At 41.9% G+C, this 102,351-nt stretch overlaps 5 protein-coding genes across 7 annotated transcripts; 3 read left to right on the forward strand and 2 right to left on the reverse strand.

Moving 5' to 3' along the window:
• Positions 1 to 2,987: 2,987 nt before the first annotated feature.
• On the forward strand, positions 2,988 to 19,319 carry LOC125006455. The gene is made up of 4 exons (XM_047582540.1): positions 2,988 to 4,637; positions 9,970 to 11,676; positions 16,294 to 17,539; positions 18,015 to 19,319. The coding sequence occupies exons 1-4, from the start codon at positions 2,988 to 2,990 to the stop codon at positions 18,491 to 18,493; spliced, it is 5,082 nt and encodes a 1,693-aa protein (XP_047438496.1). The 3' UTR covers positions 18,494 to 19,319.
• On the forward strand, positions 14,112 to 56,088 carry LOC125014670 (F-box/WD repeat-containing protein 7-like). Of its 2 annotated transcripts, XM_047595926.1 has the most exons (14): positions 14,112 to 14,343; positions 19,551 to 20,145; positions 41,058 to 41,140; positions 42,323 to 42,458; positions 43,415 to 43,549; positions 43,629 to 43,752; positions 46,955 to 47,091; positions 47,189 to 47,302; positions 49,347 to 49,528; positions 50,400 to 50,625; positions 51,699 to 51,765; positions 52,426 to 52,569; positions 52,680 to 52,829; positions 54,084 to 56,088. In XM_047595926.1, the coding sequence occupies exons 2-14, from the start codon at positions 19,615 to 19,617 to the stop codon at positions 54,221 to 54,223; spliced, it is 2,169 nt and encodes a 722-aa protein (XP_047451882.1). In that variant the 5' UTR covers positions 14,112 to 14,343; positions 19,551 to 19,614; the 3' UTR covers positions 54,224 to 56,088. The 2 variants fall into 2 exon arrangements, with proteins under 2 accessions (XP_047451882.1, XP_047451891.1); XM_047595935.1 differs by lacking the exons at positions 14,112 to 14,343; positions 19,551 to 20,145 and adding an exon at positions 35,882 to 36,146.
• A 2,423-nt stretch (positions 56,089 to 58,511) lies between these two features.
• On the reverse strand, positions 58,512 to 62,479 carry anapc10 (anaphase promoting complex subunit 10). Its single transcript, XM_047596418.1, has 6 exons — positions 62,331 to 62,479; positions 61,416 to 61,541; positions 61,101 to 61,191; positions 60,904 to 61,024; positions 60,757 to 60,810; positions 58,512 to 58,963 (listed from the first exon to the last, which is right to left on the reverse strand). The coding sequence occupies exons 2-6, from the start codon at positions 61,528 to 61,530 to the stop codon at positions 58,784 to 58,786; spliced, it is 561 nt and encodes a 186-aa protein (XP_047452374.1). The 5' UTR covers positions 61,531 to 61,541; positions 62,331 to 62,479; the 3' UTR covers positions 58,512 to 58,783.
• An 8-nt stretch (positions 62,480 to 62,487) lies between these two features.
• On the forward strand, positions 62,488 to 75,153 carry abce1 (ATP-binding cassette, sub-family E (OABP), member 1). The gene is made up of 19 exons (XM_047595948.1): positions 62,488 to 62,644; positions 63,697 to 63,803; positions 65,059 to 65,144; positions 65,245 to 65,342; positions 66,222 to 66,339; positions 67,976 to 68,113; positions 69,373 to 69,442; positions 69,523 to 69,619; positions 69,719 to 69,808; positions 70,853 to 70,974; positions 71,055 to 71,179; positions 71,262 to 71,358; positions 71,865 to 71,924; positions 72,018 to 72,076; positions 72,930 to 73,040; positions 73,131 to 73,273; positions 73,605 to 73,727; positions 73,816 to 73,927; positions 74,775 to 75,153. Exons 2-19 carry the CDS (start codon positions 63,701 to 63,703, stop codon positions 74,820 to 74,822), a joined length of 1,800 nt encoding a protein of 599 aa, XP_047451904.1. The 5' UTR covers positions 62,488 to 62,644; positions 63,697 to 63,700; the 3' UTR covers positions 74,823 to 75,153.
• A 2,071-nt stretch (positions 75,154 to 77,224) lies between these two features.
• Positions 77,225 to 95,639, reverse strand: otud4 (OTU deubiquitinase 4). Of its 2 annotated transcripts, XM_047595791.1 has the most exons (22): positions 95,237 to 95,639; positions 94,489 to 94,572; positions 94,345 to 94,395; positions 92,311 to 92,357; positions 92,039 to 92,111; positions 91,189 to 91,270; positions 89,298 to 89,451; positions 89,087 to 89,141; positions 88,908 to 89,010; positions 88,708 to 88,772; positions 87,437 to 87,537; positions 85,599 to 85,693; positions 85,231 to 85,444; positions 84,630 to 84,744; positions 84,360 to 84,419; positions 84,129 to 84,287; positions 83,552 to 84,080; positions 82,587 to 83,171; positions 81,829 to 81,869; positions 80,981 to 81,629; positions 78,772 to 78,848; positions 77,225 to 78,691 (listed from the first exon to the last, which is right to left on the reverse strand). In XM_047595791.1, exons 1-22 carry the CDS (start codon positions 95,366 to 95,368, stop codon positions 78,275 to 78,277), a joined length of 3,888 nt encoding a protein of 1,295 aa, XP_047451747.1. In that variant the 5' UTR covers positions 95,369 to 95,639; the 3' UTR covers positions 77,225 to 78,274. The 2 variants fall into 2 exon arrangements, with proteins under 2 accessions (XP_047451747.1, XP_047451737.1); XM_047595781.1 differs by having other exon boundaries at positions 83,552 to 84,287.
• Between the last annotated feature and the right edge of the window lie 6,712 nt (positions 95,640 to 102,351).

Raw genomic sequence — 102,351 nt, forward strand, 5'->3', positions numbered from 1 at the left:
ATGAATGGAGGTATTGCATTTCCTAGCAGCAAGTGGAGATGGGATTTATGGCTCTGTGAAGGGGACCTGATATTGTGGATTTATTCATTTCTAAGACTAGCTAGTTGTTACAATAGTTAATTTGTTTTTTTTGTTTTTTTGTTTTTTTTAGAAGTCAACCATGGGTAACTCGGTTTAATCAAGGAAACAATGACAGCAAAGATTTCACAAGGTGGTGCCATATCCCTATGCTTTGAAAGTTAAATCACAATTTTTCCTCACCAAAGGAAACTTTGCGCCACAATAAATACTACACAGGCTACTACGACTGAAGAGAAAAAAATGGTAGCATGGCTTCTGAAGCCCTATTCTCACAGGACTACTTTTATCTGGGGACCTCCAGTAGGGTTAAAGGGAAAATATTTCCAGGGAAGATATTTTCAAGTAAGACTAAATACAATTGATTTAGCCGCTTTTATAAAACACACCTGGTTCCAGTATTGGTGGAATCTTGTATTTGTAATTGCATAGTTCATGCAGTTGGATTTGTGGTGTTTTTAGTATTTTAAATTAATGTAAATATGCTCATTTGCTAATTCAGGTACCCCGAGAATGTAAACACTGCTATAAAGTGCCTGACACATGAACTTGGAAGCACTGTTTTAATTGTAATAATTTTTTGGAGGTTTAAACTGCTCGGGCCCAATTGACACCAATGACCACTAATTTGTTATGCTTTTAATTTTATACTATTTATATTAAATGCTTTTCTTGTACCACTGAGCAAAGTGGCCGCAGTCAGATTCCTTGTATGTGCACACATACTTGGCCAGTAAAGCTGATTCTGAACAGAGGAGGCTGATTGACGATTTACAACACAGTCTTTTGTTCCCAAAAAGCTTTAACCCCATTCACACCTTGAGAATAGAGCCCCCTGATGGACAATGGTTTCGCTTGGGCACTATTCATAGGGAAAGGGGATGGGGTCAAACGGCCCCCTTCCCAAATGACAGGTAAGTACCCAGACGTTGATAAAGATTAGCAGCACTGGATGAGCAGAGAAATGTCTTCTCAGAAGTCCAGTTGCCATTTTTAAACTTTTTTTGTTTGTTTTTGATTTACCATAACCTGGATAAGTGACAACCTTAAAAGACATTTCACAATTTCAAGTGCATGAACAGTGGTTTTCCTTCATATCTCCAGTTGAGTACTTCAGGCCAAATTGTTCTAAAATGTTGTGATTGTTTTTTTGGGACAACAACTCGTGGATTTTGTGAAGTGACACTGAAAGAGTAGAACATATTTTCTTTGAATGTGACAATGTTAGGGATTTTTGGTCTTTATTTCAAAGCTGGTTGTTAACCAATCAAATTACAGCGCACCCTTCGAATTTAAGGTTAGAGTACAGTTAAAAGGTCAAGCCCCACATCAACGGGTGGAAGAATGAGCTCAAATTATACAAGAAATACAGAAAACAAAAAGGCCCCAAACTATTTTCTTCAATGGACGTTTTTTTTTTTTACCCCCTAGAATAAGTGTCAATGTTATGTCATTGTGTGGCTTTATTGTAGAAGCTGATAAAACATCTACATCTCTAATGACAAAACTGTAGCCTAATAATTATTTCTTAAATGATGGTAAGATGATGACTTAAATAAAAAGCAGAAAAAACCAACGCCTGTCTTAAAAAAAACTTAGCTGAAAAGATAAGCAGGCTGGTTTTTGTGAAGCGTCTTGAGATGATTTGTATTGTTATTGGCGCTATATAAATAAAAATGAATTGAATTGAATTGAACAGAAGACGTGCCTTCGATTTCGAAAAGTTTCGAACTTTCAATCCCATATACACCTTGTGGCTGGAGCCCCCTCACGAACAATGGCTTCCAGCACCATTCAAAGTGAAAGAGGACAAACAGCGCCCCCACCCAACACCACTGCCCACAGGTAAGTGCCCAGTCGTTAATGGAATTGTTGTTGTACCAGTTTAGACCAGAAACAAGTCAAGCAAGTTTCTTATAGGTTTTATTCACTGCTTATTTAAACCTCAGCTTCCCGCCACTCTTTTACAACTGAACTGAAGAAGCTACACGGACGACTCTACAACTGAGTGGCCCGTGGCCTTTTTTGAACATCTGTTGGATTTGTGGAAACCACAGAAACTAAAGAAGAAGCCAAGATAAAGAAAGCAAAAAGGAAGACCCTGCGTTTAAAGTTTAACGTCCAAAAGAAGAGCATCTTTTGAAGGTAAGGCTTTACTTTAAAACTTGTACTGATTATTTTTTTAACAGCCATGCACTTTGTTTTAAGATTTGTCCCAGTTGTGAGGGAGTGTGAGGGACCCGTGTCAACCATGTTTTGACTTGAAGAAAGTCAAAGCCCTGTAAATTTATTTACTTGTATCTCAGATGGTAAAAAATACAGACAAATGACCCATTTTCGACATATCTTACCATCATATCATCATCATACCATCATTTAATATATACATAATTTAAATAATTATTAGGCTACACTTTTGTCATTGGAGATGTAGATGTTTTATCAGCTTTTCATTCTCCCTTTTGGTCCTTTACACAACATGCAGACACGCAGAGCTGCTCTAACTCTGAGTGAGTTTGTTCATGAAAATAAAATGTTTTATGAGAACAGAAAAGGAACCTCTGTGGTGACATCTCTAATCCAAAGGACTAGATCCAAAGGGTATACCACCTAGTCATCTGTCATCAGCTACATTGTCTGCTTCACACTGCTCCTCTCCCTAGGATAAATATATGAAGACAAGGGTGTGAACCACTACATGTTCTTGCTGCTATAAATTGCAACAGCACTCACGTTTCCTTATGTTTCCTTGTTCCCTCCCCTTTAGATCTCCACACTGGGTCTTATGGAACCACCATGTGGTGAAGTGTGAGAGCTGATTGGCTCCATTCACTATAGAATCAGAAGTTTTAGGATTTGAACTCAGACCAAAGTCACCTCTAGGAAACTCGTCGACACTTAGAGGAGAAATGAAGCAGAAAGGAGTTCATCTGGACAGAAAAACCTTCTCTTGTTCCATCTGTCTGGATGTACTGAAGGATCCTGTGACTATTCCCTGTGGACACAGCTACTGCATGAACTGTATTAAAACCCACTGGGATGGAGAAGACCAGAAGGGAATCTACAGCTGCCCTCAGTGCAGGAAGACTTTCATACCGAGGCCTGTCCTGGAGAAAAACACCATGTTAGCAGAGTTAGTGGAGCAGCTGAAGAAGACCGGACTCCAAGCTGCTCCAGCTGATCACTGCTATGCTGGACCTGAAGATGTGGTCTGTGATGTCTGCACTGGGAGGAAAAGGAAAGCCTCCAAGTCCTGTCTGGTCTGTCTGGCCTCTTACTGTGAGAAACACCTCCAACCTCACCACGATGCACCTCCATTCAAGAAACACAAATTGGAGGCGCCCTCCAAGAAGCTCCAGGAGAACATCTGCTCTCGTCATGATGAGGTGATGAAGATTTTCTGTCGTACTGATCAGCAGATTATCTGTTATCTCTGCACAATGGATGAACATAAAGGCCATGAAACAGTCCCAGCTGCAGCAGAAAGGACTGAGAAGCAAAAGGAGGTGGAGGTGATGCTACAAAACATCCTGCAGGGAATCCAGGAGAGAAAGAAAGATGTGGAGCTGCTTAGACAGGAGCTGAAGGCCATCAAAGACTCTGCTGATAAAACAGTGAAGGACAGTAAGGAGATCTTCACTGAGATGATCCGTCTCCTCCAGGAAAGAAGCTCTGATATGATGCAGCCAGTCAGATCCCAGCAGGAAACTGAAGAGAGTGTTGTCAAAGATCTAAAGCAGGAGATCATTGAGCTGGAGAGAAAAGGCTCTGAGCTGAAGCAGCTCATAAACACGGAGGATCACAATCAATTTCTACAAAACTACCCCACACTACCACCACCCAGTGAGTCTACACACTCATCCAGCATCAAGATTCGTCCCAGAGGGTATTTTGCTGGCGTGAAAGCAGCTGTTATAGGAGCCAGAGAGAAACTACAGGACATTCTGAGAGAGACATGGACAAACATCTCAGTGACAGAAGGGGATGTTTTACTGTCACAACCAGAGCCAAAGACCAGAGATGAATTCTTGAAATATTCACGTAAAATCACACTGGATCCAACCACAGCACACAAATGGCTGTCATTATCTAAGGGAAACAGGAAAGTAACAAAAACGCCTGATGAAATAGATGCAATACCATCTTATTATGATCATTCAAACAGATTTGCTGGTTTTTGGCAGGTCCTGAGTAGAGAGAGTCTGACTGGACGTTGTTACTGGGAGGTGGAGTGGAGTGGAAAAAGAATTGAAGTAGCAGTTGCATACAAGGATATCAGCAGAACAAGGAGGGAAAGTGAATTTGGATTCATTGACAAATCTTGGTCATTATATTGTTACACAAACCATTTCCACTTTGTCCACAACAATGTCACAAAAGACTTCTCAGGTCATGTTTCCTCCAGAATAGGAGTGTACCTGGATCACAGAGCAGGTCTTCTTTCTTTCTACAGCGTCTCTGAAACCATGACTCTCCTCCATAGAGTCCGGACCACATTCACTCAGCCTCTCTATGCTGGACTTCGTCTTAGTTATGGAGTCACTGCTGAGTTGATTAAAGTCAAATAGACAGAAGTCTCTTCAGGGACAGTTGGTTAAAATGTGTATTTTAGTCTCCAGATGAAGCTTCATATGTAGAAACATGAGTCATTTGTGTTGAACCTTTATTAAATATGGCGCTCCTTCCTGTGTCTGTTTAGCCACGGAGGCTCTCACTGCTCACCATGACTTTGATTCACATGACAATCTGAACTTTTCTAAGCTCTGAATGTCTCATGAACCTCCCTTCTGAGATTTAGTCCTGAGTTTGGAACCAGAAATCTCCAATTACATTTCCACTGATTGGTTTGGTTTGTTGTTTGGATGAACAGATCATGTCAACTGTAGTGACCATGGTCATCATCAACCAGGGCATCTGTCATTATTTGCTGATATTCTGAGTCCAAATAACTGATTGTGTGGATGAAGTGAATCATTTACTGTTATTGTTCCATCACTGCTCTTGTTTTTACTTTTTATTCTTTTTTTGAATAATTAATAAAGTGGACTATGTTCAAATATGGAGTTTTAGTGAGGTGTTTCTTATATTAAATGTGAATGAGATGATGACGATAGTTAATGTTATACCAGGTATTTTCCCCTGAAACGTTAGAGTTCCACTCTCCCCCTTCATTGTAGACAATCAGGGAATTAAGAAGTTGCACAATACAGAGACGTAAGTTCTGATTTTCAGATTTGCATAAAAATTACCCAAACATTACAAGGGTTTCTCACAAGTCCTGAGAATTAAAATACAGTAGTGAAATAGACCCCAAAAAACTACATTAACTACACTCAAACTACATTATTATTATAATTAGTGCTGTCAAACTCTTAAAAATGTTAATTAGATTAATCACAGGGTTGCTGTGGATTCATTTCGATTAATCATGATTAAATGTCATTAATTCTTAATCTATGTTAATCACGTTTCATTTTCAATGAGCAAACAGACTCAAGAAAGAAGGGGATATATCTGCACATCTGTTGATTAATCAGTTTCAACTAAACAATTTGAAACACCTGAACTGCTTTTTGTCTTTTTTAAACCAACATTTGTCCACATTAATGTGTCCCTGTTGCTAGACAAACTAACTTGTTGACATTGTCCAACGAGAGGAGGGCTGACCGCTTCTTATTTCCAATGTTGCTGCAACTGAGAACAGTCTCTTCCAGTGAACACTGAATGCAGTAGTGGACACATATTTATCTGCAGCTCAGTGTAACGAAAGCTATGCCCATGGCTATCTTTTTGATTTATGCTGTGTCGGTCTCTTTGTTGAATAGCACAAACAACAAAAGTTATGAATTAAAACAGAAAGTAATTGCATTGCAAACTGAAAGTATTGAATTGAATTTGTTGTTCTTTTCTCATTTAAATGAGTGTAAATATGCTGATAAAACCTCTACATTAAATGTACATACTACTGTTCAAGTTCATTGTTTATACAGTCCCCTCCAAAAGTATTGGACCAGCAAGGCAAATTCCCTTGTTTTTGTTGTTCACTATTTGGGTTTAATATCAAAAGATGAGTATGAGATGAGTTCAGAATGTCAGCTTTTATTTCCTGGTATTTACATCTTGATGTGTTAAACATACTACACTTTGTTTGAACTCATCCATTTTCAAGTAAGCAAAACTATTGGAACATGTGACTGACAGGTGTTTCTTGTTGCCCAGGTGTTGCCTTTAAGGTTGATTGTTCAAACATCAAATAGCTCTGCATGACTAGTCTACTTTTTGGCCTGGGTTGAAACCCAGTATGCATTTCTTGTTAAAGAAGATAAACCAACATGAGACCAGAGAGCTGTCTATGGGAGAAAAGCGAGAAGGAAAATCAATCAGAGCCATTGGACAAACATTGGGCATAGCAAGCACAGCAATTTGGAATGTGGAAGAAAGAAACTACTGGTGAACTGAGCAACAGACGTCAAAAAGGTCGGCCGAGGAAAACAACAGTAGTTGATGACAGAAATTTTGTGAGAGCTGTGAAGAAAAACCCCAAAACATCAGTAAGTGACATCACCAATGACCTCCACAGTGCAGGGGTGAAGGCATCTCAATCCACTGTTTGAAGAAGACTCCAAGAGCAGAAATCTAGAGGTCATACCAAAAGATGCAAAACACTCATCAGTAGTAAAAGATTTGAAGGCCAGATTGAAATTTGCAAAGAAGTACAAGATGAGCCACAAAAGTTCTGGAACACAATCTTAACTCGTTGCAAAAAAGTCCATAAACGGCTGCCATGTGTTGTACAATTTGCTCAAGTTTCCCCTTCTTAAATACTATTATTTTATTCTGAAGTCTAATTTATGCTGTATAGTTTTTGTATTTTCTTGCGCTATGCTTATTTAAATTACTTTCTTGTACCACTGAGCAAAGTAGCTGCAGTCAGATTCCTTGTATGTGCACACATACTTGGCCAGTAAAGCTGACTCTGAACAGAGGAGGTTGATTGACGATTTACAACAGTCTTTTGTTCCCAAAAAGCTTTGACCCCATTCACACCTTGAGAATGGTGCCCCCTTGTGTACAATGGTTCATAAGAAAAGAGGATGGAGCCATCCCCTTCCCAATGACAGGCAAGTACCCAGTCGTTAATACAGTCCTTAGTTGCAGTTGCACCAGTCTCTTAGAACCAACCTGAAGAAGTATGTGAGTGGCGAAATGTTTTCTCAAATGTTCAGTTGCCATTTTTAGTAAAGTATTCGGGTTTTATGCATGTGGAATTATTATAAAATATCAATTTCCATTTCCAATAACCTTTACTTCTCATGCTGTGCCAACTATAACATTTTCATCATCATTCTGATTGTTCAACAGAAATATTATAAATACAAACTAGTATCCGTTCCAGCTAAAAGGAAATTGTGTTCTGTGTGATTACAGTGAAGAAATAAGCGATAATAAGAGATATTTGTCTTATCGTTTTAAATATTAAATTACATATATCCATCTAACAGATTTATCCATGTAAGGTTTGATTGGGACAACAACTCGTGGATTTTATAAGACTGACGTTGAACGATTAGAACGTATTATCTTTTACTGTGATCATGTTAGGGAATTTTGGTTTTCATTTCAAAACTGGTTGTCAACCAACCAAATTATACCGCTTTCATATAAAAAAAATCCCATTTTTCAGACCGGGTCGACTCGCCTTTGATGCGTTTTCACATCGCCAGAAGTGAAATCGGACCTCCTGCTGCGAGAGCTGCATTCATGTTTTTCCTACCTCATATGTCATAGCGTAAATTACAGATAACGTTGATGACATGAAGAATGGGCCGGTCAAACACCCGCTCCTTCAAAAGTCCGCTGATATTAGAATAAATCACTGTGTCCTGCACAGTGTCCGATATCTGCCGCAAAATCTCATCTTCTCCTCGGATGCAGTGCTGATGCAAGTATGGGATATCACTACGGAGACTATATATAAACACAGTTGCACATGCATTCCCCGATCGATGCAATTTCCCGAACATGACATACTGTAGGACTAATTCGCCTATGCGCTTCCATTAACGATCACACATATTTTTGTTCTTTGTTTGATTGAAAAAATAATAATAAATCTCTGCCCTTCAGAGATCGGTCTTGATGGAAGTAGAATAAAACATTTTTTTTAGCTGAAGCTTCTACAATGATACAGTCGGTCAGGTCGTCGATCAGAATGTAACAGGCAGATACATCAACATCAGAGCGAAAAACCCCTGTCAACGCGGATCAACTGCGCTTGATGCGAAAGGAGCTTTAGTGATCAAACTGATCTCAGTTGGAAAACATTGTATTCACAGATGACAATACCTCTAGGTCAATGGGTGAAAGAATGAACTTAAATTATACAAGAAATCTTTCTGTTTTATTTAATGGACCCATCTACCCTCCTAGAATAAGACCCTCACATTGTTGTGTCATTTTATGGTTTCATTGTAGAAGCTGATGAAACATCTACATGTCTAATAACAAAACTGTAATAATTGTGCCTTAAATGTTTGTAAGGTGATGACTTGAATAAAAACTCCTCTCTTAAAAAAACGTATCTGAACCAAGGAGGTCACTTCATGTCCCCAAGAAGTTTCAACCCCATTCACACCTTGTCGCTGGAGCCCCCTCACGGACAAAGTCTTCGTCGGAGCACCATTCATAGTGAAAGAGGACAGGTACAAACAGCCCCCTTCCCAACGACAGGTAAGTGCCCAGTCGTTAAGGTAATTGCTGTTGTTGCACCAGTTTAGACCAGAAACAAGTCAAGCAAGTTTCTTGTGGGTTTTATTCACTGATGTGGCTCATTTAAACCTCAGTTTCCCACCAGTCCTTCACAACTGATCTGAACTGAAGAAGCTACCCGGACGTCTTCGACGAAGTCCAGTGGCCTTTTTGAACGTTTGTTGGATTTATCATTTGTTTTTGACTTGAACTCAGTTGAAGGAAACTAAAGAAGCCGTGATAAAGAAAGTAAAAAGTAAGACCTGGGTTTAAAGTGTAACGTCCGAAAGAAGAAGAGCATCCTTTAAAGGTAAGTTTACAGCTTGTACAGTTTGCTTTAAGATTTTTATAAGTTGTCAGGGAGGAAACTAGTACCAGTCTATTACTATGTTCATAACTTCCACTCTATAGCAGCAAATGGGATGATTTTTGGTGAGGAACTTTAATTTTACATTTTGAAAACACGATTTCAAAAATTTCATTTGGTCAGTAATACATGGTGGGCAAACTTCAAGTTCCATTCTGTTACTGCCTGTACGCTAAGTGGCTGCTGCAATATATATCTGATAAAATGCTTTCAGTCTCAGTGCTAAATACTGAAGTCAAAATGTTTACCATTTAAATGCCATTTTAAAAAAAGTCGCCAATGAGGAAAAAAAACACACAAAAATGACAATATACATTTATATTCATAAAAAAATAGCTAACAGGAAATGTCATTGAAATGTTATTATTAAAATTACTATTATGGATATTTTTTCTGCAGTTTTTTGTGCAGTATTACATTTCCATAAACTCCATACTAACCATACCACATACCATGGCAATCATCCGCCAATTTTGCTACATTGACTTCCATTATAACTACATTTTTTGCACAGACATGACAATCTAAGTATAATGTATGAATAACTAATCCTTACAATGCTTGTAATTTTCCTTGCTCAGAAAGATTCTTTCTGACAATTCTAACTTGCGTACCAGAGATCCCAAGACTAGACAGAAACTGAGCAGACCATGTTCTGCTTCTAAAAAGGCTTCACATTGCCCTTCTTCCTGGAGTCTGATAACCACTGCATGTTCTTGCTGGTATAAAATTCAACAGCATTCATATTTCCTTATGTTTCCCCTTTCCCTCCACAGATCTGGACTAGTTTCACCTCTAGGAAACAGAAACTCACTCGGTCGTTGACACTTAGAGGAGAAATGGAGCAGAAAGGAGTTCATCTGGACAGAAAAACCTTCTCTTGTTCCATCTGTCTGGATCTACTGAAGGATCCTGTGACTATTCCCTGTGGACACAGCTACTGCATGAACTGTATTAAAAGCCACTGGGATGGAGAAGACCAGAAAGGAATCTACAGCTGCCCTCAGTGCAGGAAGACTTTCATACCGAGGCCTGTCCTGGAGAAAAACACCATGTTAGCAGAGTTAGTGGAGCAGCTGAAGAAGACTGGACTCCAAGCTGCTCCAGCTGATCACTGCTATGCTGGACCTGAAGATGTGGCCTGTGATGTCTGCACTGGGAGGAAGCTGAAAGCCTTCAAGTCCTGTCTGGTCTGTCTGGCCTCTTACTGTGAGAAACACCTCCAACCTCACTATGATGCAGCTCCATTCAAGAAACACAAGCTGGTGGAGCCCTCCAAGAAGCTCCAGGAGAACATCTGCTCTCGTCATGATGAGGTGATGAAGGTTTTCTGCCGTACTGATCAGCAAAGTATCTGTTATCTCTGTTTAATGAATGAACATAAAGGCCATGAAACAGTCCCAGTTGCAGCAGAAAGGACTGAGAAGCAGAAGGAGGTGGAGGTGATGCTACAAAACATCCTGCAGGGAATCCAGGAGAGAAAGACAGACGTGGAGCTTTTGAGGATAGATACCTTTTCAATGGAGACAGTGGAGGACAGCGAGGAGATCTTCACTGAGATGATCCGTCTCCTCCAGAAAAGAAGCTCTGATGTGGAGCAGCTGGTCAGATCCCAGCAGGAAACTGAGGAGAGTCGAGTCAAAGATGTTGAGGAGAAGCTGGAGCAGCAGATCACTGAGCTGGAGAGGAAAGGCTCCGAGCTGAAGCAGCTCTTAAACACAGAGGATCACAACCAGTTTCTACACAACTACCCCTCACTGCCACCACCCAGTGAGTCTACACACTCATCCAGCATCAAGATTCGTCCTCTGAGGTACTTTAAGGACGTGAAAGCAGCTGTGACAGAGACCAGAGAGAAACTGCAGGACATTCTGAGAGAGACATGGACAAACATCTCAGCAACAGTGACTGAAGTGGATATTTTACTGCCACAACCAGAGCCAAAGACCAGAGATGAATTCTTGAAATATTCACGTAAAATCACACTGGATCCAAACACAGCACACACACTGCTGTTATTATCTGAGGGAAACAGAAAAATAACAAGAATGTATCAACCTCAGTCTTATTCTGATCATCCAGACAGATTCATTGGTTATTATCCTCAGGTCCTGAGTAGAACTCGTCTGACTGGACGTTGTTACTGGGAGGTGGAGTGGAGAGGAGGAGAAAGAGTTAATATAGCAGTCGCATACAAGAATATCAGCAGAACAAAATATAAATGTGACTTTGGATCCCACAATGACATATCTTGGTCATTACGTAGTGCAGGACGGTGTTATAGATTTTCACACAAAACCATCCAAACACGCCTCTCAGGTCCTGCTTCCTCCAGAGTAGGAGTGTACCTGGATCACAGAGCAGGTATTCTCTCTTTCTACAGCGTCTCTGAAACCATGAATCTCATCCACAGAGTCCAGGACACATTCACTCAGCCTCTCTATGCTGGACTTTGTCTTTTACATGGCAGTGCTGAGTTGATTAAACTCAAATAGAGTTAGTTGTGTGTCCATTGTCTTGTTGTAGCCAGGAGCTCATTGTTGAGTCGCTATCTTTCATGCTAAACTGTCATTAGTTGTAATGAAAATAGTGAACTGGAATAAGGATTTTTACTTTGATATGAAACTTTTTGTGTTAGTTTGCTGTGTTGTTGATTTACTTTACCTTGCATTTATCTAATCATGTCGACATATTGATTGAGGTAATGGGTGTGCTTCAATGTAACAAGTTTATTCTGCTGCTAACACATATGGATGGTTAGTCAAAATGTGGACGTTTAAAGATTTGTAACATTTGTTGCTCTTGTTTGTACTTATGCTTTTTTGTATAATTAATAAAATGGACTGAGTTCAAACGTCAGGGAGTTTCAATGAGGTGTTTCTTATATCGAATGAGAATAAGATGACGACATGGTTTTATATTAAGGGGTTTGGAGGTTACTCGGCTGCCAATTTGATTCCGAAATATCTAACAACACTGACCTGTTTCTCTTTGCAGCAATTTTGTAACTGTTTTGTCATTTTTTCCTCCTTTTTTTCCAAAACCCTTTGTAACCCTGGGTTATGGGTAACTGCAGTACTGACACGCGCTGTGCCCCCCTTTAAAATTCCAGAGAAAATTTCACGAATGCGTCTATTTTTCATCACAGACAGTTTATGATCAGAGAGTAATATACGAATCCCTGTGCTATGACTGATGCGTCTACGAGCAGTTGACAGCTCCTGTGACTGTAGATACTGAATGGAACGGGCGAAATTTAAATACAAACACTGCTGTGGATTATAGACACAGATGCGCTGTCAGCCTGGCTGGCGTCATGGACGTCAGACAGTTCTGTAAAAAGAGAGGAGATCGAGACAAAGAATCAGGGAGAAGGAGAAATGTGAATGAGAGGGAGAGAGGTATGTTTAGCTTTTTTTGCACTGAGTCAGATCTTAATGGGAATCATTTCGAGAGAGAGCGAGCTCAGCTATCCACAGGACGTTAACACACTGACCTACTGTAGCCCACGTTGCTCTTTCGGCTGGGATCAGGCTGGTTTTAAATACTTACAACAGAAGACATACATGTTCGATATTCAAATGAATTCATTAAGACTCGAAAAAGACGAATCGACCTAGTTTATGTCATCTTGTCTGGAAAAGTGTGATGTGACCAGCGATTCATTAGAGCGATCATTGTAGGCTACAATTTGCACACGTCAAACTTGATGTCGTACCAAAGATCATTGGATTCATCAACATTAACGTTAGCCAATGAGAGGGAGGCCATATGGTGTTTAGAAGTAGTTCATTGCCTTGCCATCGTACAGTTCAATAAACGTGTGTTGTGAAGATCAGGCTGAGAAGAATGGAGACACTGAATGACATCTCTTCTCATTATGATTCAGATATGTAACATCGGCTCATTTTCCCGTATAAACAAATACAAACGTATAATATTTAAATTATTATTTAAATATTTAAAAGTCTAATTTGTCTATTTACAGGACTTGTATAAACATCCAATAATGTTTTGAGTCATTATTATTAATCCATATAAACGTATCCAGACCATGACAAACAAAGACAACTTCTATATTTCCTATATATTAACCTTGTTTATCAGCTGCTATGACTGAATGTTGTATTTTGTTTCTATTCTATCAGTCAAAAAAGTTGGGGGGAAAATGCGTTTGTTGTTTTTCAATTTCATATTTATATTTATTGTATTTATATATATTAAATATATTATGTGTGAATTTACTAGCACCAATAATTATGTCATATGCATTTATTGTTGTGATTGCTTTTTGGTTTGGGACAACTCTAAAATAGTTAATTAATAAGTAAATTAATTAATAGTAAGGAATAAGGAAGTGTAGAAAAAGGAAAATAAAAAGACTGATGATAAAGTACATTTTCATTTTCAAATAACTTTTACCTGTCCTGTTTTACCTTGTATTACATTTTCAGGGTCCTTCCAGATTGTTATACAGAATGATTTTATGTAAATTTCCCAACAATAATGTTTGTTTGACAAACATTAGCCATACATACACAACAACTCCCCCACTAACATATTACAATGAATCCAAACACAACACCAACTTCTTCTCAGTAACTGAAGTTGAAGAAGGGAAATAAAAAAATAAATAAAAATTAAAGAGAAAAAAAGAAAGGAAAAGAGAAGACAAAAGTAAGAAATAACAAAAAAGTAAGTTTTACAACTCAAATGTCGACAATAAATTATATAATTTCCTCACACGACAATTCCACCTTTTTTCACCAAACAAACCTGCTTTTGTGTATATAATACTTTGTTATTATTATCAGATTATTAATCAAGAATTGCTTTTTATTACCAACAACAACAAAAAAACTCTGGTACGTTGGTCGGTGACGTCATCAAACCGCGCCAAACAAAGCTCCATGTGCAGGAGGAGGAAAAAGGAAACCGGAGAAAGTTTCTTTTTCATCCAGGACAAAAATAATAAACATATATACGGCGTAATTCTGCAGAGCTCGAGTTGGTCATGAATTCAGTTTGTTTTTTTGTTTGAAATAACCCAGGAACTCGGTTGAAGGAAACAAAAGAAAAAGCCGGAATAAAAGAAAGAAAGAAGACCCGGTGTTTAAACTTTAAAGTCCGACGAGGAGCATCTTTTAACAGTAAGTCCGTCTTACTTCACAACTTCTCTGATTATTTAATCAGCCCCGCAGTCTGTTACTGACGGTTTTGTGGGGTTTGACGGGGAATAAACAATTTAACTAAATAATAATAATAAAGGGGTAAACATGCTGCTTATAAATACAGGATGTCCTAATAAACAAAACTCCCACTGTGATTATTCAAGAGCTAAAACAATAATCTTGACTAAGTTTTTCTTTTTAATAATACTTTGTCATTTTATATGTTTTATTGTATATGATCAGTTTATGTTCTTAGGTAGGTGGTCATTTTTGGGTTTATAGTCGGTGGTTCTGGTGTTGAACTGGGCCCTATTTAAAAGTCTAATAGTTGTCTTTAAAAGTCTATCTGGTTGTTAATAGAGTGGGACAAAACATTAGGAACGCTTTATCTTCTTGTCCTCTGCTGTAAACCTTTGTTCATGTTCATTGGGAGCTGTGGTGAATTCATTAATTTTCATCTGAATTTTAGTTTTCTCCCTCCACAAAAGTCTTGGTTTCACCCAACGACCTCACTTCAAATGTCAAGTTTGAAAAATTAGCCACTTGTACAACATTGTTGTGCATGTGATTATGGTTTGCAATTTGTTGTGAGAGTTCGTTCTCCACACGCTGGTGTTGGACTGCTTGAAGACTGACTGCAGTCCTGGCACTCATGGATGGAATCTCAGGTACAGTTGGGGTGTCGAAGGTGTCCGAGGCCGCGATGCTCTCCTGGGAAAATGGTGTACTTTGTGTAGCAGCCTAAAGAATGGCATTGCATATTAGGGATGTCCCCACCTAGTTCCTTTGCACCGACATCCGCTACTCTCTAGTCTTTCCTTGTCTTCTCCCAGGGTCAACCGGATTCAGTCCAATAAATCTTTCTGTCTGGGGAGCTCGTATCTTATGTTCTCTACTTTAGAAATGTTACGGTCATCCAATGTTGCCATCTTCCAACGTTGGAAAATTTGTCTCCGGGAAACTTTTCTCCTCTTTTTAACACATCGTTCAATGGTTGTTGTTGTTTTTTTCGTTGTGGCCTGAAGCCGGCCTACCTCTGCACACCGTGCACCACCCACTTTAAATCACTATTTCCATTGCCAGAAGGTGGGTGGAACGAGGCCAAAGGGATAGTTTGCTGGTACTTTCTAGTACGTCCTCTGTGGTCAGTCTGAAGTAGGTGCATTGGGACCGGAAATGTGATGTAGAACGCTGCTTACCACTGATGGTCAGAAAAAAATCAGCGCCGGGTACAAACCCGGGTGTTCTGGTTTTACTAATAGTAAGCTGCTCACTTTCAACTTTCTGCTTTTTTTGTTGGTACATTTTTAAATGGTGAGCTTAAGTAAACCAAGCTTGACTGAAGTCCTGATGCCAATCCGGTCCTTTTATAAATGCCTGGAGACACAAGCGGCTTAAATGAAGTTACTCCTCACCTTCAGAAATGAGGAGACCACAAGGTAACTCCTCGGAATCCTCCAGGAAGAACTGGAGAATGTTGCCGGGGAGATGAATGTCTGTTTTCACCATGACTCAACTTCATATTAGCAGAAGATGGATGGATGAATGGATGGATGGATAGAAGACCACAAGAGGGTGCTGTCATCTTGCTAACCAGAGAGGCAGTGGAGGTTAAAGCTGCTCATTTCACTTTTATGAAGAAAACAATGTTCAGAGTGAAATTTTCAATCAAAAAAGTCTTCTGAACTTCTGAAAACTATGGAGACATCTCTAAACCCAGAGATCCTAAGAGCAGTTTTCCACCTGAAATCTGAGCTGACCAACATTTTTAAATGTGCTCTCCTGTAAAAGGGTTCAGCACACAGTGTCAGCTTCACAATGCTCCTCGTCCTGGAATAAATCAAAGTCCAATAACCACTCCCTGTTCTTGCTGTCATAAAAAAGAGAGTTATAGTCCATCAACATATTTCCTTGTGGTTATGAGTTCAGATCAGAGTTCATATCAGAGTCACTTCTATCAAACAAGAACAGTCATTCACACTGAGAGGAGAAATGGAGCAGAAAGGAGTTCATCTGGACAGAGAAACTTTCTCTTGTTCCATCTGTCTGGATCCACTGAAGGATCCTGTGACTACTTCCTGTGGACACAGCTACTGCATGAACTGTATTAAAAGCCACTGGGATGAAGAAGACCAGAAGAGAATCTACAGCTGCCCTCAGTGCAGGAAGACTTTCATACCGAGGCCTGTCCTGGAGAAAAACACCATGTTAGCAGAGTTAGTGGAGCAGCTGAAGAAGACTGGACTCCAAGCTGCTCCAGCTGATCACTGCTATGCTGGACCTGAAGATGTGGTCTGTGATGTCTGCACTGGGAGGAAGCTGAAAGCCTTCAAGTCCTGTCTGGTCTGTCTGGCCTCTTACTGTGAGAAACACCTCCAACCTCACTATGATGTAGCTCCATTCAAGAAACACAAGCTGGTGGAGCCCTCCAAGAAGCTCCAGGAGAACATCTGCTCTCGTCATGATGAGGTGATGAAGGTTTTCTGTCGTACTGATCAGCAGAGTATCTGTTATCTCTGCTCTGTGGATGAACATAAAGGCCACGAAACAGTCTCAGCTGCAGCAGAAAGGACTGAGAAGCAGAAGGAGGTGGAGGTGATGCTACAAAACATCCTGCAGGGAATCCAGGAAAGAAAGAAAGATGTGGAGCTTTTGGGGATAGATACCTTTTCAATGGAGACAGTGGAGGACAGCGAGGAGATCTTCACTGAGATGATCCGTCTCCTCCAGAAAAGAAGCTCTGATGTGGAGCAGCTGGTCAGATCCCAGCAGGAAACTGAAGAGAGTCGAGTCAAAGATGTTGAGGAGAAGCTGGAGCAGCAGATCACTGAGCTGGAGAGGAAAGGCTCCGAGCTGAAGCAGCTCTTAAAGACAGAGGACCACAACCAGTTTCTACACAACTACCACTTACTGCCACCACCCAGTGAGTCTACACACTCATCCAGCATCAAGATCTGTCCTCTGAGGTACTTTAAGGATGTGAAAGCAGCTGTGACAGAAACCAGAGAGAAACTACAGGACATTCTGAGAGAGACATGGACAAACATCTCAGTGACAGTGACTGAAGTGGATGTTTTACTGTCACAACCAGAGCCAAAGACCAGAGATGAATTCTGGAAATATTCACGTCAAATCACACTGGATCCAAACACAGCAAACATACTGCTGTTATTATCTGCAGTTGGTGAAGCATATGAACGCAAACAACTGAAGTACGCTGACGTAGCAGCCGAGGCAGAACAGCGCGGCTGGCGTACGCAGGTGCTTCCGGTCGAGGTCGGATGTAGAGGGTTTGTTGCCACGTCCACAACCAAGCTTCTTAAGAGGATGGGAGTCCGAGGACAGGTGTTCCGCAAAGCCGTCAAGTCACTGTCAGAAGCTGCAGAGCGAAGCAGCAACTGGCTTTGGATCAAGAGAAAGGACCCCAACTGGACTGCAAAATGAATATGGAGGGGTAAAAGCGGAGGGGGGCACTCCTGGGACGCCAGGTGTCGCCGTTGAGCTCTCTGGAGGTGTCGTGGGCCTATCAATGAAACACCGGTGAAAGAGAGTGCCCACCTGATGACCTCAGTGAAGCTTTTACCCCAACCCCACTCGATGCCAAGTTCTGATTATCTATGGGATTGTACCATCTAGTCCTACAAGCTCAACTGAGGGAAACAGAAAAGTAACATCAATGAATCAACCTCAGTCTTATTTTCATCATCCAGACAGATTCACTGATTATTATCAGGTCCTGAGTAGAGAGAGTCTGACTGGACGTTGTTACTGGGAAGTGGAGTGGAGAGGAGAAGGAGGAGTTGGTGTAGCAGTCGCATACAAAAATATCAGGAGAGCAGGGGAGTTATATGAATGTTGGTTTGGATCCAATGACAAATCTTGGTCATTTTATTGCAGCACAAATAGTAACATATTTTTCCACAACAAAGTCAGAACTGATGTCTCAGGTCCTGTTTCCTCCAGAATAGGAGTGTACCTGGATCACAGAGCAGGTCTTCTGTCTTTCTACAGCGTCTCTGAAACCATGACTCTCCTCCACAGAGTCCAGACCACATTCACTCAGCCTCTCTATGCTGGACTTCGTCCTATTTTTCCAGGATCCACTGCTGAGTTGATTAAAGTGAAATAGACAGAAGTCTCTTCAGGGACAGTTGGTTAAAATGTGTCTTCTAGTCTCCAGGTGGTTTGGTCTCCATGGTTGTAGCTGAGAGCTCATTGTTGTGTCATGTCTTCACTGCTCAGAGATCAGCTGTAAATCACCCTTTGTGGGCGGTACTTTGTCGTCTCCTGGTTTGTTGTTTGCTTGATGTTGGACTGTGTTTGGGTTTTCTCCTTCCTGTGTCTGTTTAGCCACGGAGGCTCTCACTGCTCACCATGACTTTGATTCACATAAACTGACATTTGTCCACATGACAATCTGAACGTGTCTGTGCTCTGAACGTCTCATCAACATTTGTGTTGGTGTGTTTGTATGTTGTTGTTCCTCTTCCACTGCATGGGCCTCAACAGAGAAACCAGCAGACCTTCCTTTATCACAGAGATTTAGTTCTGACTTTGGAAAGAAAGACATCTACAATTCCATTTCAGCGGATGAAGAGACGACTTCATGAGAACAAACTGAAATTCACAAGATAAAGTGATCAATAATCAGTTTAGTTATTGTTAAATTAGTGAGTATGAATAAAGGTTAAGGATTTTTACTTATTCGTGTTTGTTCATTTTGCTGTTGATTTATTTTTTCTTGAATTTATCTCATCATGTCGACATGCTGGTTGAGGTCATGGGTTTGCTTCAATATAACGAGTTTATTCTGCTGCTAACACATATGCATGGTTGGTCTAAATGTGGGCATTTACAAGTTTGTAACTATTTCCATCATTGCTGGTGTTTGTGCTTCTTATACTTTTTTGAATAATTAATAAAGTGGACCATGTTTAAACACCATGGAGTTACAATGAGGTGTGTCTTACTTTGAATGTAGAATAAGATGATGACTCTGATTAATTTTATACCGAGTCTTTTCCCCTGAAATGTGTCTGTTGTGTATCATGCAAAGTTCCACACTCCTCCTTAATTTTATTGAATCAGACAATTAAGAAGTTGCACAAAACAAAAAATGTAAAGCCGCTCAATATTCAAAGAAGTAAATGCTCCTGTTTCTAAAATGATGACTTGTGTCTTCTCAGGATGTCTTCTCTGTGTTCTTATGCTGCTTGAAGATTTCAAGAGGAAAAGGGAGCGAAAGAAAAAATGGAGGGAGGAGAAAGGAGAGAGGTGGAAGAAGAGGTGAGGATACAGGAAGAGGAAGAGGGGGAAGGAGAAGAGGAGGTCAAATCACTGAAACCTAAATCAAGGAGATTGGCCGAGGAGGAGGAAACAGAGTTAGAAATGATGAAGGCTTTCTCCAGAGGCAAATCTCAAAGTGAACCAACCAGCGGACGCACCCCGATCTCCGCCTCCTCCTCCTCCTTCACCTCCTTCCCTTTCCTCACCTCGTCCCTCCACCGAGGGCGAGGAGGACCGGAGGCGGATGGCGAGGACGACGAGGTCAGAGTCGCCATAGTCACCATCGAGGACGAGTCCTGTCCGTCCGAGCCCTTCGGCACCACCCACCTCGAACCAAACGATCCCATCGCACATACAGAAAATGGAGGAGAGGGAAAGGAGGAGAAGGAAAAGGAGGAAGGGGAGCTGGAGGAAGTGGAGGAGGAGAAGGACAAAGAAGAGGAGGAGGAGGAGGAGGAGGAGGCGACGTCACCTTCGTCTCACCTGCAACACCAGGTAGGACAGAGGGCATAAACACTAGAGATTCAGAGCCATGAACAGCACAGTTAGCGGAGTATGTGTTTTGATCATAGACTGTAGAAAAGATGGACGCAATGACAGCTCCTGTACAGGTGAAGCCAAAAACATGCAGAGCTCCCCCCGGTGGCTGGATGCAGTATAAGTCGTACAAACCCTGCCCCCTCCATGGCCTTTGTCATTTTAGGTAGTTAATATAACGCTGATGAACGTTGAAGTATCAATTTTTCTCTTTTCAAACTGCATAACAGCAAAAAAACAGGAGGTGACATCATGATAATTGACAGTTGCCATTGACAACTCTGTGAAGGAAGTGTCGGGGTGGAGCATCAATAACTTGGCTCCACTCTCAGACTCACAAGATGGCCGCCCCCAAATCCCCGGCCCCCCATTAGTCCACCAATGTGGCCAGGGTACACTGTGCAAGTAGAGCTCCCCCTGGTGTGTTGGCTGCAGTGTAGATCTTAAGCTCCACCCCTTCCATGTTAGTAGATGGGACTTGCACCAAACTAAAACACTAACTATAGTTAATACTATAACACCGTAAAAGTTCAAGTGTCAATCTTATGGACAAGTTTAGTGTCCGTTCGTTATTTTTACGCCATAGTACAGGATGCCATGCCAACCGCGTGGTCTTAATGAAGATGCGAATGAGTCTGGAGGAAGTGTGGGCGGGGCATCTATATCGTGGCTCCGCCCTCCTACTGTATTAATCAAACGTTGTCTCCAGAGTCACAAGATGGCTCTGCCCGTATCCTCGGGAAAATAGCGTCAATTTAGCCAATGAGAGGAATTGCAGACATGTGAACAGCATGTGAACACCTGAACGCCTCAGAGGTCTGAGCGGATGTCGTTGGTCTGTCCTGTGTGTGGCATTCAGGTGCCGCCGTGTCTCCTCTTCTGTTGTCTTTATAAACAAGCCCAACGCTGACAGCTGCAACCCTCTGTGTGTCGTCCTCCTTCCACTGTTAAAAAAGGAAAGTCTTGAAGAGACTTGCATAGCTGAGGCCTCGCAAATAGACAAACATTTATACCGCTCTTGTCTACACTCCTTAAATGTCTTGTGTTGTCCAAATCTACAAATTCCTGTTTAGTAAAAGTAAAAACAGTCAATCTGTTCAGTGTTTGGCATTTTGTCTGGTAAAACCCATTTCTAAATGGGGCTCGGAGTATTTGAGTTGAGTGAGAAAACAGTCATTTGACATTTAATGTAAATTAACATTCAACGACAATCTTTGACTTTGACTTGATAATCTGCTCAGTTGGAACATCTGACCTTCCTCTACATCTGATAACCATGTAAACGCTCAAATAAATCAATAAATAAACCGACACCAGGTGGAGGAGTTTCCTGGAGGTAGAAAATCAAAAATGAACCAAAGCTGGAATCAATGTGGACGGAGACGATGGAGACATCTTGGTTCATCTTCTTCTACTCTTAAACCAGTTCAACCACTTTAACAACAAGGGATTGATGTTTTGATGTAAACTGATGGACTCTGTTCCTCAGGTTCTCACATTTTTGGGCCCATATCATATCAACAGCTTTGCTAGACTTAAGGCTCTACACAAACTTACTTTGTGTGCTATGTTTGTAGTTTTTCATCATAATTTACATCTTAATGTGGGTCCATCTTGTGGGTCCTATCACAGATAGTTTTGCATTCACAATCTCACAGGTCTCATAATGTGGTGCAATCTCTGTGGAGTCATTCAGCAAAACGTTGGATCTGGTTGTTCCTTCACCACCCACAGGGGCTCAAATGGATGGATGCAATCCTGATGAGTCATTGAGTCGGTTTGGGACTCTCGCAATTCCTGCTTCATGACAGGTGTAAAACCTAATAACCTAATAAGCCGGCCTGTTGGCGTGGAGAGCGGTCTCCAAGAACCGTGTCCAGAGACAGAACAGAGCCCCCGAACTCCACGTCATCTCCAGGCGTCCCGTCAGGCCGACTGAACTGTCCCGACCATAGACTGTTTATCGTTAGCCTAATAGCATGATTGCCAAAGTCTTATTTGAACGGAAAACAAGAAAAAAGGTTTCAGCGAGCACACAGGTATTTTTTATTGATATTGTCCTATGGGTTTAGGGGGCGGAGCCTCAGTGGCTTTTTCCAGTGCATGTCATGGTTTTGAGTTTCGAATGCTGTGTGTATATTTGTTTTGTCCTCTGTCAAGTTGTCTCTTATATTTCCTCTATGCTGTTCCCTCTTTCGCTTGTTCTCATGGTTCGTCCTTGTCTTCACCAGTTTTCTTCAGTTGCAACAATAAGTCAAAAAGTGACTTTGGCATTTGTGCTAATAGGCTAAGGATATAAATATGGACAACGCGTCTCCACTTCCTCTCATTGGCCAAATTGTGACTTTGGATCCAGAGTCTGATCAGTTCGGTCAGACATCGAAGCCCCGCCCACGCTTCCTCCAGACTGAAGAAACTGTTGGATTATACTCTGAATTTACTTTAAAAAACAATTTTTACAGCTCTCACAGTCTCACTGGCCCTCTTTATGGAGCGGTTGGCATGACAACTGGTGGTCGCCATTATGTCTCTTCCCGTTTCTATAGCGTCAAATAACGAAGAAATAAAAGTCTGACATTCAAACATTCGTCCACATCATCTAAATTACAGAAACTGCAAAAACTAAATATTTGACATATTTTAGTGTTTTAGTTTGACCCAAGTCCACTAACATGTAGGAGGCGGAGCCTATGACCTATACTGCAGCCTCCAGCCACCAGAGGGAGCTCTACTTGCTTTGGCTTCACTTTAAAGGAGCTTTATAGAGTCTCCGGTCCCGACCCCAGTGGCCTTAAGCCCAAAGATAGACGTACAACACACACAGGAGGTGTCCGTAGGAATGTGCAGCAGTCAACATTCCTCAGATTCCTGTCACAACTGCGGGATCATGGGATATGAAGTCTGCTCCCGTGGGACCTGTTAGCTTAACACGCTAACTGGTACATGAACCAGCATGGCGCCGTGACTGCGAAGGGATACCCAATGAAGGCTGCAGTTCCCTCTGCAGACACTAGAGGCCGTGACGGGGTTCAGACCCCGGGAGGAAGTCAGGATGTTGTAAATCTTCAGATTTGAGGGTTTGGAGCGGTTTAGGTGCAGATCCTCACAAAGTTGGGAATTAAAGTGTGTGTGTGTGTGTGTGTGTGAAAGAAACTAGGACACTAATCTGCTGAGAATGGCCTGTAATCTAAGAGCGTGGTTTTATTTTCTAGATTACGAGACATAACGGAGATTAAACTCTCTGTGTCGATACAGGAGTTATATTAATACAGTTTAAACCTCAGCTCAGAGGTTTTATCTCAGTCTGGTTGATAAATCACTCACATGTTGTGAATACAAGCAGAGATAAGTCTGGCATTGGACTGGACTCACACATTCCCTCCACTCTCTTCTCCCTGCTCCTCTTCCTCGTTTTTTTTCTTCATCTTCCTCTTCCTCCTCTTCACTGATCCTTGGTCCATGACCATGTCTCTGGTTCTTCTCCTTCTTTGGACCACTGTTGACCTCCTCCTCTTCCTCCTCCTCTTCTTCTTCTTCAATGATCCTTGGTCTCTGGTTCTTCTCCTTCCTTGCTTCCTGGTGTGTCCCCACTCATTGACAGGAGTCGTGATAACCACATCACAGTGGTCATAATGTTACGGCTGATCGGTGCATGTTCACTCAGGGTGGCATATCAACCCTCTGGAGTTTAGAGATTGGACAGATTTGGGTCTTTTACACTTTATCCCTGTCTGGGACGCCTGATAGTTTTGGAAATGATTGGGCAAAACAAAAACAAAAAAAAGGCTGATGTGTTTCAATAGAAAACATAGCTGTAATCGAACCAAACTCTTGATGCTCTGGACCGAGAGGATTTTTCCGCTGCCACGCCTTCGTACCTCACGCCGTCTGTGTTGGTGCACGAGCCCACATTCATTCCAGGCCGCGGACTCCACCGAGTCAGCTTCACGCCACACACACATTCCTGGAGCTGCGACGGCATTCCTCGACTCTTCTGCTCGTCAGCAGGACTGAGGCTTGAACCCGCGACCTCCCGGTTACAGTGCAGCGGTTTGACTCCAGCTAACTGTGAAGCTACGTGAGGGCCTGATGAAGACGTGCAGGTTCATTATCCAAATCCATCCATTCAAACACGTCCTCCCGTCACTTTAAATTCAAAACCAGGACACTGAGCAAATAGTCCAGATTATAATGAACTTTCAATTCAATTTAATTCCATTTAATTAGATTTTATTTATATAGCGTCAATAACGATACAGTTTGTCTGGAGACGCTTTAAAAATCCTAAAAAAGCCTAAGTTTGCTTCAGAATCAGAATCAGAATCAGAATAGACTTTTATTTTATTCATGTTCACGCAAATTTGGAATTTGTTGTGTTGGTTGTTACTATCAGCCTACACCGATCAGGCATAACATTATGACCACCCTCCTAATATTGTGCTGACTCATCAGAGAGTGGACATGAGCCTCCCGAGGGTCAGATTCAGATTCAGAAAACTTTATTCAGGTAACAAATAATAGAACAATATAAAGTATATCCAAGTGACTGTGTTAGTGGGGGCCTTTGGGTCCTATGGGTTGAGCGCGAGGCCTCAGTGGCTTGTTCCAATGCATGTCTTGGTTTTGAGTTTTGAATGTTTCCTTTGACTCTGTTTTGGTTTTTATTGTGTAAAGTTTTTCCTTGGTGTTTCTTGCCTTTCTTTACATCACATCGATCACTTGTTTGGTTTCTCCTTCGTTAGTTGCACCTGTGTTTCACCTCCACACCCTTCGGCCCAGCTGTGTATAAATTTGCTTTGTCCTCTGTCGAGTTGTCTCTTATATTTCCTTTATGCTGTTCCCTCTTTGGATTGATGGTCCTTTTTTTTTTTTTTAGTCTTCAGCAGTTTTCTTTTGGATTTGTGGATTTGGATTAAGCTTCAATCCCAGTAGCTGTTTAAGTCCTGGTTTTTGAGTTTCTGTCAAAGTCATTTTGTCACCTTCCCTGAATATCTTGCATTCGTCCCACGATATGTCCCAGTGCGTCCTACAGATACCTGATCAGTTTAGGATCTAGTGAATTTGGAGGCCAGGTCAACACCTTGTGCTGTTCTTCATGTTGTTTTTGAGTTGTTCCTGAAGTGTTTTTGTGTCTGTGTCAGGCTGCTGCCATCAAACAGTGTCATTTCTATGGGGTGGGGGTGTCTGGTCTGGTCTAGGTGGGTGCTACATGTCTAAGTAACGTCCAAACAAATGAATGACTGAATGAATGAATGACCAGGTCCAAAAGTTTCCCAGCAGAACATTGTAAAATCCGGAAAATCAATCAATGTATAAGAAATATACAAAAATATATTAGTTAAATTATAAATTTACAATAATTGGACACTGAGGCATTTGATTTGAATGTGTCCTTGTTATCACTGTCACCGCGGCGACCAGCCAGAGCTGCGTTTCCATTGGTGGAGCAGTGTTTTCCTCTCGCTCAGTGTTTTACGATATGTAAGGCGACACCTGAAGAATCCCGGTAAAAAACCTCCCTGTCCTTCCCCCGCTACGTCTTCACCACCTGTTTGTCTTCCTCCTAAGTTCCCGTCCCCATTCGCCTCATTTTCTACCATATTATGTCTGTCATTAATTATGCGTTTCATGTTTGGTTTTTCTTCGCTCGATTAGAAAACGAGGACTAAACTTGATGTAAATATGAACCTGAAGACGTTTCGCGTGTTGGTGCAAACTATGAAACTCAAGTTAGTGTTAATTTACTTTATCTGTTCGTCAAACCGGAGCCAAGACAAGTTCAGGAGCCGGGAGATTTTTTATTTTTTGAATTGGTGAAGCCAGAGGTTTCCATCTAGTGGCTGCCAGGGGAATTACACTATGAAGAAGACACAAAGTACAAATACTTTGTCCTCGTACTGAAGTAGATTTTTCAGCTATCTGTACTTGAGTATTTCTTTTTCTGGCCACTTTTTTACTTTTACTCCCTACATTCGTACGCAAATATCTACATTTTCTACTGGGAGATACAGCGGAGTTGGAGAGAGAACTAGCAGCAGCGTGATTTAGAAAACCAACACGTTCCCCGTCCATGGACTTATTTAAGAGAACTGGTCCGTGTTTTTGGCTCCAAAACGATTCATTGTGTCTTAACCTTCAAGAAAAGAGAAGCTCAGTCCAGTCTAGATTATTCTGTCAGAACTTTTATCATTTTGCAAAATTATCAATGGGTGTGTTGTTTCATTATTGGAAAAAAAAACCCCAAAAAACATTTTTACTTTTTATTTAAGTACATTTCAGAGCCTGTGCTTTTTTCTTACTTTTACTTTTACTTAAGTACAGAATGTGGATATTTTAACCACCCCTGAAAAATGTTAAAGATGCTTTTTCTTTGGTTTCATCCTTGAGTTTCCACAAAATCACATGGGCGGAACTGCACAAAATATCATTAGACTGAGATGTTTACTGGTAAAAACGACTTCTCATTTCCTCCATCCGTTTTCCTTCCTTTGTGGCCTTTTCTCTTCCTCCCGTCCTCCTCTCCTGATAAACTAAACGCTGCTCGATCACAATTTGTCCCCCGAGAACGATTCGAGCTCAGACACACTCGGCTACCCATTAAAATATACATGAGGGCTAAGTCCCTTACATCCCTGCAACACCGCACCCATTCATTATTAATGAACACACACACACACACACACACACTGCAGCCGGATTGTTTGTTTTCCTGACAAACCGGTTGTTGTTTGCTGCATTGCACCCTCTGTAATTTGTCCCACTGGAAACGCTCCTGATCCCGACTGCTTCCTCGCTCTATAATCACGCTTTCTGCTTCGCCTTCGCCCCTGCTGTGTGGGCATCCTTCCACCTTAGACCTATTTTTTTTTTTTAGGGATCTGCTTTGTCGTGCAGATTTACATTCACAGATTTAATTCAGAGCCACCAGCATTTCTGTCATGTTTCCGTGGCGGCTTCCTTCCATTCGGATGCTTTAGTTAGAGAAAGTTCTGGTGAAGCCTGAAGAGACGGGCGCTCACGCTCACGGCTAATGTTTGAAATACAAGGTACGCCAGTGAAAACACTCAAATGTAACACTCATAACACAAGTACTAGCTTCCTGCAGGTTGAGGAGTTGAACACTGAGCTTTGGTTTATAGTCCTGCCACAGGTCCTAGCTGGTGGACGTCCAGATCAAGAACTTTTTGCCACCTGATCTTACGTAAAACGTCCTAAAGTTGGTCCCCTGTAGCTTCCTAAAGTCCTTCCTTGTCTTCTTCTAGAGTCGACTGGATTCAGTCCCATAAATCTTTCAGTTAGAGTTAATGTAATGTGGAGAGGGGAGCTCGTACCTTGTGTTCTCCACTCCAGAAATGTCCTGGTCCTCCAACGCTGCCATGAACTGCACTAACCCTCTCTGGAAGATTAGTCTCCAGGAATCTTTTCGCTTCTTTTAAATGTTCAGTGTTTGTTGTTTTGTTGCAGCCTTTGACCTGAGAGGACTCCATGGATTCTGTTTAGTGATTTTTAGTGGAGTTGTTGAATCTAGTTGGGAGAACTGATTGATGATCTCCTCATCACGCTAGTTTCTAGCAGACATGATTCTTCTTCTTCTTCTTCGGAAGCTTTGACCTTTGCCAAAAGTCATTAAAACAGATAAAGAAGAACTTTTAACCCTTCATGTACGTGGTTTTGGTTCATAGCAGACCTAAAATAAATACCTACAAGAGATCATTCATTTTAAAAATGCCTGGATCGGTTTGATGTCGGTCGGTACATCGAGGAGTTAATACTAGGACTGAAATCACTGCGGCTCAGAACATAGAGAAGACGTCCGAGCAAATGGTTTGTAGAAGGTCCAACGAGGCATTTTGGACCATTCACTGCTGTTGATTCAAGCCAGTTTGACAGAACCACACAGTACATCCTCCAAAATTTTCCTCCAGTTGCAAACAAACCCCCATTCTGACGACCGTTATATGTAAATGTAGAAGAAGGTAGAAGCTTGGCCTGGAACACTTGAATCCTGACATTGACGTCTTCACACAGATTTGTTCTCGCCCATCTCAGACGTGCACACACCACAAGATTATGTAGAGAATATATTATATGACGTTATATGTAGAATGCACCACCTTTTAACCACCTGTCTGATGCTGATTCTGAAGCTAAGATTAGGCGCTGTTCTGTTCTGTGGGGATGTTTGAGTTTTCTTCGTGCTGCGTTTCTTTGGTCATTCGAACGTTATTTGCTCTGAACCAAAAAGAGAGAGACCTTATCAGTGGCATATTTGTGCGGGCTTTGAGGCTGCTGACCTCTGGTTTCTGAAGCGCCTCCTGTTGAATTATTGATGGTGGATAAAGAAAACGAAGCAGCCGAGATTGAGAGTCAGCTTCTACTGTGCTCTACTGTGCTCTACTGTGTTCTACTGTGTTCTACTGTGCTCTAATCAGCGGGGAGACGAAACATCGCCTGATGAAAATCAATCCTCTGATCCTCCCTCTCTTTATTGACTCTTCTCACACTTGTAGGATTATCCAACCAGCACACACAGCCCTGTCTTTGAAGTGTGTATATGTGTGTGTCTTTGAAGTGGGTTTTCTCTGCCCTGGGACAGAACAGGGCAGACATTTCTGCAGAATTTCTAGTTTTTCTTGTTCGCATTTGTAACACGTAGGGTTTTCTATGTGTTGCCAAGCTATTCTGCAGTGATTGGACCATGAGAGAGATGTTGACAAAAGTAAATAAATAAAAATAAATCTGTAGAAAGTAGCAAACCTCCAGGGATTAAAATGAAACAACAACAACAAAAAAAATAAACGCAGTTCCCCAAATGGCCACTTGAGACTCGATTTGTGCCTCAACTTTACTCGTCCACTCATTTTTTATTTTTTTTTGTTCCTGTTTGTTCCGGTTTATTGTGGTGATGGACAGGAAAGTAAAGGCTCATTTAAGGCCTGGTGCAAGACTTTTATACTCGCTCTGTAACAACTCCACCCAAACACTATTCTTTGTTACTTCCTGCTTCATTTTCAACAATGGCGACGGAAACTGTAGCAGAAATTCCATCAAACACGAACCAGTTAACCTTTCCTTGATGTCTTCCACCTTTATTGATCCAAAACAAACACTTTTTCCACTGAGCGGACCAATCACAGCTCTTGTCATCTGCATCGCTGTGATGCGTCAGGTTACGTGAATCCTCTTACGACTTAATGACTCTGACTGGTTGAAGGGACGTCTCGTTGCATCCAGAAGTGTTTTCACGTCCTGGACTCCTGCACAGCTTGTCAACAGTGTGATAGTTTTTGAGGGGCGGGGCTTATCTGGAGGCAAAACATCTCAAACATGCAACACTGGTAAACACTGGTTACAGTGTAGTAAAAGAAACTTCTTCAACTAATGCTGCGTTAGCTAGCTGTTAGCATTAGCATGTAACAAGAATCCTCCAAATAACAATCAACTTAACGTATTCATCTTATCTGATGTGAAGTTGTTGATGATTGTCTCCTTTTTTTTGGCGACAACACTTCAAGTTCGTGTTTTTGAGTTTTTCCGTAAGAGTTTTTCTCAAAATAAAGGTGATATTTCTGAAATATCGACAAAGTACGTGTTTCCATTGAAAGCTGTTTTGTGTGTTTTCCTCACTTTGAGGTGGATGGACTTAAAATGAAGTGGTCACATGACCCCCTGCGTCATATGCGTTCCATTGCACTTTTGCGTTGCATTTTATTTTTTTTTTTTATCGATACGTCTGAAAAAACACCTTGTGAGAGTGTTAAAGTGTTCTAGCTTTAGGTATGTGGGAGTTTTTTTTTAAATGTAGGTGCTTCCATTACCGTTTTTTTATTGTGCATATTTAGGTTTTGTGCAGCTCAGGTCTTTCTGGGTGGAGTTTGCATGTTCTTCCCGTGTCTGCGTGGGTTTTCTCCGGGTTCTCCGGTTTCCTCCCACCTCCAAAGACATGTTCGTTAGGCTGATTGGTGAATCTATATTGACCCCAGGTGTGAGTGTGAGTAGTTGTTTGTCTCTGTGTTAGACCAGCGATAGACTGGAGACCTGTCCTGGTCATTTCCACTCACTCAATGTGAAGGAAAGAGTCTGTTTTAATGCAGAACACACACACACACACACACATGAATGGGAGTTTCAGGTTTTACAAGGACATCAGAGGGAGAGGAGACTCTGAGACTCTGTGGGTCTGGATGCCAGAGAGGAAGGGAAGGATTAACACCGGGAAGACGCATGAAGAAGAGATTCCCGTAACAATGGTTCAGTCTCCACGACGCTGAGATCAAGGCCTCGATGCAGGACTTCTTGTTCTTGTTGGGGCTTGAAGATATTTATTTTTGGCGTCTTTTAAAGATTCATAAACATCTGAGGAACCAGAGCGGCGGAGCTTTAAAAGCCACAGACGATGTACTTTAGATTTTTTTATTTTTTATTTTTTTTTGGAGATTTGTGAGATTTCCTCACAGTTAAAGACAAACCATTGAGTCGGCAAAAACCTGGATTTACTTTCTGTTTTGCACGTGCGACTTGGTATTTATATGTGAAAAAAAAAACATCTGTGAAGTGAAGAGGGTGAAAGGGAAAAGCAGATGAAAGGATGTAAAACCAAAAAAAAAGAAAGATGTAAATTGAAAACAGAAAGCAGGAGACGAATTGAATTCAGATTTTACAAACAGTGTGGGAACGGAGAAGGAATGAAGGAAGGAATTAGGACCAGACGCAACGGAAGATGAAAGGAAAGAAGTGTTGTGAAAAAGAGACAGTTAAAAGAAGAGGAGGAGGAACAGTAGAGTGAGTGAGTGAATGAATGAATGAATGAATGAATGAATGCCACTGACCAGGAGCTGATATGATTGACAGATTAACGAGAGCAGAGGTTAAAGGTCGGCTGCTTCTTGGTGATTAAGGTGTTTAAAGGGGAGGGGTTTAGCCAGGGGGCGGGGTCACAACAGGTCAGATGATTGACAGCCGGTCAGGGAGAGTGTTTAGTCCTTATCTTCAATCAGGTTTTTGAGTTGAGGCATTTCTGAGGAGACACTGATACTTCAGTTTAGTCCCACTGGAGGTAAATGTGTTTTTATTTTACTGCGTTTTTTTTTTGCCCTGTTAATTAAGTCCTTCATCAAATACTTCATTAAAGGGCCTTGATTAAAGTATGTAAGTATGTTCTGCCTTTAGTCCTTCCTTCCTTCTTACCTTCCATCGTTCTTTCCATCTTTCCTTCCATTTATTCTGGATATATTCCTTCCTTCCTTCCTTCCTTCCTTCCTTCCTTCCTTCCTTCCTTCCTTCCTTCCTCCAGTTTCTCTTCACATTCAGCTCATGGACTCATGTCCTGACATTTTCTTTCAGAGTTCACTGGTAGAATTCACAGTTCATTGGTCCATCAATGATGAGCAGATGCAGCAGAACAGGCCCAAACCAGGACATTAGCGCCCCCATGTTTCATGGAGGGATGAGGTTCTGATGCTGGAATGCAGTGTTGGTTCATCTCCAAACATTTAAACCAAACTATTCTACTCTGGTCTCATCTGTCCACTAAACATTGTCCCAAATGTTCTTTGTGGACAGAGAGCAATGTCTTTGGTTGTTGAGTGGATTCATCAACATGAACATCAGCCAATGTGAGAGAGGCCTTTAGCTGCTTAGAAGTTCCCCTGGGTTCCTCTGGTTCCTCTCCCACTATGATGGAGTGATGTTTGTTGGTGGACCACTCCTGTGGAGGGGAACAGTCGTCTTCAATCTGTCTGACTCTCTGTGGATTATTTGTGGCTTCCAGACTCTTTAGAGATGGTTGTGGAACCTTTTCCAGCCTGATGAGCAACAACAACTCTTTTTCTGAGCTCCTCACAAAGCTCCTTTGTCCACAAACATGTGTTGTGAAGATCAGACTGAGACAAATCCCTGATTTATAGAAACTAAACCAGGAACTGAACCTGAGTCTCTTTATATTGAATCTTCTAAACATATGGACTCTGATTGGACCTGGGTCATCTTCAAGGTCCACGTCATAGATTTGTATTTTGTTTATTTGCACCAAAATACAAAGACAATGACACAGAAAAATAAAACATAAAGCTTCTCTAAGTGGACATAGTAGAGACAAGCTGAGGCCTCCAGGTAACGTCAGAAAGGAACGAAGAAGAACAGGTGAGAGATGTTGGAGGTGTTGGATGTTGTGTCTCTCCAGGCCGCGGGTGAAGGTTTGACCCCGCAGATTATCCACCTCCTGCCTGTAGTGTGTGTTTGTGTGTGTCCTAATGGGCCTGTGGGAGTTTCAGTGTGTCGACCTTAAGGTCAATCAGCTGTGAGAAAGCTGCGACCCCCCAACACCACCTCCCCTCCACTGGGCCGCCTGAGTTCTCCTGCTCTGGGTGTTACTTTGTAGAAAAATCACTTTGCGGTTGTGTCTGGTTTTTCGTCCTTTTGAAGGACGTTTATTTTGACAGTCGATGTGTTAGGACAAGATGCAGAGTCAAATCTGACAGACATAAAACATTTTTTAAGTATTGTTTTTGTTGTTGGTCCGACAGAACGGAATTGATTGAGTAGAAGAAAACATAGATTCTGGCTTCGTTTTAAAACTGGAAACTCTGAGGGTGGAAAATAAACCAAACACAGGAAGTCGTCTTCTTCTTCTTCCCCTGATGCCCCGTCACTCTGGACCAGGGTCGGTCTGGACTCATCAGACCTCATGACCTTCTTCCATGTCTCCAGAGACCAGTCTTCTTGCTGCTCCCTAGCAGGTTGAAACCTTTTTTTCCAGGTTGTCCTCCCTGATGAGTGGATGTTCCACGTCATATCAGCTTCATTTAATGCTGCTGATTCATATCCATTTACTATGTTATATATACAGTGGGGGAAATAAGTATTTGATCCCCTGCTGAATTTGTAAGTTTGCCCACTTCCATAGAAATGATCAGACTCTGGTTTTTATGGTTGTTTACTGGTTATGGGTATAGACAGAATATCAGTCGAAAATGCATAAAAAACACACAATCTAAAAGTTATAAATTGTTATGTATTTTATTAAGGGAAATAAGTATTTGATCCCCAACAATTCACTTAGAATTCAGGCTCCTACAGATTGGCTGGTGCGCATGTGGCACGGAGCTGTGCTCAGTCAACTAATTACCAATACTCCTGATCTTAACTCGTCATGTATATAAAGCACACCTGCTCTAAGAATCAGTTTCTTACATTCCAACTTCTACAGCACCATGGGCAAGACCAAAGAGCTGTCAAAAGATGTCAGGGACAAGATTGTAGACCTGCATAAGGCTGGTATAGGTTACAAAACCATCAGCAAAAGGCTTGGTGAGAAGGTGACAACTATTGGTGCCATTATTCGCAAGTGGAAGACCCATAAAAGGACCATCAACTGTCCTCGGTCTGGAGCTCCCCGCAAAATCTCGCCTCATGGAGTGAGGATGATGATGAGAAAGGTGAGGGAGCAGCCTAAAACAACACGGCAGGAGCTTGTTAATGATCTGGAAGCAGTTGGGACCTCCGTCACCAAGAAAACAGTTGGCAACACACTGCGCCGTTATGGATTGAACTCTTGCAGTGCCCGCAAGGTCCCCCTGCTCAAGAAGGCACATGTACAGGCCCGCCTTAAGTTTGCCAGTGAACATCTAAATGACTCAGAGAAGGCTTGGGAGAAAGTGCTGTGGTCTGACGAAACCAAAGTTGAGCTATTTGGCATTAACTCGACCCGCCGTGTTTGGAGGATGAAAAAACGTGAGTATGACCCAAAGAACACCATACCCACGGTTAAGCATGGAGGTGGAAACATCATGTTTTGGGGCTGTTTTTCAGCAAAGGGTACAGGGCAACTTCACCGCATTATGGGGCCAATGAATGCAGCCATGTACTGTAACATCTTGGACAAAAACCTTCTTTCCTCAGCAAGAACACTGAAGATGCCTCGTGGGTGGGTTTTCCAACATGACAATGACCCAAAACATACTGCCAGGACAACAAAGGAGTGGCTCAAGAAGAAGCATATTAAGGTCATGGAGTGGCCTAGTCAGTCTCCAGACCTTAACCCGATCGAAAACCTGTGGAGGGAGCTGAAGCTCCGAGTTTCCAAGAGGCAGCCAAGAAACTTGAAGGATTTAGAGACTGTCTGTAAAGATGAATGGGCCAAAATCCCTCCTGCGCTGTGTGCAAACCTGGTGACCAACTACAAGAAACGTCTCATCGCTGTGCTTGCCAACAAAGGTTTCTCTACAAAGTACTGACTTGTGTTGTGCTTGGGGATCAAATACTTATTTCCCTTAATAAAATACATAACAATTTATAACTTTTAGATTGTGTGTTTTTTTATGCATTTTCGATTGATATTCTGTCTATACCCATAACCAGTAAACAACCATAAAAACCAGAGTCTGATCATTTCTATGGAAGTGGGCAAACTTACAAATTCAGCAGGGGATCAAATACTTATTTCCCCCACTGTATATATATATAATTTTTCCTAGTCCATTCATATTTTAACCCTCTGGAGTCGATGGACGCGCCAGATCGTCCAAATCACATGACCAATTTAAGACGACGTAGCAGGAAGACGCAGCGTCACTGAATCTGCGTTTCAACTTTTGTGGAACGGTCTAACTTCAAACTACGCACCACTTTTTAAACTGTTGATCAGCCCAATAAAACTTGACTTATTAGAAATAATTTAGCGCAGACTTTTTTTTGCTAATATTGCTGTCATGCTGGTGCACGGGAGAAACGGTGAAAAGGAAAATAATAATAGCAAGCGGAGATCGATAGCTAGCATCAAATGCTCAAAAGCAACAAAAAACAAAAAAAAAAACCCATTCCCATACATCCTCTTACATTCTTATCATTTTCAGGAAGATGAACTGGTCACATGACCCCATGCATCATCTCCAGTGATGAGGAAATGCAATAAAAGTTTTTCCGCTGCACTTTTGTGATGCATTTTATATCGATACGTCTGAAAAAAAAGCACCTCACAAGAGAAAAAAGTGTTGAAGCTTTAGATTTAGATATTTGAGATATTTATTGGATAATGGAAACACAGCTAGTGTTGCTCTGCTGTAATGACAGTGAAGCTCTTCACCTCCACGTTCAGTCCCAGTCCATCGAGAGAAATGTTTTTTTACACAGCCCCGAGTTCTACTGATGGTTTTCTACCATTTGATTTGACCAAACGTTTAAGTGATCGCCCATCATCATTATCATCATCATCATCATCATCATCATCACAGTCAGTCAGGATCAGTTCTTCCAGTTTTTAATGAAGTTATTAACCCAGTTAGTTTTAGTCGTTTCTGATTCAGTCTCCTTACAAAACAGCATATTAACCCATGAAACCAGACATTTCTTAAGAAAAACAAACTAAACAAAATCATTTTTTAAAAAAAAGATACATGTATGTGTAGATATATGTATCAACAATATCTTGTTGTACACTGTATAATAACTGTAAAGCCCATTCTATTCTATTCTATTCTATTCTATTCTATTAAAAAAACTGCAAATAATAAAACAATCACCCATGCACTAATTATCCAATAGGAGGATCCTATTAGTTAAATTAAAAATGGAGACTTTTCTATTTATTTATTTATTTATTGTGTATTTGTATGTAGCGCGTTGAGCTCCCCCCTGGCTCCTCCCCCTCCTCCTCCTCCTCCTCCTCCTCCCACTCGTGGAGAGAGTCCCTGCGTGTTCCCGGTGGAGGTCGACTCTCATAGAGTCAGACTAGCAGCAGCAGCAGCGGCTTCACAAGCTCCCTGATCGATAACCGATTATCGGCACATGGATCTTTACGGATTAATCTCCGGTTTTTACTTCCGTGTTCATTTATTTATTTATTAATTTATTCGCCGCTGTGTCATCATCACCATCACCATTATTATTATTATTATTATTACTAGTCCTCTCCTCCTGCAGCCATGGGTTTCTACGGCACCCTGAAGCTCATCTTCTATAAAGTGAGTATTATCCGATTAATCGGTCGGTTTGGTGTGATCAGCTCCGTGGAGGCTGTCGGAGCCTCGTGCACCGGGATGACGAGGCGTTTCTCTCCGACAGATTTTTTTTTTTTGCGTGTGTTTTTTTTTTCTATGCGTGCGTGCGTGCGTGTACCACTGCGGAACTCATTTCACATCCTACATCTCTCTCTGATTATTGTTTATTGATCATTAATCTGCCTGGACTAAGCCTCCCTCAGTTAATTCATTTTAATTATAGTACAATATTAATAATTGTTTATCTCTAAAGCTTCAACTTCAGAGTTAAAATCTTTGATAATATGACTTTTAGTGCATCTTAAAAGAGACAATCCAACATGTAGCTGCTATAATTTCAAGTATAATTGCAATTAATGTGTCATTAGTGTCGATTAAGGTGCATAAAGCGACAAGATGTTGCATCTGCTTTGTAACTTTGGTGCATAAAAACTCAAAAACCAAGATCCGGCGAAATCTGAACATCCGATCCTGCAAGAATGCAGCCTCAGGAATGTTCCTTCCCCATTCTGTGACACTACAGATTAACTGAAAGAGGAAGTGAAAAACTACCTGTAGTGCATGGAAAGGTGGCGCTAAATGTCTGCAGATTATCGACACTAGTCCCTGAAGTAAATCCATAGCTGTTCACACCTTCGTCCGTCTTTACCAACAGTAAAACCTTCTTTCAGTGTCAGCTGTGTTTGGTCAAATCTGGTTTATCACGGGTGAAATAATCGCAGAAATTTGTTTGTCAGTGCTTGTTGATCCATATAAATCCATCACTGCACCAAGGCTAAGGATTAAAATCTTAAAAAATCTGATATTTTTTAGCTTTCTACATTGTAAAAATGCAAATAAAGCAACTGTGATTTCACACTGGGTCAAATGTGGTTCGAAATCTGTTTTAATTGAATAATTTTTAGTGTCTAATGCTCATCAATACGCACAGAAAAGTCACGAAAATTGATAAAAAATGACGCTTAACATTCAGTCCTAAACTTTATCAATGTTTAACGCTTCAACTTTGAGATTATAACCTTAGTCAATATCAGTTTTTGTGCATAAATTAGTTTATTTTGCTACATGGTTAAAGATTAACGTCCTACACTGTAAAAATGCTAAGAAAATTTGAATTTTTAGCTGAGACAAACCTGTTATTTTGGTCAAATATGGGGAAATATCCATGAAAATGAATTTAAATCTAATAAACAGTGGTTGTTTATCTGTGCAACTTTATCACCGCATCATAGTTTTTAGCTGCCTACACTGTGAAAATGCAACTAAAGTAACCTTAAAGCCGTCTAAGCAATATGGTTTGATATTGGGTCAAATGTGGTTGAAAATCTGTTTAAACTAAATAATTATTAGTGTCTAATGCTCATCCATACACACAGAAAAGTCACAAAAATTGATAAAAGTCAGGCTCATCCGTATGAAAATATAAATATTCCAACATGTAGCTGCTATAAATTAGTTTATTTTGGCACTATATACATACATATATACACTACGTGTTGGAATATTTATATTTTCATACAGATGAGCTGGATTTTTATAAGTTTTTGTGACTTTTTAGTGTGTATCAACAAGCATTGGACACTAAAAATAAGATTTTCAACCACATTTGACCCAATTTAAAAATATAAAGCTTTAAGGTTGCTTTAGTTGCATTTTTACAGTGTACGCAGATAAAAAAATATGATGTGGTGATGAAGTTGCATAGATAAACAACCACTGTTTATTAGATTTACACTATTTTTCATGGATATTTCACTATATTTGACCAAAATAACGGGATTGACTTGGATAAAAAATCATTTTCTTTGCATTTTTACAGTGCAATAAGTTCCCAGCCAAAAAAAAAAAGAAAAAAAGAAAAGCAAACACAGTTGAATTGTTCTGTTATTTATTTTTTACAGTAATCACTCTCTTAGCCCATCAAAACCCCAACCGAGTGAAATTTTTCCAGCCCGCGGCTTAAAATCAGAGCCACACAGACGCGACAGCTGTTTTCAAAAAGCCGGTGACTTTTAAGTTCCAGAAATGAAAAGCAGATTAGGAGTTTAGGGTGGCCATATGTTGGGAAGAGGAGAAAAGAAAAAAAAAAAGCTTTGACTGTGTGTTTTATTTTGAAAGCAGAGGAAGAAGATGCCGAGGGGGGAATAAGGACACATGCTTGTCTCGCAGCCTGTTAGCGCTATTTTAGACTTAGTGCTGCACCGGCGACATTCCTTCGATTTTCTGCATTCCTGCGTTCATTCATTGGAAGAGACGGGAGGCTGATTCAGACCTCGGCTTTGCTGTTTTTTTTTTTTCTTCTCTCTCTCTGTTTCAACAGAGCTGCAGTTTATCTGCATCTTTTCTTCTGTTCGGGCTCTGCAGCAGTTGTTTGGCTTCCTTTTTTTTTTTTTTTTTCCTCCGACCGCAGGGACGTCCCACAAACATGTGCAGGAATTCTTCTTGCATTTCCTCCCCAGGCCTCGTGTGTCCTGATAGAAACCGTCTCCATATATATATATATATATATATATATATACACACTCACGGGGGCCACTTTATTAGGTACGCCAGTGAAAACTGTTGTAAAATAACCGTCCTGCTCCAAAAATGTCTTGTTTCGTTCAACCAACATTTACTATCACCCTAAAGAGCAAATTCTCACACGTTTTTGCTTTAAAAAAATGAAAAAAAAAACATTCATGAAAACTGTTGTGTTACAATGAATCGTAACCTCCTGAGACCTGACGTCCTCATATGGGTACATGAAGTTTTAGGTTTGTGGCAGCTTCTTATTTCTGCTTCATTTAAACTTTTATTAACCTCTTAACTAGATACTAGTTGGTGTATAAACGTGACCGTGGATTCATTCTACAGCCGATCGTGTAAGAAAAGTGGACAATGTGCCAAACCTCATCAGATTGTACAGTTGTAGTTTAGTTTTCTGGTTTAATACGACACAGAAGTTCTACGCAAATAGTAACAAGCTATAACTTTGCTAATTAGTACCTGATAATTGGAGTATTTGCAATTCTGCTTTTGTACAACCATGAAAATGAACAGTTTTATATGTTGTTACATATTGGTTTGACTTTGTTATAATATTGAATGAATATTGAGCTACTTCCTGTTCAAAGACGATGCTTAGCTTTTGTCGTTCTTAGGTCCTGCTGATCCCAAATAAAGATAAAAATGCATAAAAAAGTAAATCAGATTCATCAAATTGTTGAATTGATTGTTTTGGTTCAGTGAATAATGGGAAAGTTTAACTTACGAGTCAGCGATCTGTGAAATTTTGGCAAAAATTTTAAAATTGTTGAAAGTGAAGCAGGAAGTAGAAAGAAAAATGAACTTGAATGGCAAAAAAGACACAGCGCCGACTAGTGTTTGGGTGGAGTTCTTACAGCCAGACTGATGAGGTGCGCGTAGAAATGACTCATACCTGCGTAGGTTATGTACGTGGGTAACACAGTCTACGTCCTGTAGCGCTATAAAAGCTCCTTCAGTCTTCTTGAAAGTTCTGAAATCCAGCATTAGTTTGAAATAACCCAGAGAGATGTTGATTCAACCGTGTTTTCATTGTGTAAACTGTGGTCTGAGACACTTGTCCCTAATATTTTGACATTGTAGACAAAACAACAGACACATTTTAGAGTTCAATACAGGGGAACAGCACCACAAAAAAAAAAATCCATCCTGCAAAATGATGGTCTGGTAGAATTACCATCTCCAGTCTAAATTGGATTTAGATGAGGATGCATTCACTCAATGTTTCCCACAGAGTTTAATGAGACCCTGGCGTCTTTTTAGTGCTGCAGGGCGGATTCTACTGTCTTAATAAAAGCTCCTAATTATGATGCTGTCCCGGCTATTAAAATCTGTTCATACAGTATATGGCACATGGAAGAAAATCGTGCGTTTCACATATTAAATCATATTAGATGACACTGGATGAGTTTCAGACCGGATTTTGTGAAGCGTCTTGAGACAATTTCCATTATTATTGACGCTATATAAATGAATAAATCGGAATAAATTGAATTTAGCGACAAATAGCAGCAGCCTGAGCGGTTCATGTACGTGAATATTAAACATTAAGCTGCTGTGACGTGGCTTCCTATGGACAAATGTATGTAAGATTAAATTAAAGCGAATTAATCTTATTCGTATTTGCTAGCTAGTATTTATTAATTTAAGATATCTCACGTTATCTCTGGAGTTGAGGGAGATACTTTCTGGAGCAATGGGGAAAAACAACACAATGTAGATGAGAAAATGTTTGCAGAGACTCAATCACTAGCTAGCTAGCTAGCTACCTAGCTACGATAGCAACTTTATTTCTTTTATTGGCTTTTGTGAAACGTGATCTTCCAGATTTTAAATCCAAACTTCTACAATGATTCCTGCTACGAAGCCGTGAACTTAAGGATAAATGGTCCTGAAACTCCTGCTGTCTGAGTTCAGTCCAGAACCAAGTCTGTTGTGAGAGGACTATGAATAATATTTGAGTCGGCGTCAAGACTGATGGGACCAAGTTGGACCAATGTGTCGCTTGACAGCTTCTTGGTTCAGTTGTGTTTATTAAAGCTATGATGTCAGAGTTTTTCTGGACGTTTCAGGGCATCCTGATCTTTCCTGTCTATGGCTCAGGTGGAGGCCACATCATCAAGTATCTTTGAGACGGATACTGAACTGGAAAAAAATTTTAATTTACAGAAAAATGTATGAGCAACTACCAGAGACCGTGTCCTGGTTCAGGAGGTCGTTTGAAATATCTTTAATGTCTGTTTCTATGTGATGAAGCTACTGGACACCGTATTCACCCGCTTGGATTAAATAAAATATGTAAAGAAAGTAAGAGTTTCACCCTCTCTCTTCTTGTCTTTCTTCCACCAGATGAAGAGGAAGCTGGATCACGGTCCCGACGGCCGTCCCTTTCCTTCAGGGAAGAAGCACTGCAAGGGCAGCGGTCACCTCAGGTCAGTGGCGCCTTAGAGGGGTAAAATAAGTCGTCTCTTTGTTTACACTTTATTATTATGGCACTAGAAGTTAAATATCCGCTAATCAAAGGTTAAACAATACAGACCAACCACCCCCGTGACTTTACATGGCATGGTTTGGTCCTGCCTCAGCGCATCAGTTGCACAGACAACAGTCAATCGTTGCTACATCGGCCACAATATTGCTCAGAAGCAAAGGAATATCTGTAAAGAGACGGAGGAGAGACAACTTGTCCTCCTGACTTGTCCCCTCTCTGTCTCCTGGACGCCACAAACAAGATGTAGCAGCTGCAAAGCATTTTTGGAACAGTCTGCATTGCTTTTCGCATATTTTGTACCTTGACTCTGTCTGTTGCTGGTGCTTTCAGTGAGCTAAAACTGATAAAATATATATAAGGTCCACGATGTCCTAGGACAGGTTTTAGAGATGCTTTCCACTGAAAGTCAGTCGGCTAGAAAACTGGACTCAAAAGACGCTGGGGACAGTAATAGCTGTCAAATGTCATGGCTAAAAGAAAAAAAAAAAAAAAGTCCTTTGTTTTTACTCACGCCCTATTAACCCACTTTTTTTAATTTGGTCAATAGTTCTGTTAAAAAATTTTATGACCATATTTAAAATCTCAAAACCTATTCTTTATTTTCCTGTTTCAACACGTTTTTTTTTTTTATTATCTGCTGTTTTCATTATTTTTACAGATTTTAATTATCTTAATTTATTTTTAATGTAAAGTTTATTTTCATTTACTTTTCTTAGTGTTCAGATCCTTTTATTTATTTATTTTTTTGCCCATGGGGCCTATGTTATTTATGAATGTTGCCTCAGGTAACCAAAGACAGCACGTTAATCATCATCATTTAGTTATGACATGACTTCAAGAGAATTTGAACTATGAACAGAAGGCTAACCAGGGTAAATAGCTGTAGGCTAACTAGCTAAACAGGTCGTCTCCCGGGAACTAACGTGAAAGCACAGTCAGCCACTTGCACTGGTTGTCAAGTTTTACCATTAGCATTACAGCTAACAACACACAGAAAAGAAAGAAAAGTGGCCAAACGTTTCAAATACATGTGCTAACAGGTTTCATTCATAGTCGCTTTCACTATAACTGGTGGTTCGTCTCCTGTTAGCAAGTGCTAACGCTAACTTCTGCTACTTTGCAGTCCCTCCAGTCTGGTTCAGGCCACACCCACCACCTTCGGTGACCTACGGCTGGCCAATGGGCATTCAGCCCAGCGGCGGAGGGTCACCTCGGGCCCGCCTCCTTCCGGCCTTCAAGACTGGCTTCTTACCTTCCAGGTGAATAAATTAATAGCTAACAGTGAGGTAATGTAGGCAGTGAGCTAGATGCTAACTAACATGCTAGCATGTATGTCAGCTAGCTGGAGTGCCAGCATTAAATGTTGGAGGTGTAATTACCATTTTAAGACATACTACACATTTATTAACAATTAAAATTTCTACTTTCTGTTGGTTCAGAGGTAATAAAGTTCTAATTTGGACATAGATAAGTGAGTACGACGTCCTAAAGTTGTCTTCATGGGCGTGGGAAATAGCATAGACTGTATATAAATATGGACGACATGTTCCCACTTCTGCACATTGGCCAAACTGTCGCTATTTTACGGGATACGAGTGGCGCCATCTTGTGAGTTTGGATTCAGAGTCTGGTCAGTATGGCCTGTGGGCGGAGCCACAATATCGATGCCCCGCCCACACTTCCTCCACACTCACTCAAGTTTTCATTTAACTGATGCTACGCTCTGCTCTGCCTCCACCAGTTACAAGGAAATTTTGGATTATACTGTGTAGTTATTTATTATTTTGTTTTTTTTTTACAACTCTCACGGTTCCACAGAATCGTTTTACAGAGCGGTTGGCATGGCAACTGGTGGTCGCCATTATGTGTGACTTCCTGTTTCTATAGTGTCAAATAACTAAAACTTAACTTACCCAAAATTACCTAAAATGACAGAAACCACCCTAGAAAAAAAATATCACGTAGTCCCGCCCAATAACATGGAGGGGGTGGAGCTTATGACCTATACTGCAGCCTCCAGACACCAGGGGGAGCTCTACTTGCTTTGGCTTCACTTTTAAGAAGCTCTTTCGCCTCCGTCTGTTATATACAGTCTATGGTGTAAACCAGATGCATCTCTACTCTTCCATCCTGAAGGTTAACGTCAAATGATTCGTTTGAAACGTACTAAACGAGACGCGCTCACGTAAATGTAAAATGCAACATTCCCTTCCAGACGTGGAGTGGTCCCGAGAGGCTGCTGGCTCTGGACGAGCTGATTGACAGATGCGAGACCAATCAGGTGAAGCACGTGATGCAGGTCATCGAGCCTCAGTTCCAGAGAGACTTCATATCCCTGCTGCCCAAAGAGGTACGAGAACCACCAATCCGACCAAACATGAGCAGCTGTGTTAGTCTGTTTAACGTTTAGAGTTTGTCGCGTTCTGCAGCTGGCCCTGTACGTCCTGACGTTCCTGGCTCCCAGAGACCTGCTGCAGGCCGCCCAGACCTGCAGGTACTGGAGGATCCTGGCCGAAGACAACCTGCTGTGGAGGGAGAAGTGCCGCGAGGAAGGTAAACACCGAAATATTCTGTCATTTCTGCAAATTCATCCTGTACGTGCTGCTTGTTAACGGTTGTTAAAGCAGGATATAAAAGTCAGTGCTGCTGCAGCATCATTAAATGTCTTGTTTTATTCAAGCAACAAGCCCCAAAACACCAAAGATATTCCATTTATTATCATCTTAAAGGAGGAAGAAGGTTTGCCTAAAAAAACAGCCTTCTTGAAGGGGTGGGTACTGGCAGCAATTTCACGATACGTATCACGATACTTGAGTCACAATACGATACATTATTGTGATATTGTTATATATTGTAATATATAATATAGTTTTAAATGCACCTGAAAATACAAGTTGTATATTTGTACGTCAGATGACATCAGCGATAATTCATTGGTCAAAAAATAAGATTAATCGAGATGATCCATTTACAATTTGTTGCACTTGTTGCACGATCGACCCAAAACGTGACTTTTTCAGTTTCTTCTAAAATCGATATTAAGACATTCACTATCAATATTGTATCGGAAGAAGTATCACGATACATATCGATATTTTTTCCCACCTCTGGTGCCCGGCATTAGTTTCACATAACTGAGAGAGATGTTGATTCAGCTGTGTTTTCATTGTGGATGGTGGTCTGCGACACGTGTTCCTAATATTTTGAACAGAAACATTTTATCTTCCATTTGTATGACTTTTGGTGAAATTTCGGCGAAAGTTTCAGTTTCCGCTGTTGAAAGTGAAGCAGGAAGTAGAAACAAAAATAATAACCCGACACAGCACCACCTAGTGTTTGGGTGGAGTTGTTACGGAGTGAACCAGACTGATGATGCCCCATAAAATAAAATTTCCCTCGCGTAATAGCTGATCCATGTAATTTCTGTGCATTATAATTGAAACATAAAGCTTTAACTCGTAATGTTCATTCATGTTAGCTTAAAAGAAGGAACATTTAGCATTTTTTTCCTTTTTTTTCTGGTTAGCTGCATTAAGCTAGCCACTCCGGGAGCTGTTTCTTGAAAAGTGAAGCTGGTACAGCTCCCCCTGGTGGCTAGAGGCTGCAGTATAGGTCATGTAAGCTCCACCCCCTCCGTGTTGGTGGGAGGGACACTAAAGTACACGTTAAATATGGTTTCTATCATTTTAGGTAGTTGATATGATGTTGGTGCACTTTCAACTTTTGTTTCAGTTCTTTATTTGACTTCCAAAAGTATTTCTAAATCGTCTGGTCAGTGCAATGTTGTTTTTAATCTCCCAAAATCATGAAAACCTCCAGCAATTGTTGCCGTTGTGAGTTCATCACAAGGCGCCTTTAGCTCTGTGTGTCTTCTTTCTTTCTTATGAAAAGCAGAATTACAAATCGAGAACGGGAACTTACTGGACGCGTAGTTGCTTTCTAACCTGAGTGTGAAATGCAAATACAGCTGCACACAGTCCGTCACTCCTCCTTCCTTCAGCGCAGTGCAGTAGCTGTGTGTGCTTGTGTGTGTCTGTGTGTGTGTGTGTTTGTGTGTGCCTTAGTGCGTCTCTAGGCATTTTGCCAGTCAGCCGAGATTCACTGCCAGCACTCAGCAGCCATACCAATGAGGCTACCTAGCGCTAGCACCCTGCCACAGCCATACTAATGAAGCCGGTGAGGGCTGCAGCTCTCCAGCCTTATAAATAAGGCTAATTATTAACACCCCTGCCACTCCACAGGGAGCTGTGTTGGCCTTAGCTAGAGCTCAGGGGTGCATACAAAAGCTGCTAACCGTCATTAGGGTAATGTAACGAGCAGGCGCGTTCACTCACAGTACACCTAATTAGAAAAATACAGCAGATACAGCAGTATTCTGCTAGTAACGCAGTGAAGACAGTTCAGAGTAGAAATACTTTCCACTCTCCTCTACCTCCAACAGTTACAAGGAAATGTTGGATTATACCCTGGGCTTATTTTTTATTTTTTTATTTTTAAAAACTCCCACAGCCCCACAGGACTACTTTACTTTGCGGTTGGCATGGCAACTGGTGGTCGCCATTATGCCGCATCCTGTTTCTATAGCATTAAATAATGAACTAAAACTGAAGTTATCCAAAAAAATTGACACGTGAACATTCATCAACATAATATGACAGAAACCATCCTTGAAAAATGTGTATTTTAGTGTTTTCGTTTTGGACCAAGCCCTGCCCACTAATATGGAGGGATGGAGGGAGAGGAGCTTATGACCTATACTGCAGCCTCCAGCCACCAGAGGGAGCTCCGATTGCTTTGGCTTCACTTTAGAGGAGCTGTTCTGCAGTCCACCTCTATACAGTTTATGGGTGAAACTAAACATATCACCAGTTTGAATGACACAACAGTTCTAACTTGCTAACGTTAGCCTACTCCATTAAGCTCTTGATTCCAATCAAAGGTTTGCGACTAATTTCTCTACAAACTTTGGTTGGTCTTGTCATGCTGGTCAATATTAGCTCATGTGATTTTTATGAAACTACTGCAGCTAAGCTAACGTTGGCTCACACTGTAGTGATACCAGCAAAACAAGCTGTTATTATCTTGTTTTAGCTACGTGAACGAAGTTGCAGCTTGGTTGGTTTTCATAGTTGGTGGTAGCCTATTGGCTAACACCTTAGATACTATTTAGATAATTTGAAACACTGTTTTCTGTGTCTAGCTTTGGTGATTCCCATAAAACTAAAGTCTTTAATATTAGTTTACACTGCAGTGATAGCAATTTATTTTAGCTTACACATGTTAAACCCCAGGGGTTAATATTAGCTTACACCATATTAACTGACCCATAATACCACAGATGTCACTTTCCTTTTTAGAGACATTCAGAATTCTTTTGTTGTGTTAAAATAGCTGTTATTGAGGATGTAATGAAGCCTTGTCCTCATGAAAACAAAGGAAACATACTTTTTTCACATCTTAACTTCACGGTCCAACACAATATAAGTAGCATGTAGCTTATTTTATTGGCTATTGTTAGCTTACCCTGCAACCTCAATAATTAAACTTAGCTAATAGCAATTAACAATAGTGTAACTAGCAATAACTAGCAAGTGTGTGTAACTTAGCTTGGGTTTGTGTACACTGCAGTACAAGAAGTTTTTATGCTAGTAGCAACTAATGCTAGCTCACTCTGCCAAACAACTAAATGTAACATTTTAGTTTTTGTTCACTTTGTCCATTAACTGGTCATAATTTGTGTTTCTTTGATCCCCAGGTATTTCAGATTGTGCGTCATATCCTCGCAGGAAGTGTGCACCACTAGAGGAGGCGTCCAGCCCGTGGAAATCTTCCTACATCCGACAACACCGCATAGAGACCAACTGGAGGAAGGGGGACACACGGGAGCCCATGGTAATAAAACACGTCGTCTTTCATTAGAGAGGCGCTAGTTTGATACGTAGACGTCATTAGTTGGTCTCTGAACGTCTCTCTCGATGTCTCTGTGAAGGTGTTGAAAGGTCACGATGATCATGTGATCACGTGTCTCCAGTTCAGCGGCGACCTGATCGTCAGCGGGTCGGACGACAACACGCTCAAAGTCTGGTCGGCCATCACCGGCAAGGTAGGACGCAGTGTTAAGGTTATATAGATCAGGGATGTCAAACATATGGCCCACAGGTCAAAACTGGTCCAGTCTGGTCCAATCTGGTCCAGTCTGGTCCAGTCTGGTCCATGGTGGGATGAATTTGCAAAATGTGAAAATTAGAACTCATTAAGTAGCAGTTTTTCATTAAAACTGGCAAGTGTTTGAAATTTTTCCACTATGGGTCGCGCCAATCTAGTCACAGTTGCACACATGAATGAATGAATGGATGAACATTTCAAACATGTATAAAAATATGTAGTCATTTACTGGAAACACTGCTTTTATGAGTTGTATTTCTACATCTACAATGTTATTTGGGCGTCTGTCGCTGAAATACACCCTGGTGGTCGTAGTTAATTTTTCCCAAAAGCTAAGTCTGTGAGAATTGTTTGTACTGGAGACTGAACTTATGACAGTTTCCATAGTGTGGGATCACATATAGATTCCTTTGACCTTAGGAGAAGCTGATGAAAACATAGCTCATAAGGAAGAGGACAGCCTTGCTAGCATCCTTATGAGCTAAATGCTAACATCGATATAAAGTGCTCTTGATGTAATAGTTGTGCTCTTGTTAGTTATGAATGAATGAATCTCCTACTACCACCCCACCAAACATCCATCTGTTCATCTTCATTTTCCGGATTAAAATTAGTTATTATTATAATTATTGGTACATTTTTGGCGCTAGGCGGCCGGAATTAAAACCGTAGAAGAAGACGTTCTGACGCTACAGGGACGTGGTTTTGGTTTATGGTCGACCTAACAACGAACACAAAAGATGAAGCTTGTCTGAAGCCTGACGTTACTTGTCCACTGTGATCGTGTCATTTTAACACCACATGAGAACAGTCGTGGGGGAAACACCTCAATGACTCAGAGCCTCTAACGTGGCTTCAGTCGAACATTCTTTAACAGGACACACCTGCTCTCTCCACCGTCCAGACCTGCCCCGGCGGTTCAGTCCGTACATTCTGTACTTCTACTGCTCTTCTTCTTCTTCTACATAAGCCCCGTTAGCATGGGACTAGTTTCATCTGGTAATTTGTAATAATGTCGGCGTCTGTGATCTTAAATCGTCCATGTCCGTAATTTGAATAATTACCATAATCGTGGAAACACAGGGGATCATCTGATAAAACTCATCTGTAGCACAAATCTACTTAAGAATTATGGAGGATGTGCTGTAAATCACAGTTTGGACAAAGTGGAGACGTCTCTGTCCCATTCGCCAGATTCAGACGGATGAAATCGTTAAATCACACATTAATGTGTTCACTGGTAACAGGCTGATTTCTTCCACGGGATAATTATAAATATATTTTTTATTGTCCATCATTATTTGCATTAAAGAATTAAATAACACGGTCACATTGTGATGACAAAAAGTCAAACCTCCACTATAAGAATCATTGTGAGGTTAGGGTGAGTCCTCAGGAAAGACGCCGAAAGAAAACCCCACCCTTGTCTTTAACCAGCAGGGACTGTGACATGATGTCTCCGTATTAAACACATACAGTAAATTATTCTAAACGTACTTTATCAGCTTTCTTATCTGCTGACAGTAACGGACGGTTCAGTATCGTCTCCTCCGTCTCTGCAACAGTTGCCAAGGTAAAGTTTTCCCAGTGTTGCCACAGCAACCAGCACTGCAACACCTTCAAGGTGAAACTGCTTTTCTCTGTTCGTGTATCCTTCAAGGGTAACTGTGAAAGTGGAGGGGGGGAAAAAAAAAACACTATGTATGGCAGCGAGGAATGTGAGACGCTGGCATAGCATCTACGTGCAAGTTCATTAGGTACACGAGCGAAAACACTCGAATATATAGATGTTAGTCCTGTAAAACGATTCACATTTTAATCAGATTAAATATCATTCATTTTTAATCTATATTAATTGTGTTTCATTTAAGACAAACTACGTTGTTAGCTTTGTTGCTAACGTATACTTCACACATGGCTGGTCTATGTATTGTCATCTCTAACCCCTCCCCTCCCCCTCCCCCTCCCCCTCTGTGTCTCAGTGTATGAGGACGTTGACGGGTCACTCCGGGGGGGTGTGGTGCAGTCAGATGGCCGTTGCCACGGTGATCAGTGGCTCCACCGACCGGACGCTGCGCGTGTGGGACGCAGAGAGCGGCGACTGCGTGCACACGCTGTACGGACACACGTCCACCGTGCGATGCATGCATCTCCACGGCAACCGGTAACTGTCGCACACATGCGCGCGCACGCACACACACACACAATTTGGCTCCATGACAACCAGAAGAACACTCTCTCTTTTACACATGCACACTTTAGCTACATTCGTCTCCATGACAACCAGAAGAACACTCACACACAGACACACACACACTTTAGCTTATATTCATCTCTATACGCACAAACACACACTTTAGTTGCATTTGTCTCCATGACAACCGGAAGGACACACACACACACACACACACACACAGAACATTGCCCTCGGCTACTGCTCGTCTCCGTGGTAACCAGCATACATAACACAACTACAGTGTATCCATTGTGTGTGGTTGCTATAAGGGACGCCTGACACCTGGAGTCCACACCCTTAAATGTGTGTTACACATGCACACTTTAGCTACATTCGTCTCCGTGACAACCAGAAGAACACGCACATGAACACACACCAGCAGTGTACACACACTTAGAAACAACACACACAAACACACACAAGCCTTAGACTGTATATAAAGTGGATGCCATGACAGCTCCTCTAAAGTGAAGCCACAGCTAGTAGAGCTCCCCCTGGTGACTGGAGGCTGCAGTGAAGGTCATATAAGCCCCGCCTCCCCCATATTAGTGGGCGGGACTTGGGTCAAACTAAAACACATCAAGACATTGTTGTGGTTTCAGGTGTCATTGGAAAACAAAAAGAAAAAAGAAAGGATAGCAATCAAATGAAATCCTAGCCTCACTCTGACCAACAGTAGGAGGTGAAGACATGTCGTCCATTTTGTCTACAGTCTATGTTAGACACCACAGAACAACACACACACACACAGACACACACAGTTATAACAGTGCAGTGGTGTGACGTCCTTCTCTCTCAGGGTGGTGTCCGGCTCCCGGGACACGACGCTACGGGTCTGGGACGTGTCGACGGGCCGTTGTGAGCACGTGCTAACGGGCCACGTGGCGGCGGTGCGTTGCGTCCAGTACGACGGGCGGCGCGTCGTCTCCGGAGGATACGACTACATGGTGAAGGTGTGGGACCCTGAGACGGAGGTGTGTCTGCACACACTGCAGGGACACACCAACAGAGTGTACTCACTGCAGGTAAACAACACAACTTTAGCTCGTGGCTACACAGAGCTACGTCCTAGAAAATGTTTTTGCCATGTTTGTGACATGTTTGTGAAATTAAGCACTTTATAGACGTAGTTTGGCTCTTTTCAACAATATATAAAACTGTTGACAGATGTTAGCATATTGGAAACATGCGTTGAGTGGCCAGCTAGCTTAGCTAACCTGCTACTGACCTGGTGTTGCAGTGTTTCCTCTCTTTCACTGAAATCATTTCCACCTCAGGGCGCATAATGTTTAAAGTAGAGGACAGATGGTTTAAATTAAATGGTCCACTGGTTCCACTTTTAGTGGTTCCACTACAGTATCGGTCTGAAAGCATATCCAGTAGCTCCGTGTATGTTTGGGTCGTTGGATTTTCCGTTCAGAAAAGGATATTAATTCTAAAAATTCCAAAATTAAAATTGAAATTCAATAAATTTTTCTCTTTCGGGTCTTTTTTTTAATCCTTTTCTGAACTGAAAACCCAATACGATTAATACCAAGCTCCTCATGTCTTTCCGTTTCCTACAGCGTTAAGAGGGACCCAACCAACCCTGTGACGTATTCCATTAATGTCATTTCAAAATGTCGACTCCCTAGTAGGCGAGCCAGCCAGGAGGAAATGACCAAAAATAAACTTCTTAAATCTTTGATTTTAGGGACTTTTTAATACATTATTTCGGATGTAGTTCACAGTACAAGGACCAGCATAAGTAAATAATTTAATCCTCATATGGAACGAATGTTTTTTAATTTACCAGAGGATGCGGCTGCTTTCTTTCTAATGGCTAAATTGCTGGCTCTTGTTGTGGTTGTACATGAGTTGGTTCTACATCCAGCTTTATTGATGAGGAGCCTTGTTTAGAGATTCCTCCAGACTTGTTATTCTACATTACATTAGATGATTAGAGGTGAGCTACAGCTGCGAGTACATCGTCAACTTGCGTTTATCACGTTTATCTTATGGTTAAATTCTCATTGTTTTTGGCTGTGAATCATGAACGATAAGTCATTGTTCCTAACATAGAGGATCTTTGATTAAGCGACTCCCCCTTTCTCTGCAGTTCGATGGTGCGTTTGTGGTGAGCGGTTCTTTGGACACTTCCATCAGAGTCTGGGACGCAGAGACAGGTAACCACATGATAGTTACTACAAAGGATGATTTATCACAACATTACATTACACAACATTAATCACAACAGTCTGGAGACACCTTCTTATTCAAATCAATGAGAGGGTGTCTCCAGACTTTTGACTCGTAGTGTATATCTATTTTAGATGTTCCCTGGAATTCATATTTTTCATGTTTTCACTACTTTTATCAACGTCTCAGCTGCTCAGGATCCTGCGTTCATAACTAAGTTTACATCAGTAAATGCAGATAACAGATTAATTCAGACTTTATCCATTTCAGCTTGTTTATTTTTGTCCTTCCTTTGGGATTTTTGGCAGTTTTGACACCACAGTGCGTAATACCGCCCCCTAAAGCGATACATGATACGCGACACTTTAGTTTCTGCTTGCTTTCCACAATGTTACTACTGCTCATTTCCAAAACTAATCTTAATCGGTGACGGCCCTAATCTAAGTAAAACTTTTTGTAAAAATGTATTTTAGTTAAAATGGATCACAGATAATCCACTTTATTTCAGATAAAAATGTTACTCTATGGTGACGATGTAAAGGTTTAAATCCAATCAAATTCTTATTAGATTCCATTACATGAGAACATTTAGGCTCCGCCCCCAATAGGAGAACTGCACCGACTGATAATGGGTGTGTCCTGTTCAGGTGGGTGTGTCCATACGTTAACCGGCCACCAATCGCTGACCAGCGGCATGGAGCTGCGTGACAACATCCTGGTGTCCGGGAACGCCGACTCCACGGTTCGAGTGTGGGACGTCCGGACAGGACAGTGTCTCCACACGCTGCAAGGTGAGACAGCGAGGATGTCCCTCCGAGAGCGTCCTCCATTGACATTTATTCCACTAACGAAGTCAGTGAAAGGTGGAGGTCACAGTTTGGTGTGGTGGTGTGTCCTTCAGGTCCCAACAAGCACCAGTCAGCGGTGACGTGTCTCCAGTTCTGCCGAGGGCTGGTCCTGTCCAGCTCGGACGACGGGACGGTCAAACTGTGGGACCTGAGGACCGGAGCTTGGCTGCGGGACGTGGTGGCGCTGCAGAGCCGGGGTTCAGGTCAGGACTTGGCAAACAACATCACACCTGCACTGTTCGCTCGATAGCAGGCGGCGGTTAGTTAGCTTAGCATCGAAGAGTAGCATGGTTTACACGTGAACACCGGTACGGAATGTTTGAGGAAAATGTTCAATCTGCCTTCAAATCACAGTATTTATAAAGCTGAACCAGGGTTTCACACACGACCTTAATAGTACTGTGGCCCACCAGATTTTTGCACGTTTCAACCTGCAAAAATGTAGCATGTGAAGCTATTTACAGGACTTAGAGGGGTGGTTTAATTTGAGATATTATTCAGTTAGAAATTTAGATCATACTCTAACTCCTATCCTGAGATTTATATTAGTTATTATTATTAAACTATTTTGGAGTCCTTTGTTTGTAGTTAGCTCCATAAATTTACCTTCCGTCTTTCCAACAGTGACTTCAGTAGGCTTAGAAAATGCCTTCATGAAAATTCAAAATTCCAACTCGGACATTTCAGACTTCCGATATCATAACGATCAAGGTATGATCTTAGTTTGGAGAGGGGAAAGCTACGTTACTCTCATTCCATTGGTAGACGAACTCAAGTTACTACTCAAGAGATTTAAAATAGAGCGTAGGTCAAAACCCGCAGGGAAGGACATAAATTTCTTCATAGAATGCCACGTCTCAAAATCCAACATCCCCATTATTACAGTAGATGATAAAAAAAAATCTTACTGAGTCTTGTACTAAGACGGTTTATCAGTCGTTGTTGGTGGATGATGTACATGATGGTATCATCTGTATAGAAACTGTTGATTAGGGCCCGGAGTCGCTACTGGTCTCCTGAATCCATTTAATTCCGATTCACAAGGTTCGGTTAAGTTTTGATTCTACCTAAATGTCAATTCATTTAGCGTAATACACCACCAGTGAAAAGTTTGGACTATAATCTACAGATAAACACCTGAGCCTCATAATGTCCATGTGCAGAAAAAATGTCAGAAAATGCACCAAAAACGTTTATTATCTGGCAGTTGATTACAACTCTTACGTTATAAGAGTGTAATAACCTTCCAGGAGATGCACAAGTGAAATTACCGTAACGTCACCATATTGAATGCAAAGCTCAACGTCTCAGCTTTGAGAAACCGCAGTTTATTCCCATAAATGTAAACGTGTTGCCTTCTAAAGAGTCAGGTCTGTTTCAGTGTATAACAAGTCCTAAACACGCTAATTATATATTTATTTATTTATAAAGCGATTGTTGTGTTTTTGATCCGACAGGTGGCGTCGTGTGGCGAATCAGAGCGTCCGACACTCGGTTGGTTTGCGCCGCCGGCAGCAGGAACGGCACCGAGGAGACCAAGCTGCTCGTGTTAGACTTCGACCTGGACGACACGAAGAAGGAGGAGGAGTCGGACTAATGAGGTTGAGGGACGTGACATCATCAACCTGGGACAAAAGATGAAAATATAGGATTTTGCTTCTTAAAGGAAAAGCCTCGGACGCTATCTCGAATTTTTTTTGACCAAAGTCGTGACGGGATCTTGTTTGTTTTTTGTTTTTGTTTTTTTTCCAAACTGTCCACAGACAGAACAGGAGTGAATGTTACAACACGTCCTGATTGGCCGGCAGAGACACGTGGACAAAATGTTCGTCTCTCTCTAGTGAATGTGTCCAGACCGAAGTGTCCAAGACGAATGTTTGACGGACAAAAGCGTTTCGTGAGAACAAGTGAATGTTGGACAAACAGATTCAGGACTCGTGGATTTTAAGAAAAAACTAAACAAAAACTCTACTGAATGTAAGAAGAGGAAGGACGAGGGCATTAATTTATATTGCTGCTGCTGCTGCACCAATAAGGAGGTCAAGGACGCCGTTAACAACCAAATCTACCAAATACCAAGGTGGTTGGAGACGACGAGTATTGTTTCAGTTCATGCAAACACAACCTCATACTCAGCCAGTATTGTCTTTATACCAGTAGTTGCAGAAACGCCAGTCAAATAGGGAATAAAAGCGTCTTTATCCCATTGTGCAAAAGGAGGAAGGAGTAACCAGAGCCTCACATCTGCAATGGCTTTAACACTCTGTCTTAATTTAAAGCTCTACGGAGGCAAAAGTGTTCACTGCGCACTGAAATCACAACTGAATGATTAACGTCAGCGGTTTATTCAATTCAGCCAAAACACTAAATTTTTTGATTTTGTTTTGTTCTGCGACCAAAATTGACTCGAATGTGTCTCCTGAGGGGACTTTGTGCTCGGCCAATCACACGTGTAGCATTAGCATTAGCATGACAGATTAATGGGTGAGATTTATTCCCGATGGCTACCCGAGAATACAACACGCAGGGTACATTCTTGATACCAAAACTTTTATTTGAAAAGCTATCGACGGCAAAGAAAATATTCCTGAAGTCTGTTTTCTCATGCGACACTAGCAGCTTAATCAGTGGTGGCCTATAATGGACTGATGCTAACAAGCTAATAAGTCCCTTGATGCTAAGGAGGATGAGGATTGAACACGTCCATCCACCGCCACTATTTTCCCCACACTCCTACCACAAGAGGGCGCTATTTATTCACGCCCTTTTTAGAAAACACTATATGTGACAAGACCCCATTTGAAGGCTCAACCCTTTTAGACCTAAACATGCGCCTGCAGATAAGCAAAAGCTAGCTTTTTTTTTTTTTTTTTTTTTTAATTACCGTAACTCACCCAATAGTTTGTGCTATTGACAAAATTCAAAGTGTGGTTGAAAACTGGGAAGTTGCATTTTCTGGAAAAAAAAAAAGAAGCTGCCATTATGGTAATGATACCAAGGAAAAGAGAGAGAAGTTGTTTGGATGGTGGAATCAGGAGTTTGTTGGGTCTTGCAGAAAAAAAGCACAACCTCCCAGTGTTCAGCCACAGGTTGAATTTAGTCAAAACCATTGGTGAGTTACAGTAATTCAAATACTGCAGCTTGTTTTTTTTTTTTGTTTCGATGTCTGAAAGGGTTAAACCTGCACTGAACTGTAGCATTACTATGCTTTTTTTTTTTTTTTTAACTATTGATGTGGTTTAAATCAACAAATCATGAAATATAATGAATTATTAATCCAACAGGCTGCCGTTGCCTGGCAACACCGCCAGGGTTTTAGCACTGACTAGTGTTATTCCAGGCGTGGGGGGGGGGGGGGGGGGGGGGTTTGTGTAATCATGTAACATAGTGTAAATACAAAGAGGATGTACATATTGAGCTTTTTATAAGGGATGAGAATCAATAAAGATGAGTTTTATATGAGTGGCCATCGTCTCTTTTATTCTGAAAACCCGAAGAAGTCCACAATAACGTTTAAAATTAAAAATATTTACGTTTAAGAAGAATAAAGTTCTCTTTCTGTCTTATTTTTTCATATGTTTGAAGGATAAAAAAACTAAATTTGGAAAACCGAAAAGTACCATTAACCTTTTGTCCTTTAATATATGAACAGAAAGGAAGTTGTTTCATAACAAATAAGAGTTTGTTTCTGGGTTTAAAATTAAACTTGAAATATCACATTATTGCACAAACACCATTTGTGTTTTCAGTTCGTAGCCAGAGTAACGTGACACGACAAAAAGAGGCATCTTTAGTTTTTATTTTAGTGTTTTAGTTTGTCAGAGGGGGCGGGGCTTATATGACCTGTACTGCAGCCTCCAGCCACCAGGGGGAGCTCTAACATTAGCAAGCCAAGACTTGTTGTGTAATTCACACTGGTGATATGTTTACACAGTCTATGGATGAAACTAAAGATGGACTACAGAACAGCTCCTCCTCTAAAGGGAAGCCAAACTAAGTAGAGCTCCCCCTGGTGGCTGGAGGCTGCAGTGTAGGTCATATAAGCCCCGCCCCCTCCATGTTAGTGGATGGGACCTGTGACTAGAAAACTAAAACACTGAAATGTACATTAAACATTTTTGTTTTTCCACGATGCTTTCTGCCTTTTTAGATAGTTAATATAATTTTTTTCTATTTTGTGTTATTAGAGACAGGACGTGACATCATGAGGACTACAAGTTGCCATGCCAACCGCTCCGTGGGAGAGAATTTCTTAAAAAAATAAATAAATAAATAAGTGCAGTGTATAATGCAACATTTCCTTGCGACCAGTGGAGGTAGAGTAGTATTAATTAAACAAAAACTTGTGTGGGCGGGGCATCGTTGCTGTGGCTCCGCCCTCTGGATCCAAACTCCCACGTCCCTGGGACGCTAGCGTGAGTTTGAGAGCCGGGGAGACGCGTTGTCCATATTTATGTTGGGCCCATAGAGGTGGAGATACTCGACATAATGTGGTTACTGCTGCGTCTCCACGTATAAAGTCTCTGCTGGTGCTTTTAGCGAAATGAAACCAGCCTCGTGTGTTTGTGGCCTTTATAACTCTGCCCTCGGCAATTACATTAGCAGCAAACGCACAACCTCTGCAGCGACTGCAGCTCGGGAGGACGTCTGCTGACACGAGGCTTTGGTCCCGACTTTTAAACAGCCGCGGTATCGATGCTCTTTCTTTACAAAATTTATTTTATTACTAGTCATTCACAGTGAGCAGCCATCTTGGGTAATTGGAGCTCAAGTGGCCGAATAATTGTCGTCTTGAGAGAAAAGTCTTTGCAGTTTTTAAATATAAATCAACTCCCCATTTCAGTCCAGTTTTATTAGCACAGCAAACTCCAAACAACAACAAGAACGATGCTCCAGGTGAATCATTTCCTTTCTGATTCAGTTTCAAACCCGAATCCTCAAACTCCAAACGCTCATTGGTTTTCAGAGATTCTCAACTGGTGGTTCGCGGGCCAAGAAAAATGTTAAGCCTATAAGACCTGAACATTCACCTGCACATGAATTATTATTATTTATTTTACTGTATTTAATTCAAAGGGTGGCTGAACGCTGGGAAGTTGCACTTTCTGGAAAAATTCTCTCAATGTACTTGTTCTTCTTTGCAGTAAAACCAGAGTGACCAGGTGTCGTCTTTTTCCCCGACATGTCGTCTCTTTGACACCTAAAAATGCGTCAAACTCGAACTTTGACACAGTTTCAAACTGGGATTTTGTTCCACTAGAACCTGATCTGGTCTCCCAACTCAAGCAAATGGAAACAAACTGTTGCTACGTACGTTATGATGCTGTTATGTCTCTGGTCTGAACTGTTTCTAACATGGGTGTATAGAACACCAGCTAACTCTTAGCTACTAGCTTAGCTACTATTAGCAGGTGACTGCTACCTCACACACAATTTCTCTTTTTAGGGCCTTAAATTGGGATTAATATCAAATTTTAGACTTTTTAAAGACTGCGTGTAGACCCTGAAATCACAACATTTATCATCACATTTGTTGTTGTGTTTTTGTGTGTTCGTACTATGATCTTCTGTTCAACAACCTCAGGCTCAAACTGTTCAATCTTTTCATTCAATAAACTCCAGTTAAAAGTTGAATATTTTCTTTGATCTCGTCACGTAGCTGAAGCAGGACCAGTCGAGAACCAACGTTTTAGAGGATGCAGTTACCACGGTAACCAGATTCTTACCCCCTTCCTCCCTCCTTTCCTCCCTCCCTTCCTTCCTTCCTCCCTTCCTCCGGCTGTTGATGCTCTGCTTCAGTCGAAATAAGAGCGTCTCTGGCTCCCTCTAGTGGTGAAACCACAACACTCACACTTGGATTCAAATCATTTGTGAACAGAGGCAGCTCAACCTTTAGCTTAGCTTAGCCTAGCCTAGCTTAGCCTAGCTTAGCCTAGCGTAGCTCTGTGTGATTCCATCTGAATCTTGTCTTTCTCGCTGTGCGACATTAGAAATGAATTCCACAACAGTAAACGCTGCGTTGGCACAAAAGTTTGAGGCTTTTAATTTTGAGTTTATGAAACTCCAAAGTTTTCTTCCCCCCCCCCCAGAAATATCAAAGTGTGAGAGTATGTTCTCGTCCAGAACGTGAGTCTCTGCGTCGCGGCCTCGGCCCGGATCACCTGATGGTGCGGTACATCATGAAGTCCACCGTGGTGCATCGTGGGAACTTGCCGATGGAGCTCTCCTCCACCGGCGTGTAGACCTTGATCTGACGCATGTGAGTGTCTCTGCCGTTCTGGTGATTCGCCAACACAGCGATCTGGATCATGAAGGTGCTGATGGGCTCGTTGGTTCTCTGCCAGGAACACGAGGAACAAACAACAGAACGTTCAGGACAAAGAACGACTCCAACGCAGGTTTGTGGAAACTCGTGATGTTTCCTGCAACGTTTCTGTTCAGGTCAGAACTTTCACTTGTTCCTCCCTTCCATCATTTATTCCTTCCTTCCTTCAATCTTACCTTCTCTTCTCTTCCTTCCTTCCTTCCTTGCCTATTTCCTTCCCTCATTCCTTTGTTCCTTCCAATTCTTCTTCCACCTTTCCTTCCTTTCTTCCTTCCCTCCTTCCTTCAATCTTACCTTCTCTTCTCTTCCTTCCTTCCTTCCTTTGTTCCTTCCATTTCTTCTTCCACCTTTCCTTCCTTTCTTTCTTCCTTCCCTCCTTCCTTCCTTCCTTCCTTCCTTCAATCTTACCTTCTCTTCTCTTCCTTCCTTTGTTCCTTCCTTGCCTATTTCCTTCCCTCATTCCTTTGTTCCTTCCATTTCTTCTTCCACCTTTCCTTCCTTTCTTCCTTCCCTCCTTCCTTCCTCCCTTCCATCATTTCTTCCTGTCTTGCCTATTTCCTTCCCTCATTCCTTTGTTCTTTCCTTCCTTCTATCATCTCTTCCTTCTTTCCTTATTTCTTTCATTCACTCATTCCTTTGTTCCTTCAATCTTTCCTTCCTTCCTTCCTTTCATCATTTCTTCTTTTCTTCCTTCCTTGCCTATTTCCTTCCCTCATTCCTTTGTTCTTTCCTTCCTTCCTTCCTTCCTTCCTTCCTTCCTTCCTTCCTTCCTTCCTTCCTTCCTTCCTTCCATCATCTCTTCCTTCTTTCACATTTCCTTCCTTATTCCTTCTTTCCTCCCTTTGTTCCTTCCATCTTTCCTTCCTTCTTTCCTCTTCCTTCTCTCCTATGTTCCTTCCTTTCTATGCTTCCTTCCTTCCTTCTTTCCTCTTCCTTCTCTTCTCTTCCTTCGTTCTCTCGTACGTTCCTTCCTTTCCATGCTTCCTTCCTTCTTTCCATCCTTCCATCTTTCCTTCCTTCCTCTCTTCCTTCTTTCCATCATTTCTTCCTTCCTTTCTTCCTTCCTTGCCTATTTCCTTTCCTCATGCCTTTGTTCTTTCCTTCCTTCCATCATCTCTTCCTTCTTTCACATTTCCTTCCTTATTCCTTCTTTCCTCCCTTTGTTCCTTCCATCTTTCCTTCCTTCTCTTGTACGTTCCTTCCTTTCCATGTTTCCTTCCTTCTTTCCTCTCTTCCTTCAATCTTTCCCTCTCTTCTCTTCCTTCCTTCTCTCATACGTTCCTTCCTTTCCATGCTTCCTTCCTTCTTTCCTTTTCCTCTTCCTTCCTTCCTTCTTTCTTTCCTCTTCCTTCCTTCCTTCCTTCCTTCCTTCCTTCTTTCCTTCTCTTCCTTCCCTCCCTCCTATGTTTCTTCCTTTCTATGCTTCCTTTCTTCTTTCCTCCCTTCCTTCCTTCCTCTGTCTGACTCTCTGTGGATTATTTATTTCTTCCAGACTCTTTACAGATGTTGTGGAACCTTTTCCAGCCTTTGATCAGTTGTCATCACACACTTCAACACAAACATGTGTTGTGAAGATCAGACTGAGACAAATACCTGATTTACAGAAACTGAACCTGAGTCTCTTTGAAATTATCTCGTGATCCTAGAGTTTCACACTTTCACGTGTCTGACTGAGTCTTTTTCTACTTTCAGGGTCATCAGAGTCGTTTTTAGGCAGAAATGTAGAAAACTCTCAGGGAAACATCACTAACACGACATAAAAAACATCAGTTATTATTGTCTAAGTGAAACCACTGTTTCCGTACCTGGTTGATCAGGGAGATGTGAATCCACCCGCTGGGCTCCACCATCTCTAACTGCTGCTCAGAAAGACGACGAGAGAAGAGAATCTGAGCGGCCGTGAAACTTTTAAAACCTCGGAAAAAAAAAAAGCAGATTCACTGCAGAGTTACCCTGATCTCCTGGAGGTTGTGGAAGTTGTTTCCCACTCGGACGGAGATCTTACTCGGCGTGTAGCTCTCGTCCGACTTGTAATCGGCGTAAATACACAACATCTTCACCGTCGTCCTCCTCCTAGAGACCGAGCAGACGGTTAACAGTTAACACGCTCGGCTGAAAACGTCCTAAAAGAGACGAACGTGTGCGTCACCTGAACTGTATGTTGACCAGGTGAGGCTGGGATCCGTCCGACTGCCAGTAGGTCTCCAGGTTGTCGTCCCTCAGCTGATCGACTCCAAAACCTGGACACAGGGCGATGAAGAGTTGACCTCAGACTATCACACAGATCACACACGAAAAAAGACTAAAAGCGTCTAAAAACAAACAGTAAACAGTAATAAAGTAACGTTACTGCACTCGACAACGGACTTCAAACTATTTGCAGTGTTCAAACATCTCACGGCCTGAGATATGAAGCTGCTGGAGAACCTGAAGAAGAAGAAGAAAGAAGGGGTGGAGGTTTTACCGGGTTTACAGGAGGAGAGGGACCACACGGCCTGGGAGCCGATCTCACGCACCGTCCCCGTCCTCTCCAGCTGCTTGGGGTCGGCGCCGGGCGGCGTCTTGCTCGGGGTGGCCATTACTTCTTCACCTTCACAACAGATTTACAGATGAGTTCACCCCTTTACAGGGCAAGGAACCATATGTGGTAACTTCAGAGCATTTTGAATGAATCCTCTCACTGAGGTTTAATGTCACGTGGTTTTCATTCAGCCAATCAGAGAAGGGACAGGAAACGTCGTCTAATCAGGGTCTGATGTGGTCTACAAGGTCCAGCTCTGAATGAAAACTGATTTATTGGGTTCAATGAAGAAGAGATGTACTAACGTCTTATGCTCTGATGTTCTAAAACTCTAAATACATGTTTACATTTGTTTACCACTCAAGGACAAGGAAACACATATGGGGAAATGAATTAATCTGCACTTTATACATGGAATTTTTTGTAAAATTTTATAAAAATTTTCTTATGCCTTACAACAACACTCCAGGGTTGAAATTTTTGTATTTCAATGAATTATAAATGGTTAAATGACCCAGATTTAAGAGGATATGATCATTTTAAGATGCTTAGAGAAAAAATGGGATATAAATGAGACAACTATTAGCATCAACTTTAGCTTTCAGCTCAGTTTGCGTCTGTGGTTAAAAATTTAAGAAGCCTTAACACTTATTTTTAAACGTGGGAATAACCTTCCAATAATACGACATTGACTATTTGTTTGAAACACGCATTTTCTCCAGAGAAATAACATTAAGCAGATGTTTTAGAGGAGTTTTGTTAGGCACTCTAGCTAGCTAGCTTATATTCCTCCGATAAATGCGACCTCAAAGATGCTAAAACTTCGTTTACGTTAAAACGTATGAAAGAACAACTCACGAGAAGCCTCCAAAATGTCGGATTAGTGCATGAGACGCGGGGCAGTTTGATAAAATCACAGTTTGAACGCGTTAAATTTACACACAACCACTTCGAATCTCCCACTTCTTCCAGTCGCTTCCTGTTGACGTCACTGGCCCGCACAGTGTCGCACTCTGACTGCGTAGCTCCCGCCATCTTTCCAGCCGGCTTCCAGGAGACGAACACGTTGCTGGACTAAAAGGAAAAAGGGAACTTTCACCCCGGATTATTTGTGTCCAAACATCCCTTCTCTGTCCGTTTCTTCCGCGCCGAGGAGCCGGAGCCGAAGCGGGGTGAGTTTTTAGTCTATCGTCGCGGATTCGGTTAAATTTGAGGGTTGTTTTGTCATAGGAACGAGCAGCTGTCAAAGTGTGGGGCCTGCGTTGCTAAGCTAACCGTTAGCATCCGCTAATGATGAGTTAACGGGACATTCAGGCATTTAAATAAAACTGTCACTGCTCATCCAAACATACCATCGGAGCTGATTAATAGTCTGGCTCTTTGCCTTTTCTTAAATCCTCTCATTGTTGAGAGAAAAGACCCACTGAAAAGACTACGTTTTAGCATTCATCGATAAGACGCGACTCCAAACTCCATTCAATTCTTATCAAAATGAAGATTTTCTCGATATTTGACGATGGCGCACACGGACCATGTCGTAATTTGTGATTGTTGTGTTAACCTTATGGCCCATGGATGTATTCGGTGTATTAACTGCTCGTATATTGGCAGGTTATTTGGGGATAAATCCGAGTTTAATACATGTCGCCGCCGCCCGTCACGCTGCATTTGAGCCAAATGTTAATGGTCAAACTTAACGTAAAACCTCGAACTCGGCTCTTCAGATTTCACTCGAATGGCTTGGAAATCACACGTTGAATGTACAACGTATTTAGTAGGTGCTCACTAATAAATGGTTAAATGCTTGTCAGTCACGTAGTGGCAGCCGTTCACTTTCAGAGGTGAGTCAACCATAAAAACGCTAGATTTTAAATGGAGTCTGGTTGTTGCTGAAATGAAATCAAAACACTGCCGAAACGCAAACTAAACTGGGTTATTACGAGCCTCCTGTGGCCTTAAAATGAAAGACAACTAGGTGAGGACCTGAAGTAGAGCTACTAAAGGTATATTTTGAGATATTTGGAGTCTCAGTCATGTGCAGGTGGAGTTATTCCAGCCCATTGTTGGACGGCAGGTTTTGTTCAGGAATGACAGCTTCAGCAGAGTGTTCACGTGGGACGTAGGTTCAAGCCCTGATCTCACACACACACACACACACACACACACACACACACACACGAGGTTTTTCTGCTGCATCATAGATCTGTATCTTCTGTCCTTTCAGCTCCATGGCAGATAAAAACACCAGAATCGCCATCGTCAACCACGACAAGTGCAAACCCAAGAAATGTCGTCAGGAGTGCAAGAAGAGCTGCCCCGTGGTCCGCATGGGTGAGTGTCGGGGACGAGTGTCGGGGACGAGTGTCGAGGAAAAGTGTCGGGGACGAGTGTCGAGGAAAAGTGTCGGGGACGAGTGTCGGGTACGAGTGTCGGGTACGAGTGTCGGGGACGAGTGTCGAGGAAAAGTGTCGGGGACGGGTGTCGAGACGAGTGTCGGGGACGGGTGTCGGGGACGAGTGTCGGGACGAGTGTCGGGGACGGGTGTCGGGACGAGTGTCGGGGACGAGTGTCGGGTACGAGTGTCGGGGACGAGTGTCGGTACGAGTGTCGGGGACGAGTGTCGAGGAAAAGTGTCGGGGACGAGTGTCGGGGACGAGTGTCGGGGACGAGTGTCGGGGACGGGTGTGGGTACGAGTGTCGGGGACGAGTGTCGAGGAAAAGTGTGGGGACGAGTGTCGGGGACGAGTGTCGGGGACGAGTGTCAGGGACGAGTGTCGGGTACGAGTGTCGGGGACGAGTGTCGGGGGAGGTGTGGTGACGAGTGTCGGGACTGGGGCAGTGTCGGTACGAGTGTCGGGACGAGTGTCGGGGACGAGTGTCGGTAGAGGACGGAAACGAGTGTGGGGACGGGTGTGGGGACGGGTGTCGAGGAAAAGTGTCAGTACGAGTGTCGGGACGAGTGTCGAGGAAAAGTGTCGGGGACGAGTGTCGAGGAAAAGTGTCGGGGACGAGTGTCGAGGAAAAGTGTCGGGACGAGTGTCGGGGACGAGTGTCGGGGACGAGTGTCGGTACGAGTGTCAGGGACGAGTGTCAGGGACGAGTGTCGAGGAAGAGTGTCGGGACGAGTGTCGGGGACGAGTGTCGGGGCGAGTGTCGGGGACGGGTGTGGGTACGAGTGTCGGGGACAAGTGTCGAGGAAAAGTGTCGGGGACGAGTGTCGGGGACGGGTGTCGGGGACGGGTGTCGGGGACGGGTGTCGGTACGAGTGTCGGTACGAGTGTCGGGACGAGTGTCGGGGACGAGTGTCGGGGAAAAGTGTGGGGACGGGTGTCGGGGACGGGTGTCGGGGACGGGTGTCGAGGAAAAGTGTCGGGGACGGGTGTCGGGGACGGGTGTCGGTACGAGTGTCGGGGACGAGTGTCGGGGAAAAGTGTGGGGACGGGTGTCGGGGACGGGTGTCGGGGACGGGTGTCGAGGAAAAGTGTCGGTACGAGTGTCGGGGACGAGTGTCGGGGACGAGTGTGGGGACGAGTGTCAGGACCAGAAGCCGTGCGGTGGCGTAGCTGACGTGTGTGTTGTCTTGCAGGGAAGCTGTGCATCGAGGTGACTCCACAGAGTAAAATTGCCTGGATCTCAGAGTCTCTGTGTATAGGATGCGGCATCTGCATCAAGGTGACGGGAAACTAAACGAAACACATTCAGATCAGTGGCTGTAGTTTGTGTGTTTGTTTGTTTGTTTGTTCACGCGTCTCATTCACCGTCCTGGTTGTAGAAATGTCCGTTCGGAGCCTTGTCCATCGTCAACCTGCCCAGTAACCTGGAGAAGGAAACCACCCACAGATACTGCGCCAACTCCTTCAAACTCCACCGGTAAAACAGCAGAACACATGTTACAGGGTCTGGTGGGAACCTCCAACATCTGCCCTCACTCAACTCCTCCTCATCCTCCTCCTCATCCTCCTCCTCCTTTATCCTCCTCCTCCTTTTATCCTCCTTCTCCTCCTCCTTTATCCTCCTTCTCCTCCTTTATCCTCCTTTATCCTCCTTTATCCTCCTTCTCCTCCTCCTTTATCCTCCTTTATTCCTCCTTTCTTTTCCTCTTCCTCTTCCTCTCTTCATCCCTCCTTTATTTTTCCTTCTTCCATCTTCCTTTCATCCTCTTTCCCTTTCATCTTCCTCTTCTCTTCCTTTTCTTTTTATCTTCTCTCCTCCTCTTCCTGATTCTCCCGTTCATCCTTCATCTTTTTCCTCCTCCATTTTCTTCTTCTTCCTCCACTTCATTTTTTCTTTCTCTTCTTTATCCTTTTCCTCGTTCATCTTCCTCTTCTTCACTGGTGGTTTCTTTCTTTTTCCTCCTGCTTTTGATCCTCCCCTTCCTCTTTACTCCTCCTGCTTTTGATCCTCCTCTTCCTCTTTACTCCTCCTGCTTTTGATCCTCCTTTTCCTTTCTGTTCTTCCTTTTCTTCCCCATGTTGCTCCATCGCCTCCTCTTCCTCCTGCTCATTCTTCTTTCTTGTTTTCTCCTCCGTCTTCTCCTGTTTTCCTTCGTCATCGTCCTCTTTTTTTTGTTTTCCTCCTCCTCCTCACCCTCTGTCTTATTCTTCTCCTCCTCCATTTCCTGTGGACGTCAGGCTGATTGTATCTAGTGCACATCCTCTGTTTCCATGGCGACGGTTCCCCTCATTCGTTGGGATCCGCGTGAACTCGGCCTCCGTTTTAGCTCCTGTTGTGTCTCGGTTGTGTCCTCAGACTTCCCATCCCGAGGCCCGGTGAGGTTCTGGGGCTGGTCGGGACCAACGGGATCGGGAAGTCCACGGCCCTGAAGATCCTGGCCGGGAAACAGAAGCCCAACCTGGGCAAATACGACGTGAGTGTCCCTGAACGCCTCGTTCACGCATGGACTGTAAATAAATATGGAGGAACAGGTTCCCCCTGGAGGCTGGAGGCTGCAGCATCAGGAATAAGCTCCACCCACTCCATGTTAGTGGGCGGGGCTTGGGCCTAAAACTAAAAAAAAAAAGCATGTGAAATGTGTTTGATGGTTTGAGTCATTTTAAGTTGTTAATATAATGTTAAAGAGTCATTTTAGTTCATCACTTGACGCTATTCGCCTTTTTCCTGAAATCTGCATGTTACCCATGATTCATAGCAGAAGCCATAGTCAGGATTTGTTTTCCCCCTTTCGAGAAGAATAGTTTTTGAATCAGTCGTCCATCTCTTCGTCTCTGGTTGCCATGGTAACCCTCCCAGAGTCGGGTTTGCTTTTCCTGGAAGCGCTACGTTTCCATGGTTTCTGTAGCCGTCATCGTCACGGGGAAAAACGGCGGCTTTTAGCTGTGGATAGAACAGAAATGGGCAAAAAAAATAAGTAGGAGGTCGACACATGATACGGACGTTTTAAAAAGTCATGATGGGATAGATCTGTGACAGCGCTTCGTCCGTCAGTTCTCACCGATAGACCGGGGCAGATGACGTTAGCTATAGCTGGACGTTAGCTATTTTTTAGTTCATGATTTGCTGCGTAAGCAAAGTCATGTAGCATGTAGCCACGCAGCAGCTACGTATTCATAAACCCATAATATCTAATATTGACCGGGTGAGTTCGTCGTAATTGTTGGTGCTCAAAACAAACGATTTGCGATAAACTTTGAAGTTTCTTTGAATTGTCATGGCAACCAAAAACTGCGTTCTGCTAGCTTTTCTTTTTGTTTTGTTTTGCTAGTTTTCATTAGCTGTGTGAGCAGTAGCTTGATAGCGGAAACGTGAAAGTAGAATATTCTGGGTTCTGAAAAAACATGTGGATGGGAACAGGATGTGATGTAATTCCCGGTTGCCATGCCAACCGCTTCGTAAAGAGGTCCTGTCTGACGAAAAAAATCCTTTTTAATAAAAAAAAAAAAAGAAAAGTTCAGTGTGTAATACAACAGTTCCTTGTAACTGGTTAAGTGAGTCTGGAGGAAAAAAATGTGGGCGGGGCAACTATATTGCGGCCACGCCCTCAGACACTTTAGATGGCGACGCCCCTGTTCCCTGGAAAATGGTGTCAGTTTGGCCGGTGGGAGGACGTGGAGACGTGTTGCGTCCATATTTATATACAGCCTGTGGTTGGAGATAAGATGCGGGTGGAGCCGTCGTCTTCGTGGCCAAAGAAACTCCCACACACGACCAATTAGAAAACATATTTAAGTTCTATTAAAAGTTTTCTAAAAAGAAAAATGTTGAGGCCGTTATTTGGTTCTCATTGTACTTTGTGGATGAGTTCAGTTCCTTTTTAAAGAAGAATAGATTTTGACTCCTGTTGCCTAGGTAACCAATGTCATGATACTCAAGTGTGATATAAAATATTTTTTTGTGTGTCTTTAATAAAAGTCTTTAGTTAAATGATCCAACCTCAATGATTAAGAACAGTTTATGCAGTTTTGTATGACGGCCATCTTTAAAAGGATCTGTTGCCATGGCGACTCCGGTTCATTAACGCGCCGTGTCGTGACTCCATGTCCCAGAATCCTCCAGACTGGCAGGAGATCCTGACCTACTTCAGAGGCTCCGAGCTCCAGAACTACTTCACCAAGATCCTGGAGGACGACCTGAGGGCCATCGTCAAGCCCCAGTACGTGGACCAGATCCCCAAGACCGTCAAGGTAAGACCGGCCTCCTCCTGCAGCGAGAGACCGAAACCTCCTGGAGGAGGAGGAGGAGGAGGAGGAGGAGGAGTCTGGTGGTAACCATGGTGACCTTTAATACATCAGCATCAGGCTGAGGAGGTTCCAGGAGGGACAGAGACATGAAAGACAAGATGGAAACCATGAGACAGAGACACCTCCTCCTTCCTCCTCCTTTTTTCTCCTTCTCCTTCCATCCTCTTCTTCTTTGTTCACCTCCCTCCTCATTTTTTTCTTCTTCTACTCCTTCCTCTTCCGTCTTCTCCTTAATCCTTTTTACTCCTCCCTCATTCTTCCTCCTTCCTCCTCCTCTTTCTTTGTCCTCCTCCCTCCTTTTTTCTCGCCGTCTCTGCTCCTTCCTCCTCTTTCTCGTTCCTCCTCTTTCTTCTTCTCCTACCTCCTTCCTGTCATCCTCCTTTTTTTCCTCCTACTCCTTCCACCTTCTTCTTCATCTTACTTCCTCTTCCTCTTTTCTACTCCGCCTTCTCCTTCCTCCTCCTTCCACCTCCTTCCTCCTCCTTCCTCCTTTTTTCTCGTCATCTCTCCTCCACCTCCTTCCTCCTCCTTCCTCCTTTTTTCTCGTCATCTCTCCTTCCTCCTCCTTCCTCCTCCTTCCTCCTTTTTTCTCGTCATCTCTCCTTCCTCCTCCTTCCTCCTTTTTTCTCGTCATCTCTCCTTCCTCCTCCTTCCTCCTCCTTCCACCTCCTTCCTCCTCATTCCTCCTTTTTTCTCGTCATCTCTCCTCCTTCCTCCTCCTCTTTTCTACTCCGCCTTCTCCTTCCTCCTCCTTCCACCTCCTTCCTCCTCCTTCCTCCTTTTTTCTCTTCATCTCTCCTTCCTCCTCCTTCCACCTCCTTCCTCCTCCTTCCTCCTTTTTTCTCGTCATCTCTCCTTCCTCCTCCTTCCTCCTTTTTTCTTGTCATCTCTCCTTCCTCCTCCTTCCTCCTTTTTTCTCGTCATCTCTCCTTCCTCCTCCTTCCTCCTCCTTCCACCTCCTTCCTCCTCCTTCCTCCTTTTTTCTCTTCATCTCTCCTTCCTCCTCCTTCCTCCTCCTTCCTCCTTTTTTCTCGTCATCTCTCCTCCTTCCTCCTCCTCCTGGTTTAGATGTGATCTCACCTCTGTCTGGTCACATCTTTTGATTCGGTCTCCATGGAAACGGCTCAGCCCATTGATGTTTACGTCCACGTGAGCGTAGTTTCCTGTCAGACTCGGTTGTAATGTCGTGTCTCTGCCTCCAGGGGTCAGTAGGGGCCATTCTGAGCAGGAAAGACGACACAGAGACTCAGGACATCGTCTGCCAACAGCTGGGTAATGAAACATATTTGATTAATTAATTAGTTAATTAAAGGAAGGAGGCGTGTCTTTAAACGTCGACGATTGTGTTTCAGATCTGACTCACCTGCGTGAGAGGAACGTGGAGGATTTATCTGGAGGAGAGCTGCAGCGGTTCGCCTGCGCCGTTGTTTGCATCCAGAGGGCCGACATGTGAGCGCACGGACCGGACGCCGTTTTATTCGCCCGACCTCCACCCCGAGCTCACACTGACGCCGCTTCTTCTTCTTCTTCTTCTCTTCTCTGCCGCAGTTTCATGTTCGACGAGCCGTCCAGTTATTTGGATGTAAAACAGAGGCTGAAGGCGGCCATCACCATCCGCTCGCTCATCACCCCGGACAGGTAACCAGAGACCTGACATAACCCCGCCTCCAACGCATTCACCCCGCCTCCAACACATTCACCCCGCCTCCAACACATTCACCTGTCCTAACCCCGCCTCCAAGACTTTCACCTGACCTAACCCCGCCTCCAACACATTCACATGTCCTAACCCCGCCTACAACACATTAACATGTTCTAACCCCGCCTCCAACACATTCACTCCGTCTCCAACACATTCACCCCGCCTACAACACATTCACTCCGCCTACAACACATTCACCCCGCCTACAACACATTAACATGTTCTAACCCCGCCTCCAACACATTCACCCCGCCTCCAATACATTCACCTGACATTACCCCGCCTCCAACACATTCACCCCGCCTCCAACACATTCACTCCGCCTCCAACACATTCACCCCGCCTACAACACATTAACATGTTCTAACCCCGCCTCCAACACATTCACCCCGCCTCCAATACATTCACCTGACATAACCCCGCCTCCAACACATTCACCCCGCCTCCAAGACATTCACCTGACATAACCCCGCCTCCAACACATTCACCTGACATTACCCCGCCTCCAACACATTCACCCCGCCTCCAACACATTCACTCCGCCTCCAACACATTCACTCCGCCTCCAACACATTCACCCCGCCTACAACACATTCACCCCGCCTACAACACATTAATATGTTCTAACCCCGCCTCCAACACATTCACCCCGCCTCCAATACATTCACCTGACATAACCCCGCCTCCAACACATTCACCCAGCCTCCAAGACATTCACCTGACATAACCCCGCCTCCAACACATTCACATGTTCTAACTCCGCCTCCAAGACATTAACATGTTCTAACCCCGCCTCCAAACTATTCACCTATCAAACTTTATGTCTGTGGTTGTTGTCATTATTGCCTCCTGACCCAAAAACATGTACTCACCTCAGTCACAACCCATAGACACTTGGAACTGCTGATTAAAATACAAAAAAGTTTATTTATTTTTTTAACACATGTGACGAGCTTGGACTCCATTGTTGGTTGTTTCAGGTACATCATCGTGGTGGAGCACGACCTGAGTGTGTTGGACTACCTGTCCGACTTCATCTGCTGCCTGTACGGCGTCCCGAGCGCCTATGGCGTCGTCACCATGCCCTTCAGCGTCCGGGAAGGTAAAACTCTGAAACTGAACTGAAAGGAACCCCAGTCTTCAAGCATTTGTACCAACAACCATCACTCCTCTTACAACCAGGCATCAACATCTTCCTGGACGGTTACGTTCCCACCGAGAATCTCAGGTTTCGTGAGACCTCGCTGGTCTTCAAGGTTGCTGAGACGGCCAATGAGGAGGAAGTGAAGAGACTCCGGCACTACCAGGTCCAAATCCCAGACAAGACCATGTTTTGTTTGTTTCTAGAAAGTTTTCTGTTGTGACGTTTGAATCGTTGTCGTTGCTTAGTATCCAGAAATGAAGAAGACGATGGGCGAGTTCACGCTGGAGATCAAAGGAGGAGAATTCACAGACTCTGAGATCATGGTGATGTTGGGCGAGAACGGTAAGTCATGATTTCTACATTCATTGTTCATTGTCGATGTTAATTCATAGCATTGCTACCAGTTTGGCGCTTGTTCTTCCTAGCTTCCAAGCTAATAGTAGCTCTTCTTAGCCTCCTAGTTAATCGTGGTTCTACTTAACCAGTAGTAGCTCTTAATAGCTCTAATAGCTTTTCCCAACTAATAGTAGCTTTTCCTAGCTTCTCAGCTAATAGAACCTCTTGTTGTCTCCTAGCTAATAGTAGCTGATCTTAGCTTCTGAGCCAATAGTAGTTCTTCCTAGCTTCCCAGCTTATAGTTGCTCTTCCTAGCCCCCCAGCTAATAGTCACTCTTCCTAGTGTCCTAGTAGCGCTTGTTCATCCTCCTACCTACTGTTAGCTCCTAGCTAATTGTAGTTAAAATTAGCCCTTCCCAACCCTCCAGCTAATAATAGCTCTTCCTAGCCTCCTAGCTAATAGTAGCTCTTCCTAGCCTCCCAGCTAATACTGTGTTCTTCTGTGTTTGCAGGGACAGGGAAGACAACGTTCATCAGGATGTTGGCTGGAGGACTCAAATCTGACAGTGGAGGTGAGTGACACTCAAACAAACAAACAAACAAATAAATAAATAAGTAAATAAATAAATAAATGAATTGGCGTTGACCTGATCGTCGTGTTTCAGGTGAAGTTCCAATCCTGAACGTCAGCTACAAACCTCAGACCATCAGCCCCAAGTTTAAGGTTCGTTTCCACAGCTTTTAATTATAATTAGTTCAGACTTCCTTCTGGATCCTGAGGTCGTGAATTAACAAAGCTCCTCCTCCTTCTTTCTCCTTTTACACTTTTCTCTTTCCCCCTCCCTCTTGTTGTTCTTGTTCTTCTGCTTCTTACTGTTTTCCTTTTTCTTCTTTTTGTTCTTGTTCTTTTCTCGTTATTACTGTTCTTGTTGTTCTTGTTCTTACTGTTCTTCATGTTGTTCATGATCTTCCTGTTCTTACTGTTGTTCTTGTACTTACTCTTCTTGTTCTTCCCGTTCTTGTTCTTACTGTTCCTCTTCTTCCTATTCTTACTGTTCTTCTTCTTCTTCTTGCTGTTCTTCTTGTTCTTCATGTTCTTATTCTAACTGTTCCTGTTCTTCTTCTTCCTATTCTTACTGTTCTTCTTCTTCTTCTTGCTGTTCTTCTTGTTCTTCCTGTTCTTATTCTAACTGTTCCTGTTCTTCTTCTTCCTATTCTTACTGTTCTTGTTCTTCTTCTAACTGTTCCTGTTCTTCTTCTTCCTATTGCTGTTCTGGTTCTTGCTCTTTTTGCTCTTCTTCCTGTTCTTATTGTTCCTGTTCTTCTTCATCATATTCTTACTGTTCAGGTTCTTGTTGTTCCTATTATTACTGTTCTGGTTCTTCTTACTGTTGTTCCTCTTCTTACTGTACTTCCTATTCTTACTGTTCTTGTTCTTCTTGCTGTTCTTCTTGTTCTTTCTGTTCTTATTCTTACTGTTCTTGTTCTTCTTCTTACTATTCTTCTTATTCTTACTATTCTTGTTCTTCTTCTAACTGTTCTTCTCATTCTTACTGTTCTTGTTCTTGTTCTTGCAGGGCAGTGTCAGAGCTTTGCTCCATGAGAAGATCAGAGATGCCTACACTCACCCTCAGTTCATCACTGACGTCATGAAGCCGATGCAGATTGAGAGCATCATCGACCAGGATGTAAGGCCCCGCCCACCTCCTTATCTACACATCTACTGGATCAGAATGATTAACCACCTCCTCCTCCTCCTCCTCCTCCTCCTCCTTCAGGTACAGAACCTGTCCGGTGGAGAGCTCCAGAGAGTCGCCCTCACCTTGTGTTTGGGGAAACCAGCCGACGTTTATCTGATCGATGAACCCTCGGCTTATCTGGACTCTGAGCAGAGGTTGATGGCTGCCAGGGTCATCAAGAGGTCTGATCCCCCTCCTCTTCTTCTTCTTCTGATTATTTTAGCCTCAGAGAGAAATGTTTATCAGTGTTAGTCTGATTTTAGACATTTTTATTTTATCATAGTTTCAGTCGATGAAATTTTTTAATTATTCATTGGATGAGACTAATCTTTATAGTACTTAGATTGGACGTCATAGTGAGATTTCACAGTACTTAGTTGGGACTTATTTATCGTTTGTAGTACTGATATGAGACTATTTTATCTTTATACTGCTTAGATGAGACTTTATCTTCGTAGTCCTTGTATGAGACGTATGTGTCCTCCTGCTTATCTGTCTGGTCGTTCGTCTCAGATACATCCTTCACGCCAAGAAGACGGCGTTTGTGGTGGAACACGACTTCATCATGGCCACGTATTTGGCCGACAGGGTCATCGTGTTCGACGGGATTCCCTCCAGACACACGGCGGCCAACACGTAAGACGCCTCCGGCCTGTTCGCCTCCTCTCTAGACGCCCGCATCCATTTTTAACCCTACGTCTGGTTTCTCTTCCCCCCCCTCCAGGCCTCAGAGTCTACTCGCCGGCATGAATCGCTTCCTGTCTCTGCTGGAAATCACCTTCAGGAGAGACCCCAACAACTTCAGGCCCAGAATCAACAAGCTCAACTCCATCAAGGTACGACAGCTTCATTCACTTCACCCTCAAAATGTACACGGTCATAAAATCCTCATACAACAGTAGTTTTTCTATAAATCTCTTAAACAGCCTTTTTCCAGAAGAACAACGTTTCAATAATTTGGGGGTTTCAACCCTAAAAAACACAAAAACTGAATTATTTTTAATAAAATCAATAAACAGTAGGTGGATGAGTGTTGGATATGTATTTTTTAAGTAATGCTAGATTTAAAATTTTCCATCCTCTGGACACGTTTGTGGCAAAAAAAGAAAAAAACAAAAGTACATGCATGAAGAAACTACCAAAAAATCCTAATACACCAATATTTTTTCTGCTTTTTTTCCCCCATAAATCACTTAAACAACTTCAGACCGGCTGAAAACTACCAAAATTTCACTATTGTTTGGATTTTAACCTTTTAAATTTCAATCTGAAAATACAATGAATTAAATGTTTTTTTTTATAAAGTTATTTTCCATAAAATTAACAATAGGTTCATGAATTTAAGGCCTTAAAAATTCTCTTATAATCTCAAAAAATATCTTAAATACGACTTTGAAAGGTCTTAAAAATGGATTTTTTTTTTTTTTTTTTTTTTTTTTTAATTAACACAAAAACTTTTTATTTTTAAATTAAATTTTAATTTTATTTAATTTATTTTTCCATAAAATTAACAGTAGGTTCATGGAGTCTTGAATATGTGAAATTAGGAATTAAATTTAAATGATTGCGTTTTTTATAGACTTATATACTTTGAGTCACCTTCGTGGCCAAAAGTGTTGTAATCTTTAAAAGTCTTAATTTCTCTTGCCGATGTTCTGACCTCTGACCTCTGATCTCGACCAGGACACGGAACAGAAGAAGAGCGGGAACTATTTCTTCCTGGACGACTAAGAATTCGCTTCATGTGACCGACTGCGACTTCCTCCACCCTCAGAGCGAAGCCTCCACCCACCGGGCTACGTTCATGCTAAACGCCAGACGTCTCTTTTTAACCCCTAAGAGAACGAGATAAATGAATAAATGAATAAATCACAGCAAACCGCCGGCCTCCATGTACCAGGCTGCGTTCAATAGCCAGCAACGTTGTGACATGTTTAAAGTTCATACATTTGCATCCAGCGTCCTGAACGTGCCGGGGCTCAATTCACATCGTGGAGCGTATTTTAACACTCATGCATTTACAACAACAAGAGATAATAAACTGATGCTTCCTGAACCAGGATCTGTTTCTCTCTACTTCTTCTTCTTCTTCTTCTCTCCTCTGAAATAGCTTTTAGCCTCCTGTCATTGCAGCCTCCTGTTGAGGACAGAAAGTATGAATGATGTTCATGAACATGTTGGAGCTCGTTCGTGGTCTTGGTCTCTTTAAAGCCAAGACTCTGACGTTTCTATCACAAAAGTCAGAATCGCTCTAAGTGGTTTTGTTCTTGAGGAATCAGAGTTGGATTAAAAAAATTAAGAAGAAGTTTGGTTCTTTATTCTTTATTTTTTCTTTTGCTTCATCAACATATTTTCTGTCAAACTAGTTAAAAGAGGTCAAATGCACATTTGTGTTCATTTCATTAGACTTTGTGTTGAGCCTCTAGTTGACGCTAAAAGAACACAACACTGAGACAAACATTAGTCTAAACATTAGAAATGAGAACAAGTTATTTTTCTAAAGGAATTTCATTATTATTTTTTTTTTTCTCGTTATCATTCCTCTGGGAGGTTTATGGGACAGCAGCGTCCTTTTGAAAGAAATCAGGTCTGTACATGAGTTGTGTTTGAGTAAATTCCACATGATGCAATATATCATTGTCTTCTGATTTCATTATATTATATAAAAGTCATTATAGGACTCAACCCACACATTTTTCAAAATAAAAAAAAAATCATAACATTTTTTTCAAAACAAAAGTCAAAACATTTTTTCAGAGCAAAAAATTCAAAAATGATTTTTTTTGTGAACGTGTTTTTGTGATTTTTTAGAATTTTTTTTTGTTTTTTGAAAAAAAAATGTATGAATTTTTTGCTGTGAAAAAATGTTTTGACTTTTTCTGTTTTTTCAAACAACAAACTTTTTTCAAAAAATCACAAAAACACGTTTTTCAAAACAAAAAAATCATGATTGTTTTTGTTTTGAAAATGTGCTTTTATGAATTTAAGATTTTTTTGTCATGAAAATTTAATTTTTTATGATTTCTGTTTTGAAAAAATGTGTTGATTGAATCCTATAATTAAAAATTAAAAATAAAATGATGTATTTCATCATTCAACATTGACTCAAACACAACTCGTGTACAGACCTGATTTCTTTCAAAAGGACACTGCTGTCCTATAAACCACCCAGAGGAATGTTAATGGGGTTAAAAAATGAATTTTGAACTTTTTGTTTAGAAAAATGTGTTTTTATATATATTTTTTTGGAATTTATTTTTTTTATGAAATGTTTTTCATTTTGGAAAAAATGCGTTGATTGAATCCCCCAGATGAATGTTAACAGGTTTAAAAAAAAATAATTCTTTTGAAAAAATAGTTAAACTTCTGTCTAATGTTTAGTTGTGAGTCTCAGTCATGTTGTTTTCTTTTAGGAGTAAATTAGAGGCTGAACACAGACAAATTGTAATGAACACAAATGTGCATTTTTGACTATTTTACTAGTTTGATAAAATGCTGATGAGGCAAAATAGCAAACAAAAAGAAATCTCAAAATTCATTTGTGTTTTTTTTACCCGCAGAATGAACAAGATGAACCCATTAACACGGATCAACCAATATGTCGCATTACAAAAGCAGAGGCAACAAAAAAGCTGGGTAAAAACACAACATGGAGGAATGTTCAAGGGTTTAAAAACATGAAACTGTCTAATGTCCAGTTGTGGGTCTCAGTGTTGTAACAGAAACATTTTATTAAATGTAATCATCCTCCTAATTTACTTGTTCTTCTTTGTTCTTAAACAAATGGAAAAAGTCTGGAGTTCTTGTGTCGTTTGCAGCTACTGGTGCTAGCATTAGCATAATAGCTACACTACATCTACTTTTACCAAAACTCAAAACTAAACCAGAGAAACTCACTGAAGTTGAGTTTTCGACTGTACAAACCTTCAGTCTTTAGCGCCACTAGTGGAAGTTTGTGGTCTCAATAATAAACTTTTTTCTTTGCTTTCGCCGCAACTTTATCTCGACGTCTCGTTTCCAGCGTCTTAATTAGGTCATTAGTGTTGGTTTCAAACCTTTTTGTTCCCTAAAACAAAAACATGTTTCTTTAGAAACACAACCTTAGTCGAGTTTAACCAACAGATTCTACCAGATCAGCATCTAAACCAAAGTTTTATTTATTCAACCACATAGAAAAATCAACAACAAACAGCAAGTTTGTTTTTTGTGTGTTCTGTACAGCAGCGTTTCTCAGACAGTAAGAGTGAGAAAAAATAAGGCACTGAATCTCTACTGAGGTTGATCAAAAGTGAAAGGCAGGAAGAAAAAAAAAACACAACAACCCAAAGGATGTGAAACAATCAGCAGCATCATGACAAACACAAACCACAATAAAAACAAAACAAAAACACGACGACACCACATTTTTAGCAGCATATTGACATTTTTACATCAGATTTCCTGTTGCTTACTTGCTTTGAAGCTAACTAGTGCTAACAGGAAGTGCTCGCTGTATTTGGTTGAAGCTGTTTAGCTGTTATACATTCAGAGCTGATGCTAAGTGGACATGCTAAGATGCTAAGCTTTTATGCTGCATTCAAGTGCTCCAACAAAATCTGTAATTTCACCTCCAATAAAAAGGAAATGCTTTGGGGAATTATTTGATTTCTTGCGCTTTTTTTTCCATGCTAAAAATGAAGCTACCAGCAGAAGACTGATAGCTTAGCTTAGCATAGAGACGTTCTAGACTGCATATAGCTAACAGACTACAAACACCTCTAAACCTCTAAACCACACTGGAGCTGTTCAATTTATGATTTGCTTTATGCTAAGCTAGCTGGGATGCTTTATCACAGTTTTCAGTCCTTGTGCTAAGCTAAGCTAGTCACTAATCAGCATTTGTATCCAACAATGTGTAAACATTTTTAGTTTAGAACCTCCCACGAGTACATGAGCTCAGAAGTCTTAACTCTTTACAAGTGTTCACTTGTGCTTGTCGATGCTAATGCTAAGGCGCTGAAGAAATGGAAACGAAAAAGAAAAAAACAAAGATAGTGTTTGTGTTTTTCCCACAACGAAGATGGTAGCGAGCTCAAAACGCACAACCTGGAGTTTCGGAAGTTGCCGTGCAATATGACCGCCAGTCCTGCTAACTCGAAAGAAAAAAAATAAGAAAAAACACTACGCCCCCTTCAGCCGAGTAGCTAGTATCCTCTGTCATGGCCCCGCCCTACATAGGAGGAGCTAAACTGGACATAGTTATGCCCCGCCCCCATATCTCCTCCTCCTCCCTGCCTCCTTCTGTATCCTCCCGCCCCCCTCCTTGAATCATAGCCCCCCCTCCCTCTCGATCCACCTCCTCTGTAGTTCTTCCTCTGCCCTCCGCCGTGGTGAAGGGTTGTGGGTTTGTATCCCTCCCCTTCCTCCCAGTCGTCCTCAGTGCTGCAGCCCACAGACAGCGGCTCTGTGACGTAGCCCGATGGAGGGTAGGGTTTGGTGGTTTTGAACGGTTTCCGGTGGCCCCGGTATGGAGACCCGGGGCTCAAGTTGTTGCTGCCGGACTTCATGGCCGCAAGAGAACCCGGGACGTCCTTAACATCCGGATCTGAAACTACAGCAAGCTGAGAGAGAGAAAGAGAAACAAAGCTCAGCCAAACAAACGCCACCACCGCTAGTTCATTTCTGCCACGTGGCTACGTACTATAGGTGTGTTGTTGAGTGGGGGATCGACCAGAAGAACTGTTCGGGTCAAACTCTCACCGGTGTCCTTGTGGTGGCCTGATGGGGAAAAAAAACAAGATATTACAAGCTATGCCAAGTGTTAAGGTTCTCAGTAATCCAAGTTACAATATTACAATATACAAATATAAGAGTATTAGACAACTTCCATGAGAAGAAATCAAAATAGGCGGTAATAGTCGAAACACCAAGAATAAAGTTGAAAAACAATGTCGAGAAAAAAGTCGGTAAAAGCTGAAATATAACATTGAAAAAAGAAATGTTGTGAAAAAAGTAGATATTTGAGAAAAAGAAGTCGAAATACCATAAATCAAGTTGAGAAAATGGTGGGAAAAAAAGTCGAAATACGAGAAAAAAAGTCAAAATAAAACTATGACAAAAAAGTCGAAATACAATTTCGAGAAAAAAGTCAGAAAAAGTCTAAATATAATGTGAAAGTAGAGATATTAAGTCGAAATACAAAGCTAAGAAAAAAGTTTAAATACAATGTCGAGAAAAAATTGGGGAAATAGTTGAAATATAATGTACAAAAAAGTCAAAATACCAAGAACAAAGTCGAAATACAATATCGAGAAAAAAGTCGGTAAAACCTGAAATATAACATTGAAAAAAGCAATGTTGTGAAAAAAGTTGAAATTCGAGAAAAAAGTCGAAATAAAACTATGACAAAAAGTCGAAATACAAAGCTAAGAAAAAAGTTGAAATACAACTTCAAGAAAAAAGTTGGAATATAATGTTTAAAATAGTCAAAATACAATGTGGAAAATAAAGTCGAAATTCAAGAAATAAGTTGAAATACAACGTTCAAAAAAAGCCAAAGTATAATGTGGAGGAAAAAAAATCAAAAAACAATGTGGAGAATAAAGTCGACGTTTTGAGACTATAACAAACAGAGCATGTGACTGTTTCTAAAAAATGGCTGTTAGATGAAAAGGTGACACTAGACTTCAGACTCTGCTTTAGTAACAAGGAAATACTTTGGTCTTTCTTTTAGCTCACAAACAAAATGTAGTTTTCAGTATCAGGACTTTGAAGAGTCTGAGCCCGAAACGGTTCTGAAGGATAAACCACAGACTTGGAAGAAACAGAAGTAACAGAAGTACAGAAATAAATAGCGGTGGTAGCATAGTCCAAGTGTAGCTTCACCACTTCATCTAACTGACATATAGACTTTTTTCTCTAAGAGCATGATGGGAAAAAAAAACATCATCGTTCTGCTGACGTTAGCATTAGCTACATTAGGGACCTTTAGCACTTGAGAAACTGGATGAAACGCCTTCGAGAAAATATACAAGTAGCTTCTTCGGCTCTCATCAATTTGTACTTGTGCTTAGAAAAGTGTGTGAATTTACGCACAACTCTGTGCTCACACACCACATCTAGTGGTAGAACAGTGGAACTACACATAGAACCGGTTTAAAGGGTCACAGTGTTCAGCAGCACATTAAACTTCCACGTTGCCGGTCTCTTAGAAAAAATCTAAGCCAGTGGTTTAGCAGACACATTGAATAATTGTCTTGACGAGCTATAAAAGCCAACCTGAAAGAAAAGCTGAAGTACGCAACTGTTGATTATCTTGTATTATTGGAGGATTTTGAGAAGCGTGCGTTTTCAAAGAGCGTTATTTAATCTGATCTATTCAACACGATTCAACAAAAACATAGTGATGGATTTATGCTGTGATTTCTCGTTTTAAATAAAAGCTACCACACTGCTCATCTCCTGTCCACCCTGGGACGCTGAGTTTGGAGACATATGCGGCATTTCTCCGTTTACATCCAGTTCCCATACGGACGTCACCAACAAGCCCACATTAAACGAGGCCAGATTCCCAAACATAATTTGGAGCCATAGATTGACCCACACAGCAAATTTATTCAACATCAACATCAGCATCAATCTGCTTCGGCCACTCGTTTATTTGCAGTAAAACATTTTCGTTGTTATTTCGTTTATGGATTTGGAGTCTTGTTGATTTTGCAACGGTAATTTTCTTCTAACTCCTCCTTCTTCTTCGTACTTACACGCGTTCTAAATTTCTTTCCTACGTCAGAATTTAGAGCCTTTTCTACGCACGGTTTGATAAATGAGACTCAAAGACGTCCGGCTCCCCCTGGTGGGAGAGTGAGCGGTTACCTTCTCTAATGACTTAATTAATTTGGTCAACATACCATAACTGGGTGGAAACATCATCATTCTGTTGTTGTTAGCATTAGCTACATTAGCAGCAGCGGGACTCTCCACACGGCCGGGGACTCGGATGTGACCCAGGATTGTGTCGCTGTCCATGGGGTGAATCCGCTCCATGGGGCCCTGGCCGACGTCTTCGGGGGTGGATGACGAGCGATACCCCATAGAGGACGCAGAGAACGGGGGGTACAGCGGGTGTCCTGAGCTCTGACTTGGGTGGTAACCCTGAGTTGAGGGTGGGGGCACCGGATAGGGTGGAGGAGTAGGGGTGGGATACCCAGCAGAGAAGGTCGGGTTTCTGGGTGGGGGCATCTGCTGCAACGCCACCGGGGGTACGGGCATCCTGTGAGGAGGAGGAGGAGGACGAGGCTGGTTGACCCCGTGGGGACCGGCCTGGTTTACGCAGGGTTCGCTGGGACGGGGGGCCTCGGCAAGCTGGGCCTCATACTGAGGGGGCGCTGAGGCCGGAGGGCACTGGGGGGGCGGGTAAGACTCACCGAGCCTGGCAGGGACGCTTGGGGGAGGGTAGTGGGGGGAAGGGGAACGGGAGGTGGGCTTGGGGTGCAAGGTGTGGGCCTGCTGCAGGGGGAAGAGGTACATGTAGGGGACAAACATGGGCATGCAGTAGGCCTGGAGGACACAGATACAGAACAGCCATTACATTAGGACCTTTCACACCAAAAACTGGAAGGTTATCACACTGATTTACACTAGTTTACACTAAATTGTGCATTTTCTGCCAGATACTTAATCACAGACACTATCTAATCTTATTAAAAGTAAAAAATAAGTAAAACTAATTCCAGGTGGTTAAACCAAACAGACTTACTTTGATACCCAAGTTGAAGAAAAACCTCAGGATGTTGATGTCTGAAGAAGGAAAGATATGAATTATTAGAATGAGGAAGAGGAGGAGGAAGGAGGAAGACCAGGACTGTTTGGCCTCGGCAGCCAGGTGGTCACAATGATATGGCTGATTGCTGAGTATGAATGTAAAAGCTGTTCATGTGTCACTGAAATAAACATCGTGTTGGTTTTGGGTCGAACCACAGAACTGAGGAATCTATTTCAGACTTTCTCACAAATGAAAAAACATTGTGTATGTAGCACTTAGCCTCCCAGCTAATAGTAGCTCTTCCTAGCCTCCCAGCTAATAGTAGCTCTTCCTAGCCTCCCAGCTAATAGTAGCTCTTCCTAGCCTCCAAGCGAACAGTAGCTCTTCCTAGCCTCCAAGCTAACAGTAGTTCTTCCTCGCCTCCTAGCTAATAGCAGCTCTTCCTAACATTCAAGCTAATAGTAGCTCTTCCTAGCCTCCCAGCTAATAGCAGCTCTTCCTAACATTCAAGCTAATAGTAGGTCTTCCTAACATTCAAGCTAATAGTAGCTCTTTCTAACATTCAAGCTAATAGTAGCTCTTTCTAACATTCAAGCTAATAGTAGGTCTTCCTAGCATCCCAGCTAATAGTAGCTCTTCCTAACAGAGGTAAATAGGTAACTGCTTAAAACCGAACCAAGAGTTTGTTTATAATATTCATTAAGTGTCGTTTAATACACATATATACATAAACATAAATATTTTCCTCTCACCTCGGGGGAGGTCGTCCCCTGAAGAGCTGGATGAGAAAGCTGGCGTCGGGGCGGGCTCGCCCTTTGGTCCCTGCGGGAACCCGGGGTAAAGAGGGTCCTGGTAGAGCTGGGTCAGCTGGTGCAGGGGGATTGTTCCGGGGAGGGACTGAGGGTGAGGGGGGTGAGGAGGGTGAGGAGGCGGGGGAGGCGTTCCCGTCGGATTCTGGGTGTTGTCGGATTGGAGAGAGGGATGAGTTGGAGTGGTGGATTGAGAAAGGGAGGCAGGAAGTGGGACTTGGGAGGGGTGAGGAGGCAGCATGCTGGGGTGAGTATGGGGGCCCAGGGAGGGGTGAGGGTAGGCAGCTTCCTGGGGTTGAGGGGGCTGAACGTGGGTTGCCCCAGACTGGGGCTGGAGGTGGGATTCAACGCCGGTCAGGACTTGTGGAGGAGTGGCCTGACTTTGGGTGGGAGGTAAAGAGGGCGGAGCTTGTTTCTCAGACTGGGAGACAGAGTTTTGGACTTGGATCTGGTCCTGGTCCTGGTTCTGGTTCTGGGGCAGAGACGTCTGGAGCAACTGAGGTGCTGAAAGACTATTTGGCAAAGAATCTGGAATAAAAGAAGAGACAAGACGTTCAGGTTGTTATTTTTTGACCACTACTGCTACTTACTATTAGCTGAGAGGCTAAGAAGAGCTACTTTTAGCTAGGATGAGCTACTATTAGCTAGAATGAAGTACTACTAGCTTGGGGGCTAAGAAGAGCTACTATTAGCTAGAATGAACTACTATTAGCTTGGAGGCTAAGAAGAGCTACTATTAGCTACAGTGAGCTACTATTAGCTTGGAGGCTAAGAAGAGCGACTATTAGCTAGAATGAACTACTATTAGCTTGGAGGCTAAGAAGAGCTACTATTAGCTACAGTGAGCTACTATTAGCTTGGTGGCTAAGAAGAGCTACTATTATTATTTTCTTGCATTGTTTTCTTACTTTGTGTGGGAGTGTGCGGAGCTTCTTGGACAGCTGGACGAACGAGAGACGAGGAGGAGGAGGAGGGTTGTGGTGGTGGTGGACTCGGGGAGTGGGAGATGGGTGGAGAGATCCGGGTGAAGCCCTGTGCAGCGGTGGGAGACGGAGCGATGGGAGCGATGAAGGTGGGAGGGGGAAGAGGTGGAGTGGAGGCAGCAGGAAGTTTAGTAGAGGAGGAGGAGGAGGAAGAAGAGGAGACGGGAGGAGTAGCAGGAGGGAGGACAGCCGAGACGAAGGTGAAGGCGGTGGAGGAAGGTGGGATGGGGTGAGGAAGGGGAGGAGGAGGGGAGGAAGTCGGTGGAGCAACCGCTGAGGCGTAGGATGGAGTTGACAATGTGGCGGCCATGTTGGCGCCCACGCTGGAGGCAACATTGGTGCTCGTGTTGGCGGCCATGTTGGCGGCCATGTTGGTGCTCTTGTTGGCGGCCATGTTGGCGGCCATGTTGGCGGCCATGTTGGTGCTCTTGTTGGCGGCCATGTTGGCGGCCATGTTGGTGCTTGCGTTGGTGCTCGTGTTGGTGGCCATGTTGGCGGCCATGTTGGTGCTCTTGTCTGGGGATGGAGCAGCAGGAGGTCTGGAGGTTGTAGCTGTTGGTGCAGAAGGAGCAGCAGTGACAGTTGGAGGAGGCGAGGAGGAGGAGGACGGTTTGTCTCCAGGAGACGGAGACGACACTTGGACGTCCTCAACTGGACTCTTCTGTAGGAGGAGGAGACGTTAGTCAGTTTTTACCGATCGGCCATAAAACTTTTATCTGGGACCTGAACTCACCGTCTTGTTCCTCTGAGACCTCTTCTTCTCTCCTCCTCCCTTCTTCTTCCCTCCTTCCGCCTGGAAAAGAGGGGAGGCGGTTACCACGGAGACGACATAGACATGAAACGACTTGATCTACGGACACGTGAGTGTTTACATCTAAACGTCAGTGACTGTAGAGGTTCACTGACGAAGGGGAAGGAGGAGGAGATGGAGGAAGAAGGAGGAGGAGGAGGGGAACAAGTATCAGAAGACAAACAAAGGAGACAAAGGGAGACGTGTCCTCACCCCCAGAGCCGGGAAGCTTAACTCGTCTCTGAGCTGGATCTCCACCAGGGCCACGTTCCTCTCCTCCTCCTCTTTGGCCAGTCGCTGCTCCTCCGTCAGACCGAAGGCCGACTTCCTGAGGGTCAGAGGTCAGAGGTCAGAGGCCACACCCCCTATGATGATGATGATGATGATGATGATGGTGATGATGAGGCCGTTTCCACGGAGACGACATTAAATGACCTGGTCCTGACACAGTTACTGTAGGAGACTAGTGATGAAGAGGAGGAAGGAGAAAGTGGAATTAAAGGCGGAGGAGGATGAGAGGAGATAAAAGAAGAGGAGGAGGAAGAAGGAGAATAAGGAGGAGACGAGGAGGAAGAGAAGAAAAAAGGATGAGTCAGAGGAGAAGAAAAGAGAAGAGGAGGAAGGAGGAGGAGAGGAAGAAAGAGGAACCGCCGTCCTCCATTTTGGTTCCTACCACCAGATTGTTTTCGGACACTGGACACGAATATATAACAAGGTTACCGCGGCAACCGAGGACAAACTGTCCTCCACAAGGACACGTGACGACCGGAGGACCGTCTGATGGAACCGGTCCTCCTCGTCTCCTGCCACCCACCTGCTGGTTTTCTCCTCGGAGGAGGCGGAGGCGGAGGCGGCGGTGGAGGTGGAGGAGGCGGCCTGCGGCGGCCATGAGTGTTGCTTCAGCATGCGGCCGCCAGACCCCGCCCCCGTCGCCTGGGAAACGGAGGAGGAGGAGGAGGAGGAGGAGGAGGACGCCGCGGTCTGGACGGACTTGCCCCGTCCTCTCCCCTTCCCCCTCTCCTCCCACTCTAAAAGAAGAGAGAGAAATAAAGTTTATTATCTGGATCTAATTAAACTTTTTATCCTTTTTAAAATGTAACAGAACAGAAACATGTCCTGTTTGTCGTAATGTTTGTGTTCATACAATTTAAAAACCAATAAAAGGTGATAAACGTCCTCTACCTCCATGGCCGTTGCTGAGTCTCTTGTCTCTGTTGACCACAGCCGTCCAGTTCCCCTCCCCACCAGGAGGACGGAGTGTCCACAGAGGAACCTGCCTGGAAAAACACAACCCGTCAACAGGTCCCTTCACGTCCCCGGAGGAATGTAATGGACGGACGGACAACTCTCCAACAACCAGCTGTCAAAACCAGATTTATCACAGGCTCACTGAGGATTCGTTTAGATTAAATTTATTTATTAATCACGTTTCAACTGTAGCAAACAGACTTAACAAAAGAAGAGAATATGTCTGCACTCAACGTGTTGACTGACAGCTGGTCTTTGTCCAAGTCTTGGTATGTTCAGCCTTGGTTTGTTTATTCTTGGTTTGTTTAGTCTTGGTTTGTTTAGTCTTGGTTTGTTTAGACTCGGTTTATCTGGTCTTGGTTTGTTTAGTCTCGGTTTATCTGGTCTTGGTTTGTCTCATCTTGGTTTAGTCTTGGTTTGTACAGTCTTGATTTGTTTAGTCTTGGTTTGTTCGGTCTTGGTTTGTTTAGTCTTGGTTTGTTTGGTCTTGGTTTGTCTAGTCTTGGTTTATCTGGCCTTGGTTTGTTTAGTCTTGGTTTATCTGGTCTTGGTTTGTCTCATCTTGGTTTAGTCTTGGTTTGTACTGTCTTGGTTTGTTTAGTCTTGGTTTGTTTAGTCTTGGTTTGTTTAGTCTTGGTCTGGTCGTGGTTTGTTTAGTCTTGGTCTGGTCTTGGTTTGTTTGGTCTTGGGTTGTTTAGTCTTGGTTTAGTCTTGGTTTGTTTAGTCTTGGTTTGTCTAGTCTTGGTTTGTTTAGTCTTGGTTTGTTTAGTCTTGGTTTAGTCTTGGTTTATCTGGTCTTGGTTTGTCTAGTCTTGGTTTGTTTAGTCTTGGTTTAGTCTTGGTTTGTTTAGTCTTGGTCTGGTCGTGGTTTGTTTAGTCTTGGTCTGGTCTTGGTTTGTTTGGTCTTGGGTTGTTTAGTCTTGGTTTAGTCTTGGTTTGTTTAGTCTTGGTTTGTCTAGTCTTGGTTTGTCTAGTCTTGGGTTGTTTAGTCTTGGGTTGTTTAGTCTTGGTTTGTTTCGTCTTGGTTTGTTTAGTCTTGGTTTAGTCTTGGTTTATCTGGTCTTGGTTTGTCTAGTCTTGGTTTGTTTAGTCTTGGTTTAGTCTTGGTTTGTTTAGTCTTGGTCTGGTCGTGGTTTGTTTAGTCTTGGTCTGGTCTTGGTTTGTTTGGTCTTGGGTTGTTTAGTCTTGGTTTAGTCTTGGTTTGTTTAGTCTTGGTTTGTCTAGTCTTGGTTTGTCTAGTCTTGGGTTGTTTAGTCTTGGGTTGTTTAGTCTTGGTTTGTTTCGTCTTGGTTTGTTTAGTCTTGGTTTAGTCTTGGTTTATCTGGTCTTGGTTTGTCTAGTCTTGGTTTGTTTAGTCTTGGTTTAGTCTTGGTTTGTCTAATCTTGGTTTGTCTAGTCTTGTCTTTGTCTCATCTTTGTCTTGTCTTTGTGTCCAGCTGTTAGCCGCATTAGCCCACAGTGCTAGCTTGTCTTCGTTACTGTGCTATCTGAAGCTGGAAGTGCTTCGGTGAAAACAAAACTTTATGCGGCTCCGCTGCTGCTTCGTTTTTGTTTTTATGGAGAGGACCAACGTGCTGTTTAGCGTCTTCCATCTTTATGGACCTTTTGGTTCTGCTGCCTGTCACTACCGGATCAACTGGGGACAGTAACTCTACTTGGACAAACTGAAAGACGTTTACCCCTGAGATTAACCTGATTAATAATTTTTGTGGTTTGATTGCACAAGATAAATAAACACTACGACAACACAAACACAAAGAAGTGTGACCTACTTCCTGCCCAGCTCTTCTATATAAACTGTAACTGGGCCGTTATTGGGCGCCACTTCCTTGATGGTGGCGTTGTAGCTCCGCCCACCGCTGTCGAGTTGTACCTGAAGACCGTGATCACAAAGATGTTAGAAAACCAGTCACAGACGCACAGAAAGATGCTCACAAGCGTCCAGCTTTAGGTTCACACCTGACATTAATTAAAGTGCCTCTCAATCCACCACTTGAGAACTACAACAGAAAGTGATCCATTATTCTGAAACTAAGGTAGATAGTGATCCATTGACCTTAAATTATGGTAGATAGTGATCCATCGTTCCTAAACTACGGTAGATAGTGATCCATTGACCTTAAACTATGGTAGATAGTGATCCATCGTTCTGAAACTATGGTAGATAGTGATCCATCGTTCCTAAACTACGGTAGATAGTGATCCATTGTTCCTAAACTATGGTAGATAGTGATCCATTGACCTTAAATTATGGTAGATAGTGATCCATCATTCCTAAACTACGGAAGATAGTGATCCATTGACCTTAAATTATGGTAGATAGTGATCCATCATTCCTAAACAATGGTAGATAGTGATCCATTTTTCCTAAACTATGGTAGATAGTGATCCATTGACCTTAAACTATGGTAGATAGTGATCCATCGTTCTGAAACTATGGTAGATAGTGATCCATCGTTCCTAAACTACGGTAGATAGTGATCCATTGTTCCTAAACTATGGTAGATAGTGATCCATTGACCTTAAATTATGGTAGATAGTGATCCATCATTCCTAAACTACGGAAGATAGTGATCCATTGACCTTAAATTATGGTAGATAGTGATCCATCATTCCTAAACAATGGTAGATAGTGATCCATTGTTCTGAAACTACGGTAAATAGTGATCCATCGTTCCTAAACTACGGTTGATAGTGATCCATTGACTTTAAACTACGGTAGATAGTGATCCATTGTTCCTAAACTATGGTAGATAGTGATCCATTGACCTTAAATTATGGTAGATAGTGATCCATCATTCCTGAACTACGGTAGATAGTGATCCATTGTTCTGAAACTACGGTAGATAGTGATCCACTAGCTATAATAATATTCTACCACTCTCCAAATGATGTCGTCATTTATTTGTTTACATGACAAGAAACTGAGACTAGCTCGAGACACATTTTAATGCCATGTGTGAACACACGTGAATGAAGCTGGACACTGGTGTTAATACCTGTTGTGAACAGGGCTAAGAGACACACAAACACACACACACACCTGGCAGTGATCTCCCACAGTAAAATGCATCCCAGCAGCGATACAGTAGTCCATCTTCTGTTGGGCTAAAAGACGAAACAGACAAATACTTTTACTTTTACAACCAGCAACTTATACTCATAAAAAACTCCCTGCAATGCGCCACGCTGTCGAGAACAATCCGACGTCTTATAAAACATGCATTTAAGACATTCCTTCACCTTTCTTGCTCTTGATCCAGACGTCATACTCCACATTTCTGAGCAGATTTGGGTTCAGGGATCTCTTCACCCTCTCGGGGAGCTGCCGGCCGCGACCGCGACCCTAGAAGACAGATTATACGTCAAGCAGGAAGTGAGGAAGTTTTAAAGCGCGTTGGACGGAAGAGTCTGAGCGTTACCCTGTAGCTGTGGCCGTTGGACCTCGTAGAAGTCGAACTCGTTCCATTTTCCACCCTGAGGCATAACAAAATAAAATACATTTACTAGCGTCCCTTTTATCTAAAGTGACATTTACACCTCTGGTCACTCTAATTTCATCTAAAAAGCATCTAAGAAAGGCAACAGCTGCCTTGGAACTGAACTGAAACCTGGTTAATATCCATTTCCTACCTAAGCGCTTCGCAGGTTTCCAGGTCGGACTCGTCACTGCTGGCGCAGGCGGCCATGCTGTCGTCAATCAGGCTGTGGGGAGATCGGCCGGTCCGACTCAACGTGCCCCGGTCCACCTTAAACACCCCTTCATAGAGCAGCTCGTACAGCATGGCTGCAGGAGGCAAACAAACACCGCACCGTCAGCAACATTTACTCATTTTCAGCAACCACTTTTCTTCTGGAGCCTATCGCAGATGTTACGAATCTTTCTACCAGTTACAAGAGTCTTTTCTACCAGTTACTAGAGTCTTTCTTACCAGTTACTAGAGTATTTCTACCAGTTACTAGAGTATTTCTACCAGATTCAGTCAGTCTGTTGTAGCTCTGTACTTTACTGTGGTTTGTTGGGGCTGTAGTACCAGTAAAAAGACGTCAGTAGTATCAACAGACTGATCCGAGAGGTTGGACATGTGATTGGAAGGGAGTCGGAGACGTTTGTCTCAGTGAGGGACAGGAGGACACTGGATAAACTGCTCTCCATTATGGACAATCCATCCCATCCACTACACCAAACACCAAAGAAACCAAATCAGACTGATTCAGCTCCACTCCCATAGTGAACATTACAGAACTTCTTTTATACCAAACTCTATCCAGCTGTACAACAACTCCTCTTTATGCAACAACTAAGCTACTTGTGACCAAGCAATTCCCCCTGTGGATCATTAAAGTCATTCAAGTCTAAAGTCTAAGAGGTAGTAGCAACGGGGTAATTCTACAGACTCTTAATTAAGTGCATGGAGTGCAGCAGCAATATTAGCATTGGCGCTAACATAAGTAAGGTGCATTTATGTAATAATCTAATAATCAAATGTAATGTAGAATAACAAGTATGGAGGAAGGTGGTGAAGAAGCTCATCATCAATGATATGGAACTGGTTCAGGTATCATGAGGTGGATGTGGAACAAACTTGTCCTATATTCAAGGTTTGCAAAAAAAAAACAACTTCCTACTTAAACCTGTAGTTATGAAGTTTATTTGACTATAACTGGACAGAATCATTTTAGTACGAGAGGATCAGATTAAATTGTAGCTAGAGTGAATTTTTTCTTTTTTTTAATTGTGACTTTAATCTAAGAAATTTTGACATTGTTCTCAGAGTTCTGACATTTTTATTTTTAGTTTTCTGACTTATTCTGACCTTTTTTGTCAGAATTCTGACTTTACGACTTTTTTTTAATTTTTTTATTTTTATTTTTTAGACTTATTACTCAAACTTCTGGCTTCTTTTTCATAATTCTGACATTAATCTGAGAATTTGGAGAATAAAATCAGAATTCAATCTCAGAATTCTGGCTTTTTTTTCTTTTTTTTTTTTTTTTTTACTTTTTTGACTCAAAACTGTGACTTTCTGATTTTGAGTTTTTCTACTTTTTCTGACCTATTCTACTTTTTTTCCCTCAGAATTCCGATTTTTTGTCAGGATTCTGATTTAAATCTGAAATTCTGACTTTAAAGTCACAGAGAGAGAAAGAGACTAAAGTCGTTCGCTCTAACTACAGTTTGTTGCTCAGTGGTTCTAATCCTCTGTCGTATCCTAGAGTTCACAAAACACTGACAACGACAAAACTGAGTCAAAAACATGGGCAGGAATTATAATATTTTTATCTTGAATTTTAACGCCAGAATGGAAAAATCTATGGGGATAAATTTTTTTAGCCCATATCAGTCACACCTAATGCAGACACAAGGAGAACATGCCGACTCCACACAGAAATGACGGGATTTGAACCCAGAACCTTCTCTCTGCCAGACATCAGTGTTAAACCACCACTGTCCCATAAGTAAGATTAAAAAATACAGCAAAAAAACTTATTTAACCTCATGAGTGAGAAAGAAAACACTCACACTGGCACAGAGCTGCGTTCTTAATGTGGCTGATGGGGTAAACGCTGTCGTAGTGATTCCCGTTCAGGAAACACAACATCACCTGGAAGACAGAAATAACGCAAGTCAACAAAATATGTTTTACGTCTCTGGTTATAATAATAATAAAAAAAAAAAAATCAAATGAGGGCAAGTTAAATTAGCGAAATGCTTAATTAACTCAGTCACACTGAACATAAACAATAATAAAAAGCTGATTAACATGTACATTTTACAATTAAATAGTGGTTTGTTTGTAGTTTTTTTAAATTAAAATTACAAATTTTCTTTCGTTACAGATTTTCCCAGATTTCAGATCTGCTTCATTTCTCTAAACGTTTGAAGACGAGATAATTATTTAAGAAATGAACGAGGTAAAGAAACGCGAACCTAATGAAGTGGTAACTTGGTGTTGAAATTACATTAATATTAATCTATTATTATATTTGAGGAACAGGAACAAATATATTAACAATTATTCACGATTATTTGTTGAAGGAGCCACAAGATAAGAAAAATAAATGTGAACAAGGCATAAAATAAAATAAAATAAAATAAACTGTGCATGAGAAAAAATAACCTCACAATAACTCACGTCGCACAAGAAGCGACTTGAGATGTTGACTATTAAAAAATAGATCTCATTCTTTGTGCATTTAATGTATGATATGGTACAAAAAACAAAACAAAAACACCTTGGTCTCAACAAACCTTGAGGAAAACACTGTTAACATTTAATCATGTGCTGTTTTTGAGTTGAGATTTTCTCCAAAATAAAAAGGAAGATGCGACAAAAAGCAGAAATAATAAATGAAGTAAATATGAGTCTCACCTTGTCCTTGAAGCTGTTGTCGGTGATGTTGACGGCCGGTTTGCCGGGCTCCTGGAAGATCAAAAAGTCCCTCCTGCACAAAGACAAAGAGAGGACGTAACTACCAGAGGCCAAAGAGCCGAGTGGGTCGGTCAGGAAAATCTCTTTTCACAACGAAGTAAAATAGTTTTTAGAGTCAAGAAAACCAGAAAAGACTTCAGGATTCTCCAGGGGAGGAAGTTTGGGCTTAAAAGATCTAAATATTATCTGGAAAATATAAAACCTTCACTTACTTGTACATGACAGCCAGAGCGTTGATCTCCACCTCGCCCACCCACTGCTGCACAAACACACCAACACAAAACTCAACTACAGCAAATTAAGGCGGGAAACTACAGGTGAATAACTAAGAGATATCAACACGAAACATCTCCAGCTGATTATTTACATGTCCAGGTGTTTACAGAGAGAATGTTGGACATTTCTTTATATCACTAAAAATACTGTCAACAGTCCAAAAAAAACTAAAATGTGCCACGTTTTCAAGAGAATGTATTTAGGAATAAATCTGGGACGTTTGGTTTGTGAAAGTGTTACTGACGTGGAGATTTGTGGCTCAGAGTCTGAAGAGAAACTCACTTTAAAGTTTTACGCTGTAAAATCATGTGTATTTTTATTAGAAATCACTACGAACCAAAACCAAATTTACTCAAATCTTTCAACTGTTATTTGATTTTTTAACCCTTTTGTCCTGTTAAAAAAAAAAAAGTAGTATGTTTAAGTACTTAATGGGTTTGGGTTTGTTAAATTTCATCCCTTCTGAACAGGAAAAACCATGAAGATGTAAAACGCATTGTTATTTTGTGGTAGTTATGATGGAAGTCAATGGGGCAAAAACAGCCACGAACAGTATGAGACAGAATTTTAATGAAAATTTGATGATGTACAAAAACTAAATATGCATTAAACTCAGTGACGTCACTAATGTTTGACATGTCCAATACTGTGATAACAGGTAAAACATTTCCTGCTTCCAATCACTTTTTGCATCAAAAATAAGTCATTTTTTTCCTTTTTTAAAAAAAAATTGGCATTTAAATTACTAATATTTAAAATATTTTTTAATATTTAGTAGTTTTGTTAGTACTCTGGCTAATTAACAGGTTTATGCAAAAAAAAAAGTTGAAAAAACATTTATCTGATGTATTTTTACAGCCACTAACAGTTAGAGAGCGGAGTTTAGTAAATGTGCCCAGTGTATTATTGACCTACTGAAAATTTCATAATCATATTTTAAAAATATATTTGAAATGAAGGTTCCTCACCAAAGATGATTCAATTTGCTGCTAAACAGCGGAAGTTAAGGTCAAATTAAGAGGAAAAAGTGGTTTTGGTTGATACGATATTTGAGACTTTGTGACTGTGAGTGAGTGAAGATGGAAAGTTTGCAGCAGAAACACAAAGAAAACAAAAAAATGTGCCTCGTCAGTTCTGTGGGTTTATTCAGGGAGACCAGACGTCCCCGAGTTCTGGGGACAGTCCCCATTTAGGACGATTCGTCCCCCGACTAAATCTGTCCCGGAAAACGTCCCTAATTGTAGCTTTTTATGAATGAGAAAAGAAAATGTGTTGTGTTGTGACCTGTCGCTCTATTGACTTCACACACACAGTTTAAATACGTTCATGTCAGGTCTCACGCACTGAGTGGGAGACGCATTTCAACAAGTTCCCACGGTCTCACGCGACTTTTCTCACGCCAAAAAAACGATGAAAGTCACCGCACACAGACTTTAAAAGACATTAGTCATCTATTAATAGATGAGGTGAACGGCTCCGCTTCTATCAGCGACCAATCAGAAAACACCAGCGACCAATCAGCCAATCTGGAAGCAGTATTTGTTGTTGCTAGGTGACATGAGAACCCGTGACCACGCCTTCACATTCATGACCTGGTGATGACTTCATCACTTAATTAAAACATTTCACATTCAGGCTGAATTTACAACTTGAGAGTCATTTAAATCTTTAAATGCCAAAGTCAAAAGAAGTGAAAACGTCACTTTATTATTATTATTAGTATTATTGTTTTAATCTCCGAGCTGTAATTGTCCCAGATTTGTTGTGGACGTGATGATGATCTGCTGATTGTCGTCTGGTTTTACTAAGACTTCCACTCTCGTCTCCTTCATCTGACTTTTCTTTGACTTTTCTTTCTCAGAGAAGACTTCACTGCATTTTTAAACGTCCCCCTTTTTTGTGTTTTTCTTAAAAAAAAATTAAAAAAAACTACAGGAAGGAGCCAACAACAACAACAACGACAGGTTTACCTGCGGGTCCTGCAGCTTGAACAGATACTCCTCAAAGTCGCCCTCGATGAACTGCAACAAGAAAAACAAGACTGATGAGTTGAGACGAGGATATTTAAAGAAGAACAGCAGGAAGGAAAGGATCCTGTAATAATGATCACGTACGGCCTCGTAGCTGTCTCTGTTCTGCTTCAGGAACTCAACACACTGGGCTCGAACTTTCGTGTGGAGGCTCTGACAGTGCAGCACCTGCAACAAACACACAAAATATCCGACTTACACCCAACAACAAGGCTTTAAAATTAAAACCAAGCCTCCTGTTATTCATCTTCGGGTTCAATTTGACCTCTCTTTAGTTAGTTTTCCTAATGACGTTACATTATATACGGTACTATTCTTTATAATAGTTGTGTTAATTCAACCCAAATGTTCAGTGAGATTTTTAGCCATAAATTTCATGGTAATTTGCATGTTTCTCTATAGCCATGTAACAGGTATCCTGGGTGGATGTGGTGGGTGTGGTGGTCTGTTTTTATTTAAAGAGTCATTTATGTTGTCAACAAACAAACACAAAGCACCCGACACATGAACTGTGTTCAGTTTTAATCGCTGGAGTCAAGAGTAAGAAATATTTTGAGGGTGACAGGAGGTTTAACCGAGACTGGAACCTCACAGCCATCTCTTTACGTGCATGAGCCGGAAGTCCGTTTGGAAAAGCTCGAATTTAGCACGTTTCAAGGATTAAAGTTTAGAAAATGCACAAATTCGGGTTTCAGGTTTAGAGAAAAGCAATGTCATGGAGGTGATCTTTCATTCGGCTAACATTACACGCTTGATGGCGGACATCAGCACAACAAACAAACCCGGTGTTGTCACCTGTTCTCGCGGGGGGTTGAGTTATTTATTTGTGTACCTGCTCGGCGACAGCCCGGAACAAGCAGGACCCGTCCTTCGCTATCTTCTTCCGCTGGTAGCCCAAGGATTTCAAATAGTCATCCATTACTTTCTCAGCTCCTCTCTCCTCGCTGCTCTGCATGGTGTCCATGCTAGCCGCTATCAGCTAACAGCTAGCAGCTAGCAGCTAGTTTGACGGTTCGCACTAACCAGGTGAAAACTTTCGGATAAAAGTTGTCAATTTCGCTCCGGGAGGTTGTTAAATAGCAACATCTACGAGCTAAATGGCGTCTGAGGCGATAATAGGAGGAACAACCACAGACTCTAGTTTCGTTTTCGAGGAAACCCCGCTCATCCCAAGAGGGAACTCCTGTTTGCATAAAGTGAAAGTAGTTCGGTTCATATTAGCTCACAGGCTAACAGCTAACAGTCACTAACAGCCACGCCCCCTTCTTCTTCGTCGTCTTCTTCTACGGTGTCAAATTCGGTCAAGCCAACCAGTGGGCGGAAGTTCGGCTCATTTCAGAGAATCGGCTCTTTTGCCACTGCTCCCAAAGAAGAATCGACTCTTTTGTTGCCCTCTATCACTGTGGCTTCCAAAGAAGAATCGACTCTTCCGCCACGGCTCCCAAGTAGAATCGGCTCTTTATTTGGTATCGTTTTTTGTTTTGTTTTTTTATTATGAGAAGCCTAATAATTGTTTCATTTTGTGTAGTTATGTCGTTACAACTGCATTATTACTTTCTTTGAGTATTAATCAATAAAACTTTAATGAACAAATGGACCAAACACTGCAATCAAATCTGCACAAGCAAAAACAGAAACAAATTAAGTAAATTCTTACAAAGTTACAGCAAAAAAATAAGGAAAATAAAAATTAAGTAAGAAAATGCTCAGTTGTGCAATTTACAAGGATAAAAAGACACAAAAATATGGTTATTTAACTCGTTTAAGGACTGAAATGTGTCTATAATTAAAACATTTGCAGTTATTTGTACCAAGGTGAATATGGTTTAAAGCTACAGTAAAAATAATTAAATAAATAAATAAAAAATAAATAAATATTAAATTATGAAAAACAAAACATGATAAACTCAAAGTAGAATATTTATTATATTAAACTAATTAAACCAGGAAGAGAATATATCGACGTACACAGTAAAGAAATAGCTCATTTGTGCTATTTATGAGAGTAAAAAGGCACAAAAAGACATTTATTCGACTCATTTAAGGACTGAAACGTGTCTGTAATTAAAACATTTGCAGTTACTTGCACCAAAGTCTTTGTCTTTCCTCATAAAACGACTAATATCCGTCCATTTCAAGCCGCTACGTGACATTAATACGTCACTTTTACAATATTGATCTGTTGTAAATATATGTAAATGATTAAAAGTAAATTTTCTTGAAGCAGTCAGGATTTTTTAAAATTATTATTATTAGAAATAATGTGTGTTTTGTTTTAAAAAAACAGTTCAGATGAGGTGATTTATGTTAAAATTGTGACATTAGAGCGGCAGAAAATGAGATGCTTCTACTTTCTCTTCCTCCCTTCGGCCTCTTTCTTCCCTCTCTCCTCCTCCATCTCCTCCTCCCTCTCCTCCTCCCTCTCCTCCTCCCTCTCTTCTTGCGGCTCGCAGCAGTATTGATTTCCAGTCCTGCGGAGGCCTGGAGGAGCAGAGAGGAGCTGGGTGTTGGCTGACACTGCGTCCATGTGACCTCTCCTCTGGATCCAGCTCCTGTTATTCATTCATCCGGGTTCATAATTAACCTCCTTAAAATCACGCCTCACGTCGTACGTTAAATATCAACCAGCATCTGGAAAATAAAAGAACGGGTTTCTTCATATATATATAGTAGTGAACTAAAGGTTTTTTATGAGTTTATGAGAACAACTTAAAAAAAAAAATGCTGATGACTCATCTTGCACTGAAGGGCGGTTCCAATGAAATGCTTTGTGTGGGCGGGGTTTATTCTGACCAATCAGAGCAGACTCGGGGGTCAATAATATATATTATATATTTACAGATTAAAAATATTGAAACGAACAACATAGCATTAGCCTACTATTAGCCTCCCAGCTAATAGTAGCTCCTCCTAGCCTCCCAGTTAATAGTAGCTCCTCCTAGCCTCCCAGTTAATAGTAGCTCCTCCTAGCCTCCCAGCTTATAGTAGCTCCTCCTAGCCTCCCAGCTAATAATAGCTCTGCCTAGCCTCCCAGTTAATAGTAGCTCTGCATAGCCTCCCAGCTAATAGTAGCGCCTCCTAGCCTCCCAGCTACTAGTAGCTCCTCCTAGCCTCCCAGCTTATAGTAGCTTCTCTTAGCCTCTCAGCTAATAGTAGCTCCTCCTAGCCTCCCAGCTAATAGTAGCTCCTCCTAGCCTCCCAGCTTATAGTAGCTTCTCTTATCCTCTCAGCTAATAGTAGCTCTTCCTAGCTTTCCAGCTAATAGTAGCTCTTCCTAGCCTCCCAGCTTATAGTAGCTTCTCTTAGCCTCTCAGCTAATAGTAGCTCCTCCTAGCCTTCCAGCTTATAGTAGCTTCTCTTATCCTCTCAGCTAATAGTAGCTCTTCCTAGCTTTCCAGCTAATAGTAGCTTCTCCTAGCCTTCCAGCTAATAGTAGCTCTTCCTAGCCTTCCAGCTTATAGTAGCTCCTCCTAGCCTCCCAGCTTATAGTAGCTCCTCCTAGCCTCCCAGCTAATAGTGCATCAGTGCGCAGGGCTGAACTAAAATACATGACATAATACATTTTTTATTTTTTCAAGGACGGTTTCATGCATTTCAGGGAGTTAATAATAATTTCGCTAAATGTTCAAGTGTCAATTTTTTTCATGATTTATGTTTTTGTGTTTTGTTTTAGTTCATTATTTGACGCCATGGAAACAAGATGTGACATAACGACGACATCTAGCTTCATGTTTATAGACCTGAGAGTGGTGTCATTTATATATATTTAATGTCTATATTATCATTAATAGTATATAAATACATATTATTATTATTTCATCTTATCTTTATCTGACCTCCTCCTCTCCTTCATGTCCTAACACCATTTACTGAAATCTAATAATGACCTTTGTGTGCACGCTCAACAAATTCTCCGAGACCTACAACATGCCAGGTAACCGTGGTAACCAGGCGAGGAGGACACGGCGGGACCCGTGGCGATTGACACTTATCCTCCCACTCGTTTGGTGAGTGGTACATGTGACCTTCATCCCCGGCTTCTCTGTGAAATCCTCTGTGGGCTTCATCAATCTGTGGCGTTCGGTTGAAGCCGTGAATCGTTTCTGGTCACACAAGCTAAACGTTAGCATGAAGTTCAGGGTTTGGAGGCTACTGATGAAAAAAAAAAAAATGACATGAAAATATAAATTAAATGTCAACCAAGCTAGCGGTCTGCTGTGTCTTTATGCTAAGCTAGCAAGCATGTTAGCTTCATTTTTACAGCTACCAAGATGAAATCTGTCAATGTTTAGCTTCATATTTATATCTAGCAAGTCGGAATCTGTCAGCTAGCAAGAAAGATGAAGGCAGTTTTTGTTCACTTTAGCTAAACGTTAGCCTGTTAGCACTGAAGTTTATTACAGATAGCAAGTTGAAATCTGTCAACCTGCAAGGAGGCTAACACCAGTTTTCACTCACTTTAGCTCCATGTTAGCCTGTTAGCAGGGAAGGTTTGGGTTTAGAGTCTAAGCCAAGCTAGCTGCTTGGCCTTGTTTCCACCGTCTTTATGCTAATCTGACAAACGTTTAGCTTCATATTTACGTCTAGCAAGTGGGAATCTGTCAGATAGCAAGAAAGATGAAGGCAGTTTTTGTTCACTTTAGCTAAACGTTAGCCTGGTAGCACTGAATTTTTATTACAGATAGCAAGTTGAAATCTGTCGACGAGCAAGGAAGCTAACACCATTTTTGTTCGCTTTAGCTTTAAGTTAGAACTGAAGTTTTGAGTTGAGAAGCTACTAATTAAACAATCTACAGTCTTCTCTTGGTAGAAATAAGCTAGCAGTTTGCCCCTTGTTTTCAGTGTCTTTATGCTAAGCTAATAAGCTTTCAACTTCATATTTTCCACTCACTTTAGCTCAACATTAGCCTGTTAGCTTTGAGCTTCATTTTTACAGCTACCAAGCTGAAATCTGTCAATTAGCGAGGAGGTTAACACCAGTTTTTTTACTCACTTTAGCTCCACATTAGCCTGTTAGCAGTGAAGCTTTCGGTTTAGTGGCTACTAATGAAAAAAAATGACGAAAAGCTAACCCTAGTTTTTGCTCACTTTAGCTAAGTATTAGCCTGTTAGCAGTGACGTTGGGGCTATTGGCCCCGTTTTTCCTGTGTCTTTATGTTAAGCTAACAAGCTTTTTTTGACACATCGCAGATAAAATCAAGCATTGTATTTGCTAGAAAACTGAAAATGAAATTGTCTGTTCACTGCCCCCTACAGGACGGGAGGAGGTATTGAAAGTTTGCTTTTTGACACCTGTAAAGTTTAAAAATGAAATAAATAATGGTCATTAAAATGAATATATTTGACACTTTATTAAACAGCTAACCCTGCCCGATCCCAGCCATTCATCAGCTGGCAGTGCTGGAGAAAACAAAACGAAATAAAATACAAAAGGAAAATGGATCGTTTGGACACGTGGTTCAACTTTTTCTTTTGTGAATTTCCCCAAACAACTAAAAACACTGGAGGAGTCTTTAAAAAAAGGGTTAAGTGTCCTAGATTGATTTCTCTTATGTCTCAGCAAACCTACATGTAGTGCAACTTTAAATTAAGACATTTTTTAGACTCCTGGAGTCTCGTGAAGTTATGTAAACACAAATACATTTATCAATATACAACACAAATATTAGAAATATCATCGCCGTCTCCCAGAAACCGTGCAGCCTTAAAAACCTACAGAGGAGGACGTCAGTCAGCGGTTTTTAGTAAAATGTCGTCACAATAAACTAATTTTGGCACAATTTCCTTTTCACACAGGATGAAGCACCAACTCACAATTTAAACACAGCTTAGCTAAAATGCTACAGGCTGAATTAGCCTTTGTTTACAAAAATGACATTAAATTGGCCACAAGTGTTGAGTGTGACACGTGGCAATTAACAGATGTTAGCATGGTAGCATGCTAAGCTAATGACATTATGTAAACTGTTTGTGTTTAATGCTAACTGATAAATGTTAGCATGTCAATATGCTGAGCTATTTATGTTCCTTTCAGCCTCGTGACTAACTAATTAAGAAATGTTATCATAGCCGCACAAAACACCAACAAAATCCTCAATAGCCTGAGCTGTCGGCTACTTTGTGCAAAATGTTACATGCTAAAATGCTAAGCTAATTACATTCACAGGCAGTGCTTTGTGTTTAGTGCTAATTCAATGGTAATTACTCTGTGCAAATCTGCAAGCTAACACGTTAAACTAATAGCAAATGATAACAGTAGTGCCAAATAGCATAGCATACTAACATGCTAAACTAATGAAATTTGAGCTCTTTGTCTGCATTGCTAACTGATAAATGTTAGCATGTCAATATGCTGAACTAATTATATTCCTGCCAGTCTTGTGATTAATACAAATTAAGAAATGTTATCATAATAGCATGCTAACCGAACAAAATCTTCATTAGCCTGAGTGCTATGCCATGTTAAAATGCTAAGCTTATAACATTCACGAGTCGTGCTTTGTGATTAGTGCTAATAAGCCAACGCTGGGCTTAGCTGTACTAATGCTAATTACAGAGTGCAAATTTGCCAGCTAACACGTTAAACTAACAACAAATGATGTGAACAGATGTTAGCACAGCAACATGCTAATCTAATGACATCATAGGCTGTCTGTGATTAATGCTAATTAAGAAACGTTATCACAGCAGCACGTTAACCCAACAAAATCCTCACTCCTCATGAGTGCTATGCCACGGTAAAATGCTAAGCTAATTACATTCAAGAGCAGTGCTTTGTGATTAGTGCTAATAAGCCGATGTCGGGCTTAGCTGTATGATGGGCTAAATGCTAATTACTGAGTGCGAACTTGCTAAACACGCTAAACTAACACTAGCGCTAATTAACAGATATTAGCATAGCAACATGCTAAGCTAATGTCATATGTCTGCTCCTTAAAACTTAAATTTAAAACTGTTAGCATGCTAAAATGAAGCATGGATTGTGAATGAACCCCTTTATGGTGCGAGGAACCGTATTTGGTAACTTCAGCACATTTTAACCCTTCACACTGAACTCGAAGGTTGAAAATTTAAAAATTGTTTCGCTGAGTAACGTCTCATGAAGAGTTAAAGGTGACTTTTAAGTCTGAGGTTTCTGGAGGACGGGAGAGACACAGGCAATAAATATGTCACACGGTTGATTAGCTAAGAGTTCAGTGATTATTAATATGACGGGTTAAAGCAGGCAGGAATGCAGCAAAGATCACAAGCATAATGCAAAAAAGTCGAATAAATTTTAAAAAACGTTCCTTATCAGTGTGTGTGTGTGTGTGTGTGTGTGTGTGTGTGTGTGTGTGTGTGTTGTCCTTTGACATTCTCATACATAGTGAAGTTGTATATGTTACAGAGCTTTACATCCGTCGCTGTGCGAGTCCAGAGGATGGATAGAAGAGGAGAAACAGCTGGAGGGAGGAACAACGAGCTGGTGTTGTTCCCTTAAAATAAATTAGTAAATTTTACTGTTTGATTGTATCTTAAGCATCATTCAATATATTTTTTTTTTTTTTAGTTGTGTCCTGCACCGTTACATCGTCGCTCTTCTTCTCTTTAACGTTTTAACATTTCCACAACAACATGAACTAGAATTAATGAACTGATCAGCTCTTCCTAGCCTCCCAGCTAATAGAAACTCCTATTAGCCTCCAAGCTAATAGAAACTCCTATTAGCCTCCAAGCTAATAGTAGCTGTTCCTAGCTTCCCAGCTAAAAGTAGCTCTTGTTAGCCTCCAAGCTAATAGTAGCTCTTCCTAGCTTCCCAGCTAATAGTAGCTCTTCTTAGCCTCCGAGCTAATAGTAGCTGTTCCTAGCTTCCCAGCTAATAGTAGCTCTTCTTAGCTTCCTAGCTAATAGTAGCTCTTCCTAGCTTCCCAGCTAATAGTAGCTCTTCTTAGCCTCCGAGCTAATAGT

Source organism: Mugil cephalus, chromosome 1 (assembly GCF_022458985.1).
Source record: "Mugil cephalus isolate CIBA_MC_2020 chromosome 1, CIBA_Mcephalus_1.1, whole genome shotgun sequence".
NCBI classification, from domain to species: Eukaryota; Metazoa; Chordata; class Actinopteri; order Mugiliformes; family Mugilidae; genus Mugil; species Mugil cephalus.

Excerpts from the sequence above, each read along its gene's own strand:
- abce1 (XM_047595948.1), top strand. The coding sequence starts at position 63,701 with ATGGCAGATAAAAACACCAGAATCGCCATCGTCAACCACGACAAGTGC. Across the intron at positions 65,145-65,244 it reads GATGCGGCATCTGCATCAAG|AAATGTCCGTTCGGAGCCTT; the intron begins GTGACGGGAAAC and ends TCCTGGTTGTAG. Across the intron at positions 70,975-71,054 it reads GCCCTTCAGCGTCCGGGAAG|GCATCAACATCTTCCTGGAC; the intron begins GTAAAACTCTGA and ends TCTTACAACCAG.
- LOC125014670 (XM_047595926.1), top strand. The coding sequence starts at position 19,615 with ATGGAGGGAGGAGAAAGGAGAGAGGTGGAAGAAGAGGTGAGGATACAG. Across the intron at positions 41,141-42,322 it reads AAGGGCAGCGGTCACCTCAG|TCCCTCCAGTCTGGTTCAGG; the intron begins GTCAGTGGCGCC and ends GCTACTTTGCAG. Across the intron at positions 43,550-43,628 it reads TATCCCTGCTGCCCAAAGAG|CTGGCCCTGTACGTCCTGAC; the intron begins GTACGAGAACCA and ends CGCGTTCTGCAG.
- anapc10 (XM_047596418.1), bottom strand. The coding sequence starts at position 61,530 with ATGGCCACCCCGAGCAAGACGCCGCCCGGCGCCGACCCCAAGCAGCTG. Across the intron at positions 61,192-61,415 it reads CCTCTCCTCCTGTAAACCCG|GTTTTGGAGTCGATCAGCTG; the intron begins GTAAAACCTCCA and ends CCCTGTGTCCAG. Across the intron at positions 58,964-60,756 it reads ACATCTCCCTGATCAACCAG|AGAACCAACGAGCCCATCAG; the intron begins GTACGGAAACAG and ends TGTTCCTGGCAG.
- otud4 (XM_047595781.1), bottom strand. The coding sequence starts at position 95,368 with ATGGACACCATGCAGAGCAGCGAGGAGAGAGGAGCTGAGAAAGTAATG. Across the intron at positions 94,396-94,488 it reads ACAGAGACAGCTACGAGGCC|TTCATCGAGGGCGACTTTGA; the intron begins GTACGTGATCAT and ends TTCTTGTTGCAG. Across the intron at positions 89,142-89,297 it reads GAAACCTGCGAAGCGCTTAG|GGTGGAAAATGGAACGAGTT; the intron begins GTAGGAAATGGA and ends GTTATGCCTCAG.
- LOC125006455 (XM_047582540.1), top strand. The coding sequence starts at position 2,988 with ATGAAGCAGAAAGGAGTTCATCTGGACAGAAAAACCTTCTCTTGTTCC. Across the intron at positions 4,638-9,969 it reads TCACTGCTGAGTTGATTAAA|ATCTGGACTAGTTTCACCTC; the intron begins GTCAAATAGACA and ends TTCCCTCCACAG. Across the intron at positions 11,677-16,293 it reads ATGGCAGTGCTGAGTTGATT|ATCAGAGTTCATATCAGAGT; the intron begins AAACTCAAATAG and ends TTATGAGTTCAG.